The sequence below is a fragment of the Orcinus orca genome, chromosome 7 (assembly GCF_937001465.1).
Source record: "Orcinus orca chromosome 7, mOrcOrc1.1, whole genome shotgun sequence".
NCBI classification, from domain to species: Eukaryota; Metazoa; Chordata; class Mammalia; order Artiodactyla; family Delphinidae; genus Orcinus; species Orcinus orca.
The window spans coordinates 50439551-50583729 of NC_064565.1; the positions used below are offsets into that span (position 1 = coordinate 50439551).

General features: G+C 37.0%; 3 protein-coding genes across 4 annotated transcripts; 2 read left to right on the forward strand and 1 right to left on the reverse strand.

Moving 5' to 3' along the window:
* The first annotated feature begins 13166 nt into the window (after positions 1–13166).
* Positions 13167–108128, forward strand: PSMD14 (proteasome 26S subunit, non-ATPase 14). 2 transcript variants are annotated; one of them, XM_049712778.1, is made up of 13 exons: positions 13169–13464; positions 19787–19915; positions 22185–22236; positions 34730–34817; positions 67317–67388; positions 67604–67723; positions 70275–70345; positions 71339–71489; positions 85290–85397; positions 92045–92119; positions 95301–95426; positions 105197–105259; positions 107715–108128. In XM_049712778.1, exons 6-13 carry the CDS (start codon positions 67604–67606, stop codon positions 107811–107813), a joined length of 813 nt encoding a protein of 270 aa, XP_049568735.1. In that variant the 5' UTR covers positions 13169–13464; positions 19787–19915; positions 22185–22236; positions 34730–34817; positions 67317–67388; the 3' UTR covers positions 107814–108128. The 2 variants fall into 2 exon arrangements, with proteins under 2 accessions (XP_004266317.1, XP_049568735.1); XM_004266269.4 differs by lacking the exon at positions 34730–34817 and having other exon boundaries at positions 13167–13464.
* On the reverse strand, positions 23740–24916 carry LOC101275320 (AP-3 complex subunit sigma-1). The gene has a single exon (XM_033421767.2). The coding sequence runs from the start codon at positions 24813–24815 to the stop codon at positions 24234–24236; it is 582 nt and encodes a 193-aa protein (XP_033277658.1). The 5' UTR covers positions 24816–24916; the 3' UTR covers positions 23740–24233.
* Positions 108129–112239: 4111 nt separating the features above from the next.
* TBR1 (T-box brain transcription factor 1) lies at positions 112240–122291 on the forward strand. Its single transcript, XM_004266268.3, has 6 exons — positions 112240–113679; positions 114241–114395; positions 114750–114871; positions 115510–115668; positions 116627–116688; positions 119749–122291. Exons 1-6 carry the CDS (start codon positions 112988–112990, stop codon positions 120602–120604), a joined length of 2046 nt encoding a protein of 681 aa, XP_004266316.1. The 5' UTR covers positions 112240–112987; the 3' UTR covers positions 120605–122291.
* The last annotated feature ends 21888 nt before the right edge of the window (positions 122292–144179 follow it).

A 144179-nucleotide genomic window follows, 5' to 3' on the forward strand; every position in this document is an offset into this window, starting at 1 on the left:
GCCTTTTAAATTAAATGACAAATTGGAAGTGTTTAACAACATATGGTCCCTTTTTCTTGACATATATGATTAAGAATATATCTTTTTATCAAAATGTAAAATACCATCTGGCAGAAGCAACGATTATCCTATTGGCTTTATACATTAAATTAAATCACTGTACTTTAAAAAGTAAATATTTTCCTATTTTTCTTTTTTCTTGTACTAGATCTATATTTATAATATTCAAAAACTGCATAATTCAAAAACTATAAGTAGGTATAACAATTAAAACTGATTTTGAACAGAAAACAATGTGTTTCTTAAATTTTTTCCAAACATTTCTTTAAAATTCAAATGGCAATAGCTGTTTTCTAATATTCATAATTATAAAGTTAGGCTATCTGAAAACCTACTGTTATAATTTCTTGTTAGACACATAGTTAGACATTGTATGAAAGGAGTTATATGTATATGCATGGGTTGCTCTTTACAAAAAGGAAGGGATTTTTATAATAAGGTGGATGCATTTTGAACAGGTATGTATTCATGCTAATTGCCAGAGTTATTCATTCATTTGATGAACCTGTCAGGTTCAGAAGATACCAAATGAGCAGGAAAGTTTCTCTCTGACACATGTATATTATGTATTTAATAAGGTGAACTTTTTGGCGACTTATGATTTTAGGAAACATATCAAACAATTCACAATTCTGTGCATATAGTGTTCTCCAAAGCCACATTGGGACTAACCCAAACAATGAATGTTTTAGATATTAGATGTAATATTCGTATCAGATATGTGGACTGAATTCTATAAATTTTGTTGTTTGTTTAACTTTAAAGAAGTGATTATTTCAAGAGGGACTGTATCTGCATTTTAAATGTTTCTGATCCTTTCGAGTATTCTTAGTAAGCAAAGTACTTGAACAAATATTACTCCAATATTCAACAACAATTTTTAGTACCTACTATGGCTAGGCCGTATCCACTGCTCTCAAGAAGCTTAACATTTAGATGCAAAGGCAGACAAGTAAAACAGGGATGATAGAGTAGGATTGTAGGGTAAGCAACATGACTAGTATTAACACTCCAAAACACTGGGGTACGGTGTGTGGATGGGAGACGGAAGGAAGTACATTTCAGACAGGAGTCATACTTTGATATGACTAAGGAAAGTAATAAACTAACAAATGTGAGGATTTTTTTCTTCTTTTAAATCAACTACATGGTAGTATAAATTATATACAATAAAATGTACCTGTTTTAAGTGTACAGTTTGATGAATTTTGATAAATCACAATAAAGAAATAGAACATTTCTGACAATCCAAAAAGTTCTTTCCCACCCCATGCAGTCAATCCTCCCACATAACTCCACTTTGAACCCCCAAGATAATCACTGACCTGCTTTCCATAACTATTATATATATTTGATTTCATTTGTTTAGAGTTTCATTAAAATGGTATTATACAGTATGTACTCTTTTGTATCTCACTTCTTTTCATCAGCATGATGTTTTTGCCATTGTTTTTGTTTTTGTTTTTGTTTTGCGGTACGCGGGCCTCTTACTGCCGTAGTGTCTCCCGTTGCGGAGCACAGGCTCCGGACGCGCAGGCTCAGCGGCCATGGCCCACGGGCCCAGCCACTCCGCGGCACGTGGGATCCTCCCGGACCGGGGCACGAACCCACGTCCCCTGCATCGGCAGGCGGACCCTCAACCACCGTGCCACCAGGGAAGCCCCAGCATGATGTTTTTGAAAGTCATCCATGTTGTTGCATATATAAGTAGTTTCCTATTTATTGCTGAGCGTTATTTCATTGTAAGGACATACCACACTTTACCCATTTATCAGTTGGGAAACATTTGGATTAATTCCACTTTGGGGCTATTGTTAATAAAGCTACTATGAGCTATCATGTTTAAGTCTTGGTGTGGACATATGTTGTTGCTTATTTTTTTTGCTGTACGCGGGCCTCTCACTGTTGTGGCCTCTCCCGTTGCGGAGCACAGGCTCCGGAAGCACAGGCTCAGCAGCCATGGCTCACAGGCCCAGCCGCTCCGCGGCATGAGGGATCTTCCCAGACCGGGGCACGAACCTGTGTCCCCTGCATCGGCAGATGGACTCTCAACCACTGCGCCACCAGGGAAGCCCATGGACATATGTTTTATTTACTTTTGGTAAATATATAAAGTGGAATTGCTGGGTCAAAAGGCAATTTTATTATTATTATTACTATTATTATTATTATTTTGGCCGTGACGTGTGGCTTATGGGATCTTAGTTCCCTGATCAAGGATTGAACCTGAGCCATGACAGTGAAATTGCCGAATCCTAACCACTGGACCACCAGGTAATACCCTGGTAACTGTATTTTCTTTTTTGAATTTTATTTTATTTATTTTTCATACACCAGGTTCTTATTAGATATCTATTTATGTATATTAGTGTATATATGTCAATACCAATCTCCCAATTCATCCCATCACCACCACCCCCTGCCACTTTCCCCCCTTGGTGTCCATATGTTTGTTTTCTACACTGTGTCTCTATTTCTGCCCTGCAAACCGGTTCATCTGTACCATTTTTCTAGGTTCCACATATATATGTTAATATACAATATTTGTTTTTCTCTTTCTGACTTACTTCACTCTGTGTGACAGACTCTAGATCCATCCACACCTCTACAAATGACCCAATTTTGTTCCTTTTTATGGCTGAGTAATATTCCATCGTATGTATGTACAACATCTTCTTTATCCATTCGTCTGTTGATGGACATTTAGGTTGCTTCCATGACCTAGATATTGTAAATAGTGATGCAATGAACATTGCGGTGCATGTGTCTTTTTGAATTATGGTTTTCTCTGGGTATATGCCCAGTAGTGGGATTGCTGGGTCATATGGTAATTCTATTTTTAGTTTTTTAAGGAACCTCCATACTGTTCTCCATAGTGGTTGTATCAATTTACATTCCCAACAGTGCAAGAAGGTTCCCTTTTCTCCACACCTTCTCCAGCATTTGTTGTTTGTAGATTTTCTGATGATGCCTATTCTAACTGGTGTGAGGTGATACCTCATTGTAGTTTTGATTTGCATTTCTCTAATAACTAGTGATGTTGAGCAGCTTTTCATGTGCTTCTTGGCCATCTGTATGTCTTCTTTGGAGAAAAGTCTGTTTAGGTCTTCTGCCCCTTTTTTGATTGGGTTGTTTGTTTTTTTTAATATTGAGCTGCATGAGCTGTTTATATATTTTGGATATTAATCCTTTGTCCATTGATTTGTTTGCAAATATTTTCTCCCATTCTGAGGGTTGTCTTTTCATCTTGTTTGTAGTTTCCTTTGCTTTGCCAAAGATTTTAAGTTTCATTAGGTCCCATTTGTTTATTTTTGGTTTTATTTCCATTAATCTAAGAGGTGGATCAAAAAAGATCTTGCTGTGATTTATGTCAGAGTGTTCTTCCTATGTTTTCCTCTAAGAGTTTTATAGTGAGTGGTTTTACATTTAGGTCTCTAATCCATTTTGAATTTCTTTTTGTATATGGTGTTAGGGAGTGTTCTAATTTCATTCTTTTACATGTAGCTGTCCAGTTTTCCCAGCACCACTTATTGAAGAGACTGTCTTTTCTCCATTGTATATCCTTGCCTCATTTTTTAGATTAGTTGACCATAGGTGCGTGGGTTTATCTCTGGCTTTTCTACCCTGTTCCAGTGATCTGTATTTCTGTTTTTGTGCCAGTACCATATTGTCTTGATTACTGTAGCTTTATAGTACAGTCTGCAGTCAGGGAGTCTGATTCCTCCAGCTCCGTTTTTTTCACTCAAGACTGCTTTGGCTATCCAGGGTCTTTTGTGTCTCCATACAAATTTTAAGATATTTTTTTTGTTCTAGTTCTGTTAAAAATGCACTGGTAATTTGATAGGGATTGAATTGAATCTGTAGATTGCTTTGGGTAGTATAGACATTTTCACAATATTGATTCTTCCAATCCAAGGACATGGTATATATCTCCATCTGTTTGTGTCATCTTTGATTTCTTTCATCAGTGTCTCATAGTTTTCTGAGTACAGGTCTTTTACTTCCTTAGGTAGGTTTATTCCTAGGTATTGTATTCTTTTTGTTGCAGTGGTGAATGGGATTGTTTCCTTAATTTCTCTTTCTGATCTTTTGTTGTAATTGTATAGGAATGCAAGATATTTCTGTGCATTAATTTTGTATCCTGCAACTTTACCAAATTCATTGATTAGGTCTAGTAGTTTTCTGGTGGCATCTTTAGGATTCTCTATGTATAGCATCGTGTCATCTGCAAACAGTGACAGTTTTACTTCTTATTTTCCACTTTGTATTCCTTTTATTTCTTTTTCTTCTCAGATTGCCGTGGCTAGGACTTCTAAAACTATGTTGAAACATGGTGGCGAGAGTGGACATCCTTGTCTTGTTCCTGATCTTAGAGGAAATGCTTTCAGTGTTTCACCATTGAGAATGATGTTTGATATGAGTTTGTCATATATGGCCTTTATTATGTTCAGGTAGGTTCCCTCTATACCCACTTTCTGGAGAGTTTTTATCATAAATGATGTTGAATTTTTTCAAAAGCTTTTTCTGCATCTATTGAGATGATCATATGGTTTTTATTCTTTCATTTGTTAATATGGTGTATCACATTGATTGATTTGCTTATATTGAAGAATCCTTGCATCCCTGGGATAAATCCCACTTGATCATGGTGTATGATCCTTTTAATGTGTTGTTGGATTCTGTTTGCTAGTATTTTGTTGAGGATTTTTGCATCTATGTTCATCAGTGATATTGGCCTGTAATTTTCTTTTTTTGTAGTATCTTTGTCTGGTTCTGGTATCAGGGTGGTGGTGCCCTCATAGAATGAGTTTGGGAGTGTTCCTTCCCCTGCAATTTTTTGGAAGAGTTTGAAAAGGATGGGTGTTAGCTCTTCTCTAAATATTTGATAGAATTCACCTGTGAAGCCATCTGGTCCTGGTCTTTTGTTTGTTGGAAGATTTTAATCACAAGTTTCAGTTTCATTACTTGTTATTGGTCTGATCATATTTTCTATTTCTTCCTGGTTCAGTCTTGGAAGGTTATATCTTTCTAAGAATTTGTCCATTTCTTCCAGGTTGTCCATTTTATTGGCACAGCGTTGCTTGTAGTAGTCTCTTATGATGCTTTGTATTTCTGTGGTGTCCATTGTAACTTCTCGTTTTTCATTTCTAATTTTATTGATTTGAGTCCTCTCCCTCTTTTTCTTGATGAGTTTGGCTAAAGGTTTATCAATTTTGTTTATTTTCTCAAAGAACCAGCTTTTAGTTTTAGTGATCTTTGCTATTGTTTTCTTTGTTTCTATTTCATTTATTTCTGCTCTAATCTTAATGATTTCTTTCCTTCTACTAACTTTGGGTTTTGTTTGTTTTTCTTTCTCTAGTTCCTTTCGGTGTAAGGTTAGATTGTTTATTTGAGATTTTTCTTGTTTCTTGAGGTAGCATTGTATTGCTGTAAACTTCCTTCTTAGAACTGCTTTTGCTGCATCCCATAGGTTTTGGATCATCGTGTTTTCGTTGTGATTTGTCTCTAGGTATTTTTTGATTTCCTCTTTTATTTCTTCAGTGATCTCTTGGTTATTTAGTAACGTGTTGTTTAGTCTCCATATTTTTGTGCTTTTACGTTTTTTTCCCCTGTAATTGATTTCTAATCTTGTAGCATTGTGGTCGGAAAAGTTGGTTGATATGTTTTCAATATGTTTCAAATTTACCGAGGCTTGATTTGTGACCCAAGATGTGATCTATCCTGGAGGATGTTCTGTGTGCATTTGGGAAGAAAGTGTAATCTGCTGTTTTTGGATGGAATGTCCTGTAAATATCAATCAAATCTATCTGGTCTATTGTGTCATTTAAAGCTTGTGTTTCCTTATTAATTTTCTGTCTGGATGATCTGTCCATTGGTTGAGTGAGGTGTTAAAGTCCCCCACTATTATTGTGTTACTGCCGATTCCCTCTTTTATAGCTGTTAGCTGTTTCCTTATGTATTGAGGTGCTCCTATGTTGGGTGCATATTATTTATAATTGTTATATCTTCTTCTTGGATTGATCCCTTGATCATTATGTAGTGTCCTTCTATGTCTCTTGTTACATTCTCTATTTTAAAGTCTATTTTATCTGATATGAGTATTGCTACTCCAGCTTTCTTTTGGTTTCCATTTGTATGGAGTATATTTTTCCATCCCCTCACTTTCAGTTTGTATGTGTCCCTAGGTCTGAAGTGGGTCACTTGTAGACAGCATATATATTGGTCTTATTTTTGTATCCATTCATCGAGCCTGTGTCTTTTCATTGGAGCATTTAATCCATTCATGTTTAAGATAATTATCGAAATGTATGTTCCTATTACCATTTTCTTAATTGTTATGGGTTTGTTTTTGTAGGTCGTTTTCTTCTCTTGTGTTTCCCACATAGAGAAGTTCCTTTAGCATTTGTTGTAGAGCTGGTTTGGTGGTGCTGAATTCTCTTAGCTTTTGCTTGTCTGTAAAGCTTTCGATTTCTCCATCGAATCTGAATGAGATCCTTGCCGGGTACTGTAATCTTGGTGTGGGTTCTTCCCTTTCATCATTTAAAATATATTGTGCCACTCCTTTCTGGCTTGTAGATTTTCTGCTGAGAATTCAGCTGTTAACCTCATGGGAGTTCCCTTGTATATTATTTGTTGTTTTTCCCTTGTTGCTTTCAATAATTTTTCTTTGTCTTTTTTTTTTTTTTTTTTTTTGCGGTACGCGGGCCTCTCACTGTTGTGGCCTCTCCCGTTGCGGAGCACAGGCTCCAGACGTGCAGGCTCAGCAGCCATGGCTCACGGGCCTAGCCGCTCCATAGCACATGGGATCTTCCTGGACTGGGGCACGAACCCGTGTCCCCGGCATCGGCAGGCGGACTCTCAACCACTGCGCCACCAGGGAAGCCCCTTTGTCTTTAATTTTTGTCAGTTTAATTACTATGTGTCTTGGGGTGTTTCTCCTTGGGCTTATGCTGCCTGGGACTCTCTGTGCTTCCTGGACTTGGGTGGCTATTTCCTTTCCCATGTTAGGGAAGTTTTCGACTATAATCTCTTCAAATATTTTCTCGGGTCCTTTCTCTCTCTCTTCTCCTTCTGGGACCCCTATAATGCTAATGTTGTTGCATTTAATGTTTTCCCAGAGGTCTCTTAGGCTGTCTTCATTTCTTTTTATTCTTTTTTCTTAATTTTGTTCAGCAGCAGTGAATTCCACCATTCTGTCTTCCAGGTCACTTATCCATTCTTCTGCCTCAGTTTTTCTGCTATTGATTCCTTCTAGTGTATTTTTTATTTCAGTTTTTGTATTGTTAATCTCTGTTTGTTTGTTTTTTAATTCTTCTAGGTGTTTGTTCTTTAATTCTTCTAGGTCTTTGTTAAACACTTCTTGCATCTTCTCAATCTTTGCCTCCATTCTTTTTCCAAGGTCCTAGATCATCTTCACTATCATTATTCTGAATTCTTTTTCTGGAAGGTTGTCTATGTCCACTTCATTTAGTTTTTTTTCTGGGGTTTTATCATGTTCCTTCCTCTGGTACATAGTCCTCTGCCTGTTCATTTTGTCTGTCTTTCGGTGAATGTGGTTTCCCTACACATCCTGCAGGATTGTAGTTCTTCTTGCTTCTGCTGTCTGCCTTCTGGTGGATGAGGCTATCTAAGAGGCTTGTGCAAGCTTCCTGATGGGAGAGAGTGGTGGTGGGTAGAGTTGGGTGTTGCTCTGGTGAACGGAGCTCACTAATACTTTAATCCGCTTGTCTGCTGATTGGTGGGGCTGGATTCCCTCCCTGTTGATTGTTTGGCCTGAGGTGGCCCAGCACTGGAGCCTGTCTGGCTGCCTGGTGGGGCGAATAGCAGACTCCGGGAGGGCTCACACCAAGGAGTACTTCCCAGAACTTCTGCTGCGAGTGTCCTTGTCCCCACGGTGGGCCCCAGCCACCCCCCGCCTCTGCAGGAGACCCTCCAACACCAGCAGGTAGGTTTGGTTCAGTCTCTTATGGGGTCACTGCTCCTTTCCCTCGGTGCTGATGCAGACAGTACTTTGTGTGTGCTCTCCAAGAGTGGAGTGTCTGTTTCCCCCAGTCCTATTGAAGTCCTGCAATCAAATCCTGCTAGCCTTCAAAGTCTGATTCTCTAGGAATTTCTCCTCCCGTTGCCAGACCTCCAGGTTGGGAAGCCTGATGTGGGGCTCAGAACCTTCATTCCAGTGGGTGGATTTCTGTGGTACAAGTGTTCTCCCGTTTGTGAGTCACCCACCCAGCAGTCATGGGATTTGATTTTATTGTGATTGTGCCCCTCCTACTGTCTCATTGCAGCTTCTCCTTTGTCTTTGGATGTGGGGTATCTTTTTGGTGAGTTCCAGTGTCTTCCTGTCAATGACTGTTCAGCAGTTAGTTGTGATTCTGGTGGTCTTGCAAGAGGGAGTGAGCGCATGTCCTTCTACTCCACCATCTTGAACCAATGTCCCTGGTAATTGTATTTTTAACTTTATTATTTAAAAATGCCAGAACAATTTTCAAAGTGGTCATACCATTTTAGTTACTGTTTGCATGGTATATATATTTTTCATCCTTATAGTTTCAAAATATTTGTGTCTTTAAATCTAAAATGTGTCTCTTGTAGATTGCATATAGTTGGGTTTTTTTTTAACCCATTCTGTGAATCTCTGGCTTTTTTTTTTTTTTTTTTTTTTTTGCGGTACGCGGGCCTCTCACTGCTGTGGCCTCTCCCGTTGCGGAGCACAGGCTCCAGACGCACGGGCTCAGCGGCCATGGCTCACGGGCCCAGCCGCTCCGTGGCATGTGGGATCTTCCCAGACCAGGGCACGAACCCATGTCCCCTGCATCGTCAGGCAGACTCTCAACCACTGCGCCACCAGGGAAGCCCAATCTCTGCCTTTTAATTGGAATATTTAATTCATTTACATTTATTTATTTATTTATTTATTTCCCACACTGCTTGACTTGTGTAATTTTAGTTTCCCTACCAGGGATTGAAACTGGGCCCTTGGCAGTGATGGCACACGGGGTCCTAACCACTGGACTGCCAGGGAATTCCCTAATCCATTTACCTTTAATGTAATTACTGATAAGGTAGTATTTAAACCTGCCATTTTGCTATTTGCTTTCTAAATGTTGTATGTTTTTCTGTTCTTCTATTTCTCTATTACTGCTGCCTTTTGTGTTAAATATCTATTATATTTTCTAGTGTACCATTTTAATTACCTTGTTATTTCTTTTATTATATATATTTTGATTATTTTCTTAGTGGTTGCTCTGGGGATTACAATTACCAATGTAGAACAACATAGCTTGGATTAATACTAATTTGATTTCAATAGTATACAAAACTTTGCTACTATATAGCTTTATTCCCTCCCCCACCTTTATGCTACAGTAGTGATACAAATTAGATCTGTATACATAATATGTCTATCAACACAGACTTATAATTATTGCTTTATGCAGCTGTATTTTAAGTCAAATAGGAGAAAGAAGGATTATGAACAAAAAATATATTTATACTGTCTTTTATAATTACTTATATAGTTACCTTTACAAGTTTCCTTTATTCCTTCATGTGGATTTGAGTTATTTTCTAGTTTCTTTTCATTTCAGCCTGAAGGACTCCCTTTAGAATTTCTTGTATGGCAAGTTTCCCAGTGACAAATTCTCTTTATTTTTCTTTATGCATATATTTTGGAATGTACTAATTTCTCCTTCATTTTTGAAGGACAGCTTTCCTAGGTATAGAATTCTTGGTTGACAGTGTTTTTCTTTCAGCATTTTGAATATGTCATCTTACTGTTTTCTGCTTCCATAGCTTTGGTTGTGAATCTTATTTAGGATTATGTGATGAGTAGCTTCTCTCTTGACACTTTTTTTTTTTTTTTTTTGGGCGGTATGTGAGCCTCTCACTGTTGTGGCCTCTCCTGTTGCGGAGCACAGGCTCCGGATGCGCAGGCTCAACGGCCATGGCTCACAGGCCCAGCCGCTCCGCAGCATGTGGGATTTTCCCGGACCGGGGCACGAACCCATGTCCCCTGCATCGGCAGGCGGACTCTCAACCACTGCGGCACCAGGGAAGCCCTCTTGACACTTTTAAGATTCTCTTCTTGACTTTGGCTTTCAACAGGTTAATTATAATGTGTCCAGGTGTGTATTTCTTTGAGTTTATACCACTTGGAATTTATTAAGCTTCTTAGATGTGTGGATTAATGTTTTTCATCAAATTTGGGAAGTTTTTGACCATTATTCCTTCAAATATTATTCCTTTCCTTTTATATTTCTCCTCTCTAGAACTCCAATTATACATGGTATGCTTGATTGTGTGTGACAGCCCTCTGGGGCTCTGTTCATGCATATTTATTCTTTTTCTTTTTTTCTGGTACCCAGACTGGATAATCTCAAGTGACATATATTCAAATTTGCTGGTTCTTTCTTCTGTTAGCTCAAGTCTGCTGTTGAGCCCTTTTTTTTTTTTTTTTTGAGAGTTATGTTTTATTTGGCAGGAATTTTTAAGGCTTCCAGCCCAGGAGGTAGCATCTCAAGTACGCCTGAGAGAACTGCTCTGAGGAGGCGAGGAGGGAGCTAGGATATATAGGAGTTTTGGAACAAAGGGCAGGTAGTTGGAACATCAAAAGATTACTGTTAATTAAATAAACCCAGTTATCCCAAGTTAAGGAATTTAGCACTTTTCTATGTATGGGAAGATGCAGGAGTCTAGGTTCACTGAAATCATTCCTTTGATATGTACCTCAGTTATCTGGGGTCAGTATCCTGTGTTTTCATATCCTCAGTTTCCTCAAGGTGTTGAGCCCTTCTTATTTTTCACTTCAGTTATTATACTTTTCAACTCCAGAATTTTTGTTTCTTTTTTTTTCAAAACAATTTCTTTATTAATGTTACTTATTTGGTGAAACATTCTCATCATACTTTCCTTTAGTTCTTTAGACATGGTTTCCTTTAGCTTTGTGAACATATTTAAAATATCTTAAAGTCTTTATGTAATATGTGCTTCCTCAGAAATATTTTCTATTGATTGCTTTTTCTCCTGTGTACAGGCCATACATACATTCTTATTTCTTTGCATGTATCATCCTTTTAAACTTTTGTATTTTGAAAACTGGACATTTTGAATAATACAGTGTGGCCACTCTGGAAATCATATTCTACCCTCTCCCCAGGGTTTTTGCTGTTTTTCTTTGTTGTAGTTATTGTTGATTTAGTGAATTTTCTGAATTCATTCCTTAAAGTCTGTGTTCTTTGTTGTGCATAACCACTGATGTCTTTGCTCAGTTAGCTTAGTGGTCATCTGATGACTGGACAGGGATTTCCTTAAATGTCTTCAACCAATACGTTTCCTAGTCTTTGTGGAGGGGCTTAGTATGTGTGTTGGGGTGTGACTTCAACAATCAGCCAGGGAGTATACAACTCTATTTTTGTATTCATTTCTTGCTTGTGTAGAGCCTCAAGGTTAGCCAGAGGGGAGAGCTTAGAGCCTTCTCAGGTCTTTCCTGAGCATTCACACAGCCCTAGCCATTCACACAATCCTAAGCATGCATATTATTTGGATTCCCTGAAATATGTCAGAGTTTTTCAAAGTCCCTATGGACATCACATTCCCCAGCTAAATAGTATGGCTGGAGCAACGGTGCTTCAAACAAAGATGAAAGGTTTTTTTTTTTTTGGTACGCGAGCCTCTCACTGTTGTGGTCTCTCCCGTTGCGGAGCACAGGCTCCGGACGCGCAGGTTCAGCGGCCATGGCTCACGGGCCCAGCCGCTCCGCGGCATGTGGGATCTTCCCGGACCGGGGCACGAACCCGTGTCCCCTGCATCGGCAGGCGGACTCTCAACCATTGCACCACCAGGGAAGCTCAAAGATGAGAAATTTTTGACCTCTGTATTGGATGAGGAGCCACTGGTGAAATTTTAAGCAAAGAAGGAGCACAACTGTATTTGTATAGCAGAAAGAACCTTTGCCAATGAAGCGGAGAATGAATTATGGGCAGACAGACTGGAGGCAGAGAGATCAAGGAGATTAATGCAGTATTTTAGGAAAAGAGTAATGAAGGCTTGAGTTAAGGTTGGAATACAGAGAAAGGAGAAAGAGGAGTGGTGGATTGGAAAATCTATTTACAGATTAGACCCTTCGTGATTTCCAGGGTGTTTCATTGGGAGGCCAGTGCGAACAGGTAAATCAGAGGTAAGGTCTGTCTATTCTCAGATCTGATGAGGGAAATTAAATGGAGGATGGGGTCATCTACCAAAAAAAAAAAAAAAAAAAAGGGGAGGAGGCACAGGTTTGAGAGAAAACATCAAGACAGGGATCCAAATATAATTAACATTACCTGTGATTGAAATAATTTATGTATTTTTTAGATAAAGATCTTTGAGTGGGAAATTCTGTGTAATTGTGCCACTCAAACAGTTTTGGATTCAGATGCCACAATCCTTCCTTTCCCTCCATCCAGTAGATTCATCACCATTCTTGATTTAGGAATGCTTTAAAGATGCTAGTCATTTGGAACGTATCTGACAAAGTGAGAGGGACTTGGTAAACGTGCTGCCCTAAACAGAAATGTGATATAAACTTGTCAATAGTTATTTCTTGGGCGGTTTTGCTCTCTGAAAACCTAGCAGATAATGGGTGAAACGTTATTGGTGATGATAATTACCTGGAGAAACGTGAGTATATGATTTCTTAAACCTTGTAAATTAAATTGGGCTTAAAATAGATGGTTTTACCACTAGGGAAATGGTTGTTTTCCTTGAAATTCAACCTTTGCAAATTGGTAAAGACAAGAAGGTGGGTAGACTGCACTATGGAAAAGAACATCCGACCGATTTCCACTCTTTTCACACCTCTCCCTTTTTTTCTTTTGCTTCTCAGATGACCAAGTTAATCTTAGTCCAAGTGAACCTTTTAGTTTTGACGTAGGGCCGCGGTGAACACTAAAACGAAGAAAGGGGTTCCGGTCTTCGCGTTCCTGCAGTTTCATCTCGGCGCCAGCCGGGCGCACAGAACTGGGGAGGGAGAGGTGCGGGCAGAGAAGGGAGGATGTCGGAGAGGCGGGAGCGGCCCTAGCGCTAACTTCCGCCCCACCCTCCAAGCCGGGACGCCTGAAGCAGGCGGCCCGCGTTGTCTGTCCCGGGCGCTCCTCCTGGGACGCCCGCTCGACTCCCGAGTCGTCTTCAATTGGCCGTCGGGGAAACGGAAGCCGAAGCGGCGCAGTGAACCCGGAAGTGCTTCGCGGCGGATGCCTGGGCGACTCTTTTGAATGGAATCGGGCTGATTCATCGCAGGTTCGCGGAGCCAGAGCTCGGCCGAGTCGGAGCTTGCTGGTGTTGCTGTCGCTCTCGCCGCCGCCGCTGCGTCACCGCTGCTGGAAGACAAGGGTCCAGACCGCGGCCTCCTGCTCCGCCCGCCTTCAGGTAAGACGGGGAACGCAGGCCCCAGAGGTCCGCGGAGGCAGCCGCGCTAGGCCGCTGCCAGCGCCTTGCTTTCCTGAGTCACGTTGCTCAGCCTAGTTTCCACTGGGGTCCCGGGCGGTGAGGGTGGAGTCCAGCTCCCTTCGTCCTACACGCTGTCTCCCTGGGTCTCTGACTAAGTTAGGTCTGGATGTGGTCTCCTTCCTCCAAGCGTTTCTGCTCCGCTGAATTCACCACATCTTGGGAGCCTCTCCTCTCTATTCAGAGAGGACCCTTAGTTTTGGCTTCTGTTTGTCTGTGTTCTGTTGAAACTTACCCCTGTGTTGAAAAACTTCCCGCCAGACAGGAAACAAGGGCGAGAGAATAAAATTAACTTTCCCGTTGAATGTATGTTTGCTTTATCACTTGTGTTAACCTTAGGCCTTGACCCCTTTTCTCATAGTGTTAGGTTTTCAACTGCCTTCAAAACCAAACAAAACCCCAGAGGTGCATTGTTTTTTAACCTTGAAACTCTTTAAAACAAAGTATGGTTATTCCTGCTCTGCCTTTTAACTTAACTTTCAGTTTGTCCCACTTGAGTAGTTGTTGATGAATTGATTACATTTCCTGTTTTCAGTAAAGTAGAAATCTGCTACTGTGTGTTACATCTTGGAACTTAATTTTCCTGGGGGCACTACTTTGTGTCAGGCAAAGAAGAAAAATGTAAATTTCTCGAAAGAGTTTGAATATAAACCTAGTGACCTAAGGAAAAATTCTTGAAATTAAAATGGTATCCAAAAGTTGGGAAAGGCAAGGAAGAGGCTTTAAAAATTAGCAAGAAATGTACTTCTAGAGTGAAAATCATTTTTTTCATTGCTCACAAAAGTATTTAGTGCTGCAGACTTAATGTTTGTGAGTAAGCAAGACGATAGCCACTGATAATGTTGAAATAAAAAAGAACTGAATACAGTTATAGTGGAGATGATTAATATAATGGTGGCCTTCTAGTCTTGTCCTATAAAGCTAGCAACTGGCTCATTTGAAGTTTAAATTATGTTTCTTTTAAACATATAAATTTAAATGGGTTATTGTGCATTTGAAGAGATTAAGATACATGGTGGCTCAGAATTAACTACAAGATGTGTTTAGTGAAGTGGTATTTAGTGAGAAGCCTGAATATTGTCTTGAATTCGTCCCAGGACAGAATTGCATCTGGCCAACAGAAGAAAGTTTTGAAGTCATGATCTTTCAATGAAGCCTCACCTGTTGAGTTTGGGAGATTTTTTTTTTTTCCCCCCAAGGGTCTTGATAAATATTATATTGCTGTTTTAATTGAAAAGCTGGATTTTTAACCTGTTTGACATGGGTTTATTCTATTTTTATACTTGTCTGTAACCCTTGTGTTTAATATCTAATTTCAGAACCCATGTTTGAAAATCAATAACAAGGAGCAATTGTGCTTCTATTTAATTGTTTTAAATTTTATAGCAATGTTTGTTTCATAAGTCATTGTCTACCTGTGAAAGCCTTACCTGAATACTTGTGATTTAGTACTCATGAACTTGTCATATACCCGGTTTGTTGCACTCATTTGACACTCATTCTGTTTTATGGTATTTTGGTGTCCCCATCTGTAAAGTGAGAATTGGATTAAATAATCTTTCCTGGCTCTAAGATAAATAACAATAACAACAGTTACTGAGTACCTATGAATGTTTCAGGCACTATATTAGGTGCTTTGCATTTTTTTCTTACAACAGACTTGCAAGGAAGATATTATTCTCATTTTATAGATGAAGTCTAGAGGCTAAGAGAAGGTAACTTGTTCACATCATATAGAGGGTAGGTGATGAAGCCAGGATTCAAATCTAGGTCTGATTGCCTCCAGAGCCTTTCTGGCTCAATACTACTATTCTTTCACTTTATGTTTTTTCTATGGGATTATATCATGCCTCCCCAGGTAGATTGTAAATTCTTTCAGTGAAAGTCACTAAATTCCTTAGTGGCTCTGTTTCCGTATCACCTTATAAACAAGATAGTATTTAATAAATATTTTGCTTCAGTGCTGTAATTAAGAGCTAGCACAAGAAGATATTCATGATAATTCCATCCTCACTGTTCTAAACAGGGGGAATCTTACTTTCAAAACCTTATTTGTATAATTAAGTTTAACGTTGACTCTTTCCATTTTTTCCACTGAAGAAAGCCCTTAAGAAAGTGAGAGAAAGAAGTTCCTAATTACTTTCCACAAATCAGACAGTAGAGGAATTAGAAATACAGTGAGATCACAAATATGGAGTAGTTAAAGGATTTAGCGTCAATCTGAGAAGTAATAGTATATAACTGCAGCATGGGTTGAGGAGTAAAAAATGAAAAATGAGCTAGGAAACAGTAGAAAAACCTGAACAGATAAGGGCTTCATGATTTTGTTAGCTCAGTTGTGAGATGAAGAAGTGGAAAATCATCAGCCCTTTTTTTTTTTACCAATTAGGATTCTAAACATTATGTATGACATATTAGGCATAAACACTTTATTCATATTATCTCATAATGTTTTAGTTAATCATATCATGAATAAGCTGTTGAGTCCTCTGCTTTTTGATAGGTGTAAAAACTTGGTTTAGATCCATAGACCTTTTACATTGCTTTTATTTCTAAGCACTGGAAGTATTCTTTTATGTTCTAGTGTAACACTTTTAATTTTTATGAACCCCTTTGCGAAGTTCTGCAAAATGCAAGTCCCTCTTCTCCAGTGTGATTCATTTAGTACTGTGAAATATGCCATGTTTTGAAATTCACTAAATGGCAAACTCTATGGGAAGAAGAACCCATGCTGGATGAACTGTAGCTATGCTCAGGATGGTGGTGCTGATGACAGCAGCTAGCATTCATTGTTTACTTGCTATGTGCCATCATTGTTTACTTGCTATGTGCCAAGCCTTGTGTTAAATGTTGTTTATGTTCATTATCTTATTTAATTATCTAAACACCTCTATGAGGTGGATACGATCATTATCCCTATTTTGCAGATGAGGAAACTGAGCCTGAGAGAGGAAACTGACCCAAGGATACAGAGCTAAAACGTGTTAGAGCCAGTATTTGAATCCTGGCACTTAGATTGCAGACTCATAGCTCTTAACCTCATATAGCAAGAAAAACAGTCATCACCATTTACCATCTGGGCCAGTAGACCTTTTAAAATTTCTTACACCTTTAAGTCATTTGAAGGTGTATGTACCTGAAATGGACAACATTGTTGGAATGTAATTAACTGCTCGTCATCCATCATGCATGAACCTGGAACATACCCATCTTATAAAGATCAGTTCCACATTTTAAATATGTCTCTAATAGGCCCCAGCTTATCTTTTCTTTTGGTTCTACTTGCACTCGCAATACTTTGTGTGTTAAAATATGCCTATCATAAAATTTACCATTTTAACCATTTTTAGACATACAGTTCAGTGGCATTAAGTTCATTCACATTGTTGTGCAATCATCACTACCATCCATCTCCAGACCTTTTCATCTTTCCTGATGCAGTACTTTTTAAAACAAGCTTATAATTTTGTTGAAGTGGAGATGTCCACCATCTTTGCTTATAAAACATTTTTATTTTTAGATTTATAAACACCAATTAGAGTTAATCCAATGATTTTTTAAAATTTCTACATTCTTCTACTCACCTTTGTGTACACTTCAGCATTTGTCCACTTATCAACTGTATCAACATCATAAAAGATAACAGAATATGTCATCTCTTTATCAAAACAGGTTCTTGTTGTAAAATAGTGTATAATGAAGTCCTTGTTGAATACTAACTGGATGAGAATGTCATATTTCCTTTCTGGTCTTAGAAATATATTGTTCAACTCATTGATCCTTTAAAAAGTAATTTTTCGAGGTAAAATTCACATAACACAAAATTAACCATTTTAAAGTGAACAGTTCAGTACCATTTAGTACATTCATAATGTTGTGCAACTACCCCCTCTATGTAGTTCCAAAACATTTTCCATTCTTCTAAAGTAAAATCCCTTACCCATTAAGCAGTTTCTCCATTTTATTCCCTCCCTCAGCCCCTGGCAATCACCAACCTGCATTTTGTCTTTGTGGATTTATATATTTTGGATATTTCATGTAAATGGAATCATACACTATGTGACTTTGTGTGCATGGCTTCTTTCACATAGCATAATGTTTTGACGTTCATCCATGTTGTAACAGTTATCAGTATTTCATTCCTTTTTATAGTTGAATAATATTCCATATGTTCCATTGTATGTATATATAGAATTTGTTTATCCTTACCCCCTTTGATGGACATTTGGGCTGTTTCCACCTTTTGGCTGTTGTGAATAGTTATGCTATAAATATGCATGTACATGTTCTTGTTTTGAATACCTGTTTCAGTTCTTTTGGCTATATACCTAGGAGGAGAATTTCTGGGTCATGTGGTAATTCTGTGTTGAGCTTTGTGAAGAGCTCTCAAACTGTTTCCAACAGTCATTAATTTTTAAGTTTGAGAAAATTGATACAGGATATTGTCAGTGGTCTGAGATTTTGTTTATATTAGTGGTTCTGAACTGGGATGATTTTGCCCTTCTAGGGGACATTTGGCAATGTCTGGAGACATTTTTTTAAAATTGAAGTATAGTTGATTTACAATATTGTGTTAGTTTCAGGTGTAGAGCAAAGTGATTCAGTTATATAAGTATATTTTTTCAGATTATTTTCCATTATAGGTTATTACAAGGTATTGACTATTGTTCTCTGTGTTATACAGCAAATCCTTATTGCTTATCTATTTTATGTATAGTAGTTTATACTGTTAATCCCATACTCCTAATTTATCCCTCCCCCACAGCCTTTCCCTTTTGGTAACCGTGTTCATTTTCTATGGGAGTCTGTTTCTGTTTTGTACATAGATTTATTTGTATTATTTTTTAGATTCCACATATAAGTGGTATTATATAATTTTTATCTTTCTCTGTCTGACTTCATTTAGTATGATAATCTCTGGGTCCATCTATGTTGCTGCAAATGGCAATGTTTCATTCTTTTTTATAGCTGAGTAATATTCCATTGTGTATATGTACCACATGTTCTTGAACCAGTCATCTGTTGATGGATACTTGGGTTGCTTCCATGTCTTGGCTATTGTAAATAGTGCTGCTGTGAACATTGTGGTACATGTACCTTTTCTAATTAAGCGTTTTCATCTTTTCCGGATATATGCCCAGGAGTGGGATTGCTGGATCATATGGTAGTTTTATTTTTAGTTTTTTAAGAAACCTCCATATCGTTTTCCATAACAGCTGTACCAGTTTACATTCCCACCAACAGGGTAGGAGGGTTCCCTCTTCGGAGACAGTTTTGATTATCACAGCTGGTGGCATCCAGTGCGTAGAGGCCAGGGATGCTGCTAAACATCCTATAATGCCCAAGACAACCCCCTACAATAAGAAATTATTTGGTTCTGAATGTCAGTAGTGCCAAAGAAACCTTGGCTTATGTCAATTTTGTTATCATTAGAGTGCTGTTACTTGTTTCTTTACATTCACCTTGTGATTCTCTAATAATTGTGAAACTTTTTTTCTCTGTCAGTTTTCTCTTTGCCATTATGGGAGGAAAATGAAGAATTCTGAATTCTCAACTGTGTTCAATGAAAGCTAAAAAAAAGACTACAAAGATGATGTCTCCAGTCTTTTATATCTTTTTGAAAGATGAAGCAGTGCTTTGGGCAGCACAATAAAAACTGAAGGATGATGCAATGGCTGTAATGTATTTCACTATTGCATCATTTGGGATGATTGTTACCATTCTTCCATTTTCTTATTATTTTAGTCTTTTTTGGCATAGTTGGGAATAACTGATTAAGACATGACAGAGTAATTCCTAGGATAATGAAATAACAAACCTTAAAGATATAGGAAAATTAACCACTTAGATTCCATAATATGTTATAGATTTCTAACAATGTACAATGAACCTATATGGTAATTACTCAATAGAATGAATTTTGTTCTATTTAAAAAATGAATAAATCTTCTTTGTTCTTTAAAACACCTCTAGAAAGACTGAAAGTCATGAAATGTCAGTCTACATATAATTAGAACAGCTCAAAAAAGAAACTTTAGAAACAAAATTTGGATACAGGGGCAATCACTATGCTCTGTAGCTCCCTTGGATGGTATTTCATTCTGTACTCTCAGGAAATGGTAATTAAAAATCAATTTTGATTTCTATTTTGTTTTTAGGAATTTTGCTTCTTTTAAAGCTCTTGGTATATTTCCCTCCTTAGTTCTCAAAATAATTACATCTTATTTTATTTACTTTTTTTTAGGAGAGAAAAAAAATAAAAACTTGGGAAAAACTGTACCTGCCAGCATTAGCAAGAGCTTGAGTTAAGAAGAAATTTGTCAAACTCAACAAACTGAAGCTTAACATCACAAGAGTTGTAGTTACTGACCAGGTGAGCATTAAGAATATATTTTACTTTTATCTATCCTTACAGGATATGTCATAAAGATGTTATGAAAATGTAACAGTTTTAGCACACATGAAAAACCCAGATTGAGGGGCTCATGAAAGTCATTTAGATAACTAGCAGTTTTGTCCTTGTCTGCTTTCTAGAAACTTTTTTTAAAGTAGTATGACTTAGAACATTTATCGATGTATTTCATTCCAAATGTTAGTATTTTTATTAAACCTTATTATCTTAAAATATTTAGTTTGTTAAATTTTTTCCTGTTTGCTGAGACATCTAATTTTGTTAAAAACACAAATTTGACCTGCCAGATTTTCTTTCCCTCTGCTCCTCACATTGCTCATGTATATTCACAGCATCTGGAGTCTGTGTAAAGTCATCAGAAACAACACAGGGGGAATAGATAAACTGAACACAGCTGGGAATTGACTTTGGCCTGGAATATATAGAATGTCTAAAGTTTTTTTTTCCCATTTGTTCTTTATGTTTGTAAGCTTGAACTAGGCCAAAAGAATTTTTTTGAAGGGGGTAATATATTGTAGAGGAATAAACGTATTTTATATTTTAAAATACACAGGGTTTTGTTTTGTTTTCAGTCTACAGCCTTTAAAAAGTGATATGTATCAATGCCATATTTGAGTTGAGGAATTTTAATGAGAATTTGATGGAGATTTTATTTGTAAATATTGCTATTAGGAAGGTGAGTTAAGGTTATAAAGTGGAAATTTTGTTTAGACTATCCAGTTTTCTTATATGCCTTTTCATTTTTTAAAATGAGTTTATCTGTTGTCAGTCTCACAAACTTGTGGAGTGAAACAAGCCAGACAACATATATTATTTTGTTTACATAAAATTCAAAAGCAACAGAAGTGATCTGTGCTGTTGGAAGTTGGAATTCTACCTTTGCAGGGTGGTAGAGACTAGGAAGGGGATACGAGAGGTTCTTAGGTGCTGACAGGGTTCTCTTTCTTCATCTTGGTGGTGGTTATGGTGGTGTGTTCACTTTGTACAGGTTCCATGGCTGTATCATTTGTGCACTTTTCTAAATATGGACTTGAATGAAGTTTGCTGTACCAACAGTGTTAAATATTCACAGGATTAAATTGTTTGCAGGATTCAACAAATATAATTAGGCAGTAATGATCATAAGTACATTATTGAAAAGTTTGTATATCTGTTCTAACTAGTAAAACAAGATGGACAAATGACTAAAGTAATGTTAGCATTTAATTTAGAATATAATTTGTGGTAATACCATTTTCTAAAGCATACACATAGGAAGAAGAGGAATTTTAAGGCATAGTAGCAATTTTTAAGTAGAAAAAAATGCTTCATTGTTTAGAGTATTTAGTTATACTAATATTAATTTTTATAATTTGATTACTCCTTTTTGTGTATTTGTGGCCATACTAGTACCCTTGTTGTTTTTTCCTTTGATTTCTTCTGTGAATTTTTCAAGCTTATAAGAATATCTTCTGTAGTTATTCCAGACATAAAAAACAAATCAGATTGATATTTCAAAGTTAATTCTCTTGGTACTGATTAACTCTAAAATTGTAATTGAGAACAGCAGCCAAATTTCCTTAGTGAAAAAGGTGTATATCTTTACAGTATCTGAAATAAGGCAAACTATCTGTGTGGATTCTAGAACACTATCTTAATGCATTTAATGCAATATTACTTTATATTTCTTTTAGTATAATGAGTTCGTTTTTAAAAAGCCTTTGATGCTAATTCAGAGATCCATAATCTGCTCACAATGTCTTTCACATGTAGTTTTGATGATAACTGACAAGCTGTAAGTTAATTAGCACAGAACTTACTAATGAGGATGTTAAAATTTAATTTAAAAGTGAGGACTTTTATTTGTACACTCTGGACAAATTGAAGGAAATTCAATCATACATATGATAAGCATTGCAGGCACTTTTTCCTCATTCAGGTACTTTATTAGGTAACAATAAGAAAATATAATTAACTTAATGATAGCAAAGTTTTGAAAGTATGCTAAGATTGCTTGTCTTTAAAACTGGGGATAACCCAAAACCAAAGCAGTAAAATAAGGTCTGTTAATTAGCATGGAAGACAGCTTCTTGAATTAATATGTGGTGTTAATTAACAGGAAGTCTGATGTTGTGTTGTAATTACCACCAATATTTTTGACATACTGAGTGACTGAAGGTGAATTATGTAGATAGTAATTGAGTAAACACTTTTGTGCTTAGGAACGTTTTTCTTTGTTTCTGTTTTCTAGAAATATGGACAGACTGCTTAGACTTGGAGGAGGTATGCCTGGACTGGGCCAGGTTAGTATATAGACTCTACGTGTTTCTTTGTGTGTAAACCATAAGCCTTTCACTAGTTATCCAAAGAGAAAAAAGTCAGTCCCAAGAAAATCGCCTCACAGATAACCTTATGGTAAGAAGCTTCCCTTACTGCTGGTTACTGTATTCCAACACTAAATAACTTGTGGAGAAAATGTTCTATTTTCTTAATTTAATTTTCTCCCAGGAATAAGAATTTTCTCTATTTGCTTTGATTTAAAGTTTTGGGATATGCGAGATTATCAAACTTGCCTATTGGTTAAAAAAAAAGACTCAAAGTATCTTATTTCTGGGTTTACAATGTAGAATTTAAAAGTAACACATGAAAAAGTAAACATGGCATACTCTTGGCAAGATCCAGAAAACCCATAGAATGTTTGTATGTACAGTCTTAACACTGATAAATTCCTTCTAGTAATTATGATACATGGATGAATTAATAAGTAATACTTCTCTTTTCTTTAAATTTGGCATATATGGTTCCTTTTTACATTCTTATTAAAATTAAGTGAATTTTCAGTTGTTTTAATATTATCATCTGTCTTGTTCCATACTGTTGGGGCAAATGGCCTCCAGATAGATTTCTATCTCAGGATATTCTATCTGCTTTCAGCTAAAGAAGAAATTTCTGCCTCTTTTGAATTCTACACTGATTATCTTTCCAGTCCAACATTTACAAAAGAGATGACTATGTTAGACTTGAATGTATTTTATGTCCAAATTTTGGGACTATTTTTATAACCCTCCTTAAGAACCCTTTTAGTTGTCAGCTGTTTCCTATTTCCATATCACTGTCAATGACTTTGTCTTCCTTTATTCAAAGTAGTCTAATATTTTGACTATTAAGAAATAGTTTTGTTTGAGATTTCATGAAATTTTCAATGTTTTGTAGGTTCTTTTACAAGGGTCTATCATGGTTTATGACTAATAAACTTTTCCTTTTAGAAAGTTGAAATCATGTGATCCTATATTGCATCATTGCACAGACTTCAGTTATTTTTCGTTTGCTTTTGTTAGTTTTTTTTTAAAACAGTGAGGTTCATTTATTTATTTATTTATTGGCTGCGTTGGGTCTTCGTTGCTGCACGTGGGCTTTCCCTAGTTATGGTGAGCGAGGGCTAGTCTTCATTGCGACACGTGGGCTTCTCATTGCGGTGGCTTCTCTTGTTGCAGAGCATGGGTTCTAGGTGTGCGGGCTTCAGTAGTTGTGCCGTGTGGGCCCAGTAGTTGCGGCGCGCGGGCTCAGTAGTTTGGCTCGCAGGCTCGAGAGCGCAGGCTCAGTAGTTGTGGCACACAGGCTTAGTTGCTCCGTGGCATGTGGGATCTTCCCTGACCAGGGATTGAACCCATGTCCCCTGCATTGGCAGGCAGATTCTTTTTTTTTTTTTTTTTTTAACAGTGATAAAATATATTTTTATTTACTTCGTTGAGTCAGAGGGTCATAAAAAAATTATTGCTAAAGTAGATACCAGGCAAACAGAATGGTGCTTTAGAAGTCCATTTACCTTGGAGTTTATTTAAACTAAGAGAAAAAGGTCATAATGTTTTCATGCAATACATACTTCGTTCTTTAAATAACAATTCTGACAAATAACAGAAAGAATTAAGGAATGCTGTATTTGTGATCCATACAAAACACCAACATTTTGGGTTATACATAATTTAAAGAAATGTCCCAAACGCTTTTCAAAATACTGTAGTAGCCAATACATAGAGGCATGCCTTAGGTGGCCATAGGAATGCAGTTTAGAAAACAAAGAAAAAAATCACACTGTAACTACTCAATTCTTCAAAATCACTGAACAAGAAAAGCAACAATGAACTTCCATACTGATTTTACATAACTTCTATACAGTACCTTGACTTAAATCCAAGAGCAAAAGTTAAGCCTCTCCTCCTCTATTTTTGGTAAACAACTGCATGGTAAACTTAGATGACATTTCCCCCGGATTTTACCTGAGAGTGGCCTTTTAAATTTTTTATTTAAAAGAGGGCAGGTTTGGCACTTTTATACTGATGTCACCAATGTTAATATTTCTTGGGATCTCAGGAAGATTCATATTCTTTACAGCTGATACAGCACGGGCTGGAGCTCCCGCTAAGCCAGCCTCAGATTTCTCCAGTTTATTTTGTGCATCAATTTGTGTAACAATCTCATTCATGTTGGTCTCCAATACCATTCCCCCCATCACCATTCCTGCAAGAATATTGTGAACCTTGTCTACACGGAAAATTAAATCCAGTTCACAGACGTTTTCAAAACACTTGTCTAATGTTTCCACAAATACTTGAATTAGATCTAAAATGCCAAGTTCACTTTCTGAAGAATCCACACAGAAGACAAAATATAATGTTGCATAATGTCTATAAATCAGTTTGTTGTCAGATCCTCCAATTAATAATCCTCCTTCTAGGAAATTACAAACATTTTCATCTCTCTTAGATACCAAATGGAATGTCTCCCTGATGATTTGCTGTTGTGTATCTTCACTGTAGGGCTGGTAGAACTTGGAGAGCCGTGGCTTCCCGTGGTTGTTAAAGATGAGGATCGCCTTGATCATGGCTGAGCCGGGCCGACCGGGTGGGAGCTGGGGGCCAGGGCGGGGGCGGGCGCGCGAGACTCGCCTCGGGATCTCGCTGGTGATCCTTCCCCACCCGCCCCCTCGGCAGGCAGATTCTTAACCACTGTGCCACCAGGGAAGCCCCTACTTTTGTTAGTTTTGAATATTTCTCATGTTCCTTTACTGTAAGCGTGTTTCTTCATGATTCTTCATTTTTGTAAGATCTGTGTAATACATTCTCTTAAGAGGCCTAAGCCTCTCTGAACTTGACCCTTCTAAAGCTGCTTCCATACATTTACAAACATTCTAGGTAGCGTCTACAATTTCCCTAATTCATTCTGAAATTAGTAATAACAATGTGTAGGCATATAAAAGTGTCAGAAGTGAACTGAGGTGGTATGTAGATACTGCACATTTACCTGCAAATTACAGGTAAAGATGTTGCCTTAGTAGAATTCTTAAGGGGAGTTGCATCACATTTAAATACCAAAATAACTTTTTCCTTAAGTAGTAGATGCAATAAATTATATATCCATGCCAGAAATCCATGCTGGGAAATTGTTGGACATGAAATAATGGGTTGACTGACCACCAATTGAGTTACATCATATCTCAATGACCGCTGCAAACCTTTGCATTGAGTGGAAAACTAAGTGTTGGTTCAATAACCTGTCCTTGGTTTTGGATAATTTAATCAACACGTATCCCCCCTCAGTTTGTATTCTATTTGAACTTAAAAATGTGGTGCCTGAGAATCTGATATTTCATGTGTTTCATCTTCCTGATTAGATGACAGACTCTCAAGAGAATGATTTATGGGGTTCTTATTTCTGTGTTACCTCCTTTATCAAATACTAGGTGTTCAATGATTACATTTTTTCTTAAAAGTTAATTTACTCTTGTTCTAGACTAATATGACAAACGGATATGATGTTACTTCTAAAACATGAAATATTAAGTGTATTATTTTTTAATAAACAGGAAAAAAGTTAAGTGTATTGTTTATTTTTTAATTTTTTTTGGCTGCGTCGCACGGCATGCGGGATCTTAGTTCCCCAACCAGGGATCGAACCTGCACCCCTGTGGTGGAAGTGGGGAGTCTTAACCACTGGACCACCAGGGAAGTCCCGAGTGTATTTATTTTTAATAAAAAGTCAAAGACCTTTGGATTGATAATAGCTACTCTTTCCATTAGATAATGCGTAGCAGCCAATAAAAGTAGAAAGGATGGGCTTCCCTGGTGGCGCAGTGGTTGAGAGTCCGCCTGCCGATGCAGGGGACGCAGGTTCGTGCCCCGGTCCGGGAGGATCCCACATGCCGCGGAGCGGCTGGACCTGTGAACCATGGCCGCTGAGCCTGTGCGTCCGGAGCCTGTGCTCCGCAGTGGGAGAGGCCACAACAGTGAGAGGCCCGCGTACCGCAAAAAAAAAAAAAAGTAGAAAGGAGATAGAAGTTGTTTTACCCCTCCAAAAATCAATGGGAAATGTTACTATCTTACCATATAATATAAAAGTCAGAATTTCCTCATAAATAGGGGCAGGTTACTTGCTGTTAACTTTGCAGATGTCTCTTTTAAAACATGGGAATAGTAGCAGAACAGGGTTTTCCATCCATTCTACTGACTCAACTTTCTTTGACTAGAAATGACCTTTCTCTTTTCCATGGCTAATGCTTTGACTTATTCTCTGATCCCATCCTCTCTTGAAACCTTGCTCATCTCCACTGACCCCTTCCTCTGCCTACAAAGATGTTTAAGTGTCCTGTATCCCCAAAACAACAAAACTTCACTGCATTCTGCCATTAAACGTTTTCTTCCATTTATTTCAAGAATTCCTGAAATAATAGCTTATACTCACATATTCTACCTCCTTACCTCCATTGACTCTCATGAGATTATATTCTGGCCTCCTTCTTCATTACTGTACTGGAATTGTTCAAATTGCCAAGTCTATTGGCTTACTTTTAGTTCTTTTTTCACGAGACTTTAATATATCACACTGTTCACAATGTCTTTTTTAAGAATTTTTCTTCCTTTAGCTTTATCATGGTACTTTTTCCTAGTTCTTCATTATGGTATGCATACCTATAAAACAACTTAAAGTTTTTCTTAAATATTACATTTTTAAATGTTAATACGTGAACAGTAGCAGGCTAAAATCATTAAATCTGTCTACAATCCCCTACTTCAATATAACTTATCAGTAGTGAAGCAGAAACAGATGTTTTATTAGAACTATTAAAATTTGTAAACAAATAGCTTTTATTTCAAATGTGTGTTTTTATTTACTTTGCTAAAGTGCTTATGAACTTGAAATTACTGAAAGATGTGAGATGATTGTATTAAAAGTATTTACTGCTGTAATTTGACTGCTCAGTTGTCTTCATAACTATCCCAACTTAGGTCTTGGCAACTAAACTATTTCCAAAAGTAGTCAAGACTAAGCCCAACAGATGGGCCTAACCAAAGCATAGTCTGTAGCATCTAAAAGTGTTTTTTTAAATAGTTTAATGATAGTTATTTTATTTATTTATATTTTGGTCATGCCACATGACTTGGGGGATCTTAGTTCCCCAACCAGGATTCCAACCCGTGTTCCCTGAAGTGGAAGCTTGGAGTCCTGACCAATGGACCGCTAGGGAATTCCATCTAAAAGTTTTTGTTTAAGTCTCTTGGTCCATTTTAGCTTTAGAAAGAGTCAAGATAAGCTTAAAAGTAAATGAGGGCTTCCCTGGTGGCGCAGTGGTTGAGAGTCTGCCTGCCGATGCAGGGGACACGGGTTTGTGCCCCAGTCCGGGAAGATCCCACATGCTGCAGAGCGGCTGGGCACATGAGCCATGGCCACTGGGCCTGCGCGTCCGGAGCCTGTGCTCCGCAATGGGAGAGGCCACAACAGTGAGAGGCCCACGTACTGCAAAAAAAAAAAAAAAAAAAAAGTAAATGAAACTTAAGTAAAATGTCAATGACATTTATTATCTCATCTTGTATTTACATTCTTTAGGCCAGTATTTTGAGTTTTCATGTGTTGGGTGTTATGCTATAGGGAATACCAAGGTAAACAAGAACATTGTTACTTAATCTAGGGACCTAACATTCTAGTAGACATACAGCAGTTATGTTTCAAGTGCCTGGCACATATTAACTCTTCGAATTAGCGAATACCAGTGCTTATTGTAAATAATGTGATTTGTAGAGGATGTGGTACTTAATTTTTTTTCCCAAAAAAGGAAAGTGAGACTGAGTTGAGGAAATGATGCTTGAGCTAAATTTTGGAATGTAGCCAACATATATTGAGAAAGGCCTGGAGAACAGGTGATGTGAGGGGAAAAATGGGAAAAGAATCTGGTAAGGGAGTTTGGAGTAGATTATAAAAGGTACTGAATGCCATTTTTAGTGATTTTTACTTTTTCCCTAGTAGATGTACTTTAATGAAGACTTTTTAAGCAAAGCTGTGGGATAACTGAATCTGTGTTTTTGAAAAGTAATTCTAGTGGTAGTTTGAAGAATAGGTAGGAGGAAAGAGTTTGAAGGTAAAGTCATCAGTTATATGAATATTTTTGTCTTTTAATCTTCTAGGTACATAGTAGGGTTACACTTTTCCATCTTTTTTTGTGGGTGTGTATGGTACGCGGGCCTCTCACTGCTGTGGCCTCTCCTGTTGCGGAGAACAGGCTCCGGACGCGCAGGCTCAGCGGCCATGGCCCACAGGCCCAGCCGCTCTGCGGCATGTGGGATCCTCCCAGACCGGGGCATGAACCCGTGTCCCCTGCATCGGCAGGCAGACTCTCAACCACTGCGCCACCAGGGAAGCCCTTTTCCATCATTTTTGAACTTAGCCTGCTCATGATTTTGCTTTGGCCAATGGAGTGTGAGTTGGAAATTAACAGGTCACTTTTAGGTGGAAGCTTTAAGAATCAGTGTGTGATTTGCCTGCCCTGGTAATCAAGGAAGCATGGAAATGGAATCTCTCTTAACTGAGAGAGAGTGACATACAACCTGCAAGTCAGAAATCCTATGATTTTTGTGTGAAATTCCCTAATTTTTTTAGTCTCTAGTTTTTAAGAAACATGATATAGGCCAAACTAAGCACAAACCAAAAACATATTTGTTGCCTATAAGTTATCAGATTGTACCTTTCTAACGCAGACCTCAGTAAATTTCAGATGCAAAAATAAGGGAAAATACTGTAGGTGAGTGGTCAGAGAAGGCTTTCTGAAAGTGGTGAGATGTAAGCTACATTTTGAAGGATTATTTCAGGTCACTAGACTTAAAAAAAATAACTTCATGAATTGGATATGATCTATTTTATTTGTTATAACTCCCAAATTCACACAGTATACAGATTTTATATTTATAACCAATAACTGTTTTTTTGGTTTTTCTTATGTGTCTTGGAATAGAAATGTTCTTTCAGTTATCTGTCTTTCAGATTTTGGTCTAATATTTTATAGAAAGAATTAATTTAACATAGTAATGGGGGGAAATGCCTGGAATAAATGAAGAAATAATAAACTTTCATGAATGATGAGTCTCAATATCACATGCCAGTTATCTTCAGTTAATCATAAATTCAATACAGTTCCAATAAAAATATCAACCAGAATTTTCATGGAATTAGAAAACTGATTCTAAAATTCATATAGGAGAAAAAAAATCCAAGAATAGCAAATAAATTCTTAGAAAGGAAAAAGAAACTGCTCTACCAAATATCAAAATATATTTTAATGCTGTGTGACTCAAATAGTGTTATATTGGTATAGAAATAGGTAGATCAGCATAATCAGATACAAAGTCCAGAAACAGACTCATGCATATATGGGAGCTTGATTTATAATAGAGATGGTATTAAAAATTAGTGGGGAAGGAGAGGCCTGTTCATTAAATGATGCTGAAGCAAGTGGCTTTCTATATGGGGGGAAAAATAATATTAGATTCTTACATTATTCTGTATACAAAAGTGTATATCAGATGTATTGAAGACCTACCTGTGAAGATTAAACTTTATCATTTTGGAAGACACACCTATTAGGATGCCTATTATCCAAAAATATGTAGCAAATAAACAACTGTTGGTGAGCGTGTAGAGAAATCCTTGTGCATTGCTAGTAGGAATGTAAAATTGTGTGATCTCTGTGGAAAATGGTATGGCGGTTCCTCAAAAAGTTAAACAATTGCCATATGATCCAGCGATTCCATGTCTAGGTATATACCCCAAAGAACTGAAATTAGGGAGTCAGGTATTTGTACAGACATTTCATAGCAGCATTATTTGCAATAGCCAAAAAGTGGAAGCAACTTGTATTTATTGATGGTTGAGTGGATAAACAAAATGTGGTGTATTAATACTGTGGAATATTATTTAGCCTTAAAAAGGAAGTTCTGACACATGCTATGACATTGATGAACCTTGAAGACATTATACTGAATGAAATTAGCCAGTCAGAAAAGGACAAATATTTTATGATTCCACTTAAATGAGTTACTAGAGTAGTCTGATTCATAGAGACAAAAAGTAGAATGGTGGTTGCCAGGAGTTGGGGGTTGTAGTGGAATGGGGAGTTGGTGTTTAATGGTACAGAGTTTCACTTCGGGAAGATGAAAGTTCTGTAGATAGTTAGTGCTGATGATTGCACAACAATGTGAATGTACTTAATGCCACAGAATTGTACACTTAAATATGGTTAAAATGGTAAATTTTATGTTATGTATATTTTACCACATTAAGAAATTCAATGACCATATCTTTGTAATGAGAGTAACAATATCTACTTCAGATAGTTCTTATAAGGATTAAATAAACTAACCCGTGACCATGTCAGACATACAGTACATAGCCCCAAAAAATGTTTTTTGGAAGAAAATTTCGTCCTTTATGACCTCAAAATAGGAAAGCAGAACTCAAAAGAGAAGATTAGTAATTTGACTGCCTCAATACATTACTAACTCTTGTCCTAACAAAGACAATATAAACAAACTTAAAAGACAAGTAGTAGAGCAAGAGGAGATATTTGTGACACGTCCATCCACAACACATTTAGTGGAACCATAAATCAGTAATACAAAAAAGACCCATGGGAAAAAAGATCATGAAATTATAATCTGTAGAACAAGATTTGCCAATGAACATGAAAAGATGGTCAACCTCACCGTATATCAGGGAAATGAAAAGTAAAACAAGTATTAGATTGTTTTTTTAAACAAAAGTATGTTGTTTTAAGTGTTAATGAAGACTTGGGGAAGCAAGAATTCTCATGGAAGCCTTTTTCCTTAGGGTTGGTGTGGGTGTGGCAGTTTGGATTATTGAAAAATTGCAAAGTACTTAAGTGTCTATCTGTGCCAAAATGCATTATGATGGAATATTATGCAGCAGTTAAAATGAACTAGATTCTATATCTCAATATGCGTAATAGACCTTACAAACATATTAAGAGAAAATTTCAGGTTGTAGATATATACATACAATATGAAAGCATTAATGCTAATTTTAAAAACATAGAATAACTTTTTTTTAAGGGCATGTAACTTTAGTAAAAGTATTACAAGTTCTATAGCAGCACTGTCCAATAGAACTTTATGCTGTGAAGGAAATGTTCTATATCTCTGCTAATACAATAGCTATTAGCCACATGTGGCTATTAAGCCTTTGAAATGTGACTAGAACAAGTGAAAAACTGAATTTTAAATTTTATTTAATTTTAATTAACTTAAATTTTATAGCCACATGTAGCTGTTGAGTCCATGATAATGTGCCTAGTGTGACTGAAGAACTGAATTTTTAATTTTACTTAAACTTAAATAGTCACATGTAGATAGTGACTACCATATTGTATAACACATGCCCAGATAACTCATACCAAATGCATGAGAAGGGAGGGAGACAAAAGGAATTTCCACTTCATAAATAATGTTCTCTCTTTTTAATAAACAAACACAAAAATTAAAGCAAAAGAACAAGTCAGTGAATAGCATTAAATAACATTTTCCTTTGGTAAAAACTTTTTTTAAAAAGCTGCCAAGTAAAACATAATCAGAAATTCATTTTATTTTTCAGTACTTTTTTTCATGCCTTACTTAGACATTCCATATTCTCCTTGGAGTTGAAGAGGGTAACACTATAGCAGTTGCCAGAGACTAGATCATAGAGGGCCTTGTAGAAAATTCTCTTCCAAGTGAGTTGGGAGGTTGTTAGAGATTTTTGAGGAAAGGAGTTATGCTCATCATACTTCCATTTTTAAAGAACCTGGATACTCTGGAGATGAGACTTAGGAATGGAAGCGGAGACATGAAGCTACTACGGTACTGTTTTAAAATAAATTACAGATTATGACTTATTTTTATTGTGTATTTATCTACTGGAGAGATTCTGGTGTGGCTTCAGCCACATTTGAAATAAAACCTTTATTTACTGCTGGTGCAGTAGCATGAAAATGAGCAGGTGTTTACAAAAGGCTTTTTACGAGTTCTCTTTATGTTCCTGAGCTCTTTAACCTGTCTGTATTGACAGTTTTTATATACTGATGGGTGCTTCTGGTTACCTTTTTCCCCCCTTTGATTCTTTGAGTATCCTGATGTGATCCTCTGAACATTTACAAAGAGCCTTTCTAAACACTGTTAGATTAATTTGGCCATTTTTGTTCCTATTGAGAAATAGGGAAGGGTCAAGAAATTTTAATTCTTTTATTTCTTTGCTTAACTACAAGTAAATAGTGATTTTGCTTTAGAAACAAAGGAAAAATACGAAATGCTTTTAATTTTTTTTCATTTGCTGCTCTTGTCATGTAATAATTTTATTATTTAAAAAAGTATAGTTCCTAATTATTCTATTCATATACTTGAGCTGATGTTTCTACTGTAGAAAATCAGAAAGAGGTCAGGTCAAAAACATGCTAATTAGAGCATATTCTTTCTAGGTGTCATTGTAGTATAATTCTTCTGAATAGTTATTAAACCCCATGAAAAATGTGCTCCTGAGGAGTCTCAAATCTGTTCTTGAGAGTTCTCAAGTAAAAGGGAAACAAAACAGATATCTGGTGGGTGCACTATAGTTAATCTGTGTTCTTTTGTTTGAACATTCTAGTTGTGACTGGGCTTTCAAGGGAAAAGGTGTTTGACACTTGTGAATGTTAAATTCTGTCTTGATATGAAATTACTGTAAATGACTTTGCTTGAATTCTTTAGAACATAAGGGGAGCAGTGACGTGTTTTCAATCATAGTGAAATTGTCTTCCAGAATTAATCACATTCTGATGAAATAGAAAATCAAAATCATGAGGAAAAATGAAATGTTAAGATTTTAAAATTAAAGTCAAGGATATGATGGATCCATGACAACTGATACTGCTTTTGGTAGAAAGGGTATATGGGGTGAGAAACAAGAAAAGATACCTCTGTCTAATATAGGAAACTGAGATGTTACAGCATAATCTTAATAGTCCAAATGTATGGGATGTTATGGTCATAAAAATCGAATTTATGTCTTTTCCTTCCCTACCGTCAACATTGTTTTACTTGTTTGATTTACTGGTAACCATTCTCATTTGGTACACTGATCTTTGGGTTTCCTAATCTTAAACTTGTGTTACATAGTTTCTAATTTTTCAGTTCATATGATCATTTGGACAGTTCTTTAGGTTATCGTACTCACTTGAAATGTGGACAGACATGGCCAGTGTTCTCTCCCACAACATACATTCAAGGTGGTTCTTTGTGGAATATTTTCTGGGTTGAGCATCCTGGAAGCATGCCACGAGAGCAGGGCAATGGTCTCTAGTGGGCAGCCTCCCAGTGCTGCTTTTCAAACTGTTGCCAGTGATTTCACAGGCTCTTCCTTCCAGGAGACTGAATGAATGCCTGTGTTGGGCACAATGGGAAGGCTTAGGGACAATAAAGAGTTAAGTAATGACTATGATAGTTATACTTTTCTCCCATTCATTGTATATTCATTTCCTCTGTTTTTACTTGATTACATATTCTTACCTGCCTGTGGTATCTCTCTGTTAACTATTAGTTCTTTGTTACCTAGTGTTGTAAACACAAGAGCCTGAGTAATTAGAAGCAAAATGCTTATCAAAAGTAATAGTAGAATGACAAAACCTAGTTTTGGAAAAGCACCCCTTTCTGTTATATAGAAAAGGTATTCTTTTACATCATGGGAAACTACTTATTTTATTACCTAGTAAAATACATTTTTGTTACCATTATATTGCTGTATCACTATAGGGAGTTAATTTTGATTTTACTTTAGCTTATAACTAGTTCCACAGTTTCTGGCTACTGTTTCCTTCCCACTTGCAGGTTCTGGTTACTATATGCATTTCCTAGTTTCTATTTTATAGGCTAACTGAGGTCTTCAAATATTTTATAGCTCAGTCTTTCTACAAGGATCTTCCTGGGGATTTCCTTGGCATCTATGAAAATTGTAGCAATATAGGGAGATAGCCAGATACTCTAAATAGGGAATGTAAGTTTCAGTGGGATCTGGAGCAAATGTATGGATCTGTAAAGAGAACTCACTTTTTTTTTTCTGCGGTACGCGGGCCTCTCACTGCCGTGGCCTTTCCCGTTGTGGAGCACAGGCTCCGGACGCGCAGGCTCAGCGGCCATGGCTCACGGGCCCAGCCGCTCCGCAGCATGTGGGATCTTCCCGGACCGGGGCACGAACCCGTGTCCCCTGCATCGGCAGGCGGACTCTCAACCACTGCGCCACCAGGGAAGCCCAGAACTCACATATTTTGACAGTTGTATCAGGATTCCCCTCTAGAATTTATAGCAGTGGTGTGGAGAAAGGGATGAGAGCCAAATGGACGAATGCTGAGGGCTCCCATGTTTTAATGTGAGATGTTCTATGTATATAATCTCCTCGTTTAATCCTCACAACAATCCTATATGGGTAGGGATAATTATTTCCATATTATAGGGTCAAGTCACGGAACTAACAAGAAGTGGAGCTAGAGTTGGAACACAAGTCCTGATGCCAAAGCCTATCTACATCAACATGTCCTCAGGTAGATAATATCTATAATAATGTTGTCACTGGCTACTTGCTTCATAAATTAAAAAACCTTAAACAGTCTGGAATTTTTACTGCAAAATGTAGGTGAAGAGAAGATTCTTGCTTTACAATTCTTTAGGAAACCTAAAATATTTGAGAGGATTTTTCTTCATTATGACGTGTAATACTTGGCCAATGTTTTTAAAATATTTAAGGAATGAGTAAATATTTCATTCATTTTATTCCCTGTGACAATGTATATCTTGACATATTGATGAAGACAGAGGAAACAAATAGTACAACTTTTTAAAGAAGGTTTATATTTCTTACTCCTTTTAGTTTATAAAGCATTTTCATTACTGTTCATAAACTGATTAGTGCTCTAAACTAATTGTCAAAATGTGTGGTTTCATTAAAAAAATTATTTCTGGAAAGAGGCTTCTATTATTAAGCTAATTTGAATGACCAATCTTGTTGTACCTTGACTTGTAATAATGAAAGAAGAGGTACAGAGAGCTGTTTTATTTGAATAATAGACTTGCCAATTAGCCATCAAGTGCTTCCATCTGTGAAATTGTTGATCAGATGGGTTAGCTGGGATGTTTCCAGACTAGGGCATCATAAATGGCACTTGAAAACTGTCACTTTGATGATGAGGTTTCAACTATTACACTGCTTGATGCTGTGGAACCTTTTTTTCCTTTTGCAGTACCATGTTTTTTTAGAACATACTGATCCCACTTATGAATTCTGTGGCATCAAGAGAACTTGGGAGACCTGCCACTGATGTAAAGTTCTGCCTAATCTGCTGCTCTGGTCTGTGCTGAGATTAAACCAGAGTATTAACAGCTTCTTTCATGGCCTTCACAGTAATGTTGGTTGATGATCTGACTGGCACAGGCAGGCAATGCTCATTACCTGTGGGCCATGGAACTGGCACATGTTGGCAAGTTTCTTTGCACTTTCCCATTAATATAAACTCAGTTTCAAGTGTCTTACTCCCTTAAGTAAATGGATAATAGTCTAAGCTATGTAAGTGTTGAGGTTTCTATGTAGCAATTGTATAAAGTGAATTTAACATCTGCACTATACATTTTTAAGGATTTAAGTTACATATTGGTAATTATTACATTAAAAAATTTAATAACAACTTGGAAATATAAATTTCTGGAAATAATTGTCATATGTCCTTCTTCACAATACTATATCTTTCTTGCTTGGTCTTATATTTTATAGGATGATTTCTTTAGTAAGTTGCCTTCCTTGAATGCTTGTGGATATGATTAGCTATTGGAGTCCCTGAATGACATTCCTGTCTGTTAGGCCTGTATCATGCTTTTCTTTTCCCATAAACCCAGATTCCTGAAATTTGGGCAGGCTTCCTGGTCACCAGTCTGTGTGGGGACAAATTCACGTCCTTGTCACTTTGTGGACACCAGCTTGCCCTTCTGTCTGCCCTGGCACAGATCTCTGACCTGCCTAAACTCATTGTGAAAGGCAGTATGTTTTGGGCAATGCTGAAAGAAAGGCACGCTCTGGAGCTAGACCAGATGTAAACGGTGGCTGAGCTCCATGGAAGAGGAAGAGAATGAGAATGCTGTGTCAGCATGAAGGAAAGTGAGTGGTTTGTGATCTTGTTCCTATTCATTTTTCTTCCAGGGTAGATTTTCATAAATTTGAACCATCCTCAGGTCCTTCAGCCTCCCGGAGTGGACCATCTATCCCCCAATGAGAGAAAAGTATCAATTCAAATGTTTTGTTGTTTGTTATTTGGGAGTATCTGACCACTGTGCCTTTTTTGTTCTCAAAGGTTTGGCTGTTCCCTCTCCTAGGCAAAAATGTCCGGTAGTTAGTGAATAACATTGATTAGGCAACAGGTTTCTGTTTTACAGGTGAGGAAATTGAGGCATATAGCAATTCACTTGTTCAGTGTACTATATCGTTTGAAGAAATATGACATTTGGCAAAAAAAAGTGACTTCAAAGCAGAACTGAAAGGCTGTTGCTTTTAAGTGCTCCTCTGTAGAGCAGTAAATGGAAGTATAAGAAGAGAGATGTGACAGTGTGACCTGTGCCTTTCTTCCCAAAAGAATAGAACTTTCCCCTGTGCCTTTTGACCACAGTTACTCTTTCATACCTTGTAAGCATTTTTTTCCTGATGTTTTTTCTGTCCCTGTTCCATAATTCCTCAGAAATAGCAACTTGGTAATCTTTTGCATGGTATCCCAAATAATATTGTGAATAGATAAATGCTTAATGAAGTTAGGGTAGTGGGCAAGAGTATTTCTAAGAAGTCTTGGAGAGGTGATTTCTGTCCCTTACCCTCTAGCTGTTATGCTTTAGAACTTCTGAGCCTTTTATGCTTCTAAGAGCATAAATCAAGGAGTTTTTCTGAGAACCAAACAAGACAGTTTTTAAAAAAGGTAAATAGTTGTTTTAAAATAGGTGGTATATGACATGTTACAGAGTTAAGAAATTAACTGTGCGTATGTTGAATGTGTCCTTGCTGTTTCTGTCCCCTTCCCTAGAAACACCTGTTATCAGTTTCTTTCTGTTCTTCCAAAGATATTCTATATCAATGCTGTCTGATAGAACATTCCGTGAGGGTAGAAATGTATTATAGCTAGGTGCCTAATATGGTAGCCACTAGCCATGTAGCTATCAAGCCCTTAAAGTGTGGGTGGTATGACTGAAGAACTAAATGTTTAAATTTAATTTTAAATAGTTTAAGTAGCTGCATGTGGCCAATGCTACTATATTAGACAGTGCAGTATACATACTTAATAGTATATTCTGGAGATTGTCCTATTGCATACTTATACATATAAAGCTGCCTCATTTTCTTTAAATGATTGTTTGCTATTCCTTTTTATGGGTGAACCATGATTTATTTAACCAGTCCTCTGTCAGTAATGCTTAGGTTGTTTTCTATCTTAATGTTTTCACAAGGATATTTACTGCAACATTGGCAGCTTTGAATTTAGGCTTCACCACTTACCTTGATCACCTTGGACACATTAGTTGATTTTGAGCCTCAGCTTGCTCATTTATACAGTAGGCGCAGTAGTATCCACTTCATGGGATTATGTGATTATTAGAAGTAATTTATGTAAAAGACTCAAGAATGGTCTAGGAGCTCAAATTAGGTGTAGTAGATAATAGCTTTACTGTTACTTATTATTTTAATAATGAGACCATAACAACCCCATTGGCTGATGTTTAGTGTTGAATTGTGGCAGAAAATTGAGAAAGCTTTGCTTAGCCCATTTTAGGTTTGTAAGTATAGACAGTCTCTACCTTTTATTCACTTGACTTCTCTGAATTGTACATAGCCATCTGTAGATTACTCTTCATATGCTAATTTAGAACTTTTGTATATCAACTGGCAAAATTGTACATTTAAAGCTCTTACATGGTGCCTTGCCTGTCAGCCAATGGTTAAATTTAAGCAAGATCACTGTCTTAATACAACATTGCTTGTGTTTGGATATTTTATGGTATATTTGAATATTGATGGAAAACAGGAAATTAAAGATGCTTATACTATTTAGAAGCAGCCATAAAATTATATGGATTATGGAAGTATATTATGAGTTTAGATATCAGTTTTTTCTTTAGTATTTTCAGTGATGTTGCTTATAAATAAAACCCTTAGAATTTTATTGAAAAAGGAAACTTTTTGCATTGTGATTCCTTGACCACAGGTGATTTTTTCATTCTTAATACTCTGGCAACTATTAATAAACTTGTTTTAAGTTTTCCTTGACTTCACTCTTCATAAACATTAAGATCTGTTAACAACACCTTTGCACTTCATGTGAATGGTTTTCTTATTCAAAGTTATTTAAAGAAAAGTTAGATTAATTTTTTAAAGGCAGTAATCAAAATTTTCACAAGTATACAGATTAAGAACCAATTTCAAGCATGTTCTGTGTCTGTGTATACTGCGAAGGAAATGTGCTGGCGGGTTTTTGTTGTTTTTAATCTGAGTACCTAAATGGCATGTTTGTGAGTGAAACTCAGTTAAAGGAAAAACAAAGTATTAGCCTTTTTCTATCTAAATTTAGTATTTATTTCTAAAACATATATATATTATATTGAAATTAGAATGGCTAGTTTGTTTGTTTTTTTGCGGTACGCGGGCCTCTCACTGTTTTGGCCTCTCCTGTTGCGGAGCACAGGCTCCAGACGCGCAGGCTCAGCGGCCATGGCTCACGGGCCCAGCCGCTCCGCGGCATGTGGGATCTTCCCAGACCAGGGCACGAACCTGTGTCCCCTGCATTGGCAGGCGGACTCTCAACCACTGTGCCACCAGGGAAGCCCAGAATTGCTAGTTTTTGATAGACATCAGTAATTTAAGTATTAAAAGTTTATCGTTAAAAGTAGTAGGTGGAGTGATAGCAGCTGTGTGCCAGGCACTGTATTATTTGCAGTACATATGTTGATACCACTTAATCCTCATAGTAACCAGTACTGTGGGTATGATTAGCCCCATTTCACAACGGAAAGTGAGCCTTAGCTTTAAGCTGTGTAGTGAGGATTCAGCCTCACGTTTAATTTTTCTGATTCTGAAATATCTATGCTGTTTACAATATTTTAGTTTGGGAGGGAGTTTTATCAAATTGTTGATAAGCATCATCATCTTCCTTATATACTGACTTTATAGGAATTGCCCAGTTCAAATGGTTATTCTTTGTTCATGGTGATGGTCTCAGGGCTGCCTGTGCAGATGATTTTGAGCAGTAAGTAATAATATTTTTCAGTGTGTAAACAGTAAGGTACATTTGTGTTAATTGAAATGATGCACTGAATCAAAGGGATTAGACTGTGGGTCAGGAGATTTGGTTCTGACGTGTAGATTGCACAGTTGTTTAAATTATCTGTATTTATTTTCCTGTCTGTTCCTATCTGTATGTTCAATAAAAGTGTGATTATACTTCTTTGACCACTTCGTTGTTTTATGGATCAATAAAAAAACGATGAGAGGATTTAAAAATGTTTTGCAAAGTCATACAGCACTCAACGAATACTTTAAAATATTGGCTGTCTCCAAGCACATAACGTTGTGGTGAGTTGTCAAGCCTTGATGAAGCATCCCTAAACTGGATTGTCTCCTAAGACCATAATTTCTCTTAACTTTTGGAGCTGTCTTTGGAACTACAAATTATGAGATAGGAGGTTTGGAAACTGCAGAGAGAAAGGGGAGTCAGAGAGGGAGAGAGAGGGGGAGTGTGTGTGTGTGTGTGTGTGTGTGTGTGTGTGTGTGTGTAAGTAAACACAGGTGCTGTAAACCAATTACATTGTAGATGGAATCAGGAGTTGATTTTTTTTTTTGAAAGATAGGAAAACTGCTCTTAAAAAGTTTTAATTGGGCATCTTTGATTGAATGCTATTTTTGCCATGATGCCGGAATTTGCTGAATTGCTATGACAGATCGTATTATCTACCCTATTTGTAGGCCTTTTTTCAATTTTATGCTTACAAAAGAGATTTATTTTGTAGTCACTATTTTTGAGAAAGATCACAAGAGGAGGTACTTGGGCATTAAATAACTTTACAATATTCTTGAGTTATAAGAAGTTAGGATAGAAATATTTATAAGCCTTTTATTTTTGTTTTATTTTTAATAGCTTTATTGAGATATAATTGGCAGCCACTAAACTATACATACTTAAAGTACATAATTTGATAAGTTTTGACATGTATACATGTATACATACACCTATGAAACTGTCACTACAATCATCATGGTGAACATCCATCTCCCCCTCTCCCCCAGATTTATTTATGCCATTTCGTAGGCCCTCTCCTTTCACTCTTCCTCATTCCTCAGGCAACACCTCATCTGCCTTTATACATTAGTTTTCATTTTCTAGACTGTTAAACAAATGGAATTTACAGTAGATTTTCTTTTTCGTCTGGCTTTCATTACTATATTTCAAGATTCTTCTCTGAGGGTTTATCAGTAGCTCGTTCCCTTTTATTACTAAGTAGTATTTCATTGGCTGGATATACCACACTTAGTTTATCCATTCACCTATTCATAAATATTTTAGTGTTTTCTGGTTTGGGGCTATTACAAATAAAGCTGCTGTGAACACTCTGTACGTGTTTTATTTCTCTTGGGTAAATACCTAGAAGTGGAATGGCTGGATTATATGGTAGGTGTGTGTTTAACTTACTAAAATAAAAAACTGCCAAACTTCTCAAACAGTAAGTTCTACATTCCCACTAGCAGTGTGAGAGTTCCAGTTCCTGCACATCCTGGCTAACACTTGGTGCATGGTATGGTTAATTTTTAAAATTTTAGCCATTCTAAAAGGTAGTGGTATCTGATTATACTTTTAGTTTGCATTTTCTTAATGACTTATGATGCTGAACATTTTTTCATGTGGTAATTTGACATTTATATATCTTTTTTAGTGAGGTCTTTATTAAAGTCTGCTGCCCAGTTTTTACTGGGCTGTTTTATTAATGAGTTTTGTGAGTTCTTTATCTATTCTAGATATAAGTCGTTTATCGAATACGTGATTGCAGATATCTTCTCCCAGTCTATGGCTTATTTTTTTATACTGTTATTGTTTTTCAAAGAGTGGTGTTCTGGGCTTCCCTGGTGGCGCAGTGGTTGAGCGTCCGCCTGCCGATGCAGGGGACACGAGTTCGTGCCCTGGTCCGGGAGGATCGCACATGCCGCAGAGCAGCTGGGCCCATGAGCCATGGCCGCTGAGCCTGCGCGTGCAGAGCCTGTGCTCCGCAACGGGAGAGGCCACAACAGTGAGAGGCCTGCGTACTGCAAAAAAAAAAAAAAAGAAGAGTGGTGTTCTTAATTTTGGAGTCTAGTTTATAAGATTTTTCTGTTATAAATTATACTTTGGTGTTATATCAAAGAGATTTATGCCAACCCAAGGTCACAAAGATATTCACTTATGTTTTCTTCTAGAAGTTTTATAGTTTAACATTTTATATTTAGTTCTGTGATCCATTTTGGATTAATTTTTATATATGATGCAAGATATGGATCATGTTCAGTTTTTAAAAGTTTTTGCATGTGAATATCAAATTGTTACAGCATCAGTTGTTGATTATTTTTTTCTCTACCTTTGCATTTGTACCTTTGTTGGAAATCAGTTGTCCCTAAATGTATGGCTTTATTTCTGGAGTCTCTATTCTGTCCCATTATCTATTTATTTATCTTTTTAAGCCAGTACTGCACTGTCTTGAATACTGCAGCTCTATAACACGTGTTGAAATCAGGTTGTGTTAGTCCTCCAGTTGTTGTTTAACAGCATTGTTTTGGCCATTCTAGGTCCTTTGCATCTTCATATATGGTTAAAAATTAGGTATGTCAATTTCAGTAAATAAAAATCTGCTGGGGTTTTGGCTGTTGGTATATCAGACCTACACATCAATTTGAAGAGTATTGACATCTTAACTATATTGTGTCTTCCAACCCATGAACATAGTATATCTCTCTATTTATTTAGATTTTCTTTAATTTTTCTAAGTAATTTTTTGTAGTTTTCAGTGTACAGAATTTTTATATCCTGTCATGTTTATGTCTAAGTATTTCATATTTTTGATGCTATTATAAGCAGTATTTTTATTTCATTGATTATCTTGTCTGTGAAAAAGACAGTTTTAGGGGACTTCTCTGGTGGCACAGTGGTTAAGAATCCGTCTGCCAGTGCAGGGGACACGGGTTCGAGCTCTGGTCCAGGAAGATCCCACGTGCTGTGGAGCAACTAAGCCCATGCACCACAACTACTGAGCCTGCGCTCTAGAGCCTGCGAGCCACAACTACTGAAGCCCATGAGCCTAGAGCCCGTGCTCTGCAACTAGAGAAGCCACCGCAAGGAGAAGCTCACACACTGCAACGAAGAGTAGCCCCCGCTGTCTGCAGCTAGAGAAAGCCCACGCTCAGCAACAAAGACCCAATGCAGCCAAAAATTATTTTTTTTATTGAAATTTAGACTCAATGTGAGTGAATTAGTATATATAAAAAAAGGACAGTTATACTTTTTCCTTTCTAATCTGGATGCCTTTTATCTCTTGCTTTATTAAATTGACTGTAAATGTCAGTAAAATGTTGAATAGAAGTGGTAAAAGTCATTCCTATCCTGTTCCTGATCTTAGGGGGAAAGCATTTATTTCACTATCAAATATGACATTAGCTGTATGTTTTTTAATAGATGTTCTTTATCAGGTTACAGAAGTTCTCTACTATTTTTACTTTGTCAGAGTTTTCATCAGGAATGGATGTTGGATTTTGTCAAGTCTCTTTTCTGCATCTTTTGAGATGATCGTGTTTTGACCCTTTATCATTATATAGTGACCTTCTTTAGCCCTTGTAATGTTTTTTGCTATGAAATTGATAGCATCCTAGCTTTCTTTTGATTACTATTAATGTGGTGTATCTTTTCCTATCTTTTTCATGTTAATATATTTGGGTCTTTATTACTTCCTATTTGAAGTAACTTTCTTGTAGGCACTATATAGTTAGGTCTTGTTTGTTTTTAATCCACTCTGATAATCTTGGCTTTTTAATTGAAATTTTAAGATTATTTACATTTAATGCAATTATTAATATGATTAAGTTTCAATCTATTATATTGCTGTTTACTTAGTATTTTTCTCATTTGTTCTTTTGTTGCTTTTTCCTTTTCTACCTCTTTCATGTAATATTATATTACTTCACATGTAATATTACTTCACTTGAATGTTAAAATAGTATATTTTGTATCTCCTCTGGTATGGTAGTGTTGCTATAATTTTTAGTCTCACCTGTTACAAAATTTGTAGTATGTTTTTATTATTTTTGTCTGAGTGGTCTTTTTTTTTTGGTGGTGGTGGTAAAATATACATAACAAAATTGCCAGTTTAACCATTCTTAAGTGTACAGTTCAGTGGCTTTAGGTACATTCACATTGTTGTGCACTTAAGACCACCATTCATCTCCAAAAGTTTTTCATCTTCCCTGTACCTATTATTAAACAATAATTCCTCATTCCCCTCTCCTCCAGCCCCTGGCAACCACCATTATACTTTCTGTTTCTATGAATCTAACTACTCTAGGTACCTCATATAAGTGGAATTATACAATATTTGCTGATTTGTGACTGTCTTATTTTACTTAGCATAATGTCTTCAGGGTTCATCCATGTTGTATCATGTGTCAAAATTTCCTTCCTTCTTCCCTCTCTCCCTCCCACCCTCCCTCTCTCCCTTCCACCCTCCCTCCCTCCCTCCCTCCCACCCTCCCTCACTCCCTCCCTCCCTCCCTTCCTTCCTTCCTTCCTTCCTTCATTTATGGTTGTGTTGGGTCTTTGTTGTTGCCAGGCTTTCTCTAGTTGTGGCGAGCAGGGGTTACTCTTCATTGCGGTGGGTGGGCTTCTCATTGTGGTGGCTTCTCTTGTTGCGGAGCATGGGCTCTAGGGCATGCGGGCTCAGTAGTTCTGGCTCGCGGGCTCTAGAGCTCAGGCTCAGTAGTTGCGGCGCACGGGCTTAGTTGCTCCGTGGCATGTGGGATCTTCCCAGACCAGGGCTTGAACCCGTGTCCCCTGCATTGGCAGGCGGATTCTTAACCACTGCACCACCAGGGAAGTCCCTCCTTTCTTTTTAAGGCTGAATAATACTCCATGTACGATATACCACGTTTTGTTTATTCATCTGATGATGGACATTTGGGTTGTTTCAACCTTTTGGCTATTGTGAATAATGCTTCTGTGAACATTGGTATACAAATATCTGTTCTAATCACTGTGTTAAATTCTTTTGGGTATATACCCAGAAGTGGATTTGCTGGATCATATGTTAACTCTATTTTTAAGTTTTTAAGGAACTGCCATACTGTTTTTCATAGCAGTGCATTATCTTTTAGAGATTTAAATAATAAGAAAAAATCATATATTTACCTATGTAGTTATCATTTCCTGTGTTCTTTCTTTTGTGTGGATCTATATTTTTATCTCGTATTATTTTCCCTTTGCCTGAAGGACATAACATTTTTTGTAATGCAGGTCTGCTGCCCATTAAAAAAATTGGACTATTTTTCTTTTAATATTGAGCTGTAGAAGTTCTTTATATACTGTGGACTCAAGCCTCCTTATATGATTTGCAAATATTTTCTTCCAGTCTGTGGGCTCTCTTTTCACTTTCTTGATGGTGATCAGCCTTCTCTTTTATGATGTGTGTTTGTTTTTTTTCCCTTTGGCCGCACAGTGCGGCATGCGGGATCTTAGTTCCCTGACCAGGGATCGAACCTGCATCCTCTGCAGTGGAAGCACAGCGTTTTAACCACTGGACCTCCAGAGAAGTCCTATAACTTGTGCTTTTGATGTTGTACTAAGAAATCATTGTTTAGCCAGAGTTCATGAAGATTTACTCCTTTGTTTTCTTTCAGGAGTTTTATGATTTTAACTCTTGCATTTAGTTCTGTGATCCACTTTGTGCTTGATGTGAGGTCATGCTTTTGCATGTAGATATCTAGTTGTCTCAGCACTATCTGTTGAAAAGACTCTTCTTTCCCCATTGAATTGTCTTGGCTCCTTTATCAAAGATTTATTGACCATAAGTGTTGGGATTTATTTCTGAACTTTCAAATCTGTTTCATTGATCTCAGTATCTCTCCTTATTGTTCTGTAATACTTTAAAAATTTTTCTCTTTATTACTGGTTTTTAGTTATGCTATGCAGTGACATAGTTTTCTTCGTATTTCTTGTGCTTGTGGTTTGTTGACCTTCCCATATCTGTAGATTTATTATTTTCATCAAGTTTCAACAGATTTAGAAATTATTTTTTAAAATATTTTTTCTGTCCTCCTACCACCTTTCCCACCCTTTCAAGGATCCCAATGACATGTATATTTTTCTTACAGTAGTTGTCCCTGCTGATGGCTCTGTTAATTTTTTTCCAGTGTCTTTGGTCTCTGTGTTTCATTTCCTTTTGCTGTGTCTTCAAGTTCACTCAGTTTTTTCTTGTGCAGTGTTTGATCTTTCATTAAACCTATCCAATATATTTTTCATCTTACAGCATTTTTTTCTATCTTTTGGCCACCCGTGGACACCCTAGAGATAGAGCTCCCCCAAGCCCCTCTAAATTCACTGCATATTTTATCCTGTTGCCACTGATGTATTGTGACATTCATCATAAGAAGTTTCATTTGGGTCATTTTTATGTGTTTCATGTCTTAACTTTTTGACAGTTATAATAAGATTTTAATGTCCTTGTCTGTTAATTTTAACATCTATGTTGGTTCCAGATTGGTTTCAATTAATTGATTTATCTCCTCATTGTGGGTCATATTTTCTTACTCTTTTGCATGCCTGGTAATTTTTTTTACTAGTGGCTGACATTGTGAGTTTTACTTTGTATGTTGGCTGTTTTTTATTTTTATAGAATATTCTTGATACTTGTTATGGGGTGCAGTTAAATTACTTGGAACCTGTTTGAATCTTTCTATTTTGCTTTTAAAATTTGTTAGGTGAGACTGGAACAGTGCTTAGTCTTGGGCTTATTATTTTACACTACTGAGGCAAGACCTTTCTGTCTAATCAACGCCTTGTGCATTTTAAAGTTTGGCTGATGGGAAAAGCATTATTACCAGTGCTATGTGAGAGGTAGGTACTCCTCCCTCTAATCTTTTTGGGTGTTCTTAACACGGCCTTAAGTAGTTTCCTCATATACCTGCACTGATTAGTACTCAGTTGAATATTCAAGGAGGACCCTCAGAAGATCCCAAGGTTTTTCTCCCTTTGCAGCTATTTTCTCTCTGGTAGTCTGTCCTGATAACTGAAGCTGCTTTGGTCTCCCAGTAATCTCAGCTCTTAACATCTCAATTTAGAGAGTCCAGTAGTCTTTGCCTGGTTTCCTTCCCCCTGCACTGCAGCCTGGAAACTGTCTCAAGGCAATAAGCCAAGTAGTAGCAGGGTTCACCTCCTTTGTTTCCAGGTTCTCAGAGATCACTGTCTTTTGTTGCCTGATCAGTGTCTTGCAAGCTATTGTTTTATATAGTTTTATCTTTTTTATTTTCTGGTGAGAACGTAAACTTAGTCCCTGTTGCTCTATCTTGGACATAAGCAGATGTCTTTTTTACTTACTTTTTAATAAGAAAAATTTGTGTGGGACCAGATATTCTAGATGGATTCTCTTTTCTAGTGGAACTTTAGAGAGATCAGTATTAAAATTGTACTTAGATTTTTTTTTTTTTTTTGCAGTATGCGGGCCTCTCACTGTTGTGGCCTCTCCCGTTGCGAAGCACAGGCTCCGGACGCGCAGGCCCAGCGGCCATGGCTCACGGGCCCAGCCGCTCCGCGGCATGTGGGATCTTCCCGGACCGGGGCATGAACCCGCGTCCCTTGCATTAGCAGGCAGATTCTTAACCACTGCGCCACCAGGGAAGCCCCTGTACTTAGATTTTAAGAAAATATGCTGACATTGAACAGTTAATTGAAACCAAATTAACAGAAAGTGCTGTTGTTTCTTAGCATTCAGAGGTAGTAAATAAACAAGATAGGTTATTGCTTTATGGACACATAAAATTTAATGTGTAAGGCAGGATTTCTTAAACAGGATAGATAGCACAAATACTAACGGGATAGATTGATAAATTTACATTGAAATTTAAAATTCGTTTTCCTTTATAAACGTGATTATAAAATAAATAGTTAATATTTGTGGAACACTTAGATGTGCCAGGCACTGTTCTAAGTACTTTAAATATATTAACTCATGCAGTCTTTGAACAACTATATGAAGTTGTGTTATTGCTAAGAGTCCTCATTTTTTCACATAAAACTGAGGCATGAAGAAATGTAAAAAGCAAAGCGGGGAGCCGCAGATTGGGAAAGATATATCTAACATGTAATGGACAAAGCACTAGTCATCAGTATATGTATTTTGCTTCTACAAATCAATAAGAAAAAGGCATACATTTTTAAATGGGCAAAAGATAGGAACATTAGAAGAAGAAACACAAATGGTTTATAAACATGTATAAGCTAGTGGTAGTGTACAGCCACCTTGTACATTTTGGTAAAATCTAGTAACGATGAAGATTTGCTTATCCTGGGCTTCCCTGATGGCACAGTGTTGAGAGTCCGCCTGCCGATGCAGGGGACACGGGTTCGTGCCCCGGTCCGGGAAGATCCCACATGCCATGGAGTGGCTGGACCCGTGAGCCATGGCTGCTGAGCCTGCGCGTCCGGAGCCTGTGCTCCGCAACGGGAGAGGCCACAACAGTGAGAGGCCCGCGTATCGCAAAAAAAAAAAAAAAAAAAAAAAAAAAAAAAATTTGCTTATCCTACACCCTAGGAGATCTTTTCCTAATTATATTCCCTAGGGAAAGTCTCCCACGTGGATGCAAGAACATTCACAACAGCATTGTTTATAACCCTTCAGTACTCCTTTCTTAAAGGGCTGGATAGTAAATATTTTAGACTTGTGGACCAAATGGTTTCTGTTGCAACCACTCAATTTCACTCTGCCATTGCAGTGTTAAAGCAGCCATACATACATAATACAAAATGAATGTGCCTGGCTGTGTTCCAATAAAACTTCATTTTTCAAAAACAGTCAGCTGGTTCTCCCACAGGCCCTAGTTTGCTGATCTCTAGTTTATAATATCAAAAAATTGAAAACAACCTAATTGTCCATCAGTAGGAGAATGTGTACATAACTTTGCTTAACAGTGGACTTTTGTAAAGTAGGTGATCTACACATATCAGCGTGATTAATCCGTACTAACATACTGGAGGAAAAAAGTGGAGGAATAATACATTCTAAGTTTTAATATACAATTTAAAAACATACAAATACTATAAAATATATTACCTGCATGTACTTACATAGTGAAAGTATGAGGAAATGCATGATATCACCAAAAATTAGAATAGTGGGTACAACAGGGGGTATGGAGAAGATGCAGTCAATCAAGGAGGATGACACAGGAGCTTCAGCCTAACTTTTGGTGATGTTTTATTTCATAAGCTGTTTAGTGAGAGTATTATTTATTAGGTCTTTTGTGTCTCTTAAATATTTTATAATGAAGTTTAAAAGAAACAAAGTTTAAAAGAAATTAACAGTGGTTAGTTTGAAAAAAACATTTGTTGTTTGCTCTGTGGATAGTTGTCACTTGGCTCTCTTTTTCTCCCAACTGCTCACATACCTGCCTCATTGGCCTCTCTGACACCCAGGAAGGCAACTTTCTACTCTTAGGCCTAAAACAGATTAGTTCCCTAAACAATAACCCTTGTGTCCATGCTGCCTAGTTGGTTTACTATCTCAGTCTCTTGTTCTCTAAGTATACTTCAGGCATATTAGTTTCCTTTTCTCTAGCCTCTCATTTATTCAGCCTTTTGGATATACTTATCCTCCTGGAGAAGGGATCTAAAGTTCTTAACGGAGACCACATAAGCATAGGATTGCCTTTGGCATTTTCATGTGTGCTTGGCTCAGAGAGGCATCAGAATGCCTTGCTTGGCATGTTAGTGGGTGAGATAGTGATCAAAAAATAAAAGCCAAAACTGCATTTATTTATGAAGAAATTGAAGAGTTATTTATTGAGCATCTTTTTGTAATTCCTCAAGTGTCCCATGTCATTCTTCTCATTCATTCATGACTTTGTATAAGGAATTCTCTCTAAATGAATGTCCTTTGCCTCCATTGTTTGTCTGATGAATTACTACTTACTAATTACTAATTACTATGTCAGTGAGGAAGGCTGGGGTATGCTTTAGCAACAACCCTTAAACTTCAACCGCTTAAAACTACAAAGTTTTCTTTTTTGTTCACACTGTGTCAGCTGGGTACTATTCTGTGGTGTCATCCTTACTCTGGGACTCAAGCTGATAGAACATCATCACTGAGCACTGGCTCTTAAAAAGCTTTGACCGGGAATGACAGGTCACCTCTGCTTACATCTCATGGGCTAAAGTAAGTCACATGTTCACATCTAACTTCAGTCAAGGAGATGCAGTTCTATTATGTTCCGGAGAGAAGGGCTATAGCAGTAATCGTCACCCATGATGTCTCCAAACCTGATTAATCTCTCCTTATTCCATATTTCTGTGACACTGTAAAACCTCTGTATTTCACTGAGTTGAAATGATAATAAAACCCTATAGTAATATTGAATGTGATATGTTTGGCAGTTGGCTGTAGACCTCTGAAATTCCTAGCCAGGTAGCTGGGCAGACTTACCTCAGTCATTTCATTAACCTTGCAATAAGGAAATCTTTGCTTTATAAGTTTACAACAGTGGTTCTCAACCTTGGCTGTACTTTAGAATCACTCACCCCAGAGCAGTTTAAATCAGAGTCTCGGATGGTGGGTCCAGGCATCAGAATTTTTTAAGCTCGCCAGGTGATTCTGAGGAATACACAGGGTTTAAGAACCACTGGCTTCCATGTTCATTGCTTGTTTGCTTTTGGGGGAGGCTCTTTGAAAATAAGGCTTTATTTTTATTATATCCCCAAGGCTTATTCTCTTTCCTATTTTTTTGGTACCAAACCCCTATTACAATTATATATATATATTTTTTATATTTACTTGTATAATCATCTGTCTCCTATATACATTTTAAGGACTAGCACCACGTGTAATTGGTTCATCATATACCTAGTTCATGTCGCAGTATGTAGCACATACAGTTTCCCCAAGTCCTTTTCCTTTTTCTCTCCTAGCCATGCCCACAATTTTTGGATTCCCTCTACTCTATGTGGTACTTTTTCTTATATAATACATGGTTCCTTGGTCTTCCTCTTCTTTCATTAGATGAGATAAATATCATATTTGAAAAAATATAAAGCAAGATGCACCCAAACAGGCAAGGTTATTAGTGTTCTGTGTTAATACCTCTAGGGCCTGGCTTTTATGGCTGCTTAGTGGCTCTAATAAGCTGGTCACAGTAGCATCCACTTAACCCTAAGCTCCTCTGATCAGTGATCCAACTAGTCTTGAACTCTGTCTTCTCTTCCAGGGATACCCATTGCTTGGATGTCAGGTAATCAGCTTTTTACAAATATTTGTTGAAAAAATATTTTATTTTGAGAACTATATGTTAAAGAGAAATAGCCCTTGGCCTCAAGACTATAAGTCAGATATAATATTTGTAGAACTTCTATAAACCAAAAATATACTACATATTACTATAAGCATTTTGTATGGAAAACACACCATCTTCTCTCTTGTCTTATAACTGTGTATTTCTTTTAAGCATGTCAGAGAACTCCAAACTGTTTGATTTATATTCTGAAGTGCTGGATATTTTTCATAAAAGGCAAAGTGTGGATAAGAAAAAAAATGACCTTTAAAAAAAGTCACATCCTCAGTAAAACACCCATTGAAATGGAAGCAGTATTGACTCATGTTTGGCTTCTTAAGAATCCATGCTTCAGTCAGCCCATTTTATTTTTTAAAAAGCTTTGAATGGTAATGTACAGGATGATTGCTGTTTCATGTCTTTGTGCCTTTAAATGTCAGTTTCTTTCCTTGCCACTCTCCTCTCTTTTTTTTTTTTTTTTGCTTGGAAAAGTTATACATATTTTTCAATTCTTAGTATAAGGGATAATTGTATCAAATACATAGCTCTGACTTCTTTGCCCCCTATACATGCTTTTGTGGTGCTTTTATAGTTTTTCTTGCCTGCCTTCTGGTTTGTAAACATTTTGAGGACAGGGGCCTGTTTACCTTTGTATAACCAGTACATGGCAGTGGGCTTTCAGGTCTGTGGTTGTTGAGTGAATAAATAAAAGCATGCATTCTTTGTATATGTGTGTGTACATGACTTTGCATACTATACTTTAAAAGATGAGCTACTTAGTGAATTATGAATGCTTCCCAAAATAACCAGTTTATTTGTGGCTGACTATATTTTACATGTTTTATAATTTAAATACATAAATAGTTGAACAGTATAAAAGGAGAAAGGGCCACCGGTGACTGTAAGAACTTTAAAGTCAAAGCCAACTGTAGGGTCTGTTGTGGAACAGTTCTGATGCCTTAATGTTCTGTTGTAGGACTTTAGAGGTTCTGCTTGATTCCGGGACCCTATTTCCAGTATAAAAGATAGCATGTTTTAGCCACTCCTAAATGTTTGTAGTTACAGCTTCTGAAGTTTGACTAATCGAACCTCTGTGGATGATGCTTCTTTATAACAGAGGTAGTTAAACACTGCTTATTCCTCTCTCATTGCTGTGGGGCAGAGTGAAAGTCACCCAGAGTGGGAGACAGTAGGTCCTTCTTCTGGTAAGACAGATTTCACAAAAATGTCTGAAGTGGTTGGTGCTTATGGCATTTTTTACACACACACACATACACACGCATTTTCAAGTAGGTGAAAATGTTTCAAAGTGAATATCAAGGGTGGTCTTAAAGAGAAAGAAATAGCACAGCTGGGCATTGTTCACTAGGCCGCCAGCCCCTATGTTATTTTGATCAGGTGTCTTTTTAACCAAGTAATGGTGTCATCTCCCCTTCTCCCCGACTGTTACCTTGCCTTACCCCACTGCCTGTTCCCCACTGAAATTTTTATATTCTCAAAATATTGGCTCCAGGGTGGCCACTTAGGTTTGCTGTATTGGAGGAGCTGAGTAAGCCTAGGGAAAAAAGTCAGTTTTCAGAGAGGAGGAACTGAGTTTGTCATAATTGGAATGCTTGAAAGAAGGAGACGAATGAAAAGAAGGAGGAAAAGAATAAAGAATAGGATGTAGGAATATAGCATGTATGATTTCCATTTTTTGACATCCTCAACCATTAAATTTCCCATTATTATCTAAGCCCTTGCTGATCAAGTTTTTAATAAGCGTATTGTTGGTTATAGTTACTTGAGAGCTCAGCTATGTTACAACAGTGGATGAAATTATGTCTCTGTTGTCATGCTGGTAATTTTTTTTATTGATTTATCACAAGGCATAATTTTAAGCATTATAGATTTTCTAATGTTTAGTTCTTACTCTGATTTTTTTTTTTTGACTGCATTGGGTCTTCGTTGCTGTGCGTGGGCTTTCTCTAGTTGTGGCAAGAGGGGGCTGCTCTTCGTTGCGATGTGCGGGCTTCTTATTGCAGTGGCTTCTCGTATTGCGGAGCACGGGCTCTAGGCGCGCAGGCTTCAGAAGTTGTGGCTCGTGGCTCTAGAGCGCAGACTCAGTAGTTGTGGCGCACAGGCTTAGTTGCTCCGTGACATGTGGGATCTTCCTGGACCAGGGCTCGAACCCGTGTCCCCTGCATTAGCAGGCGGATTCTTAACCACTGCGCCACCAGGGAAGTCCTCTGATAATATTTTTATTAAAGGAAATACTTCCAAGATTACTTAGTGATGAAAGATGTAGCATATCTATGTTAATTTTTTAAATTGTAATATTTAGAATGTTATTTATATAGTTGAGTTTTAAATATCTATAATGCTTATTATATGAGAATATTAGTATTTATAAATAAGGTATTTCAAAAGTAATGCATCATTATTTTAACATTTCTATTCTTATTCTTCTTTCCTTCTTTTTGTCTCTTTTTTTTTTTTTTAAAGAATTAATGTGCCATCTGGAAACCTCTGAAATCATGCTATAAAAGGAATTTTGGCTTTTTGGCAACCAGTCATCAGGATATGCTGTGACTGTGCACCTTATCAGAATAATGAAACTTAATTAGAAAGGTGTTTATCTCATATATGTTCCAAAACATTTTCATAATGGGGATTCTTGTATGGACATTGTGGAAATAAAAAAATTATTACTACTCTATCCCAAGGTTAAGGTGGTTAAGTTATCATCATGAGATAGTCCTTGGATCTTAAACAGAAATGTAAATCAAAACCTATGTGGCTAAATGATTCTGAGCTATTTTTAAACACTATATCCTATTTCTTTTTTCAGTGTTAAAATAAGAATACATTTAGTTTATATGTTTTTCAGAGGGGAGAGTTGCAGTATTACCATGCAATTAACTTGCTCTGTTCTTCTCTTCTGGAATAATGTAGTCATTGGAACTGTCAGCCAAAGGACCTTTTTTTGGAACTTTTTTTTTTAACTCTAAAAAGTAACAAGTTTTTAAAATTAACTGAGAGAAAACAGCTGAAAGCATGCATTGAAAGGGTTAAGTCGACATGAAAGAATTCATTTCCACTTTAATGACCTAGCCTTGCTGGGTTAGGACTATGGGGAACATGCTTCTGACTTGTACTCCTATTGCCAATTAACACCTCCTATAACAGGTTGCCTCAGCTAGTCATTGAAGCTCAGACAGTAGAAATAGTTTACATGCAGCTTGTTTTTCACACTAGTTGTTTAATACTCACAAAATTAAAGTATTAAAAGGTTGTTTCTTACCTTGCTGGGTTAGAGATAAACAATACAGTGATAGTTATTTGTGAATGTTTGAATTTGCTTATTTTCTGTTCAGGTTTTTTTTCCTCTTCAGGGGTTATTAACTGAGGAAACTGAAGGTGGTGGTTTCATCAGATTTTAAATTTTTTGACAGAATTTGTCGAGGGTTATGTTGCATACCATAAATTAAGAATTATTTTCTGTCAGCCTTCCAATATATGTTTAGGTTTTATTTTGTTTTTAAAAACATAGTCACCTTCATTTGTTGATAAAACTTGCTTTCTCTTTGTTGAAAAATATTTTAACAGACCTCTAAAAATAATTCTATAATGCAGGACCAAATACCTTAAAACAGCCATTATAAAAATAAATAAGTCCAGGTAATATTTTAATCCTAGAACAACTTTTTAATAAATTTTGAAATGCTTTATGTCATTTCCTAAGGTAACTTTATATTTTTGGGTTTTTTTGGAGTGTTGCAGTTCAGTGATACTACTTATTTTACGTTTCTTTTTAAGTGACACTTTGGTTCATGTTTAATCAGCAGGTACTTTAATAACATTATAAAATTGGCTAAATAATTGATACCAGTTCACACTAAGAGAAAGGTGGAGTAATATAACTAATAGTGTTAACATATTTGTTAAAAGGCCTGAGTAGGTAACACTTTGAGGCATTAGTTTTTATCCTGTTATAATGGCAAATGCCTTTTTTTTTTTAACACTTAGTCAACAAGGGCTGCCCAAGTAAAAGTCACAGCCTTTTATGCTGGATCAGATTTTAACCTTCTAAATGGGGGGGAAAAACCCACAAAAACACAAAAAAACAACTCATGTCTCATTTAATTTTACCACATTTAAAATTTGTGGACCTGGATGATAATTTCTGTTTTACTAAATGTGACAGATAAAACTCATTGTACAGAGGTAAGTTTGATGGCCTTGTGGGGTCCCTAATAGGTATTATATCACTGGTTAGGTAGATTTTCATGTATGTATAAAGGTCAGTCACACTGCTTGTGCCTATGGCTCACCTATTTTACCCTGCAGTTCTGTTAGATAGCTAACTTATACTCTTAGTCAGTTTAAAGGTATGGATTCCCTCCTACCTCATTTTAAACAAACTTATTTTAAAGAGTTAGGCACTTACTTAAGTGATTTCAAAGTTGTGCCTGTAGGATTTGAGCATTGTGGATTTATATAGCAAAAGTAATTATTTCAGTTTCTTATTTGTATGAGGGGTATGTGCATTTTAGTTCCATGTTTTTTTACAGAAATATATAACTAAATCATATTCTAATTTTCAAATTGTTACATTCATTTAAGTTTTAACAGTAGACTATAAAGTTGTAGAACATTCATATATTTCTTATTTTACTTATTTGTTGTCAGTGATGTGTGTGTGTGCTTTTTGTGAAATACAGACCAGTTTTCTTTAGTTTTTTATTTTATTTTTTCTTTTGCGTAATACCACTTTAGTTATAAAAGTACCTTCAGTTATTCTCATAGTTGTTTTTAAAGAACCTTGGAGTTTAAGTTACATCATGTTCAATCTTTAAAAAAAAATGACTTTCTGTACTTGTTTATTATGGTGGTTAGATAGTTGTTATAAGGTCAATAGAGTTAACTTGAATAGTTCAAACACCATGTAAGTTGGTAATTTTAGAGTTATGCTGTTGATTAAACATCAGAAACATTTTCTTTATTGTTTATTTTTTAGAATAATAACAGCCTAAGCCAATTTTTGAAATTCAAAAAATATTTGGGCCCAGGTTTTCATTTGATTTATATCACTGTATAGTTTTTTACTTTAGTTTACCCAGCATTTAGCTTAGTTTCTTTTTTCTTTAGTTTCTTAAACATAATAAATTCTCAATAAATGAAAGGTATTTGAAAGTAATTCAAATTCTGTACATTTATTCAAATTTTTTTCATCCTGTGAATGGAACACATGTAATTTGTCATTGTATGTGATCACAATATGCCCATTTTAGTTGAATGTAAACATAGACTAACAGTAGTTGATTTAAATCTAACATTAAAGTTTGTATCACTTTCTACTTGTGAAATCTTTTGTTTCTCATTAAAGTCATAGGATTATAAATATGAGACATGAGGGCAGGGGTAAAGGGACGTGGAAACTTTCTGTGGGTGAGGAATAAAAACCATCCTATATCTCTTTTCCTGGGTGGCACCTCCCAATCCTGGAAGTCCCTTTCTGTGCCCATTACCACTTCATTACCCTGACTGCTCCTACTCTGTACATTTCTCCTCCTTGAATCCCTGACTCAACACGTGTTTTTTCTTAAGTTATTTAACATTTGATATAGAGCTATACCTCGACATCTTTATTTGCCTAGGGTATAGCCATCTTGCACCTCAAGTATCTTGAAAATTCTTACTTGATATCTCTGCTTCTGTAATGAACTAGTGTCCTACTTTTGTTGTTGTGCATATTTACTCAGTTCTTTAAAATACATTAAAGTGATACTCAAATAATTTGGTGTGCTGACATATGTACAACCATGGTTTAATTGTTTGAATAAGGTGATATGTTTGTGAACTGTGCTTGCCTTATTATTTTTCTATCATTTGTATGCTGTGATTAAAAAAAAAAGCCCCAAATGTTGTGTAACTTGTTTCCTACAGTATATTTTAATAAAAAGGCATATTTTTGTTTTCACAGTAGTGTACATACTATGTTATAAGTAAATTCAGTAGTGCCTTTTGGTCAGCCAAGCCCCCTGTGCCCATCTAGACTTCAGAAAATAAAGGGAGGCCCAGAAGTGTTCCCCGTTCTTAGTGGGCATACTAACTGCTTTTAGGTAGGAAGAGCATCCCAAGACTTATTTCCATTTTCTTTAGTAGGAAATGGCTCCAGGTGGAAGAGGATTCTAAAATTGTAAACAGTGGAAAGGAACTAAGCTTCCAGAATAAAAGTATATTTGGGCATATGAAAAAGGGATGGTATGCTGTAGTGGAAAGGCCACATGGCTAGAAGTCAGAGACTGCATTTCAGTCCTGATGATCTGTGCCAATGTGTGTTTTGTCTGCCTTTCCATTTACATTATAAGCTTCTTGAAGCCTTCATTTAACCATACAGCTGTAGTACTAGGCACATGGTAAATACTTAAATATTATTTGGAGCCTGGGCTTGATCTCTGCCTCACATTTGAAAAATGATAAATTTTTTCAGAGCCTGAAAAAGAAAGTCCAGATTTTCTCTGAGAAGACCATGTGGACCATGGAATGAATCGGAAAACTTCAGGTTAAACAAAGACAAACAGATTTTTTCCACTCCAGGATTTTTCTTAGAGCCTCTAATATTCTAACATACAACATAAATTTGGGGGGTAGGTTAGATATTCATTATATCCCAAACTTACTTAACTAGGAGTGAACTCTATGGATGGTATTTTCTTGAAACTCTTTCCCCAAAAATGAGTATTTTAAAAATCTCTGTCACACTGCAGAATAACAAAGAATTGATAAAACTTGGTGATATATTGACTATAAGGACTGAAGGAGAGTAAATGAAAATTTTGCCTAGGTTTCTAGTTTGAGACTCAAGATAATTATAAGTTGGGAAGGTTAGTTTGTAGAGAAACATGGTGAGTTTGATTTTTGAAGATGTTTAATTTGAGTTGTCTCCCTTAGGAAATAATATGATGATTTGTAGTATTACTAAGTGAGGAGGGAACCCTTAAAAAAATATCATCTGATTTAATTAGTCATCAAATATTTGAACCCCTCTGTAACATTTTCCCCAATATGAACCACTTATGTTTGCATAACTCCAGTTACAGGGGACTCGTTAACTGGAGCTCTTCTTTAGATAGCTTGGACCAATACAAGATTTTTCTTATATTGAAGTCAAATTCAATCTCCCCATAGCTTCATTCCATTAGTCCATAGTTCTACAAATTATATAGTCTAAATCAGTGGTTCTCAAATTTTAGCAAGCATCAGAATCACCTGGAGGGCTTTCTAAAAACCAAGATTTCTGGGCTCTGCCCCCAGAATTTCTGATTCAGTAGGAATGTGTGTTTATAACAAATTCCCAGGTGGTGCTGGTGCATCTGGTTTAGGGACTGCACTTTGAGAGCTATTAGTCTGAACTTTGTCTGACAGCTTTTCATATATTTGAAGACAGTTGTTTTGTGTCTTGTCTTTTCCAAGCTTTATTAAGTTCTTTGGAATATTTCCTATATATCATGACTTTAAGTCACTTTTCCATACTTGGTAGCTCAGATTCTGAGAGTGAAGAACTCTGGAGTAGAATCCTTTACATACAGTCAGGAGCCAACCATAAAAAGACCTCATGGTTCAGTGCTCTAAAATACTTTGCACTGGTAAATGTTGAAACTTGTGTGGTGTCTTATAGGTTAGTTCCTAATTTACCTCTGTTTGTTATCATGGCCTTCAGGATGGGAGAGGAATCTGCCTCCATGTGAATGTACTTCACAGCCATACTCCTTTTTATTAGCTTTCTTTTTAAATTAAGCGAAGTTTCCTTCAATATTGTAAGTTAAAAAATATTCAATATAGCAGCAGGCTAGGGTACTTTTTTTTTTTTTTTTTTTTTTGCGGTACGCGGGCCTCTCACTGTTGTGGCCTCTCCCATTGCGGAGCACAGGCTCCGGACACACAGGCTCAGTGGCCATGGCTCACGGGCCCAGCCGCTCTGCGGCATGTGGGATTCTCATGGACCAGGGCACGAACCCGTGTCGCCTGCATCGGCAGGCGGACTCTCAACCACTGCGCCACTAGGGAAGCCCAAGCTAGGGTACTTTTAACTTAAGGTAATATTGCTGATTAAGATGGCTAGAGTCATCTGAGATCTCAGAGAAAGGAGCTTTCAACAATATTTTTAAATTATTGGTTGTTATTTGTTCTTAGGTTTATCTGCATTATTAAAAGAAGTATCATGAATATTCTGGTTCAAGCAAACATCACTGTTTATTTACTTAAATAATTTCTAGGAGTGCAAAAGCGGGTTAAAAAGTTTGTACAGTTGTAATGCTCTTGATATACATTGCTCAGTTGCTTTTCTGATAGTTTGTACTAATTCACGTTTCCACCAGTAGTGCTGAGAGTGTCTCTTTTATCACACCCGCTCCAAAATTGGGCATTGTAAAGCTTGTTTGATAGGAAAACAACAGCAACAACAATGTCTTAATGTGTTAATTGGCATTTCTTAATTAAAGGAGGTCAACTAGTGAGGTTGAATATTTTTCATATTTATTTCATTATTTCTTATGTAATTAGTTGCTTTATATTCTTTGCCCATGTTTCCATTAAGATTTTAGTATTTTGTTAACTTGGGTATTGACTTTTTGTCATAAATGGGGCAACTATTTTTTCAGGGTTTTTTTTTTTTCCTTTTAACTTTTTTAGTACAGGTATACCTCATTTTATTGAGCTTCACTTTATTGTGCTTTGCAGATAATTGTGTTTTACAAATTGAAGGTTTGTGGCAACCCTGCATCCAGCAAATCTGTTGGTGCCATTTTTCTAACAGCATTTGCTCACTTCGTGTCTCTGTCATGTTTTGGTAATTCTCAATATTTCAAACCCTCCACCAGCAAAAAGATTATGACCCACTGAAGGCTCAGATGATGGTTAGCATTTTTTTTAGCACTAAAGTATTTTTAAATTAAGGTATGTACATTGTTTTTTTAAACATAATGCTATTGCACAGTTAGTAGACAACAGTATAGTGTAAACATAACTTTTATATGCACTGAGAAACCAAAAAAATTCATGTGACTTTCATTATTGTAATATTCACTATATTGGAGTGGTCTGGAATTGAACTCATAGTATCTCCAAGGTATGCCTGTATTCAGAAATTTTAGATTATATTGTCAGTTTTATATATTTTTTTTGTTCAATTGGGTTTGTAACTAGAATGTATTTCCTCGCCCAGGTCAAATTTATTTAGTTAGTTAATTAGTTATACTGAAATATTATCCATTAGTAAACAGTAACTTTCCATACTCCCCTCCATGCAGCCCCTAGCAGCCATCATTATATTTTTCTGTCTTTATGATTTTTGTTTGTTTTGTTTTGTTTTGTTTTGTTTTGTGGTACACGGGCCTCTCACTGCTGTAGCCTCTCCCGCCGCGGAGCACAGGCTCCGGATGTGCAGGCCCAGTGGCCACGGCCCATGGGCCCAGCCGCTCCATGGCATGCGGGATCCTCCTGGACCGGGGCATGAACCCGCGTCCCCTGCATCGGCAGGCGGATTCTCAACCACTGCGCCACCAGGGAAGCCCAGTATTGTCTTTTTTGATTGGCTATTTGACTTAGTATAGTGTCCTTAAGGTTCATCCATGTTGTAGCATATTGCAGAATTTCCTTCCTTTTTAAGACTGAATAATATTCCATTGTGTATGTGTATACCACATTTTGCTTATCCATTCATCCATTGGTGGACACTTGGGTTGCTTCTACTTTTTAGCTCTTGTGAGTAACGTTGCTGTGAACATTGGTGTACAGACATCTCTTTGAGAACCTGCTTTCATTTCGGGGGGTTATATACCCAGAAGTTGAATTGCCAGATCTTACAGTATTCAATTTTTAACTTTTTGAGAAACCACCATACTGTTTTTCACAGTGGCTGTACCATTTTATATTCCCACCAGCAGTGCATGAGGTTTTCCATTTCTTCACATCCTTGCCAATACTTGTTTTCTGTTTTGTTTTGTTTTTTATTAGTAGCCATACTAATAGGTGTAAGGTGGTATCTCCTTGTAGTTTTGATTTGCATATCTCTAATGATTAGTGATGTTGAGCATCTTTTCATGTGCTTACTGCCCATTTATATATCTTCTTTGGAGAAATGTCTATTCAAATCCTTTGCCCATTTTAAAATCAGGTTTTTGGTTGTTTTAGGAGTTCGCTATGTATTTTGGATATATAATTTGCAGATATTGTCTTGGCACCCTTGACACTCTTATTAAAAAATAATTTGACCCATATATGCAAGGGTTTATTTCTGAGCTCTCTGTTCAGTTCCATTGGTCTATGTGTCTGTTTTTATGCCAATACCACATTGTTTTGATTACTGTAGCTTTGTAGTAATTTTGAAATCAGGAAGTCTGAGTCCTCCAGTTTTGTTCTTTTTCAAGATTGTTTGGCTGTTCAGGGTCCCTTGAGATTCCATATGAATTTTAGGATGAGTTTTCTATTTTTGCAAAAGTTGTCATTGAAATTTTGACAGAGATTGCTTTGAATCTGTAGATCACTTGGAGTAGTTTTGACATTTGAACAATATTAAGTCTTCCAGTCCATGAACATGAGATGTGTTTCCATTTATTTATGTCTTCTTTAATTTCTTGCAGCATTATTTTGTGGTTTTCATTGTATAAGACTTTCATCTTCTTGGTTAATTCCAAGTATTTTATTCTTTTTGATGCTATTGTAAATGAAATTATTTTTGTAATATCTTTTTCAGATTGTTCATTATTTGTATGTAGAATTGCATGGTTTTTTGAATGTTGTCTTTGTATCCTGCTACTTCACTGAATTCACTTATTAGATCTAATGTCCTTTTTGTGGATTCTTTAGGCTTTTCTTTTTTTTTTTTTTTTTTTTGCGGTACGCAGGCCTCTCACTGTTGTGGCCTCTCCTGTTGCGGAGCACAGACTCCAGACACGCAGGCTCAGTGGCCATGGCTCACGGGCCCAGCCGCTCCGCAGCATGTGGGATCTTCCCGGACTGGGGCACGAACCTGTGTCCCCTGCATCGGCAGGCGGACTCTCAACCACTGCGCCACCAGGGAAGCCCTAGGCTTTTCTTTGTATAAGATCATATCATCTGCAAACAGAGAAATTTTCCTTTCTAACTTGAGTGCCTTTTATTTCTCTTTCTTGCCTAATTGCTCTGGCTAGAACTTCCGGTACTATGTTGGATAGATGTGGTGAAAGCAGGCATCCTTGCCTTGTTCCCCATCTTAGAGGAAATGCTTTCAGTCTTTCACCAACATGGGACATTATGTTCACTGTGGATGTTTCATCTATGGCTTTTATTATGTTGAGGTAGTTTTCTTCTATACCTAGTTTGTTGAGTGTTTTTTTCATGAAAGAGTTGAATTTTGTCAAATGCTTCTTCTGCATCAATTGAGATGATCATGTGGGTTTTTTTTCCCCCTTCATTCTGTTGATGTGGTGTATTACATTGGCCAGTTTTTGTTTGTTGAACCATCCTTGCATTGCAAGTTTTAATCCCACTCAGTCATGTGTATAGATAGTCCTTTGAATATGCTGCTGAGTTCTGTTTGTTAGTATTTTGTAAGGATTTTTGCATCGATGTTCATAAGAGATACTGGTCTGTCTGTAGTTTTCTTTTCTTGTAGTGTCTTTGGTTTTGGTATCAGGGTAATGCTGGCTGGCCTCATAGAATGAATTAGGAGGTGTTCCCTTCACCAATATTTTTATCATGGTTTTGGTTATGATTTGATTTTTTTTTAATGTAAATCATTGATCTATCTGGGTAGTGATAATGTGACATGGAGAAACAAATTTAGTTTTAAATGTTTTCCATACTGAACAGTTAAAAAAGAAAAGATAAAGTAGAATATGTTCGATTCTATGGTAATAACTTTGAATCTAAATGAAACGAAACTTTCTGGAACAATATAATATTCCATCTAGTTTCAAGACAGGTAACCTGAATTTATTAATACCACTGCAGATGTTATAAAAATTAGCTCCAAAATCAGCGTCAGAGCCAAATGTTTCATTAGTGAACTTGTCCAAATTTAAATCTGAAGGCATAGATAATTTAGTATATATACATTGTATTACAACATAGAAAATGGGAAGTTGTAAAACTTTCCAATTCATTTTATACATCTAGCATAATGATATCAAAACCTGACAAATTTAACAGAAAAAAAGAAAATGTCAGGTCAGTCTCACTCATAATAATATATATAGTAATATAAATAAAAATTAAATATAAATATATTTTAAATTTTAGTATAAAATTAGTAAATTAAACTTGAACAATTTATCCTGGAAAGGTGGTTTAATACTAGGAAATCTATTAATGTAACACATCACTGAAGAAAGGCAAGGTAAGTAAAATATAGTGGCCATTGTGGCTTCTTTTGCAAAAAGAAATAGCTGTGTCACTGACAAATCTCACCAATCCTTTTGTTTTGTTTTAATTCTTATTTGTAAGCAGCATATACATGAATTTCCATTTTAAACCCATTATAGAAGGCCTTTAACAGGGGACCTTACCTCATTTATACCTCATTTATATTTTTTCATTTCATTTTCATTTCATATTTTTTATTGTCAGTGTTGTGTTAGCTTTTTCTTCTTCAGAGATTTGGTAAGGTGTATATTCAGTTTTAATGTTTATTGTGGTTACTTTAAATTTGTTCAAAAGACTCTCAAATCCATATTTCTGTAATAGTCTAAGTCAACACTTAAACAGATCTCTTTTTCCCCCTCCTATATGTCAAACAGAGAGTTTTGTATACTTCATTTCTCTCCATTGCCCTATATAGTTATTGGGTGAGATCTGTGGTTTTGAACCCTGGTTATTTATGTTATTTAGCTCTCTCTGTTTTTAACTGCTTTCAGTGGTCTTAACAAATTGTTTTGTATAATGGCTTTTCCATTTTTAATTTTCTATTTTTGATTTGTGGAGTCTCAACTGGATCATTTATTCAAAAAGTTCTTTGAAGGAAGATACATGGAATCATATTTTCTGAGCCCTTGTGTATATAGTAATATATTTGTGGGCCTTCAGACGTTTTTTTTTCATAGAGTGTAATGTTTTTGACTCCACAGGGTATCTCTCTTAAAAGTCTGAAACTTTGTTTCATTGTTTTCTGCCATTTAATGTTGCAAAGAAATTCAAAGTCAACTGAGGTGCATTTTTTTCTTCAGGTTATGTAGTTTTTCTATTTGTATGGTTTTAGAAATTTTGCTTTATTCATGTAGTTAAGATTTACCTAAGACTTTACAATGTATATAACACTTTTCTTCATTGATTATTGCCTGACATTTAGTGATGCAAAAGTTGAATTGTTTTTCATTCAAGAAAGTTTTCTTCAGCTTTGTCTTATTGATGCTTTCCATTTCTTATTTTATTTTATTCTTAGGATCAACTGTATTTCTTAGCTTACATCTCCTTCCTTTCTCCTCTAGTATTATATTTTTAATAGTTTTCATCTGTAACTTTTTTACTCTACATTCTAAGACATCTTCAAAAGTTTATGTTCTGTATCACTGAATTAAACTTGTCATAGTGTTATTTTTACCCTTGTTTACTCCAGTGTAACTTTAATTCTTAACTGTTTTTCATCTTTTCATCTATTTCAAAGATAAGAAATCGTCTTGTATTCTGCTGGTGCCAAATAGTTTTCCAGAATTTTGTATATGATTCCTATTTTTAAATGACTTTCCTCTCTTTGAATTATCTGAATGCTATTCCTCAGGAGTGTTTGCTGAAAGGCAATGTATGTAAATTGTACATTGCTCCACAGTTTTCTCAACTCAGGTCATCTTTGATCTACAGCTGTACTGGCTCTTACATAACTGTTTTAGCTCAGTTTCCAGGATATTTAATGGGGTTTTCTTCATTGCCTGGTTGTGTGCTATTCTGAACAGGTGAGCATGATGATAGAAAAATGATAGCATCTGCTCCAGAGATCCTTAACACATGTTCCATAGACAGTGTTTTACATGGGTTACTCTTTTTTTTTTTTTCTTTAGGTTGCAGTTCACTGCTACAAACCCTTCTCTACTTCTTGTCAAGTTGTTTTCTGGGAAATTTATTCTAACTAGATCAAGAAACAGTAGTAATAGAGTGAGAAGGGTAACAGGAAATATCACTGGCTGCTGTCTCAAAAAACAACAATAGAGAGGCCAGCTACATGGTTTTCTGTTAGTATGTTTCTGAACCAGAAGAACATAGTGAGAGAGGAGCTAGCGATCTTTGTACTTGCTTGCATATGGCTTGTTCTCTCTCCCAGGGTAACTGGTGGGTATTTTCCCTTCCTGTTCCATTGGCTTGCACTACCTTAACTTGTTCATTCTTTTTTTCCAACCAATACTTAGTGAGTTCTGTGTGCCAGGCACTTTGCTAGGTACTGGATATATATAATGCTGAACAAAACAGTGTTTCTTCTTTCATTGATGGCAGAAATAGTTTTTGAACTCTATCAGTAATGCATTTTGGCAGAAATAGTTTTTGAACTTTGTCAGTAATGCATTTTGGTGATGATGTGATGTTTTATTTCCCTATTCTTATTTTTTCTTAAGTATTTCCTGGCACATTGAGAAAGGCTGTATTAATAACTCTAGCCTAGATATCAGTTTTAACTTTTGTCATGGGCATTTTTTAAGTTGTTCTGAATTAGGAAATAACTTTTATGAATACAGTGTTCATTATCCTGACCTTAGGGTATTATTTCCCCAAAAACATCTTGTGACAACTAATTTACTATTTCTTCTCTTTTTTCTTAAACTTTTTTAACTTTCTTAATTAGATGAATAAAATTGTCATATCAACAAAATTATCTTGTTTTATGTGGTGACCTCAACAAATGTTTTGGCATGATAGCACTTTAGCTTACCTTAGAATTTTCATATCTATTTGAAAGGCAAGCAGCAAAGCTGCATTAGGTGATAACAATGAAGAATTCGTTCCTTTTTAAAATATGTTATCTGCCATGTATTTTTAAACATAAAATTTGAAGGATTGAAGGATTTTATTTTTCTCACCACTTTGTATATAAGGAAATAGAGGTAGTTTTTGTATGTGATGCTTATATTTAGAGAAAACTTATTCTAGAACTTTTCATACTCAGTGCTTCCAGTAAGTATTATGAGCTTTTAAACAAAACAAAACATCACAGAATTTGGCATATAAATAGACAAGAAGCACAAAGTACACACAGACCTATAAGTGTGAAATGTAATGAGTAAAGCAATTTTTTAATTTTAGTAATAAGCAAATCCATGAAAGCAAGATAGAATATTGACTTACAATTTAGATAGCTAACGTGTTCATTATGTAATTGTAATAGAGTTATTGTTGAGGAAAGGGAACTTTAAGCAAAACAGAACCTGGCAAGTAAAAGTCACATCTCTCAGGCTTCCCTGGTGGCGCAGTGGCTGAGAGTCCGCCTGCAGATGCAGCGGACGCGGATTTGTCCCCCGGTCCGGGAGGATCCCACATGCCGCGGAGCTGCTGGGCCCGTGAGCCATGGCCGCTGAGCCTGCAGCGTCCGGAGCCTGTGCTCTGCAACGGGAGAGGCCACAGCAGTGAGAGGCCTGCGTACCGGGAAAAAAAAAAAAAAAAGTCACATCTCATTTTAGTTTCCCAGGACTGCTCAGTATTAAAAAAACAAGAAGCTTTCCATGTGCACTGATTGGGGCAGAATTAAATTTATAAGACTGTAGTCATCTTGAGGGTAAGGACTATATCTAAATTACTTTGTGTGGCAGAATGTTACACTAAATAGTGGTTTGGTGATTTTGATGAAGAAGATAGAATCCTTAGGGGGAAACATAGTATCTTCTTAGGCTGTAATAAGATTAATAGTAATATTTGTTTTAAAGGTAGTTGTCAGGATTTGGAAGTATTTTCATGTTAGCTATACCAGTCTCAACCAGTTTGTTCACATCTGGGGCAGTTGTGTTAAATTTGATGTTGTATAGGGGAGGGGAACAACTTCATCAGGTGAAGTGAAGAGCATGTTGTTCACAGCTCTTTCACCTAGGGATTAGAAGTCTTCTCCGCCCCTCACCGCCCCCCCCCCCCATACCTAAGTTTCTGCAGAGATCCCATAGCCCTAATCTACATGCTGTCTTTAGCTGAAAATTAGGCTCAGAGAATTTACTGTTCGTGTTGGTCCTTCAGTTAATCAGTTTACATTCACGTTGGGGTAAGAAACATAGCTAATTGGTGCATTATAGTTATTTTGTAGTGGAGGTAAATTAGCATCGCTGAAAGATTCAAGCATTCTGTCCATTGGACACTTACCTGAGTACTAAGTTTGATGTTTTCTACAGGTTTGATATTTACAAGCTTGTTTTGATTGTGTTGTAGCTGAATACTTACCATGTTTCCCCTAAACTCTTTTAAAACAATCATGTTTAAATAACTTGTAACTTTAATTTTAAACTCATAAGTTCTTTGTATTTATAATGATTTGTATGCTTGTTTCTAGGGCCCACCTACAGATGCTCCTGCAGTGGACACAGCAGAACAAGTCTATATCTCTTCCCTGGCACTGTTAAAAGTAAGTGTTGAATGGAGTTACTTGCTTCAGAGAGTTCAGCTGCTTTCTCTCTTTTACTTCGGAATATTTTTCACGTTAACCCTCTCACACATAAGCTGTTGTTTTAGGTGCATGTGTTTTATTTCCACTGAAACACAATTAAGTTATTAATTTTAAAAAAGGGGGTGGGTCCAAAGATCTCAAAGCTTTGTGTCTATATATCTTCCTCTTTACAGATGTTAAAACATGGTCGTGCTGGGGTTCCAATGGAAGTTATGGGTCTGATGCTTGGAGAATTTGTTGATGATTACACCGTCAGAGTGATTGACGTGTTTGCTATGCCACAGTCAGGAACAGTGAGTACTTTTTTGGTTGCCTGATGCAAGTAAACGTGTTTCTTTTTTCTTTTCCTGTGTAAATTAACTCTCATCATATTGTAATTTTCTCTTTCTGATAGAAAAATTCATTATAAGATTAATGATAGAAATTTTTAGACTGTATTGAATCAAATCATTGATCTTTTAAATGCATTATGAATTCCCTGTAGATCCACAAATTGAGTGATGCTAACATTTAATCCCTTTACTTGTTCTTTCAGCTTTAACTAGCATAGTGTACCGGATTTATAAGTTAGTTACCTTAAAATAGTAGGTTACTAGTTTGATTAGTTTGAACACTTGGTTCAAAAGATTTCAGAGACACTCTTTTTTTACGCGGGCCTCCCACTGTTGTGGCCTCTCCCGTTGCGGAGCACAGGCTCCGGACGCGCAGGCTCAGCGGCCATGGCTCACGGGCCCAGCCGCTCTGTGGCATGTGGGATCTTCCCGGACCAGGGCATGAACCGGCGTCCCCTGCGTCGGCAGGCGGACTCTCAACGACTGCGCCACCAGGGAAGCCCCCAGAGACACTCTTAATTAGAGTTTCAACTCACCTACATTATCTAGTCCTCATGTTTTGTTTTTATTGTTTTGAAATATCACCCTTTTTAAAATGTTCTGTGTATGGTGATAAATGACTCTTAAGCTTTTCCTATTCAAAATGTTAAGTTTAAAAAAAAAAAACAAAAAACCATGACAAACTTTAGTTCTTTTTGCCTTTTTCGCATGGTAATTTGTTAATAGACGAAACATACTGCATACACATTTTGAAAGTCCTCTACTTTAATGCATTTAAAATGCATTGTTCTTTGTGGGAGTTTGTTGTTTTGTTTTGTTTTGTTTAATGTATTGAACTTGTAGATAGGTGTGTATTTAGATTTTTTTTTAATAGCCAAAAAACAATAACCATTTACTTACCTTCCGAAAAATAACACATATATCCTTCTCATCTACTTGCCTAAGAAAATATAATATGTATATTCGTCTGATGAATGTCCTTATGTGGATATCCATTGTAGTAAAGGGTTCTTAAGTTTTAATATCGTTTATTTCCTTGTACTACAAGTGCTTGTTTGACAATATAAAATAGAATATTTGATCCCCATGTTCATTCTCTGTAGTAGAGTGGGAAAGTTTTTCTTCTAGCCCAAGAGTTAGCAGACTTTTTCTGTAAAGACATATATCTCTGTCTCATATTCTTGTTTTGTTTTTTTTTTAAACCACCCTTTAAAAATGTTAAAAAACATTCTTAGGCTGTAGGCAGTAGATTGCATACCCCTGTTCTTGAGGATGCTCTCTCAATTAGAATTCAAAATACTGTTTATTTTGGTGGGAAGAAGTGCTTATGTTAACTGGTTTGTTTAGGTAGATTAGACTTAAATTCCTGATGTTAGAGGAAAACCTTGAGGGAGCTATAATGGCAGTGATCTATCACTGGAGAGATAATATGAATGCCTTTAATTCTTCCATGTCCTAAAATTTTCTTTTGGTTGAACTAGCAAAATAATGCAGCATTTAAAAGACTTGGTTGCAGATTGCCTCTTGTGAGGAATATTTTGAGAATGCTGTTATATTTGAGGTAATATTCAAATGTATATATTTCCCTCCAATTGCCTAATCTACCAAGTAGTCCTAACTAAAGCACTGAACATCCTCCCCTCCCAACTCAGCCAACCAAAAAACAAATAAAAACAACTCTGGGAAACTATTAAATTATTTTCCTTCCTCAAGGTGTTTATATTACTGAAGAAAAAAAAAACAACCTGAACTGTTGATTATTATAATAGCACAATATTTGTAGAACTTCAGATGAGATGGAAGAGGCCTAGTGCTTATCAGTTATCAGAGGATGACGTTAGGAAGTATGCTTGCCTAGACTGATCTAACCAAAAAATAGTTGGTTCACTTATTTGGTATTTCTGGTGTGTGTATATATATACACACACATTAGTCATGGCCATAAACTCTTTTTTTTGTTTGTTTGTTTTGTTTTTTTTTTTTTGGTACGTGGGCCTCTCACTGTTGTGGCCTCTCCCGTTGCGGAGCACAGGCTCCGGACGTGCGGGCTCAGCGGCCATGGTTCACGGGCCCCGCCGCTCCACGGCATATGGGATCTTCCCGGGCCGGGGCACGAACCCGTGTCCCCTGCATTGGCAGGCGGACCCTCAACCACTGCGCCACCAGGGAAGCCCCCATAAACTCTTTTAAAGGAGCCTAAAAACTATCTATCTTAACTCAAAAAAAAAAAAAAAAAAAAACTAAACTCATTAGCTAACAGCAGTATGGTACTTGGCAATTTTTTGGTTTTCTTGGTACTTGGCAATTTAAAAAGTTTTATTGATGTATGGTTTATAATTGAATGACATGAGTGGGTATCAAATATGGATATCAAAACCTATAAACTTATTTTGGTATCCCAAAATAATATACACAGGTTTTTAGGCAGTAGCTTTTTGTTCATTTATCTTATAATATAATTTTTTTTCTCATTGTTATAGAAGCTAATCGTTTTGCTTTCTTTCTAAATCAGGGTGTCAGTGTGGAGGCAGTCGATCCAGTGTTCCAAGCCAAGATGTTGGATATGTTGAAGCAGACAGGAAGGTAAGTATTTCAAATGATCATATAATGGAATTATGGGAAATATTTTCAGAAATGTATCTCAGAATTTTACATGTTCGTGAATATCATTCTTAGGGGAAAAAAGCCACGTAATTAATGTAAAAGTATCACTGTCAGTGCTCTGCACCACCTATCTAGTATCTCTTTCCTCTAGAATCATAGAAATTTGCCAGTTAGGAAACTGCCTCATGTTAAAATTCTCAACTGTTACATAGTAAATTTGGACTGTAGCTTCCCACCGTTTAGCATATGGAGTTACTCTCTAGTCACTTATAATTGAAAGAGCTTGTATGTTCCAAAATTTGAGAGTTGCAGCTAAATAAAATTCTGAATATTTAATTATATTTGTAGTCATATTGAGTTTTAAAGACAGGGAAAGTACAATCCAAATATTGTTCAAGTTTTTTACCCCAGATTAAATCTCTCAATAGTTGTCATTCTCTTGCTCAAATTCTTCTACTGTGGAAAAAACTTCAAAATTAATGTTAGCAAAAGGCTCAGCAGCTGAGCAGAACAGTGCAAATTGGTTTTTGACTGAGTTCCTAGTTCTACTGCTGGTTTAATTGATATTTAATCCTTTCACAACAGTGGATCCTGGTGTCCATTGTTAAAAATGTACTCTGCCTGGAAAATCCAACTCCCAGAGCTAAGGAGTTAAAGAGTAGATATTTACTTGAATGCTGAAAGGGTAAAAACTGGCTCTGAGAAAGTGTGGTAACAAGGTGAAAAACTGAAAGCCTTATCTACCACTGCTAATGTGCGTCTCTTAATGATAGCACTCCTTTGTCACACTTTTTCATTTCCATGTTTTCTGGATAATATGGTGTATGATTTCAGTGTTTCTAATGGTGCTTTTTCACACCTGTGTGTTTTTCATGTCTTCTTAATTTATACCCTGTTAGTGTGTTGTTTCTTTTCTATCATAAATGTATTACTTATTCTGTTCTGAACGGCTGAATGCCCTCTTTGTTTCAGGCCTGAGATGGTTGTTGGTTGGTATCACAGTCACCCTGGCTTTGGTTGTTGGCTTTCTGGTGTGGATATCAACACTCAGCAGAGCTTTGAAGCCTTGTCGGAAAGAGCTGTGGCAGTGGTTGTGGATCCCATTCAGAGTGTAAAAGGAAAGGTAGAGTGGATTCTATCTTTATTAGCATCTCCTGCCACATTCTATTTACAGATACATCACATAAAAATCTATTTTGTTTAAAGCATGATTCTTAATTACACAAAAATACCAACCAAACAAAAAACTGTACCAGTTAATAAATGTGTCTTGGTATTATCATTAGCAATTTACCTATTTAGAGATTTGTTTCTACTTTAATTAGTCTAATTATAAATGTTTATCTTTAATTTTTATTTCATAGATTTAGGAATGTTAATCATACTGAAAGCCTTCTATACACATTTTATAAATATTTTAATAAACATTGCTGTACCTTCTTTTATTTTAAAATGGTGAATTTGGGATTGGCACATTTAAAAAATCTAAAGAGCTCTGTTTGCAGACATTGTGCAGGACATATTCTGCAGTTGTAGGTTCCAAATATTTTAGACAGTGAAAACTTGACCCAAACATTTGGTATCAACCGTTTGCATTTTTGGAGTGAGGACACAGATGAATGATTAGATATGCTAAATGATTCTGAAAAGAGATTAACTTGCAAAGCATATTGGGTTATAGTTGTTCTTTGTTGAAATCTTTTGTTCATGTTTAGTTCTTTTTTCCTTCTTTTTTTTCTTTTTTTCTTTCTTTTTTTTTTTTTTCTTTCTTTCTTTCTAGCCCCATATGCCATTTTCCTATTTCCTGCCTCATGACAGCAGGGAGCAGCTCTATTATCACCTTCACAGAGCTGTCTGCAAATGTGAGAGGCAATTCGATTTTGCTCAACCACAGGGAGAGTGGATTAGAAAAACTACAGAACATACAGAAATTGGCTAGGTGGTTACTGCTTTAAAATACTGCTGAGGTGTCTTGTTTGAGCATGTACGTCCATTGTAGTGTAGAATAATTGCTAAAATACAATCACAATACATTTATGGAATCCTTTTTATGGAGCTTTTACAAATAATTTTTGGAGCACTTAAAAATAAATATTAGCTTATCAGACCTGGAGTTTGATAGTATTGCAGATTACATTTACATCTGCTCACCAGCTCAGACAAACTAAATATGGCTGTTTAAACATGGAGTTTTTATCTGTCATGAATTTGAACACTTTCTGACATTATATTATTGTGATGAATAAAAATTGAGGTCTTTTCTAAATCATGATCCTATTAGATGTGATTTAGCTTTTTAGAGGTAGAAACTAGCCACAAAAACAATAATAATAGAAACTGATAATACTAGGCAGTTCTGAATGGATAACTTCTGAGGCTTGCTATATAACTATATTTCAATTTATTCACTTTCTTTTTTACTAAGTGTATTGTTATTTAACTGATATAGATAAAAGGAGTTGAAAATCTTTGACATTTGTTAGTTTTATGAATTAAAGTACAGTATAATATTTAAGTTTAATTCTCTGATAATTAAGATACCTTATAAAAAAGTAACCCATAAGTAACTCATTTAAGTAATAATTATTATTTTAGAAATATAATAGAATTATCTGATTAAATTCCCATGCCACAATATATGCTACTAATAATTGAAGCTTAGTTTTAAACATAATTAGAATTCTGTTTTGTAGTTTTAGTGTGATTTTTTAGGATACTTAACTCATGTGATGGTGGCTGCTTTGAAAAGGAAAATATAAACTTAAATACAATGAAAGAAAGCATTTTCAAAATAGAATGTAAATAAATGAATATGTGTTTTGGTTATCTTGTTTATAGTATTTTAAATGGCAGTTTTAGTTTCCAAACCTGGTTTAGGTATTATATAACTGTGGAGTTTGCATTGTTTGTTTCTAATTAACCATGATTCAAAGAATGCATTTCATTAAAAAATATACTTGCATCACATGACTCTGTTGTCATGTGGTAAAGTGTAGTATTTAAAAATATATATCAAAAATTACTTTAGGAAATTACATGTATCGCTGTCTAGTTTTATATGTCATGAAAAAAATTATTTGGAAAAAATTTAGTATAAGCATCTATCACTGATGATTCGCATCACTTGTTGTACCTAACGAGATTCATACAATTATATCACCTCAAATAAGGATCCATTTTTTTGTCAATAATGTAACTTCATTTATAAGGTGTCTGAGTTTGGTTATAATTTATAGTTCTCTCAGTGTCTCAAAACTGAATTAAATTAGATGTTAGTAAGTCCATGGCCAGAGTGTTCTAGTTAAATCATTATACTTAAGAATATAAACTTACAAGAAAATGAAGAATAACATAGGACTCTCCCTTCCCCTTCCCTGCACATGATTTATCAAAGCTGTCAAAATATTTAGCAAGGCAATGATTAGATCAAGAGTTAAATGACAATCTATATATAAAGGATTTAAGTGGGTGTCTGTTCTTTTAATACCTCTTTCCTGTATATTTTTGTATTTTCATTTTTGTAAGTCCCAGTATTATCTCTGTTTTTTTGAGTGATTAGGTAAAAATGGATTCTTTCTTTGTAATCTCAATTGATTCAAACTGGTTGATTTCCTTTTATAGTGACTTGACTTTATCTTTATGGAATTATTGCTATGTGCCAGGTATTACGGCAATAATCATTTGAACTTGTCTCATTTATTCTTTTTGATAATTCTGGAAATAGGTTCTATTATTCCATTTGTCAATGAAAGGGTATAAAAATTTAGGGTCAAAAAGATTACTTTGCCCCAAATCATACTATTGTGTATTAAGCAGCAGAACAAGGATACAAATCTAGGTCTATAAAATTTCAGAACTCAAGCTGTTTACTGGCTCTTTAATATTAGACAGTTATGAACAATGTAATTAGAATAACTCAGGAATGGAAAATGAGTACCATAGTCATTGCAGGGCCTTCTCTTAATTTACGTGTTTAGATATCATTCCCTTCAACATAAGTCAAGAGGAAGGAGCTGCAGTTTCTCAGAGTTCTCGAGAGTTCTGTGTACTATTTTTAGTAGGTATTATATATTAATTGATTTTCTCATATAGTATTTTTCTATTAATTAAAAACAGTTTAGACAGACTCATGTCTGTCAGCTTTTGTGACATCCCTAGGACCAAACATTGAGACCAACATAAAAAATAAAATGTACTATATGATAAAGAATCCATATCACTCTGTATATCACATAATCTTGGAAATGTTTAAAAATGATACAGGCGAAAAATCAATGATAATAACATTTGTAATTTAAATGGAGTGTAAGCTTATAGAAATTACCAGCGAGCTCCACTCAAAACTTACCAGTGAAATAGTTTTTAACATTCTGTTTTAGTTTACTTGTAAAGAAAACACGTATTAAAATATTTTAAACTTCAGTTCTCAAGTGGTATGGTGGCAACCTCTTGCTTAATGTTTTGTTATCTTGTATATTCAGCCTACAGCTGGACTTAATCCAGCAACAAATTTAGAAGTAAATTCAACTTGTAATATGACTATACTTCTTCATTAAGGCAAAAAGAACAGTCACTTTGTGCAAAGTCATAAAACTAGCCTACAACCATGACTACTTTTGATAACTAATTTTCTTGTCAGGATTCCTGTCAGTAAAATGTTCACATGTTACCTGCTAACTCCAAACAATCTTTGTGTCTGTTCTCTATTTTGAAAATACAATCACTAAAACCCCTTTATCTCAAATAAATCTTCACACTGGCTGGACTTTCTTGAAGATTTTTTATTTACTTTGATTGGAAATACTCAATGGGCTTCTGAAAATGTGGTGTTTAGTTTCAGATCAACTCATCATCAGGTATTTCTTAAGTACAGCTGATATGCCTGTATGCTAATGGGGATACAAATTAAATAAAAAATGGTCTTAGTCTTTTTGAGAAGATAAGTCATATACATTTAGTGTCACTAGTGAGCCAGATAACATTCTGCTAGTTATGTGCTGGTAATCCTACACTGCATACTGATATAATACAAATTATACTGGTACTGCTTTGTTTCTGTAACTAAGTATTAAATTGGTTGCTAGTGACAAATGATTCAACAAATACTTATTTAGAACCTTTTATGTGTCAATATGCAATAAAATAGTACTTGTATAGCAAACATAGTAAATGCAGATTAAAAGTAGGCAGAAATCAGTGTAGACTGCATAAAGTAAATGAAGTTTGGACTGAATTTTAAGGACATCACTCTGTTATTGTTGTCTTTTAATCAGCGTTTTACAGAAAAGGTAGGGCTCTGAAGAGTAACTACAAAATATAGGAGGAAGGAATTAGGGAATGTATGTTATAGGAGCTTACCTTTTATTTTCAGATATCTAGAAGGTCATGTGTTTTTCAAGGTAAGGGGGAAAATATTTTACTTATCCAAGAAATTTTGTATTCGAAAGTTTTAAGATGGTGACAATTTTAAACTATTCCACTAATAGTTTTGTTTTAGCATTTTCTTATTGCTATTAAAAATTATATACCATAAAGGCTGGGCATAAAGTAAAGAGCACAGGCTTTGGGATCAGGCCTGTATTAGAATCCAATTTTTATCTCTTCTTTATAGCATGACCTTGAGCAACTTACCTAATCTTGAGCTTTCTCATCTATTAAACAGGGATTTTAGTAACTATCTCATAGTATTATATTATGAATATTATAAAGTGATATATGTAATCATTACAGTGCACATGCATATAGAAGGTGTGCAATAAATATCACTTTATTATTCTGAAGATTAAAATAATTGATACTTAACAGGAAAAACAACTAGCATATTTAAAAAAATAGAACGTGAGCATTTCTGAAAATGTTGTTAAGAACAAGTCTATAAATTAATTACTAACTTGCTCACTTTAGGAAGATGAAGGTAATAATTACAAAAGAAATGAAAACTTTCCCGTTTATATTTTGTATGTTCAGACTAATTTAGGAACACTCTTCTGATTCAGCTGATTTTTTTATTGAGCACTTACTGTTTTTCCAACATATTTCTCTGGGGCATGCTGATGAAAAAGAAAATGAATATATTACTTTAAAATTCTGGCCTTTGAAATGATTGATGTGATTAAAACCATTTTGTGTTTCATTCACCTGTCTGTATGTTGTCTCTCTCACAAGATTGGAGCTTCTTTTAAGGGAGAAATGTTTCCATATCTTGGAATTGATGCAGTGTCTGCAAAAAGTAGTTTTTTTAAAATAAATGTATATAAGGTAAAATCAGGAATGAATGTTTCAGTGGTCAGCTAGCTGTTACCAATTCAGACTTTTAGCATATAAGAAAACTGCAACTAATTTTGTGAGGTTAAGTAATTTGTATACATTAGCGGTGATCACTTATTAAATGAGTGAAACATGAGATTGACAAGGTCAGTGAGCCAGTTTGTTCATAGACATTAACCTTGATGAATCCGAGCCTTGTGTAATCAGAGTTAGAGTTCAAGTTTATCATGTCATTTGTCTTCCAAAGGTAGTGAAAGATATTTAGAATAGCTGTCATTCATAAGATTTTCTGTTGATCAGTATCCCATAAAGGTTAATTAGGGCTGAATAATTCTTATCTCAAATTGTATATATACACATACCTTTCCTTTGCCTAGTTTTTCAGACTGAAAGAGAAAAATAGAAAATAGGACACATAAAAATTCTATTTCCATTCCTAATATAGCTCTGTGAGCATACTCATCCAACTCTTGGAACAAGGTTAGTTACTATATTATCTTTTGTTTGTGTCCTGTTTTTTACTCCTAGTATCAATTTGAAGTTTTATAACACTCTTAGACAATCTGTGAGGATGTCTAAGAAAATATTTTAGGTGCTAATGTGCATGTACTATTCCTGATAGACTTAATAGTCTTAAATTATAACATTAATTTAGCTGATAAATCAGAAATTGTCAGCTAAGAATTTTAAAGCAATTTTATGTTTAAAATTCTAAGAAGCATAAATCTGATATAGAACTAACAGTTCTTAGTTTTGTTCTTTTAATTTAGAGCTTCTGTATTAGTAATATAATTTCTGAGCTAATTTATTATTGTTTAGTAATTGCTATGCATTTGAGTGATAGACATCTGCTTCAAATTAGTTTGAATTCAGCTGTTTCTGTAAAGATATAGGAAAACCTTTAAAACAATGTCCCATTATCTATAAGAATATTATTTATTGACTCTTTTGCCTCTTGAATGCTTTTCTTTCCCCAATCTAACGATCCCTGGTCATTCATTCAACAGACATTTATTGATCATTACTGTGTGCCAGGCATACAGTGGACACACAGGAGAGTAAGATCTACTCCCTGTCCTTAATGCCAGTGTTGTACCGGAAAATGGAAACTATGACTTTGTATAAAAGGCCTTTGCGTAGCCCATGTATATTAATTGTTTAAGATCATATTCAAATGATTTGACATTAACCCTTGTTAATTGTGAGGATGTTTCTGGGCCTGGGACTTAGTTTTGGCGGATTTAGTCTGTTGTTATCACTAATTTCCTGAAGAGGGTAGAATTGATTATGGTGGTGAATTTTCTTCTAAGTCATAGTTGATTATTATTCTAATAATCAGTAATATTCTTAGACTAGTAGTAAGCTTTTCAGTAGATGCCCACTGCCACTTTTTACATGCCAAATAGCTTTTCTGTATACAGTTTTTATTCCTAATTAAACACAAGTCAGTGCTTTGTGATGTTTGAGTGTTTCATGAATTCAAAACTGAGCGGTGGTAAGGAAATGGGAAGTATATATTTTGTAAAGCTAGTGATTAGATTTTTATAGATAATGAATTTGTGGGGGCATTCAGTGGTAAAACTTTATATAAAACGGTAACCAAAGGGACTTCACTGGCTGCCTAGAGGTTAAGACTCCGTGCTTCCACTGCAGGAGGTGTGGGTTAGATCCCTGGTCAGGGAACTAAGATCCCATATGCAGCGCAGTGTGGCCCAGAAAACCCCCCAAAAAACGTAACCAAAAATGCTTTCTTGGAGCTTTTCACTTTAATAGATATTTATTCTGCACCATATTAGGTGCCCCAGGTACTCTGCTGGGGAATGTATATTCAGTGGTGAATAAGACACAAACCTTGCTGTGAAGTAACTGAATCTAAGAGTGATCTTTTCTTGCATTTGTGTTAGGATAACTGTTACATCAAATAGCTTGGTGATGAAGAGTACTGGCTTTGGCATGCTGTGTATGTACAAATGATAGTGGTATCACTTACCTGGTTGTCATCTCATTTAATGTATTCAAGTCCTCGGAACCTCAGTTTCCTTATCCATAAATTGAGAATATTAATACCTACCTCTTGATTGTTGAGTATTAGACAATATAATTTCTATATGATATTTTAACAAGCCCAATAAAAATATGTAAAAGTGATAACATAGCAAAGTAATTGACCTTTGCATATTTTTCCTACAAAAAGGACTATATTTTTTGAGAGATGGCAGTCTGAAGGATATATTTGTATTTTTCTTTGAAGGTGATGTTAAAGCACAAGAAATGTATGTTAAGTCTTTTATTTCCCTTATCCCCTCCTTACTGCCTTTCTAACATGGGTGAGCCCTAGCCCTTAATCTCTAGAGCCTTTTATTCCTTTACTTTATGTGGGACTGTCAATAAGCATACCAATTGTGTTGATTTCATTTGTCTACTAGAGGGGAATCTGAAGTCACTTGCTCATTTTATGTTGGCTGACACAGTAGCCACCAGATAGCATTGGTACTCTGAGTTGGTTATCTGACCAGTGACCCAGAGATGCTAGTATCTTGTAGCTCATTAATAGTCCCTGAAGAGTTCAGTTTTTAAGTTCACTGTTTATTCATCACCTATAATTCTAGAAATACCTATCATAGAGGAGTATCAAAATTCTAGGCATATTGTCATTTTTTTAAAGAGATAATATTCAGTATAGCTGTTACATTTTTTCTTTATTTTATTTAGGAATTTTCCTAGGGAAATATGTCTTTAAACGTCTCTCCCTAATTTCCTGTTGGTATTTTCATATGCCAAATGTCTGTGGATACCAAATTTATAATTCTGATTTGATTTTGAGGGTGGCTTTTTTCTAACTTTAACATTGTATTGCAGTAGCAGTATTCTGCTTAGTTTACTGGTCAGGTTGAGTGCTACAAGAAGCAAACGCCAAAATGGGATTCAATCTGTCTGACCGTGTGGAAGGAGAAAGAGAAAGTAGGATTGGGTAGGAAGAGCGTCAGACTGCAGCATGTTCCTAAGAAAGTTTCAGCCAGGCTGTTGGGGAGTCCTTGAGACAGTTGTCCTTTAGAAGAAGCCCTTATTTGGCAGGAATGGCTAGGTTTGTAGTACCCCTGCTGTGCTCAGACATTGGCTGGGAGTAGCCCAAGGGAGGTTTGACCTGGGGTGAACCCCCAGAGGATCCAAAAGTGTAGCATCTGGAGTTTGTGAGTCAGCTATGCTCTCTACAGTAGGTTCTATTGAAAGGAGATCTGAGCTAGGCAAGTCCATGAGCACCATAGTTAAAAACACTGAGAACTATAGTGGTAGGTACACACATATTATTTCATTTAATCTTATCATTAAATGGTGTCATTCATGAGCAAATGGAGACATTGAGAAGTTAAATAACAGTTATCTTAGCTCAATAACTAGCAAGTGTTAGAACCAGAATTCTAACTTAGGCAGGCTTCTGACTGCAGAGTGTCTTAAGCATTTAAATACCTATACCATACTGAGTACATGCATACACTGTAAAAATTTTGCTAAATTTATTTTATGACATAACTATATTCTTTTTAGAAAGTTTCATGAATCTAAAAATGTTTAATTACCTTTCACCATACTAGTTTTTAGAGATCGATTTGTTTTTATTAAAGTATACATATCCAAAACGGTGGCTTTACTGTTTGCATTTTGATGCATGTCTTCACTTGTCAAAAAAAGTACGTTATGCTAGTTATACTCCATCCCCTTTTCTCCCAATATATTGAAGTTGTACTACAGATCTCTAGCTACAATAAGCAATTCTCCAAGGATGAAGAAAGAAAATGTACATACACATAGGAATTTCTTTTCCAGAGCTAAAATTGACATTTTATAAATAATTTCCATGTTGCAAAGTTGAGACTAAGAAATCACAGCAATTCAGTGATATGCATTTGGCATGAGTCAGTTTTAGTTCTTAGTGCTTTTCATTGGAAATGGCATAAAAAGTAAGATTTCTTTGAATTTTTTATGCCGTGGGCTTACAAGAGACATAAGATGTTTTTCTCTTATAGATGCCTGGCAGTGCACGGCAGCAGAAGTAACGAACTGGTCACAAACCCCAGCAGTACTTCCCAGGTCACATGCACCCTTAATTTTTAAAGAATCTAGAAACAACCTAAGCAGTTGATAACAGGTCATTTCTGGGTGATAAAGGGTATTTGATTTCCACACCTAGCATTTTTATAGTCATTTAGAGACTTATTTATGGTGGTGGGTTTATATGTGTTTAAATATGTAACCTAACTGGTCACTGAATTGTAACTCTTTTCTTTTCTTGATGTTTGACATTGATTTTGAGGTCTGAATTTTTTTTTCAAGCTTTTTTTCTTCCAGCTCATTTTATATATAAACACTTCCCATAGTCATTGACTTCAATATAAGGGCAGCTGGGAATGCCAAAGGCAGCTACTGTTAAACAAAAAAGGAGAGGGGGGTGGGGAGGGAGATAAATTGTGAAGTACAGTATCTACTGCCAGAAGTGCTTGTGCATTTTTCTTTCAAACAGCTTTGAATTAAATTAATTTTACAAGCTTTACTTAAAAATTAGTCTCCTTTGAATGTAAAAATTGGGAACCATACATTGGTGCTTTAGAAATTTAGTCTAGTCTTTCAGTGACCTAGCAGTTGATATGAAAACATGAGTTTAAAAATAAATAGCATATTGGATAAACTGTACCATACTCATGAAAGAAGCCAAAAAATTATGGATTAAACTGAATTTGAAAATAATTACAGTTTTGTGTCCTAAACCAGATTCGTTGTTAAAATGAAATGATAGGTCTTTGACCCTTGGGTGTGCTTGGAATAAATGTGGAACACAGTATTGTTTTTAAAACTATTTTGCTTTTATAAGCTAAGACAGATGTACAAAAAAGATGCAGTTTTTATTTTGTATTGGCAGCTTCCAAATATTTAGTATCTATTTCCAAGAATTGCAATTAGTAAAGCAACCATGGTACTGAAATCTGCACATCCCACAAGCTAATTATATTTGCAAGGTCAGAGTGAATACATATTTTCAGAAAAATAAAGGGTTATATAAATATGTGTCTTCTACTTGGCTGTTATATCACAGTTTGTTGATCTGGGGTATAATGTGTACAATTCACAAATTTGTCTGATAACAGAAAGTGGTGTGTGATTGTGTTTATTTTACTAACCAGTATATTCACAGCAATCACTTCCAAATATCTCTCCAGTAAAGATGTGTTAATTACAAAACAGACAAGGTCTTCTATTATATTAAAGCTACTAACAAGAAGACAGCAGGAATCACACATGTAAATAGCATCATCAACCCCTATTTTAGTCCTCTGTTTTGATCTGTGAGTTGCGCATAGACCAAAGGTGCTATTAAAGACTGAGTGTATGAAATAGGCAGCATTATATGAACAAAATTTATTCAACAAGAAAACAGACCTTTAACATGAATTTAACAAGCCTGAGAAATTATAAACTATCATATGCTGCAGATTCATGCAGTGATAATAAACAAAAAAGGAAAGTAAGAGGTTTCCCTAAGCTAGCCAAACTGCTAATGGTTTTGTTATAAGCTGTCTACTGTTGCAGTGACCTCTGAAAAGTCTCAAGGCACTTGTACCAGAAAAAATTAAATGGTCAGGCCAGTGAATGGAGATTCAATGTGGTGCGTAGGACTGCAGCATGGAAAGGAATTATAAAAGTCTAGCTTCATATTCCTGAAAATATTTGTCATACTTTAGCTTGGAAGTTTTTGTTAGTACATATGAAGGGGTAGGTTTTGTGCAAAGTTTTTTGGCTAAATTACTTTTTGGATTTATAACCTTACAAGACATAAGCTGAACTGGTTTAATGTATATATACTTTAAAACAAACCATTTAGAAAATTCATATAGCCCCCAAAAATGAATTTTTCCCCTGCCCCCCTCCCATAACTTAATTAATCCTTGGGGGTTCTTTGTTCAGTCTGTTGTATCTAAGATTTCTGTTCTCATCCATGGAGTGACCACTTTGCTGTCATTCTGTTGCATCATGCTGTAAATACATAAACATGGAGAAACGCCTTCAGCCTATACACACCTCCAAGTGCTCACCAAGGCTTTTTCTTGAATCTTACTATGGCATAATTAACACCTTCTTCACCCATTGCTCATTAGTGCACTGGACATTAAAGAGTCTATTTTGATAGATTGCTCTAAAGGAGAAACCCACTTATTCTCACAGCACAAAAAGCAATTATAAAATTGTACAGAAATTAAAATGTAGACTATATTGCCATATTTATATTTTTATTGTGTACTAAATCTAATTTTGGTCTGCAGGTTGTTGAACATGTTAGTTTCCTTAAGACAGTTGCTATAGTGATGGCAGCAAATTCCTTTAATCTTGGTGTAAAGTGTTCATTTTCTATTGGCTTTCATATTGCTACTCAGAAATCGTCATTCTAAACATTCCATTTCATTTAGGCCATCATTTACTAGTTGAACAGTATATTAAATTCTTGAATTTTTCTCTTAATTTTAAATAGAATTAAAATTTCTAAATTTCAGACTGTTTTTAATTGATCATGATATCTCTTTAGCTGGTATTTTTATTTCCCTTTTATGAAGTTTCACACCTGTTTATAATATTCCAGAGAAATATTACAGAGATTTTTTTTGTGTGTAAAATAGCTGGTCTCCTGTTCTAGTTTGGAAGCATTCAGTATAAAAAAGATATTTTGTGATATATTGTGGAATTTTCATAGTTTTGTAGAAGTGTTCTTTTTCTACAAATGATACAGAAATCTTTAAATGGAATCCAAGTATTCTAAAAACAACTGGACCAAAAGGATGCTTTGCTCTTAAATATTTACTGCTATTGGTTAGGGAAGCAATTCTTAATTTTGTATTTATTTAAGTTGTACATCTGTCTATCAAAATGGTCTCTTTTCTTTAGCCTACATTTTATCTTATTTTTATGTGCTTTTTAGTAGAAAATTTTACTTCTATATGTTTTTAAACAGTTGTTTGAAATTATTTATGATAATATCTGATTAAAGCATGTTTGATAGTAGTACTTATTACTTTATGAAAATGATTAGAAAAAAGTTTAAGTATAAGCAAGAGGTATAAACCTAGGCCATATTTATTTATACATAATTGTGAAAGTTAAGTCTGGATTACAGTTACTGTATAAAAAGAAAAAAGTTTTCACAAACTATTAAATCATGCATGTTCTGGGGATACTTGGTTTTATTTTAAGGCAAGAGGAATCTTTGGGGAAATTCAAACTGTTAGAAATAAAAGCAAAATTCAAAGTTTTGGGGCGGCGGGGGGGGAATTGCCGGAGTAGATGGAGGCCTTAGATTGAGTCACTTGTCATAGTGCTTTGGTGTAAGTTTGTATTCATTAGTACCGTTGACCCTTCATGGCAGCTTTTTAGAAAGGGTGATTTTTCCTTTCTTTCTTTCTTTAAATCTTATTCTTTAGCATATAGCATTTAGTAATACTTACTACAGATTTTTCAGACTTGATTAGATTCCAGTTGGTTTATTTTGGAAATAAATTTTTTTTAATCCCTTAGTATCCTCAAACTATAATTATACAAATGAGAAAGTCTAGTAGACAATAGATTTTAAAACATTGATAAATCTCAGTTGTTTAGCACTTTTAAAGGCAAATCTAGAAATAACTGTATTACCCTGCTTTAAGATATTTTTATGTGAAGAATGTATTGAGTTTATTCTCTAGGTAATTGATTTACATTCCCTGGAAGAGGCATCTGTCTTAAGATCCCCAGTTCTTTACATAAAACTTAACAACATTTAAAAGCTTTAACAAGTTCTTTCAAATCCATGATAATGAACAGAGAAAAGTATTCGGATAGTATGTGATTCTTGTTCAATCTCTTAATATATGAGCTAAAAGATGATTTGTATCATGTAAGAATTTGAAGTGTTTCTCTACAGAAATATTGAGTACACCTAGGAAAAAGAGGATACCTATTGTTATTTCTTTACTATGAACTTAGGGCTGTATCATTCTATACCATGTTCCTGGCTTAAAGCACGGATGACCTTGGTTTTCTTGTATTGTGCCTCGTATTCTTGACAGTGGCTTGGACATTTAAGGCCATCAGACAAGGTACAAAGTCTTTTATAGTCACAAGAAGTAAAAGGTATCTGACTAGAAGAGAATACGTGGAGCAAGTGCCTTGCTGGTTGTAATTTTGTTGTCATTTCAAGTACTGTGGTAGTATAATTGATGTGACAGGGCTGGGCTTTAGATGTGGTCCCTTAGCTTGTGCTCACTTTCAGTTTTAGTTTCTCTTTGTCATTCATTTTGATTAGGTAAAATTTAGGTGACAGACATATGCGCACCAATGAAGGCTGTTTGGTGTAAGTTTAGTAATGACGTATTTCAATAATAAAGATGCAAAGTTAATATTTTCCTTTACTGCTTCATGAAAATTGCAATAATTGGTGTCACCTTACATTACAAGATAGAGGGTGGTGTGCTGACGGTGCAGTCAGCAGGAGGTTCTTTTTTATTAATATTATAATTAAATGATTTTCTGGAAATAGGCCAGAAACAGATGCAAGTTGATCATGCCTTGTCCAGTGTTGTTTGGCACCATCACTTGCTTTTTAAAAAAGAGATGACCTGACACCTTGTTTTTACAGGTTGTTATTGATGCCTTCAGATTGATCAATGCTAATATGATGGTCTTAGGACATGAACCAAGACAAACAACCTCAAATCTGGGTCACCTAAACAAGCCATCTATCCAGGTAATACCTGTATTTGATAATGTGTTAAAACTGTTTTACATTTTAAAAGCCTGTTATAAATGACCATTTTAAGATCCAGTACTTAGTATTTTAATTTGTTTTACAATTAATTTTTCTTGCGCTTTAAAAGGAGATTATGGAAATAGTGTTGCAAAAGTTAGATTTTCTCACATATGAGTTTGCTTTCAGTGAAGTCTTTAAACTTTCCTAACATAGTTTGAGGACACCCTTTTGGGGGGCATAGTAGAGCCTTAATCTTGAGAGTACCTTACAGCTTTGCACGGTTAACACTGTAGTAAAGGACTGATAGGGGTTTTAGGTGGAGTGCGTTAGGTATCATGGTATCATTATTGGTTTGGTTAGTAGACATTTCTTATAGTAGTAAATAATGGTAAATTATTGTATACTTTAAGAGGTCCTCAGAAGCAGTTCCTAAATAGTACTTAAATATTTTTACCTTTTTCTTTTTTCTTTTTTTGCCTTAATCCCTACTTTTAAAACAAATCATATAAAACACAACTACATATTTCTTTTGATTAGAGTTTATATCTTGTTCTTTCTAGTGATGTCAACCACCATTATTACAGTTATTCGGACACTTAATATCCTCCTGAGTGATTAATGTTTTCTTTGTATCATCCACATGCTTCATTGTTTTTACACAGATCTTTATTGTCTGCAAAAATTATTTTAAATGTGTTTTTAAATGCACCACAACCTGTGTCTATATAGTTAATTGCTTCTCTGAAGATTAATTAAAAGGACAGAAATACCGTGTTTGGTTAAATAGAACACATAGGACAGAGACATTATAGTAGCTATTGCTGCTCCCCTTCTGAAACCTTGCTCTGTCATATGATTGTCTCTGGGGAGTTGTGGCTTTGACAGTTAAACTAAGCTTGGTTATACTTTGATAACTTTATACTTTTAGATGCTTACTTTTTCAGCAGTCACTCATCTGAAATCTTCATCAAAGTGAAAAAGTTCTTTCAAAGGATTGAGGTGTGTTCCTTTTGAAAAAATTACTTAGAAGCCAGGGAAAACTGCAAAGTATAGTGAGTATGATGAAATAAGCTACTAGTGTTTTTGATTGGGTACAGACAAGCCCATGCTTGCATGTTCCAAGGGAATATATTATTGGACCTGTTTAGCCTGTGATAATGACCTTTCTTATAACCCCCATAGCATCATACTGCTTCATTATTTTTTTGCAAATATTATTTTTTTTGTTAAGTAGCATCTCACAGTCTAAGATCATTGTGATTACTGCATGGTGTGTTTCTGCCAGAAGTTTTTACTAATTGCAAGTCAACAGCCACCTGTTGCAGATTTCATCTTTTAAATTTAAACACTGGTTTTTAACCTTAAAATTTGAGTTAATTAAATAATTAAAATCTGTTTCTTTCTACATCAGTCCAGTTTGTATTTTTGCCTTATAGTCTGTAATTTAAGGTGAACCTTATGAAGCAGGTTCCAAACCAAAGTTAAAAGGACCTGTGTATATAACAGCTACAGCGTCATTGTTTTCCATTTCATTTTAGTTTGTTTTGGCTTCCAATTAAAATGTATATATATTTATTTCACAGTTTTTATAGCGTCCATCAGGAAAACATCTATCTGGGTGCTTTACAGTTTTGAGACAATTCCAATACTGAAACACTCAAATGGGATCAAGCCAAAAAGTGACGGAACAAAGGCACACCTTAAAACAATTTCTTAGTTTTCTAAGACAAGCTAGAAAGAAAGCATCCCAGAAGAACTTGAAGTGAATGGTGATATTCATAATAGAGTTTTAAGATGTGTTAGCAGAATCTTTACCTCAGGGATCAGAAGCCTTTCAGAAAGGCCGTGCCTTTTATTTTGAAGGAAAGTTAGTTTGTATTTAGAGGGATCTTATTCCTAAACCAGCTTATTACTGGTAGGAATAGGAACCTAACAGGTACCATCAGCACTCATGTGGGTGGTTACTAATGCTTTTCTAACACTGATTTTTTTTTACTATCATACTTAAAGTAGGAGGGGAAATATTAGGGTTATACTGTCGACTACTATTTAATATATTGAGGAAAGTTCAAAATATGTTAAGAAAAAGATTATAAAATCACATATGCAAGTTCTCCTTTTTGAAAATATATATTTTATAAACTGTGCCTATATATTTACAATATGATATTAGTATTGATTACCTTTAGGTTGTAGGGTTATTGAATTTTTTTTCTTGTTTTTCCTTCTCTATATTTCTTAAACTTTCTACAATGAAACATACATTGCTTTTAGAAAATGTTATTTTTAAAGCACTAATAGCAATGTTGAAGTATCTGCCACAAGACAAAGCTAATAGACAAAGTTTATGTGAACTTTCATGTTTTAAATGAGAGGTCATTAATAATCCTGATAGAGAGGGAAGAGTATAATGCCTGTACTGTAGACTTTTCTATTAATATATGTGACTTTGTATTATTTTGTTCTTGGAACATTTGACCATTATTGTCAAATGTATAGAATTGAGAGTTAGCAAGCATTTATTTTAGTAACTAAAAATGTAAAACTATTCCACTAAAAATTGTTCAACAACATTTCAGATGCTTAAGGGCCACAGTGTATATGAAGACAGGTTGTCAACTGAATGGAAATTTAGTAGTTGTTGATGCATAGATGCATTATACTAGGGTTATGAACCTCTTAAGTGTAGCCCTGAGTACAACTGCATTGTCTAACACAGTTAAACTATTTGAAAAACATTGTTTTCGGTAGTTGTTAAACAGTTATAAAATAGTTGTACTAGAAGGAACCATTGTGATGATTTTGTAGGTGAGGAAACTGAGGCCCAGCAAGTTTGTGATTTGCCTAGCTTATCCACTGAGTTACTGTAGGAACTAGTACATAACCAGAGCTCCTCATTCTTTTATACTATATTTGGAAGTTTCATTAATTCATTAATTTTGGCATAGATAATGTATATATACAGCTCAAAATTCAAAAGGTATGAAAAGGTATTTAGCAAAAATTCTTGTCTTCTTTTGCCATTTGTGACCCAGTTCTCCACCCTAAAGGGAACAAAGCACATGTTTTGTTTCTTTCCAGAGCTATTATATTTATATAAAGAAAGATTCATTTTAAAGTATGATTTACTGGATTATATTTAGTACCACATTTTCAGTTTATCAATGTAAAATAATTTAAGGCAAACATATATCTTTAGATCTAAGTAAATATGCCTTTTTTAAGAGCATGAAACTTTTTTAACCTATCAAGAACCTATAAATAGGTTACTACATAGTTCATAAGCTGTGTATTTTATAATATGCCTGCTTTTCCACAGCAGTGAGCAAATGGAGTTATAACTTCTAACCTCTTCTCAGTAGTCTGGACAATGCCAGTGAAGTATTATTTCACCGTAATGATTATTTGTATGCTTTTCTTTGAATTTGTCATACCAACAAAATTATAAAGCTCTACTCTAAAGATTAGCTTAAAGAAACATAGAAATAACCTGGAAGTTAATCAGTGGGATCTCAAAACTCTGCTTTGTCTAGTTCCTCCTCCAAGCCACTCTTTGTCTAGAATAAATAGCATCTTAGACTGATAGTACCAACCTAGGAAGAACTTCCTACTTTGAAAGGTTGGCAGCCTTTGAGCAAAGAAAACAAGGGTCAGGATATCCAAGAAGCAAATAAGCTAAGTCCTGTTAGTAATTCCAAAAAGTATTGTCCCAGAAACAGTGCTCTAAAAGGTCGCTAGCTTCCCAGGTCAGTCACTGAAATATTATTTAGCCCACAATATAAACACTATAGAATAGAACCATGCTTTTTAACAGTGCTTCTATGAGAAACTGTTGCAGATTTCAAATAATTAATGAATGAGCTTCAGGACAATATCCTGTTTTAATGAAGAATTGCCTAAATTTTCCTAAATTCATCATATGTTTGTTAGGTGTAAATTTAAAAGTTAAGTATTGATGTTTTGAGAAATTTCCTAATTATGTAACTTCTTTGTCTGCCTGACATACTATGGCATTTGCTAGTATGTTATGTTTAATTTGCAATTTGACCCTGTCAAAAGGCTAGTCTCCCCCTTGGTAAAGCTAATCTTATATTTGGTGTATGCTGTCACAACTTGTAATTCAATGTCAACTAGAATGGGGAATTTGAGAGAATTTGTTTTTCACTGAGCTAAATAAAAGAGCCTGTGCCTTTGGGTTTATATGGAAGGAGGACTGTACATGGCTAGTTTACCTGTGATTTGGGATGAATGTACTTGGGGGCACACAGCAAGTAAGTGAAATTGGGAAATGGCTTGAGGATATCATTTGATTTAAATTTATATTTGTTTTATTATTGTCCCTGCTAATCTTTCATGCTGCCTGTTAGTTGTACTACTTTCATCTAAATAATGTAATTGAAAATCAAGTAGGTAGTGCCTTCAAGTTCCAAACTGTATATTTCAGCAGTACAGTTAATCTCCAAAATGTGGACCTATCTGTGTGCCCATTTGTCTGACTTCTGTATCTCTTGGCCATACCTGTTATTAGCTTTATGGCCACTATATAGAATTATATAGTTGAAGCACTGCATAAAGGTGATTGGATGAGAGGGCAGTTGGCACCTGAAATCTAGCCTAAACTTTGCTCTCCAGCCAGGCTGAGTTTGCTTGGAGCACTGGGCACCTTTTTCTAATTCTTCCACCCAGAGGATGCACTTCCTAATTTGCATAAAGGTGAGTACAGATTAAGGGAGGCACTGATTAGCTCCACTTTTTGATTCACACAGTACAGCATATCTAGGCACTGAAATTGAATTCACTATTCCTGATTATTATTGAAATGAATAAGGATTTAATAGATACTCCTAGTACTTTAATTTCATATAGCAACCATTTTATTATAGCAGATGTTAGGAATATAAGAATGGATTGTTGGGCTTCCCTGGTGGCGCAGTGGTTGAGAGTCCGCCTGCCGATGCAGGGGACACGGGTTCGTTCCCCAATCCGGGAAGATCCCACATGCCGCGGAGCAGCTAGGCCTGTGAGCCATGGCCGTGGGGCCTGTGCTCCGCAACAGGAGAGGCAACAGCAGTGAGAGGCCCGTGTACCACACACACACAAAAAAACAAAAACAAAACTAAACTAAAAAGAATGGATTGTTATAGTACATACCTAAAACGGGTTAGTATTTGGTAGGGCGATTTTTGCTAGCAAAGTTTAAAAATAAGACTATGCTTTGTTTTCATTCTGATCCCTGAAGTACAAAGACTTAATTTAAGAATTTCCTAAGATACATTGTAGCATAGTATGATAGAAAAAAACATGGGCTTTGGAGTCAGAAAAACTTGGGTTCAAATCCCAGCTTTGCATTTTATTAGGTATAAACTAGGACAAATTGAGATTTGTGTCTTATTTCCTCATCTGTCAAAATACAAATGGAACCAGCCTACCTTACTGGGTTGTTGTGAAGATTAGAAGACTTATTGTGTAAAGCAGGTGCAGGTGCTCATCAAATGTTTCCTTTCCACCCCTTCTTCTACCTCAACACCTTAAGACTACATTGTAAAAATCCAGTTATTAGTGTGGTGGTTGTTTTAGTTAGCTTTATCTTTAGATTCCTGAGAGTTAACCCCAAAGCCCTTTTTGTTTTTGTACTTGAAGATATGTCCAGGGTGTATTTCTGTACTTTAATGTCTTAGAAGGCTGACAGAGGGGTCCACAGAAACTGTTTTGGACCTCATTTGAACCTATGTAGCTAGAGTTAGACATTTGTGCAGCTGTGAATGGATTACAGCACATGCAGGATTATTGTTTCTTAATAAAGCCATGCCATTAGCTTCAGTTTTTATGATGATTTGAGTGTTTGTCTTGGTGATCAAGTACAGTGGAAAAATTTCTGCTTAGTGAGGTTGCCTGAGACTGGACCCACTAAAAAACAAACTCCATTTCGTTAATTTGGAGACATATGCAGACACAGTTATTTTTTTATTTTATTTTTTTTTTGCGGTATGCAGACCTCTCACTGTTGTGGCCTCTCCCGTTGCGGAGCACAGGCTCCGGATGCGCAGGCTCAGCGGCCATGGCCCACGGGCCCAGCCGCTCTGCGGCATGTGGGATCCTCCCAGACCAGGGCACAAACCCGTGTCCCCTGCATCGGCAGGCGGACCCTCAACCACTGCGCCACTGGGGAAGCCCAGACACAGTTATTTTTAATATGTTAGAACTGAATTAAGAAAAATGGAAACTCCAGATTAATGTTGTGGGTGAAGGAATAATTATATTATTATGTCTTTTTAGGCTTTTCTTTTGAAATAAGAAAGATCCCCCTATGTAGATAATCATAAAATCAGACTTAATAAATTATGTATTATTTATAAATTATGAATGAGGTCAAATCATATCTCTGACTCTGAGCAAGGCTACTAAAACTGTTGAATTTGTGCGGCTCTATGTCATGTTTTAAAGAATGTGTGCCCTGTACCTCTAAACCTCACTTCTAAACTCGTAGCTGAGAGAAAAAGTTTAATATTTACTTAGGATAAAAAGCTATTTTTAGAAGATGGTAAAGGTATTGTCTACAGGATATGTCAACAGTTTCAAACAGTTGTATTTATTTTATTAGATGAAAAATACTAATTTGTCCTTCTAATCATTTATCTATATAGGCGTTAATTCATGGACTAAACAGACATTATTACTCCATTACTATTAACTATCGGAAAAATGAACTGGAACAGAAGGTAAGCTTAAATTTTTATCTTAGAGGCGGAAAAAAATCTATTTCAAACAATTTAAACTATTACCTGGTATATTTGAATTTAAATTGTTGACCTCTTTCATTGATGCGTTCAAATATTTTTTCATTCCTGATGAACTGTAGCATAAAATAAAGGAATATTTTATTGGACAAATTGAGAGACATTTTACCTTATTGGTAGGCGCTAAAACAGGAGAGGAAGTAGGAAACAAACATTCCAGTTTGGTTTTATGATGAATTATAAAAATCTTTCTTCTAGTTCTGCGATTTTTCTGATTAATTTATCTTCTCCAATAAAATGGCCTTTTGTTACTAAATTGCTAAATAAATAGCTTTCCAGATTTGAAAGGAATAAATTAGATTGTAATTGTGTAGTGCTTTTTAAAAAAGTACCATGGTTACTTAGGATAAACTAAAGGTGAGTCAAAAGGGAAATGCATTTTAAGGGTTTTCAGATATTTAGATCTAAATTTTTATACCTTTTTATAGTAATCAAATTTGATGACTTTAAAAATTACCTAGCGTCTTGGTAGATTAGCATTCTTTAGTTTCTACTGTTTTAGGATTACCTCAAGAACAGTTTTTCTCTCAACTAATTGGAAATATTTAAGTCTGCCTACTGCTTTTTGAAATTACAATCTGAACTGCTTTTTTTCTTTATTATTACAATTAGTCATCCTCCAAATAAGCTTCTTGTATTTCTCTCTGAGAAAGACTTAAAAAATTTGAAAGAACATGAGTACTGTTGACAGCCCCTAAGTTTTGATTTCTACATGCACGCTGAAGTCCAAACATAAGTAATCAGTAGTAAACAAGACCTTTCTTACTAGTTGAAAGTGTTCCCCACAAAGTCACCCTAGAAGGGATTCTAGTGATGGTGTATGGGAGTGGAGTTAGAGGGCTCTCCATACTACTCCCTCTTTCAACCAGATCATCTCCATTTTCAGTCTTATTTATATATTGTGGGCAGAATGTGCTGTATAAGATTTTCTGAAGTTTGATAAACAATTGTTTTAAAAGTTCAAAGCCACCAGTAAACTCACTCAAAGGTCCTAGGTGCTTGAGCATGACTTTGAGTGAGGGGCTGCAGGGGACCAGTTCTTCCTTGACCTGAGGGGAGACACAGAGCCATAGTTCTTCCTTCTGCTTGCTTTTGTCCCAAAGTTCATATCACCTGTGGTAGATTTAGTTGATAGCTTGAAGTACATTTTCAACACTTATTTTAATTTTATGTAGAATAGGTACAGGCTGTGGGATAAAAGGGTACCACTCAGACATAAACTGAAAAATTCATTCAGATATATAAATATTTTATCAGTCTGACACCCAGCTATTTGGAAATATCCATCTAATTACATCAAATTTTCTTTTTCTTTTTTTCCTTTATGGTACCCCATAAACTTAGCCACCATCCTTGGTATAAAAAACACACATATAAATACTTACATAAATTAATTAATATTTTGTTTATGTTCCTAGTATAGCTCAGTTCAGGTGCTTTCTTGATACTCAAAGCCCTGCCTTTACTCTTATCTCACCAACCTGTATACTTAACTCCAAGTGTTACCTGAGGGGCCCAATCCAATCTTTGTCCAGGCATGGTAGAATTATTCTCCTGCTCTTTGGGAACTTTCTTTGTTTGCTTCTGAAGTGTAGAAAAATCCAATTCTCAACACTTAATTATAGGTAGTTTTATAGCATAGGTAGTTGCAGCTGCACCAAAATTTCTTGAGGATGTATTTTCTAAAACACTGTCACTGGCGAAGATGGGAAGCAATCCAAGAAATTCGGGTTACATGTGCAGGAATTTTCCAGTTTTTTTCCAAACTACTCTTGCTTCCATGGGCCCTAGGAGGGGCATGGAGGAATACGGATCTTTTGTGTCTTGAAAATTCTCATAGGTGATTTTGACATGCAGCTTATTCTCCAGCATAAGGAAAACTTTGTACCACTTTTAGCTGCAAACCTCTAAACAGATAATTGTTCTAAACTAAACTCATACACTTCCGACTATGTCTTTAGATCCTCATAGCTTGTGGATCTTACTTAAAGTATACTGGTTCTCATAGCAAAAGAACAATAGTCATTCTGTAGGTACCGTTTTTTTTTTCACATTGCATAATTTTATCAATCGTTTAGAAAACTCTTCTTATTCAATGATTATCCTCAACTGAAGGACATTATAGAGTAGGACTTTTAAGAAAAACTGTCTTAAGACTCTGAACTTGAAAACTTACGAACTTCGAAGAATACGTATTCAGAATTAGGAGTCCAGTTTGAGAAATAATGAACTAAAGTGTTTAGTTCCATGATCACTACTAATAGGGTCTGATCCCAGTTTGCTGATGTGATTGCAAAGTGGATGGATATGTGATTTCCTTCCCAGTTTTACGACTTTTCATTCTGGTATAAAGAAGTTCAAAAATTTTAAATTATAGATGGAATATTAGAATTTGAAGAAAATTTAAAGATTATCTAATACAAGCCTTCAGTTCATAGATATGTAAACAGGGACTCAGAAAGATTGACACAGTCATTCAGTAAATGGAGGCATTTACCTCCTTATCTCGGCATTTGAGAGCAGGGCTATATGAACTATTAGAAATCCTGTGTGTAACATAGTAGTTACATTCATTCAACATATGCTTATTTAGTATTTGCTATGATTAGATTATGATCTAGATTCTAGAATCTAGACCTTGGTAATCTTGAAATAAACAGAGCAGAGTCCTTGCCTTGATTTCTCTTTAATGGGAGAGAAATGCACTAAACAAGAAAACAAAAATTTCAGCTGTTTATAGTGTTATAAAAATAATAAAGCAAGTTAAGGAAAGAAAGATGTTTAGATAGTATGGGGTGGCTTTATTATATAGTGGTGAGGAATGGCAGCTATATCTAAGGAAGTGAGAAGTGTAAGCCATAGAAAGATAAGAAAAATAGCCTTTGAGGCAAAGGGACAGCAAATGCAAAGGCCATGAGTTGGAGTATTCCTTAGATTTTATTAATATAAATTTAGAAGGATACTTATTAGAGTTTATTTAAATTAATAAAATTAAACTTAAATTCACTAATTCCAAAAGTTGTTTGTAAAGTTGTTTCTCAAGACAAATAAAGGAAATTTTCTCAATACAGGAAAATAATTAATTTTTCTTTATATTTTTTAGATGTTGTTAAATTTGCATAAGAAGAGTTGGATGGAAGGTTTGACACTTCAGGACTACAGTGAACACTGTAAACACAATGAATCAGTGGTAAAAGAGATGTTGGAATTAGCCAAAAATTACAATAAGGTAAAAACTTACTTTCAACATTTATTTCTTATAATCTTTAGAATATATATGATTAGATATCAGGCATTGTATAAATATAAATAGTTAAGAGTAGAATGGCCTATTTTGTAGACCAGATAGTAAATATTTTAGGCTTTATAAGCCATCCAATCTGTTGCAACTACTCAACCCTGCTGTTATAGTGTAAAAGTAGCCACAGACACTACGTAAAGGGATGAGTGAGGCTATGTCCTAGTAAAACATTATTTACTAAAACAGGCAGTTGGCTAGATTTGACCCGTGGCTTATAGTTTGCCAACCCCTGTTGTAAATAGCTTTACAATTGAAATCTCTTCATTATTCAGAGGACTTTTTCTTGGAAGGGAAGGAGGAACAAGGAGATGTGAACAACAACAGCATTTAATACTTGATAACATATAACTTATTTTATGAACTTCTCTGTTTTTCATTTAATACGTATTTATTGAAAACCTGCTATGTGCCAGGTGCTGGGGATATGGTAAAAAAATAAGACCTATCCTCATGGAATTTATTTTCTGGTAGGGGAAACAGAAAGTAAACAAATAAACACAACATAATACATTGTAATTAGTGCTGTGAAGACAATAAACAGGATGATGTAAAGAGTAGCAAAGGGAGACCACTTCATATGAGGATGTAAAAAAGTTACATTTTTCACAATCTCCTGAAAATATTTATTGTATGCTAAAGTATATGTGGCCATGATAACATTTTGTTTATAGATTTATGTTCTTTTACAATTCTGAAATTAAGAGAATACTTGACCAAGACTAAAATGTATCTTCTGTATTGTATCAGTTTCCTAGCATTGCAATCACAAACTACCATATAATGGGTGACTTAAAACAACAAATTTATTCCCTCACAATTCTGAAGCTAGAAGTCCAAAATCAAGGTACTGATAGGGCCATGCCCCCTGTGAAGCTTCTAGTGGGGAGCATCCTTCTTTTTTTTTCTAGCTTCTCTTGGTCCCCAGGCATTCCTTGGCTTGTGGCAGCATAACTCTAATCTCTAACCAGGGTTATGACTTCAATGTATCCTTTTAGGGGGGACATGATTCAACTCATAACATGTATTTTTCAACTTTTTTGACCAAAACCCATATAAAGAATAGATTTTACATTTGACCCAGTACCTGCAAATGTATATGTATGTGTGTATATATATTGCAACAAAAGTTTTATGAAGCAATATTTACCCTTATTACAAGTGGTTATATTCTATTTTCTTTCTCATTTGACTCAATTTCATACTGTTTCAGTTATATACATACATATTATATACATCGACATATAGTTTGCAACCTATTAATGGGTTGAAAACCTGCAATTTGTAAAACATATACATACTATACAGTGTTATGCTTACAGATACTTATCAAATATCTTCTGTACAATTTGCAGTGGAAAACAGGGATCCTTCCTTCATTTTTAGGAAAACAGGGGCATTAAGAAAATTTCATAACCAGAGTACTTGACCAAAATTCGTGTGTTTGATAACACCTTAGTATTCAGATTGTCCACAGACCAGCTGCATCAGTATCACTTGGGATCTTGTTAGAAATGCAGGTGTTTGACCTGCTAAATCAGAATCAACATTTTAACAAGATTTCCAAGAGATTTGTATACTCATTCAAGTTAGAAGTTAGAGAACACTGCCATAGAGAAGTCCATGTGAAGTCCTGTAGAAGTTCAAAGGCTTTTGCTTTCAGCTGGTACAGACCCAGGATGATGTCTTTAGAGAATAACATTTGAACTGGACCTTAAAGCATGAATAAGATTTGGACGTACAAAGGAATGTTACCCTAGGCCAACTGAACATCATGAGCAAGACTAGGAGACAGAAAAGCAAGGGCATCTTTAGGAAACTGTGTTTGGCTAGAGTACATGAGAAGGGTGTACATAAAGGGTGAATAGTGGGGAATAAAGATTTTTAAAGTTACTGAAGTCAAGTAACAGAGTTTGGAGAATCATGATAGAGTTATTTTTGATCAGGGGCATGGTATACCCAGAACCTGACTTTAGAAACATAATTTGACAAGGCTATAGAAGAAAGAGTGTTGTAAGAGGAGATTTGAAATGGAGATTCTATATTTAGGAGGAGCTTGCTATTACCCAAACAAAAGGTACTAAGTGTGTGAATTACTGTAGTGGCAGTGGGAAGGGAGGTATCAATAGACTAATAAAATAAAACATGGTGCCAGTTGGATAGATAAAGTAAAAGAAGAAGGAATCAAAGATGAGTTAAATGTCTCCTGCCTAGGTGACCAGAAGTATGTTGGTACCATTAACATTTCCAATTTAAGTAGAAGTAGAAAGATTGAGAAAGAAGATAAAGAGATTAAACAAGCAGGGAATTCCCTGGCGGTCCAGTGGTTAGGACTCTGCACTTGCACTGCCGAGGGTGCAGGTTCAACCCCTGGTCAGGGTACTAAGATCCCACAAATCATGGCTCGGCCAAAAAAACAAAAAAAAAGTTTAAACAAGCAGTTTACTATGTGGGACTAAAAATTAATGGTGGGGGCTAGAGCTTTTGGAGACAGTTAAAGTTGATATTGGTTGGCACACACCAAAAAAGTAATATTTTACTTTTTAAATTAAACACATCTTACAAAATAAATATTAACCAAGGGACGGTGTATAAGATTTGCCAAGTGTTAACAACAAGCCTTTTGAGAGAATTGAGCTTTGAAAAAATGTTGATGGGCCCATACAAGCTAAATTCCAGCAGAATTAGGTTTGGCTTTGAAGAGCATGCCCTGATTTATATGTAGTGTTCCAGCTGGAAATTCCCATTGCTTCTAGATTGTAGGGAAAATATATATATATATTTAATCTTTCTAGTGTATGTTTTCATGCTGTGGAGATTAAAGAGAAAACAATAGTTCATCCTATTTAAAACAGTTAACCTTTTATAAATTAACCTTTAAAGAAATTTAAGTTATTATTCAGTGGACTGTAGGAATGGTTTTCATTTCTCTGTAACATTACAAGTTTAAGTAAATTCTTATTGGTACTACTGCCAGGAAATAACCTATTTATGGTTACTGCTGCCCATCCACAGAAGTTTTTGCTATTTTACAGTTTTAAAAAATCTCTGAAGTACTCAAAAATTTGTAAGGTTTGGTTATAAAGTGAAAACAATGTATAAGCTGTGATATGAAGGAGTCCAAATTTGGGGCTGTAATTCCCTCTGTGATTGAAAGAGAATGTGGTGGAGTTTTTAGTAACACTTAAAATATAAAAAGAAAGGCCCATACAACCAGTTCTTCATAGTATTCTTTTTAATTGGTTGGTGTTTTAAACTAAGGTAATTACTGTTACGTGCCAGTTAGCTCCTAAAGTGAAAGAAGGTTAGAAAATAATTAAATTCCTTTGTACCAACTTTTTGATTTCAAGTCTGAAGTCCACGCAGACGTTCTGCTTGATTATTAGTCATTGATTTCTCTAGTTACTGAACTTTAGCACCCACAACTCTTTTATTCCAAATCTCCTAGTTTATTCGTGCCAAGATGTATCAGTATTTTAATATTGATAACATTTGATTGGATATTTGTAAATGAATCTGCCAGTGAAAAAATGAATTGTAAAAGACTTTTTTAAGAATAGCATAGACACATAAAAGTTTGCTTTGTTTTCAAGCATGTAGCCCTATAAATTCAGAGATCTGACAGTTTACTTTTCAGGTAGAAAAACTGCCTACTTAGGAACCTGAAAGAAGGTTTGGATGCAACTTTTATGTAATTACATACAAAATATGTAATTATATGATTACATTTGGTTTATCAAAGTAGCTGTATTAAATAAGAAGGTCTTGTTTTGTGCTAGTGCAATAAGATAAGAAAAACAAAATAAGATATAAATATTGGGAAACCAGGCCAGATTATCATTATTTAAGTATGATAGGATATGTTTGCAATCAAGCATAGAAATACATGAAACTAAACTAGAATACTATTAGAACTATTATGATTGAGAATTATGTAGCCATGCAGTTACATAGGCTGAAACCAGTTGAAAAATATAAAAGGCAGGGCTTCCCTGGTGGCACAGTGGTTGAGAGTCCACCTGCCGATGCAGGGGACGCGGGTTCATGCCCCAGTCCGGGAAGATCCCACATGCCGTGGAGCGGCTGGGCCCACGAGCCATGGCCGCTGAGCCTGCGCGTCCGGAGCCTGTGCTCCACAACAGGAGAGGCCACAACAGTGAGAGGCCCGCGTACCACACACACACACAAAAAATGTATATATATATATATATATATATATATATATATATATATATATATATATATAAAAGGCAAATCAGTTTACAGAAGCATCCAAAATTACAAAGTATTTAGGAATAACTACCATAAAAAATGTAAATGCATAAATATGTATATATGACTTCTTTGAAAAATGCTAAAAACATTGTGAATAAATTCCCATTTCCAAAAGTAAGACTTAGTATTTGTAAAGCTGTGGTCAAGCTTCCCAAAGGTTACTTTAGTGCTAGTAAGAATATCAGTGAGCTTTTAAATTTTGATAACTTGACAGTAAAGTTTACCTGCAATAAAAATAACATTTATTAAATGCTTATTAGGAGTCAGACTGGCAGAAAATATTTGTACCTATAACACAGAAAAGGCTAGTATCCAAAAAGTACATAACAGACAAAGAATTCCTATAAAATATAAAGAAAGGATAATAAATTGGACAACAGAGCTGGAAAATTCACTGAAGATGAATGGCATATAAACATGAAAAAGAATTCAATCTTATTAAGTATTCAAAGAAAAAAGTTAAAAGTATAAGATTTTTTTTTCTTTTCAAATTAAAAAAAATGGTTTGGGAGAATGCGCCACTAGTAGGAAAATAAAAAAGTGATATATGACATTTTTGAAGGCCATCTCCCATTTTATCTTTAAATTTTAAGTGCATATAACTCTTTAAGCCAACGTGTTCTCTTTTAAGGATTTATTATGAAGAATGAAATTCTACAAGTACCAACTTAGAGAAATATTTAAAACTTGATGTTATGTGTATAAAATGAAATTGTGTAACAATATGAAAAGTCCCTACTATGTTACCTTCCCTCCATTTTTCAATGATACCTGTCTCACATATATCTCAACGTATTATGCTGTTAACAGTGTCACCTCTCAGGTGGAAGGTAGGGGAATTTTATACTTTATGTAAATCCTGGATTCTTTTTAGTTTTTGCACTAAGCAGGTGTTATTTATACCTATTGTGTTAGCTTGAGGTAGCAATGGCTTAAAGAGGATAGGAATGTACATCTCTTGCAGTTCAAGTCCATGTGAAACTTTGAAGTTATTACTTTTACATACCCAGATATCTCCATCTTTTGCTCCACTTTCCTTGTATTGGCTTCCATCGTTTAGATCTCCTCATGATTCATGGTGATTGCTAAAGCTTTAGCCATCCCATCTGAGTTCCAAGCAACAGGAAGAAATGCAAGGGCAAAAGAGAGAGACCTCTCAACTAAATCAATTCCTGTTCAGGATCCTTCCTATAAGTCCCACCCAGCACTTCTGATTATATCTCATTGGCAGAACTTAATCATGTGGACATACTTTGCTTTGAGAAAGGCTATATAGTCTTTTACCTGGGAGCATTACTGCCTTTAATAAAATTAGAGCTATATTATAAAAGAAGATGTGTATTAGGTAGGCAACTAGCAGTAGACTCTGCCATAGAAAGTTTTTTCAACAGTCTAAACTGCAGTTTCTATTATACATACACACACTTGTATGGGCACACACATGATGTTTATTTTATATCTCTATTTTATATAATTATATTTTAAAATTGGATTCCTTATAATATTTTTAGAAGGAATTTACGTATTCTGGGTCACTTAATAAATCATGGGTTTGGCTTTATTCAGGATGTGTCATTAAAAAGTAATGATTTCCCGAATTGCCATGAATGTTGCTTTGAGGTCTTTGGAGATAGATAAGACTGTATTTAAGTCACAGTTTCATTGCTTATTGGCTGTGTGGCTATATTGTCCCCATCAGTTGGGCACACTCCTTTTTTGTATATTTCATATTGCATTATAATTTGAGATTTACAGGCAGGTAAAGTAAAACCCAAATGCAAGCTTCTTGAAGAGCAAGAACTGTCTTACTCATAGTGAGTACTTAATAGTTATTTACTGAATGTATAAAATGAGGAAAATTCTACTGTTGAGGACATACATAGAATGTACTAGAGCGTTATAAGCACTTTCAAAAGGAGAGTTAGAAAAAAAATTTATAGTAGAAGTATTGCTGGAATTAACATATAGGAGATAGTGCCTAATTTCTTTATGTAAAATGTAGATTACTTCACTGGGATGTTTTAAGGATTCAGTAAATTAATATGTACATGTTAATGTTTAATTACTAATGGTTGTAGGGAACCCACTTTTTTGTTCTCCATATTCACACCTGTAATACTTTCTCATATAGTTTTCTAATTGTTTCATGTTCGTTAATTTTGCTTTCCCAAGTATGTTTTATAAAAGCCATTTCTTTAAACTTATTCTCTATCCCCATAACCCATAATGTGATTTTCAGTTATATAGTCAATGCATTGACTTTTTATGAAAATCAAGAAAGAACTAAAATGCCTATATTACGTTCACTAGCAGTTTATGCAGAGATTGTTTAATGGTGAAAAAATATACCATATAGGTGATTTTACAAAGCATGTGCTTAAATGGAAGCATGGCATGTTGAGAGTGAACACTGCAAACATATCAAAGGGAAAAAAAGAAGCCCAAGGAATGGAATAGATATGACATATAAAGTGAAATAAGAGACATGGTGTCATGAAAGCAGAGGTTAAAGGATTAGAAGAGAAAAGGGGTATTGGAAAAGGTGTTCAGAAAGTTCAAGTAAACTGAGTCCATTGGAATTTGCCAGGTGGAGATCCTTAAAAGAGTACTCATGAAGTGCTAAGGGTCCAATCCATGTTTGTTAGAAGGTAAATAAAATGGTAGAATTTGAAACACAGATTTTCCATTTGAGAAATTTGACTATTACCAGGAAAAAGATAATGAGGTTAATGGCTTTAGTAAAAGCCTCTTTAAGATGGGGGGTACATCCGAGGGGATTATGATAACACAACAGACCAAATTCCAGGAATTTCTTAGAACTGTGCAGACCGTGCATGATGGGATAGCCATCTGGGGGTCTTTGTTGATAAACTGTTAAAAACGTTTCTAGTGTGAATAGCCACAAACATTTTCAGTGCTTTTTTGTTGGTTGAGTAAACCGAAGAGCACGAATGCAAAAGCAAAATTTGATGCCAAATCACAGAAGTTGCCATAAACACAGAAGTTCCCCTAGTAAGGACACTGCCTGTGCCTGAATTTCATTTGTTTCTGCTGCTACCATTTCTTAATTTTTCCTGGTGACTAGCCAGATTAGAGCTATGAATGAAGGCAAACTGGTCTTGCTCAGATGATAGATGAGATAAAGGTAACTTAGGTAGCTGGAGAAAATATTTAGGGGTTTAATGTGATGATCTGGTCTATCTCAGAATGTAAGAGATGTGCTTACTCTTTTGTCATGGGGGTTTGCAACCTTAGTATATGCCTAAATCTACAGCTGCTCCTCATTTTCCAGATGGCATCTATGGCTGGGAGTACTTTTTACCATCTGCACTTCTCAAAGAGTTTGTGAACTCTCTCTTTTAATTATAGGAAATGGAAAAACTAATTGGTAAAGTGGTTAAATGATATAAAAGATTTTTTAAATTGAGTTAGAGCTTTTTATATTCTGTTTAACCTTTCAAATAAGATCAATGCTTTAAGTGCTTTTTTACTTTCATCTTTGCATGTCTGCCATCTTTGATATTTGCAACACTCCAAAATACTCCATAATAACTATTTTGTACATGGATTGGTATTTTGAGCCAAATCCCAAAACCCTTACCTCCTTCCAGTACCGTAAAGTACTATTGTTGGCGTGTGCATAGAACTAACACTGAATGGATATAGAGTACAGACTTAACGTGAATTGTTCCATTTATCTAATATGTTTTCAGGTTGGTAAGGTATAGTGTCATGATTTGTAAAAGTAATTTAGAAAGACAAACTTTTTATGCGTTGCCAGTGTTTCTGTATATGTAAAACACTGAGATAGTAGGAGAAGCAATTTTCCAGTTAGAAGATACTTTTTTTAACTAGCTGCGAATAATAGGAGTGACATCTGACTCTGAAAATGAATATATTCTCTGTCTAGGGAATTCTAGATTTGGAGTGTTATTAACTTATTTTCCCCTTTTTAGTTTTATGAGTCATAAATGTATTTCCTAATGATGTGTTGTAAATAAGTATCCTGTAATAATCAGTAGATACAATACTTATTCACTGTCTTTTCTCTTTAGGCAGATTCTACTGTGGAAAATTCTCCAGATAGTTTGTCCGTTTATAAAATTAGATACTTGCCATCTTTGCTCATTTTCAAGTTCTCTGTTTACAAAACTATTAAGAAGGTGTGAAATGCAGCCAAACTTCCCAGTTTATGGGAAATGTCTGATGATTGCATTTCCTACGTGTTCATTGTTCACACATGAAGAAATTTGGCAGCTGCGAGATGATTAAGTTTAGAGTATCCAAATCTAACCCTCACTGGGATTTTGGTTTCCTGCTTTCTGCCCCTGTTTTCTCACCCCCTTTGTAACCATATTAAGTGCTATGGTATTACTTCTTAAGATTGGTGATACTTAAATTTTCTTCATTTTCCATTTATCAAATGCTGTGAATAAATCATAGACCAGGAGTTCACCTGATGCAGAGTCCTAGCTTCAGGCAGTACCATACCCAAAACTGTTACGAAGGAGGTTGCTTAAACTTAGAATTCTTAATAAAGAGGTTACACAGTGGTGCATTATTAGGGTAGAGGGCAATATTGGTAGCTAATCTAAATGTTGTAATTACTTCAAAATTATTCTGCTAGAAAATTTATGGTCATACACATAAAAGTTTGTAGCTGGCTTTGAAAATAGTAGAAAGTGGTTTGTATATATGGTTTGGTTGAATTAATTTTTATTTGATTTGGCATTTATTTCAAGTAATTTTTTGATGTTGAAAACTTCAGATTACTCTATTTCTTCATGATTATTAAAGATCATTCATGTGGAGAACTGAAAATTTTTTCTGAGTACATCTATTACTTTTACAGATTTAAATATGTGAAGGTATTAAGGGATTACACTATATGATTTGTTAACTGTGGATCAAAAGTCAGTAGCAGGTCCTTTGATCCTAAGTGTTACTGATAGTTAGATACTGGGTATGCACAGTTTGGTTGACAAGAAAAAGGTGACAAAGATAATAGGAAGTTGGGGGAGAGCCATAGTGAAAGTAGGAAAAGAAAAAGGAGACAGAATGGGAGTAGTTAGTACCCCAGTGCCACAAGCAGCTCCCTTAGGGTCTTCCATCCTCCAGTTTGGCCATCCCTCAGATAATTCCGTAACAGTTTTCAAATGGTTACCACTTCCATTTGGTGGTCCAATTGGATATTTTCAATGTCTTTTACAAATTTCTTAAGTCTGTTTGCAAAATGATGGTGGTTATAGTTTTTATTACCCTGAAGGCTGTTCTGAAGATTAGCAGAATTGCTTTTTTGTGCAATAAATTACTTGAATAAAAGGTTCTGTGAATGAAAATTATGATCATCATTATCTGATGATTATTCAGCAGTGGGAAAAGTACATTTAGAATTTGAAACTCTGTCCTTTGTGTTTCATTCACAGGCTGTAGAAGAAGAAGATAAGATGACACCTGAACAGCTGGCAATAAAGAATGTTGGCAAGCAGGTGAGGTGTACTGTAATAGGTTATGCATTCACATAATGACATGCTCTTGTAGAGTTAAAAGTATTTTTTTTTCCCTGTCTGTTCACTGTGATTTTTTTTTTCCCTGTCTGTTCACTGTACATTTTTCTTCTGTCATGTAAATGTGATGCTAATTTTAAAGGTCCCTGAATTATTTGATGTCAGATTCTTTTTGCCATCTATAGAGAAGTAAATCACAAATATACCTGTGAGATACTATCTTTAGTGAAAACAATTTTGTAGAAATAAAGTAGGAAACTTGTGTCCTGAGTTGATTTTCCAAGCACTATTTTTACTTGAAATAATATTGTCCATGAAGATAATAGAATGATAGGTTTATTTTATATGTAACAGTTTTAAAAATGATATAGTTTATCAATATGTAGGCTTCAATATATAGGTAATATTCCTGAGAAAGCTTAGAGCCCTGTTGGATTCTACTGAGTGAAGGGAAAGGGTTTTAAGTATTTGCTCTTTCACTTTTCCCAAGATGAAATATATATTTTAGTTCCTATTTTTCTGAAGGTTGGGGGGAACACAGCAACCAATTAAAAGAATCTACAGATTAATTAGACTGTTTTTTAAAGAATGTTGATTACATTTTTTCATTTCATGGAACATGGTTATCATATTGCTGATGTTGGCAGAATCTTGATATTTCAGATGCAAGACACTAAGCTGTCTTTGCTTTCAGCCATCCTACCATATGCTCTGATCCCATCACATCTCACAAGCTATGTAGGTTTGGGCCAGGACCATTCTTGGATGGGAAATCTCTAAGAATCACCCAGCTGCCACAAGAAGTAATGTAGATAACTGAGGGAAGTGTGTTACCAATTCACCGCAAAACCAGTTATTCCAATAGAGCAGTAGGGGCAAAGGTCTGACTTAAGTATCATAATTGGTGAAGTCAAATCTCACTGCATTCTGAATATTACAGTTTCATTAACAAGAAGAACCCTCCAAAACCGAAAATGAGGTATAATTCATCTTATTCTCTCATCCTGTGTGATACAGTCACCCTTGTTGTCTTTTCCCACTACTTATTTTAGTCTAATATGTAATATTAGATCACCAACTTGGAGCCTAGCATTCAGTAACTATTTTTTGAATAAATGACTCTGATGCTATAGTTTCTTGATGTAGATTCTATTTAACAGTTAGCAGCAAAGAAATTAAAAGTGAAACTGAAAATATATATAATTGGCAAAGTTTAATAATCATCAGAATCATTTTTTAAAAATATAGTACTTCACTAGTTTGGCCTCCTTTGTGGCAAAAGCAAAACTGCCTATGATGGAATCAGACCAATATCTTTTTCTCCTGCCAGTCTTTCTTAGTCTCTGTCACCTAAAATGTCCTAAGGCTTATTTCTGAAATAAAGAAAATTTAGTGTTGTGGTCTAGTTATTTGAAATTATTTGTAGCGTGTTGTATCTCTGGGTATTTTAAAGAAATCAAGCGTATTGAAATTGTAGTTTAGAAAAGAACAGCCAAGAAGTAATTTCAGTGGTGAACATTTGTTTAAAATTAGGAGTCTTGGTATTTTAGCAAAATACATATAAGAAAATAATGGTTTAGTTGAAAGTTTTTTATTGTGTGCAGTATCTATCCTTTATTTCAAAGCTTTCAAATTTAGCTGAAATATTTCAATCAGCTCAGCCTTAAACATAAATGTATATTAAGCATTTAAACTTAACCTCCTTTATTACAATGCAATTTTAAGTCTTGTTTTTAACTCAGATGTTTCAAATACAGATTTGATCAGGTTTAAATTAATGGATTGTACCTGTATTCTTTTCTGTGATACATTTTTTCAAAATAGCTACACGAAATATCCTTAACGTTTTAGAATTGATCCAAATTGTATTTAAATTTTTAAATTACTAACAGTGACTTTTGATCCAAGAATATTTCCTGAATCATTTAAAGCACTATTCCTGAAATATTAAAATTACATAGGAATTAAATTAAAATTACAGAGGAAGTGATGAGAATTCACATTGAACTCTTTCCTTTTGGTATGTCTGCTTTGAGTAAAGTACCCCCTCAGACATTCAGTATATATGAATGGCAGAAAGTATACACACATAATCAGGCTTATACACACAGATAAAATGCTTATGCTTTTTTAAAAAAATCAGATGATTTCGGATTTGTATAGAATTCCTTGTGACTCTTTATCATTTCTGCTGCAGAGTCATAACATCGATTGTGTAAATCGGTCTTTATTTTATCAGCTCCTTAACATTTTAACAGATTTAGAAATCCTGAAAATGTAACAATATATAGGGAAAGTTAAATTGTAAAATATATATAAATTTAGTTTTGGCTTTCTTTACCAATTTCATCAGCTACTGAAAAAAAATCTAAATAATTCATCTACCAGTAATATGGTTCTTTTTTCTTTTTCTTTCCTTATTCCTTTTTTCTTTTAGGACCCCAAACGTCATTTGGAGGAACATGTGGATGTACTTATGACTTCAAATATTGTCCAGTGTTTAGCAGCTATGTTGGATACTGTTGTATTTAAATAAAGCAATGCAAAAAGCTCTTAGTGATACTTTCAGTGTATAGTCCTCTTGTTCCTAATGCTCAAAATCAAGGGACCTCTGAAGGTGTATTTGGTTAAATGTAAGACATCTGGCATCATTTGCAGCACTGTAACACCTTCAGTCTCCGTTGTGCAATTACTTCTGTTTCTTTAGTCAGGGTCTTTGCAGATTCCAAAGTTGTATAAGAATACATCAAAGTGGACAAATTTTGTTAAGATCCCATTTAATATTTGAAGAAATCAGTAACACAAATATATTTTGATTGTTGCTTACAAAATAAAATACATTTACAGTCTATGTCTCCTGAGGTCTTTTTGGCACTGGGTGGAATTGACAGAATAACATTTGACAGTGCACTGGAAATCTCACACAAAGATATGTTTTACTTTGTAATTTAAGATAACACATAAAACATCAGTGTGATAACAAAACTTCACAAATGTAAAATGACTGCCATTAAAGAGTGGCTACCTCATTAGTGAGTAACCCAGAAAAATGTTGACATATTTTATTAAAAATATTTGTCACAAGTTAATATTGAATACTCAATATCTTGTTAACAGATTATACTTTCAGTATTTCAGAGGGGTACATATAAGGAGAAAAGGGAGGCAGTTTAAATTTAGACTTTGATGATTTTTTTTTTTTTTAAAGAGTACATTCCACCAACAGTGTTGCGATTGTCTGGGAATTGCCTGCTGCAAAACTTCACTAGACTTCCAGCTGAAACAGCCGTAGAAGGTGTGCAGTGTCCTCAAAGCAAAACGAGAAATGTAGCCATAATGTGAATTGAATATCATGAGCACATAAGCAGTAATTTTGTTACTGTTTTCTCTCATCTTTCTTAAATTAACTTAGAAGTACCCAGTTTTCTGATAAAGACAAAAATTTGACTAATGGCAGTTTTCATAGATGACCTCGTCCCTCAACCTGTTTCTAACCTGATGTACATAAGTACTCACACATGGTACAGCACCATACTGGGTACACCAAAGAATGTGCAAAACGCATGGAGACAAAGATTCAATTGTCTCTCTCTTTGTGAAAAATGGTAAGAATGTTTCTAAGGCTTCATTAAAGAGGGAATTTACTTGGGGATTTAGAATTGAGCTTCAGCCTCTGATAGAGTAGTATGAATAATGTGGTGAACCAAATTACTCTCCTATTTGAATAATTCTAGGCTGTTCTTGGTTGCCTAATGAAAAGTTACCAGAAACTAAAAGTGGAAGTGGCTTAAATTCCCACTATGTTTCACAGTCTCTGTTTTTGGTGGAATAAGGTATTCTGAGCATTTCTTGATTGTCCTGTGGTTTCTTCTTTTAAATATAGTGATGGTATATTTTATATAGGACTTGTAATATGTATTAATTGTTGGGATTATAACAGCTAACCATTTACAATTAAAATATGAGTTGAAGTTTGTAGAAATTTTCCTTTTGCCTGATTTAAACTTGTGTGCAAGTGTTTCGGGTTTTTTTAATACATGATTTTCCCCTTTACATAAATCAGGTTCTGTGACTTCTTTCACAGATAGTGTGAAAAGCTAGTCAAGATTATTTTTGTACAATATGTCCAAAGAAGAAGGCCTCAGTAATACAAGGGTTATTCTCAACATTGCATTGGAAACTACTTTTTTTTTTTTTCTTTCTTTCACTTTAGTCCCCTGAAAAATAGCTCCTGAGTGAGTAAAGTGACTGAGAAGGCTTACACAAGGCCTGCCTTTTGCTCTTCTTGTTTGATCACCTCATCTTCCGGGACTTCCCACAGTCACATACCATGTTCTCCCACTTGGTTCATGTTGGAGACGTTCCCAATTTCAAAACCTTACCAGAATCCCTCCTAGCAAAAACCTACAGTTTTGTGGAATTGGAGTCAATCAGAATGAGGATGTCTTAAGAAGGCTCAGTGAACACCTTTCTCTTGGAATGCACAGCTATTTTAGCAGCAGCCTGATAACCCAGGCCGAGGCAGGCACTGAAACAACTTATTTAATCACAAGCTCAATAAGCCACTTCAGGGTGTGTGTGTGTGTGTGTGTGTGTGTGTGTGTGTGTTTATGTGAGCATCTTTACCGGTCTCTGCAGCACTAAAGCAACACTAGAACCAAAACTCTTGCCTCTAATACAGAGATGTTCCCGCTTTCCACTTAGCCTAGTATGGGGGCATCAAAAGCTCCAGCCTCACTATTCAGTGCCATCTGCCTGTACCAGGAGCACCTGAGTCTTCCGGGAGCTCATTAGAAATACAGGCCTGCTGAATCCGAATCAAGAATCCTGGTGTGGTGCATAAGCACTTCTAAAGTTTGAGAAGACCAGCTCTATGGAAGTATGATTCAAGAGCTGATGTGCTGATTCTGAGAAAAGCCTGTTTTCCTTCTTGAGCATATATGTTAAAGACGTAGCCTGTATGTGAGGAATCACTGAATTCAGTACTGGTAATCTAAGTGAGAATGCACATTTATCTCCTAATCCAATTCCTTAGAAACTCTGAGGAGGAGGCACTCTCCCTTTCCTCTACTTTAACAGTCATTTTTAGCATTCTTCATTTTTTAAAAAGCCAGTTCAGGGTACCGGGAATAACAAAACCCGAAAAAGAGTCCAGGTAGAGTCTCTCCTTTCTGCGACACACTGAAGGCTCTGTCCCACCGAGGAGGGGGTGGAGAGGCATTCGGGGACAAAGAAGTGAATGATCGAAAAAGGGGAAAGCAAGAGTAGCCAAAACCAGGCCAAAGGCTCTCGGGAGAAATGGTGGTGAAAGGTAAAAGGCAAAGAAAACCAAGCGTCCAATAATGTCATAGCTGCTGTCCCCTCCCCCCCCACCCCAACGCCTCAACAGTTAAGGCCCTGCTTGTTAGTGAAGCTTCCTGGCCACGAGCTGAGATTTGCTTTCGAAAGGAAAATGGGGTCTGGCTGTATTTTTTTTTTCCCAGTCCGGGACATCTGGGCACCAACCCTTCCGGCCCTGGGCCGCGCTCGCCGGGCCTTGCCACGCCTGGTGCCCTCTGCGGCCAAGGCGCCCGCCCGCCTCGGGAGCGCAGTCCGGGCTCAGCGCTGGCCGCTCAGCCCCCAGAGGCGGCGCTCTCAAAATGCGCCCGCCTAGTCGCAGGTCGAGTCGGGTTAGACCCTCTCTGCAAAGCGCCAGACCCACCCAATGTCCCCGGCGCCGCTCTCCCTCAGGGAGCGGCCGGGCCCGAGGAAGGCAGATGCACTCTCTCGGAGGAAGGTACGAGCTCCACCGGGCGGAGGCGCCCAGGCCGAGCCTCCGGCAGGGAAAGAGTGTGTGCCCCCGGGGTCCGCGCCAGCGGCCGCTCGCCCCGCGCTCCCCGGGTCTGTGGGCGGCTCCCTCTCGGGACCGCCAGGGTGCTGGGGAGCCTACGGGGACCTTAGACAATGGAGCCAGAGCGGGGCGGCTGGCCTGGGGCCGAGCGCCGGCCGCGGGGGTGGCTTCTCTCGCCGCCTGCCCCCGCAGTGCCCCGCGTGGAGCCGGCCCGCCAGTCAGCCAGCTCGCGGGGCCGAGCTGAGCTCCGGCGCTGCGCTCCTCCTCCTAGTTCCCGCGCGGCTCGGCGTCCCGGGAAAGCCACAGGAGGGCAGGTTGGCGGGTGCTGGCCACGGGAAGCAGCGTAGAGCGGCGAAGCCTCTTGGCCCTCTGGTTCGGGCGGAGGGCTGGGCTCCTCTGTAGACCCAGTACTGGGAGATTTCTTCCTACACCTCGGTGCTGCTTTGGGCCTCGTGCTATTGATTTGTGCCAACATCCTTTTAAACTGGTTCTTTTCTCTATTCCTCTTTAGATTCTTTCTCATTTTAAAATTACTGGCATGGATTCTTTTTCTCCCCTCCAGATTATATAAACATTAAACACACACACACACACACACACACACACACACACACACACACACACACAGAGTCTTCCGTAACGATCACTGCGTTGACACCACTTCCACTCTGTCTCCCCAGATCAACGCTTCTAGGGAACCCATTTGCGCGAGGACCCGGCCCTCTCTTTTCCTGGCGAGGCTTTTGAACCTGTCGCCAAGGCCGTACCTCAGAGAGAAGGAAGTGCAGTGGCATGCGAGGCATGCATGGCGCCTGCCCCCAGTTAGATGCTCTTCAGATAATCTGCAACCAAGCTCGCTGATAAAATATTTAGGGAAGACCTCGTAAACATCACAGCAACTACATTAAGGCACTTCAGCCCGACAGCTTATGATTATTTCAAAACTTAAAAAGGAGATCATTGATTGTCACTGTTTCTGTGCTCAACCAAGAAACCGAACCTTCCCGAGGTGGGTGGATGGGGGGGCTGAGTTGCTTGCCTTTCTCCCCCACTACTCCCCCTTCCCGCTCTCTCTCATGGAGGTGGCTCTCAGCAGCAGTGATTTATTTATGTATGTATGTAGTTTAAAAGGTGTGCGTTGGTGGGGGTGTTCGTGGAGGACACACAGGACCTGCTCACAAAGGACTGGGTCAGGTGTCTTGTGCTTCTGTATTAACTGGAAAAGACAGACTCTGGAACTTTTACAGGGCGAGAAGAGGCCACCGGCTCGCGCTTTGTATACTTTGCACTTGAAATCGTTACATTCAACTGAATATTTGGCTCATTCAGATCCGAAAAATCTCCTAGCATCGTTGAATTCCCTCCTCCGCCCCTCAGCTCCAAAGGAGGGAGGTGGGGGGAGAAGGTAGGAAAATGTTTAGTAAATTGCACATCTTTGAATCTTCCTAAAGCAGTGGTCACAAAGCTTAAAGGTGACACAACAGTGCTCATGTAAAACTAACACACGTTCCCCATCCCACCCCCAAGCCAACAATAAAATCATCCCCTTCAGTTTGCCATGATCGCAGCGACCAGGAGCCAGGTGATTATCCTAATTAATGTCTATCTAATTAAATTACTGTCAGCAGTTAACCAATGGCAGGAGCCGTTTCATCGGCTGCACAAGCAGCAAGATCAAAAGTGAGCCTTTTCTGATTGCTGCATAGTGTCAATTGGCCAATCTCTTCTCCCAGGGAAAAAAAAAGTAAATCAAACCTTTGAGAAGCATTTGCTGGTTGAAGTGCTTTCTGTCTAGTGAGGGGGTCTGTGGATTTCTAGTTTATGATAAATAGGACTTTAAAAACCAGGGACAGGAGGGTGAGTGTTCAGGTTCCAGAGCTATGCAGCTGGAGCACTGCCTTTCTCCTTCTATCATGCTCTCCAAGAAATTTCTCAATGTGAGCAGCAGCTACCCACATTCAGGCGGATCTGAGCTCGTCTTGCACGATCATCCCATTATCTCGACCACTGACAACCTGGAGAGAAGTTCACCTCTGAAAAAAATTACCAGGGGGATGACGAATCAGTCAGATACAGACAATTTTCCTGACTCCAAGGACTCACCAGGGGACGTCCAGAGAAGTAAACTCTCTCCTGTCTTGGACGGGGTCTCTGAGCTTCGTCACAGTTTCGATGGCTCTGCTGCAGATCGCTACCTCCTCTCTCAGTCCAGCCAGCCACAGTCCGCGGCCACTGCTCCCAGTGCCATGTTCCCGTACGCCGGGCAGCACGGACCTGCGCACCCCGCCTTCTCCATCGGCAGCCCAAGCCGCTACATGGCCCACCACCCGGTCATCACCAACGGAGCCTACAACAGCCTCCTGTCCAACTCCTCACCGCAGGGCTACCCCACCGCCGGCTACCCCTACCCACAGCAGTACGGCCACTCCTACCAAGGAGCCCCGTTCTACCAGTTCTCCTCCACGCAGCCCGGGCTGGTGCCCGGCAAAGCGCAGGTGTACCTGTGCAACAGGCCCCTTTGGCTGAAATTTCACCGGCACCAAACGGAGATGATCATCACCAAACAGGGCAGGTAATGCTACGTTCTTGGCTGCCGCTGCTCCAGGCGCGGTCCGGGGGCAAGTGCACCCGGCTTGTGACCGCCGCGGCAGCGAAGATTCGGGGTCGGGAGCAGAGTGGAAGGCGCTCTGGCGCGTCCTAGAGTTGGCTGGTGTTGGAAAAACGGAAAGTGGAAGGTCTAGCCACCGCGGTGATGTCGGGGAGGGGGGTCCCGCTCTAGAAAGGTGGTCGGAGAGCCAGTCAGTGGCCGGAGAAAGGAGAGCGAGAGAGAGGGGGAGAGCCCTGGCCGGTGGCCGGGAGATGGGAGGGACGCATCAACGCCCGATGCACCGACAGGTGGAGATTCGGGTCGCCAATCTCGCTTTTCAGCTGGGCAGTGCTACCTGCCGACTCCCCGACTTCAGCCCCACTTCTTTTCCTCCGCCACCACCCCTTTTCCAACCCAGCAAACATTCGCTCATTGACGCTGAGAGAACAAGTTTTGCTTTGCTATCTGGCGCCTCGCTTCTTGCATTTAATCTTTAACATTTATGTTTTTCCCCCTTGTTTTCTCCCCCCTTCCTAATTTAAATAGGCGCATGTTTCCTTTTTTAAGTTTTAACATTTCTGGTCTCGATCCCACGGCTCATTACAATATTTTTGTGGATGTGATTTTGGCGGATCCCAATCACTGGAGGTTTCAAGGAGGCAAATGGGTTCCTTGCGGCAAAGCGGACACCAATGTGCAAGGCAAGTCCTTCCAATTAACACGTTTTCCTGACACTTATTTAGGTGAGAATGATTAATTAAAGCCTTTGTGGACTGGCTCGAGCGACTTTTAAAACGATCGGCCAATGACTTCTAAAAGCAAACGAGGGGGATAGGGGGACAGACTGAGCCGCGAGAAGGGGGAGGATTATGCAAAAGCAATTTTAATCATCCCAGTTAATAGGAAGAAAGCACGGCCTAAAAAGCCCCAGCTAATGGGCCTCACAGTGGAATAAGGGGTGTGCGTATGTGTATATGTGTGTGTGTCCTACGTGGTGAGGAGTTAAGACTGGGCAGTGCCCGGGGCACATGTAAACAACTTGTTTCTTTCTCTAGGAAATCGGGTCTATATGCATCCGGATTCCCCCAACACGGGGGCTCACTGGATGCGTCAAGAAATCTCTTTTGGAAAATTAAAACTTACAAACAACAAAGGAGCTTCAAACAACAATGGGCAGGTCAGTGGCTCAAGCGCTCATTTCTCTCTCTCCCTCTCTTTCTCTCTCTCTCTCTCTCTCTCTCTCTCTCTCTCTCTCTCTCACACACACACACACACACACACACACACTCACTTATACATACTCGTCCCTCCCTAAGATCCAGTTCATCACTTTAAACCAACATGAGAAACTGGGCACGTTTCTTTGCTTCATTAAAAAGACTTCTAAAAAATTCTATTTCCATCCTCCGAAATTATATTAAACAATCTACAAAGTTGTTCTTCTCCCCCCCTCTCGCCCAATTCCCGAGTTCCCAACCTTCCCAAGTACAAATACTTGGTTGATTTTGAGAAGGAAACGCGCAGGATCTGCAGGTTGTGAAAATCTTTGTTTCTCCTTAAAGGAGGACAGGGAGAAGGGCCCTGAGGATCGGGCGGTCGGGTTTGGTTTTCCTCCCGTGCTCGGGCGATCCGTGCTCCCGGGCAGCGAGGGCTGGTCTGCCCCCGCCAGCCAGTCACCAGCCGGGCGAGGCCCGCTATCAGTTACTAGGGGCGGCGGGCTCCTTGCAGCCTCCGCGCGGCGGGCGGCGCAGAGCCCCGCGCACGCCGGCTGCGTTAACGCGCCGCCCGGCGCTCCCCTTTCTCTCCGCCGGACAGATGGTGGTTTTGCAGTCCTTGCACAAGTACCAGCCCCGCCTGCATGTGGTGGAAGTGAACGAGGACGGCACGGAGGACACCAGCCAGCCCGGCCGCGTGCAGACATTCACTTTTCCCGAGACTCAGTTCATCGCCGTCACCGCCTACCAGAACACCGATGTAAGGAGGCCTGGGGGCTGGGCGCGCGGCGGTCGGCACCGGCTTCTCCAGGCCCGCGCCGCTACCCCCGGCCATCCCCCGCTCTGGCACTAACGTCAGCCGCAGCTGGCTCTGCTGCGCCTTTTAGGCGTAGGTCTAGGGGCCTGCTGGGCACCTTCCCTGAACACCTAGCCGGTGGGAAAACGCTTCCTATTCGTCTCCGTCGCGGGTCACCCGGGCCACCTTTAAGGTGACCAGAATTTCTCGGGCCTCTTGGGAATTTTTATTTAGTTTTCAAGTATCACTTTCTGGGTGATCAAAAGAAACCCACATTCATATATTTAAAACCTACAATAAATTACTGGGGGCTACGAAGTGAGTTTTCTAGCAGTTTGAACTTAAGCATTTGCAAGTTTGCAGAAACTTATTTTACTACTGTTGATTTGACTACTAGAATTGATGGTGTTTTTTAAAAACTTAAATGAAAATATTAGAAGTTAAAAATATGCGTTTATTTTAAATCAAAACTGATTTTAAGATGCAGCTTGTGGGTTTTTCAAGTTGTGTATCAAAAGCGACCAATTTTAAAAAATATGATGAAACATTTAAGATACGCAACATTTTTTAGTGATGAATTCAAGTGCCCCTTAAAGATTTTTGCCTGAGTAAGGGCATTATGTAACAAGCATTTTAAAAAAATGAGCATTTGAACCAATTTAGAACACATGGGAGAGCTAATTGAAAGCAATTCTTTAGTTTTAGTCACCATTAATTTAAACATGTTCCTCATAACTTTCATCATACTTTCTTTTTTTTCCTTTCCACCCATTCCCTCAAATTTTTCAATTAGGGAAACTTTGCTATTTAATGAAATTGTGGGCCGTAAGCCCCTGTAAAAAGCGGCAGATGACATATCCTTAAACACCCAATCCTCTGTATAGAATGTAAAATCGTATTAATCTTTTTTTCTCTTTTCCAGATTACACAACTGAAAATAGATCACAACCCCTTTGCAAAAGGATTTCGGGATAATTATGACACGTAAGTAGTTTTGCACTTTCTCAAATTTGTGGAATTGGGCTTTAGGTCAAAGGTGCATTGCTTTGTACAAGGCTTTTGGAAGCTAGAAAGTGTGAAGACAGGGTTGTTTTCGAGGTTTTCCTTTCCTTTTTGTCGGCTCCCCTTCTCTCTGGTGACCTGGCTTAGTACTTCTGTGGTTTTGGTGAAAGGTTTCCTCTGCCTATTTTTAGCTTTTGCGTGAATTACAAAGTTGTTGGCGGGGCTCGGGGACTGGCTGGCTGGGGAAGCCGCCCTGGTTCCCGGGTGCGCGAGTTGTATGTGGCACTGCAGATGCTCAGCTCAGATTGTCTGTGTCTGAAACCACCCGAGTCTGCCTGAAAGTGCATGTGGCTCTGGCAGTTGTTACAGTCTCCTTGGCATATGTGACTTTTATTTACCCATTTCCAAGTTTTGTGTAATAGCTTTTTCTGTGCAAGTTTACTATGGACTGAATAAAAATGTGCACCCACTACAGGCAAGTTCACGAGCACAGCCGATATTGCAGTCACTTCAGGCTTTGGGAAGGACCCAGGTTCTGTTGCTGTGTATTATTTATGCTTCGAAAGAAAAATATTTCCTCTTATTGTTTTTATCTAGGTGCGTTTTAATTAAATGTGTTGGTTCCCTTTTCTCCAGGCATCACTTACCTACTCCATGTCTTTTCTATCAAAATGCTGTCCTCTGGGGGCAACAGTAGGTGTAAACTGAATACTTCCTGGGCTTGTTCTAGCGTTCTTCCTCAGAGCCCAGGTATAGTGCCTAGGAGTTCAGATAGAGTTATATAGCAAAATCTAAATCTGGATTATGGTGATCCCTTCACTTTTTTCTGACCATAGAAGGGAAGAATATATACATTTTAATTTCATGGCTTGCATTAAGTGCTTGGGATAGAACTACAAAGTTGAATCTGTCTTTGACTAGGAATAGATTAAATTTGTGGAGGAGACAAGTGGCTATCTCCAGGTAGATACCGAACTTCCCTCCTGATATTTTTATAACAAATTGAAAAGACAGTCATGGATGGTACTGCCTGTAACTGCCATGTGCATCCCTCAAAAGTGGTCCAAAGGAAGCAAGCCTCATCAGTATGATTCCCCAGGAAAAAAAAACTTGGCTACTCTAGTCCTTCCTCACAATCTAAAAAAAGTGGGCTCAGCACAGTGGAAAGTGTGTGGCCCATGAGACCAGAGATATTGGTCTCTGTACTAGGGGGTCTTGTAGATTTTGAGCTTTTAATTCTGCTGTGAACATCTGTTCCAAAGCATTTATTTTGCACAAATCAATTCAGTAATCCCAAGTGGGTTGGGACCTGGATGGGCATATAAACTGTATCTTTTGCAGATTGTTGTTTTTTTTTTTCTTTTTAAAATATTGTGGTGGTAAACAGAGAAGGTATTTGCACCTTGCTGGTTATGTTCCCTTCCTGCCTCCCTCTACTTGTTCTTATTTGAGGCTGGACTTAAATTTCAGGAGGGAAATTTTGTGCAGTAAGCAAACTGCACCTGAGCAGCCACAGCATAACACTCACTTGCCCCTCTTCTGGCTGACTTCTGTTGGAAAAAACCACTTCCATTTGGTTCTTAAATCACTACATATTTCTCATAAAAAGCTTCTTTAACTGTACAAGTGGTTATCTTAGACATTTATGGGTTAGAGAAGAGTAGAATGGTTTATGACACTCCCTTTCCACTGTTCATGCGGTTATTTGGGCCTGGCTCACTTTTGGAGAAACAGGGAGAGCAATGAAGAGTTCAGGGGGGCCAGGGGGTTTGCTTGGCCACTCACCAGGGAATCTCCTCCCCAAAGGATTGAGGTCTGACAAGACTGAGGCTCTCTTTCAAAACAGTCTGTTGATTAAAGATTAAAACATTTATGTGTGAGCTAAATAAAAAGGGAGGCATGTGTGTATGTGTATGAGAAAATACTTCGACCAATCTTGATCCAATCTCTGGTTCCTTCTCAATTCGAATGGGATTTTCTAGGCCCAGGGCCTAGAGCTAATCTTTGACTATTTTCTATAAGGTAATTCTTAGTAACACAATTACTGTATGGGGTTGGGCAAGTTATTTAACTTCCCTTTGCCTCAGTTTCTTCACCTGTAAAGTGGGATAATAATGGTACCTAACTTGGAAAATTGTTGTGATGGTTAAATAAATTACTGTCTGTACAGTCCTACACAAGGGTGCCTGGTACACATAATCAAGTTGTATAAGGATGAGCTATTATTAGTGGGAGACTGCTTGGCGGAGGTTGATAACTGTACTTCAAGAGTTTGCCCCCCAAGTTGTTGTTGCTGTTGTTTTTAACCAGTAACAGATCAAAAGCTGGGGAAAGAAGGTCAGAGTAAAGAATGCTTTTTCTCTGCAAAAGAATTTTACTGATTGATGACTTTGTTTCCAAGTAGTAATTCTTGTTTGTATTAGTGGTCGGGAGCTGGGGGTTGAAAGATCACACGGGGAAAACAAGACAGTAAGTCCTGCGGAGGCTTGCAGCAGTAACCCTCCCGGGTCTCAGCAGACTGGCGAAAACCAGTCCGATGCTTGTCAGTACCTGGGGGGCCCGCGCGTGTGTCAAATGGAGGAAAGCGGTCTTAAAAGGGTGGAAGTGGGTGACTTGTTTAGAAATTTCGCTCAGAAACTCTCACCGAAGAAGAAAGGCCCACTGGGCAAATAACACCTTAGTTCCTGGGTAAATCTGCCATAATGTGTACACATACAGTGGAGAAGTGGGATGAGAATCCCTTGCTGTGCTCCTCTCTCGGGCCCCCTGTGCACCTGGCGAGAGAACGCAAGAGAGGAGGGAAGCCTTCCTCTTCACCTGTATCATTTTTAGGTCCCTGAATAGACAGATTGATTCCTTTATAATTTCACGATTTATTTTGGAGAGGATGCAGGTCTGTGACCTTTTGTCTGTCTCCATCCTGGACGGCGGCAGGTTACACGTGGAGATGGTGTGGGTGGGCAACCAGGGGTGGCCTTCCCTTTTGCCCCCCGAAGGGACCTGGCGCCACCCTTCGGTTCTCTCTCTCTCCCTCCCTCGCAGGATCTACACTGGCTGCGACATGGACCGCCTGACCCCCTCGCCCAACGACTCCCCGCGCTCGCAGATCGTGCCCGGGGCCCGCTACGCCATGGCCGGCTCTTTCCTGCAGGACCAGTTCGTGAGCAACTACGCCAAGGCCCGCTTCCACCCGGGCGCGGGCGCGGGCCCCGGGCCGGGCACGGACCGCAGCGTGCCGCACACCAACGGGCTGCTGTCGCCGCAGCAGGCCGAGGACCCGGGCGCGCCGTCGCCGCAGCGCTGGTTTGTGACGCCGGCCAACAACCGGCTGGACTTCGCCGCCTCGGCCTACGACACGGCCACGGACTTCGCGGGCAACGCGGCCACGCTGCTCTCGTACGCGGCGGCCGGCGTGAAGGCGCTGCCGCTGCAGGCGGCCGGCTGCACGGGCCGCCCGCTCGGCTACTACGCCGACCCGTCGGGCTGGGGCGCGCGCAGCCCCCCGCAGTACTGCGGCGCCAAGTCGGGCTCGGTGCTGCCCTGCTGGCCCAACAGCGCCGCGGCCGCCGCGCGTATGGCCGGCGCCAACCCCTACCTGGGCGAGGAGGCCGAGGGCTTGGCCGCCGAGCGCTCGCCGCTGCCGCCCGGCGCCGAGGACGCCAAGCCCAAGGACCTGTCCGACTCCAGCTGGATCGAGACGCCCTCCTCCATCAAGTCCATCGACTCGAGCGACTCGGGGATTTACGAGCAGGCCAAACGGAGGCGGATCTCGCCCGCTGACACTCCCGTGTCCGAGAGCTCGTCCCCGCTCAAGAGCGAGGTGCTGGCCCAGCGGGACTGCGAGAAGAACTGCGCCAAGGACATAGGCGGCTACTACGGCTTCTACTCGCACAGCTAGGCCGCCCCTGCCCGCCTCGGCCCCGCGCCCCGCCGCGGCCGGGCCCCCGCCAGCCCCTCGCGCCTCTCCCCCTGCGCCTCCTGCCCACGCCCCACTCGCGCGCCCCCTCAGTTTGTTTGACCCTCGAACACCGTCTGCAGCGGATTAGTACAGGTCTCCGAGTGTAATTTTAACCTTTTCTTTCTTTCTTTTTTTTTTTTTGCACAGCAGTTTCCGCAATTAGCGCACCGACCTTCAACTTGGCTGTAAACCTTTTGGTTTTCCTACTTCCGAACCTTCTGTGAAGTTATCCTCCCAACAATTCCCCTTCCCCTCGTCTTTTTCTCACCCTCTCCTTCCCTTTCTGGTAATGAAACTCTTCACCTTTAGGAGACCTGGGCAGTCCTGTCAGGCAGCAGCTATTCCGACCCGCCAAATCTCGGCCTCCCCATTAACCGTAGGATATTGACTCTAGAACCTGGACCCCCCAGCGCGTCCTTTCTTATCCCCGAGTGGATGGATGGATGGATGGTAGGGATGTTAATAATTTTAGTGGAACAAAGCCTGTGAAATGACTGTATATAGTGTTAATTTACTGTAACGAATGGCTAGTTTTTATTCTCATCGTCAAGGCACAAAACCAGTTCATGCTTAACCTTCTCGTTCATTTCTTTTCCTTTCTTTGCCTTTTTCTCCACCCCCCTCCCCTTTAACATTTTTTCTGGTGGGATAATTAACAATATTCTAAGAGGCTCTGAAAACTTGAAACTTGAAAAACTAGATAATGATGGGTTTCTCACTTCTCCTCAATCCGTTGCATGAAATAATTACTCTGCCCTACTGCACACAAATAGCTAAGGAGAATCTGACCAAACACCTGTAAAGGATAGGTGTCTTTTCATAGGCAAGTCGATTAAGTGGCATGATGCCTGCAAAGCAAAGCTAACTGGAATTATATGTTTTTTACCCCTTACTTCTAAATAGAATAGCTCGACATCAGCAATATTATTTTGCCTTATTTGTTTTTCCCCAAGTGCCAAATCCATTACTGGTCTGTGCAGGTGCCACATATGCTGACAAACTGTTTCTGAGTATCTTTTCAGTTCCCCCCTCCACCTTTATATGCTGTAAATCTTTGTAATGAATATTCTACTAATGATATAGATGACTGAATTGTTGGTAACTATAGTGTAGTCTAGTGAAGATGAATTGTGTGAGTTGTATATTTTACTGCATTTTAGTTTTGAAAATGATTTCCCCGACACCTAGAAACAGCTGCAATTTGACTTCCTTGGGAAAACACTAGCATTAATGCAAGTAAGACTGTTTTTCCCCCTCCCACTAAGTCTTGTTATATTTGATAAGGAGCACTAATCCCCCTGAAAATAGATTAGTAGGATTTCTAATGTTGTGTAGCAAACCTATACTTTTTTTTGTATTTTAAAATTAATGTGAAATATGCATCATACACAATATTCAATCTAGATTCAGTCCATTGGGGGGATTTTTTTTCCTGATAGGAATTCAGGGTCTAAACGTGTGTATATTTTGGCTCTTCTGTAAATCTAATGTTGTGATTTTTATATTTGTTTCGTTTTGTCTGTGAACTGAATAATTTATACAAGTACACACTCCATTGAGAAACGTTTTGTTTTTTGCTCGTTTGTATCGTCTGTGTATAACAAGTAAAATAAATCTGGTAAAATGCTATGGTGTTTGAAAGCAGTTTACAGTTTGAAAATAATTTAATTGTAGATGATTATTTTTAAGGGTTAAGGAAGAATAGCCTGTCCCTACTCCAATATGGGGCAGTCTGTTTAGTGGAAACTGCCTCCCGTTTTCTTCTTAAATTTGTTTTATAGCACTACCAGTAATTACTTTTTTTCCTCTTATTTACAACTACTTAGTTCCCTGTGAGTCGTTTTACTTTGTTGCACTTTTTCTTTTTTTCAGGAAAATGTAGACACTTCCTTATATCTTTAAGTAGGAAATAACGTGAGCAGGAAAAGGAGGGTCTTTAATACGAAATTTAGAATTTCTTTAAATTTCACAAAGTCAGGAGGGAGGCTTTGGGCAAGAAAAGGGTGTGATTTAAATGCTTGTCAAAATAGGCTGTTGACCGCAGCTCTAGGCAGATGTCGAAAATTCCGGTCCTTAAATACGAGGCCTTGGAGTTGAGTGGTGAATCCGTAAATGAATACACAGGATGGCCTACATTTCTTGAGTGGATTGTTTTGGGGGGATTTGGGAGGGGTTGGAGGGGGGGAAGGACTCATAGAGCAAACTCGTGAAAGGTCGGTATTTAACCACTGAGCTTAAAACTTGCTTTAGGAGGTATCTGGGGGGCACCACTCCCGTCTTTTCTACAACGGAACTCCTGTGCCAGTCCTGCCCAAGCCAGATCCCCATCCCTTGAGAAAAAAAATACAGAAATGTGGATATTCCAGCTGGGGGGTCGCTGCGTCTTAGTCAAGGTGTCCGCAGAGCTCTGCCTTTACCTCCTGGAGAAGCGATTTTTGTACTTTTGTGTCCAGAGAAACGAGATCCAAGAAAGAGGTGGAGAATGGTTCAACTTTCTTGCTTAGTCTGGGCCAGTCTCAGGTTATGGGACGAAATTTACCACCACCCAGAGACGGTCGTGTATCCCCTTTGCAATTTGACAGATGCAAAGAGGCTTCAAAGTTCCAATTAAAGTGAAAATTGGTGGGGGGAACAAGACCGATTTGCCTTCCCTGGGCGATTTCGCCACTAGACGGCGTTCCGCGGAGTTTTGTCTGCCACATAGAACAGTGAAGACTGATTTTCCTTTGTGTTTCTCCGTTCCCACACCTAAGAACTAAACAAGAGGACAAAAAGCACAAAACAGGGGGCCTGCGTGGCGAGTGAAGTGGAGCAGTGTGTTCCTGCAATCACCCACTGGCCCTGCGCTCTTGCGACCTCGCTGCCGCCGAGCAGGAGGCGCACGTGCAGCCGGGAGGCCCGGGGACGCCCAGGCCGAGGGCGAGGGGTAGCGGGGGCCGCGCTGGGCTTCCGGGAGTGAGCCTGGCGGTCGGAGCGCGGCGCCCGGCCAGACCTGCCGCCCTCGGGTCAGAGTCACCGCGAACAAAGGAGTCGGTGTCATGTGCGGAAACGAAGCTCTTAGAAGCCGAGGATAGATTTCACAGGAACGTAGTGCCCGGTACTGAAAGACGCACTTAGCTGCTATTAGGAAGTACTTAAAAAAATTGGGGAGGTCGTTTCCCTTGCAGCTTTGCACCATCTGCTGTGTGGACTGAGTCACCGTGAGGTAAATTTGCAGCTCCGCGCTCCTCTCGGAGGCAGTGTGCTTTCCTGTCCTTTGCAAGCATGATCATTTCTCCTGGCTTCCAAGGAGTCTTGGGTGTCTAGTGAAGTGACACTGTCAATGTGTCGGAGAAGCTGCTGCTATTCCAAGGAAATCAGAGTTCGTTTTGGGAGGGCCTGCGGGAACCAGAGTTCGCGTCCCGGGTTAGATTTCGAGTTGCCTTTTTACCTCCGTGAGGGTAGGAGTCAGGGGAGGGACGGAGAAGGATGACGAATCCTCCCCGTAAACTGCAGATTTCCCCAGTTTTCCAAAGTGTCTTTTCAAAAAGAGAAAGAAAGAAAAAAAAGGCGAGCGTGCGGCTAGCATTCTATTCTGGCTCCAGCCTTCCCGCCACTCGCATCCCTCGCCATCTTAGCTCCTTGCCCACCAGCCGCTTGGGGCCGAGCGCGGCGGGCAGGCGCCGCTCGAGCCCAGAGACGCTGCGCCCTGCGTTCTTCACCTTCGAGCTGGTGCCGCGGGTCAGGGTGGCCGACGGGCGGGCACAGAGCGCGCTGCGGTCGAGGGCGTCCGGGAGCCCAGGCCGGCGGGGACGGACATCCGCACGAGTTCGGCCGGCAGTGGGGCGGCTCCGAAGGCCTGGTCTGTGCCGCTGAGCCTGGGCCCAGGCTCTCTGGCTTCGCCGTTGGGTGGCGGTGGGGGGCGGCTGCGCCCTGGCTGTCCCCGCCGTGGATCCAGGCCGGGAGTCCAGGCGAGGAACGCAGGCAGGGATTCAGGCCGCGCGTCTAGACAGGGGGCCCAGCGTAGGTCCAGACCTGGAGTCCAGGCGGTTCTCCTGTCCCTTCAAGAGTCCGGTCCAGCGTGGCTCGCGGCCTTGACTCTGGCCTTGGGTGCGGCCCTCCCAAGCCGGGCAACCCACTAGGATTTAGGGCGTGAAAGCCTTTGTAGGCCTAGCAGAAACTTACTGGGTTTGCTCCAAAAATCAGGTCGTTTCTGTCTCTTTAGGACTGACTTAACATCCCCCGAGCTCTTAAAATGTTGTAATTTAGGGTCTATGGAGAACTTTATGAACCATCTTACCTCCTGCAGTTACATTTTCTTATAAATCCTGTTGCTAAAACTCACTGTGACCCACCTTTTTTTTGTGATGCTAAGTATTTATCTTTTTAGGAGTGAGCTTTCAAGGATGTTGTACTTGCTGTTTAGGGTGCAGGCTAGGAACAAAAGCCTTGTTGAGCAGAGGCTATTTACATTCTCGGGGAATTTAAAATGCACTGTAGCAGTATTTGGGCAACGTATTTGTGTACATAAGTGATTTTTATAAAATGTTCTGCCTGTCCTCTGGTGCAGCACCTTTTCTATGCGTATATGAGTTATTTTATCATGTATGCGTTTTAGCCATGGAGATAGGAAAAATCGCAGAGCTTATGATCCTGTGTGAAAACAAACCAATCTAGATTCCTCCATAGGAAACAGTAACAATTATTCTCATTTTTAGGCAAACTTACTTTGAAGAAGTCAGCAACTTTAAAGACCAGTGATAAGCATTCAGTTTTTTAAATATTTAATTTACGCTGGTATGTGGGCAATTGCTTGGTTAATTTTAATATTTTAAAGAGTAAATGTTCATCCTAATATCAGTAGAATCAGTCTTTGAAAAGGTAGCTGAGAATTTTTAAGCAAGTTGAATCTCTTTGATTTATTGAATTTACAATTTTAGTGCAAGATTTACTTTTGGATAGTGAGTTTTTCTTTTGCCAGAACAAGATGAGTCAAGGAAGACAGAGACAAAGTAGGCAGTAGGAAGACAGAGACAAAAATCCTACAAAGTAGGATTTTAGGCATTGCATTATATTTGATTTAATTCAGTTGCTTTGAGATTTGTATTGTCTTCCTGGTTCTGGTCTTCAGCTTGTAAGTTAGGTTGCAACGTATTTAAAAATATATTCACTTGAAAGAAAACCCCACTGCTTTCACAATAAAGTAAACTTGATGGTGTACAAGTCACTGGTCACATCTGAGCTGATTATATCCGCCTTGCATGTATTTTACACTCACAGTATGGTTTGCAGTGGTGTTCAAGGCATAGTGTGAAAAATTTGATTTGAATAGTTCCATTAAAGCAATGGAAAAAAAGAACATGGCTTAATAGACCTTCTAGTGATAGATCCCCATCTTCCTGTGCTAACTCTGAAATAAATATGTGGTCTAGTATTAGGAACGTGGCATTTAGAAGACCCTTGCTGGTAATACTTAATTTAATAAACACACTAACTGTGACATTATTAATGCAATGAAACTTGTACCACAAGCTGATTCTTTCAGGTTGTTTGACCTATTACTTATCACTAGGTTCCTTATGAACATATCCTGTGATTTATAACTTGAATTTTATATTAAAATTATTTTGGATTTCAACTCTAAAAATATCTGCATGACAAGGCACTCATTTTATATACAAAGCATGTATACTTATGTATCTTGGCCAACCTTTCATGAGGAGAAGATGGAATTTATGAAGGGAGAGCATCTCTAGGGATATGCCTCTGGTTATTTTGGCTAACATTTTGGCTAATATATATTTTGTTTCAATACTAGTAGAAAAAAAAGAATATAAGGTTAACTTTAAGTTTGGGGACAAAAGTTATACTTACTTAGTATATATATGTCATATACATGCATTACATATGTATATACATATACACTAAGTTTCAAGAAATGGCAAGTTAATTGAACTTTCTGGTTGAAAGGATATTCCTAGCTCAATTTTCAACTTTTAAGGTGTATTTCTCTTTTATTTTGTCATTCCTAGTATGAAGGGGAAGGCATTTTTCAATCTTAGGATAATTCAGAGGCAATTTTTTGGTTCTCAGTTAATTCAGTCTCATCTTAAAAGTTCAAATTTAGCAAAGCACATGTTCCCTTGTTCATGCCAAGTGTGATAAAAACTAGTCGAAAAATAAAACTATTGCAAACAAGTAGAGCACTGCACTTCACTGCATACTATACAGGCCACATCATTTCTAGGTCTGATGTCACTGCCTACTGGGCTGCCATTTGTGGGCACAAGTAAGGCCTCCTTTGAAAGTGGATAGAAGGCACTACCGTTTCAGATATGTGTGTTTGAATTGTGTGTGTGTGTGTTTTAAATATCCTTTTTGAATAGTGATAAGCATACTTGTGAGCATTCAAAGATTTGCCGTCTTCTATCAACAAAAGGTTATTCTTTTTAGGCTCTGGGATGTGTTTTTCTCACTCTGCATTGGAAGCTCTTTTCTTTGTATCTAAAACATGAATTAGCAAAATCATCTCTCCCCCTTTGTAATATAGTCAAATTATAGGCTATTCTGTGTAATTATAACTTCTCAATAGTTTAATCTTTCTATTTACGGATGAAACTCACATATATATTTAAGTTTAACATCCTTGAACTTCAGTGAATGAAATACACATACATGTTATATAGATTCAGTTTAGGCCATCCGCAATCAACAATGATATTTTATGAGACCGTCTCAGTTATCATATAGATTCGTTATTTTGAATGGCTCCCTCAGTTGGAAATTTACAAAAGGCCAAACCATTATTTCTAATAAAAAATGTTTCAAAGGTGGTTAGTACTTTTATAACTGATTTGTTTTTTAGTTTGAATTGTATAATTTTGGATATAATTTTACCAAATAATAACAATGTTTACTACTCAGCACCTTCCTAAAAAAACAGAAGCTGTAATGAGGACTTATCCTTTCACAGTTTACCTACCACTGAATGCTGTGTATTATGTTCAAATGAAATCTTTTTTTTCCTACCTCTGTCTTAATTTGCTACACACCCAGCCACCCACACGCGCACACACACACACACACACACACACACACGTGCGCACGCGCGCTTTTTTTTTAATGACTGTGTTCTAAATAATCCTTAGAGCTCACTCACCTTTGGGATTCACTCTCTTAATTTATGCTCACATTCTGCTTTGTTCTGTGAAGAAAGTCAAAGAGACATACTGATTCCTCCTCAACAAATTTGTTCTTTCCTTCCCCCAGCTCTGCTGTCTCTCTGACACTCATTTTGCCCTTGTCAACTCTCTTGCCAACAACTTTTTTTTTAAACCTACTCTTCCTTCTCATGCTACCACCCTGAACCTGAGTCTTTATAAAATCTATGCCTGATTCATCAGTTTCTTTCAGATCAGAATTTTTATGCTTTCCTCAAAAGCAGTTGTAAAGTTTTCAGGACAAATATCAGATACAATATGTCTTTTTATTTAACTTCTCCCACATTGGTTTTTTATTTTGTGCTTTTTTCCCCTATATATTTCTAATCACTTCTCTCAATATTCACTTTATTCTCTTATCTTGGATTTTTTTTGTGTGAAAGGACAGTATTTTTCTTTTATTGGTATTTCTGTTCTCTTTTTTACCCCTAACATTCTTAGCCATGTGAGGCACTCCATTTATTCCCTGCCATCTTTTGTACTTAGGACCCATCTTTCAATGCTTTCTTTGATCCTTTTCAATTCAGCTTCCTCATTTGCACAGACATTAAAATCTTTTTTACCTTTACCAGTGTGCCCTTAACCAAATGCAATGGCCTTGTTATAGACTAATCTTTATTCTCTTAGCTATTTAAACATCATAATTAGCCCTTTGGCTAATTCTGCAATTAGCCCTTTGGCTAATTCTGCAGATTCTGCAACTCCTTCACTTTCCCTTCCTTCCTCCGGCTTTTCTTTCATGGGGCTCTCTGCTTGCTTATTTGTTTATGCAGTTTCTACGTTTCTATAGGGTTGCTTTTCACAGGGTATGCCCTCATATACCTCTTCCAAGAAAACTTGCTTGACATCTGTTATGGAAGAATGGGGTGGGAAAAAGAAGATCTAGTACTAGTTTTCCTAATACATACCTTCCACCCATTGTCTAACAACCTTCACCTGCTTAATGGTTTCTTATTTTTTGTAGCCTGTAACATTTTTTTTTAAAACATCTTTATTGGGGTATAATTGCTTTACAATGGTGTGTTAGTTTCTGCTTTATAACAAAGTGAATCAGTTATACATATACATATGTTTCCATATCTCTTCCCTCTTGCGTCTTCCTCCCTCCCACCCTCCCTATCCCACCCCTCCAGGCGGTCACAAAGCTAGCCTGTTACATTTTAATTGACATTCTGAATTTTTCTATCTGTCCTTCCTTGAACCATGTGATACAGACTCATGTTCTTCTTGCCTTTAAGTTTAACATGATGAGAATTGAAATGAATTTTAAAAATTTAATTTCTCTTAGTTAATATTAATGTAACCCCTTAAGGAGATTGGAATGTCAAGTATATGTGGCAGCACCACTAAGGAGGAAGGTTTTTTTTTTTAAAATGGCTATACAATTGTATGTACTATATCTTATTTTTTTTAACATCTTTATTGGAGTATAATTGCTTTACAATGGTGTGTTAGTTTCTGCTTTATAACAAAGCGAATCAGCTATACATACATATATATCCCCATATCTTGTCCCTCTTGCGTCTCCCTCCCACCTTCCCTATCCCACCCCTCTAGGTGGTCACAAAGCACCGAGCTGATCTCCCTGTGCTATGCGGCTGCTTCCCACTAGCTATCTTATTTTACTTTTGATAGTGTATATATGTTAAGTGACATCACTATCGGCCCTTTCTCTACATAGTTACAAAAAATAAAGTACCAAACCTAAGAGATTCAGACTTTATAGATTATGAGAAACAGTTCTACCTGCGTCACCACTTTTTAGGAAACTCTTTGCTCTGGAGTTTAAAGTTACACAGATTTTTAAATTCATTTTCAATTCTTTTTACAGATTCTCTACAGTAATCTTTCAAAATATAAATGTGTGTGTGTGTTTGTGTATAACACCATAATGAAACGAGAGAACGAGAACGTAAAATCAAGACTAATGAGTGGGGAATTTCTGACGCGCCTTGTATCCTGCATCTTAGGCACTGTCATAATCGTGTGCTTTATGACGATCTCTTACTGGAGCCTGAATACGTACCCGTTTAATAATCTCCTATCTATGAAAAGAATTCTATACTTCTGAGCGCTAGAATCAAGAGACTTTATTATTTAATTTGCACACAGTATACTTTCCATTTGAATAATAAGTTGGTGAAAATGCCACCGTGTCAAAGGAGTGTTCACATGATATGACTGAAAATCTGTAGTTGGTGTCAAAGCCAATGTAGTATGCATGATACTGCCTTAAATTTGTTTTGTAAGTATAGGTCTCAAAGGAACCTGACTCCTAAGGTATAGTAGAAAAAAATGGGACACAGAACATTTTATGTCTGTGATTTTCAATATCCTCATTCGTAAAATGAAATGATAAGCAAATCTTTCAAGTATCTTCCAGCTTTAAAGAACTTTGTTTTTTTTGGACCTCTGATTTTCTCTGCAGTTTGAGTTCAGATGTTCTGAGCTGCAGTAGAACGACCTCTAGGGCAGTGTCTTTTAAAATTTTTAAATTGAGACTCGCAGTAATAAATAAATACACATAGACACATACAAGTGTCCCAAAACATTTAACTTTACCACATTCGATACACTCTAATATTTTTTCTTTTATGGTCAACTTTATTGAAAAGAAAATTTTGGTTATGACCTAGTAAATTTGACAGTGACTTGAAGTTTGAGAAGCATTGCCACAGTAATAGTGTTAACTTGACTAGCCTGTAACATCCTCAGTTTCCTCTTATATCTCTGCATTTAAATATTTCTTTTCTAGAATCGCAGAATATACGGATTAGTGAAATAGAGTGAATCACTTCTTGTTTAATAACCTACTTGAATGTATGGTATAAAGCATGTTTTGATATAAAAATCGAGACACTGTCATTTACAGTATTCTTTCCATTATGATCTGCAATTTAAAAATCTTTTGAAGTTCTTTCTCTTTGAGACTGCTAGATTTTATTTAAGACTATTTTTTTTGGCATTTAACATTTCTCTCTCTAACACGCAAACATACTTACTCTAAGCATATTGATTTATTGAAATCGAGGTCTCTTCTAGTCTTTGAGATAAGCAGGCCCATACTTGCTGGTGTGGTTCTTTGTATGAACTGCCTCTTGCCCTTTCTTGACACTAACACAGCTGGATGCAGGAAGAGGCTATCAGCATCTCAGGTCCTTTAGGTCAGTGGCTTCGCAGTAGAATCCCCAAGGGAGCTTTTAGAAATTCTGTTGTCTGGATTTGCACCCCATTCCAAATAAATCAGAATATGAATGTTTGGTGGTGAGAGCTAGGCATCAGTGTTTTTAAAAGATTGCTTGGTGATTCCAGTGTGTAGCAAAATCTGGGAACCACTCCTCTAGGTTTTTTGTTTATTTGTTTGTTTTTGTAATGAAAGAGAAGGTAAAGTGTTTTTTGGTTTTTTTTTTTAAGCTTAGCAGCTATTAACCATGGTGGCAAACTATCTGTCCATTATAATTTCATGCCTAGGGACTCTGATAATGGTAACTTTCTTAAAAATAGAAATAAGTTCACAGATTTAAAAATAACTATTTTCAAATACCTTTCTATTTTTTAAAACATTGTGACAGTATGGTCATGTTTTAGAGTTTATCACCTTGACTCTAAGAGAAGAGCAACCTGAAGAACACTGTCTTCTCACTTTCTGTACAGAAGAAGCATTTGTACTCAAGCTTATCATGATTAGAATGTGGTGATTAGTGCTGTCTCTGGAAACTACAGACATCCATAAGGTAGCCCTTATCTACATACACGGAAGTTGGACGGTTGTCTGGAAGTATTGCATGTTTGACATCTATCTGATGTCATTCTCAAAAGAATAAATGCCAGAGTATCTAGAATAGTTCTAATCCATGGAACAAATACAGAATTCTAGGGTAGGAAGTCAGTATAGCCATGCCAGCCATATATCATATTTCTATTCGGTTATAGAGGGATTACCTCCAAAATGTGTTAGATGGAAAAATTTCTTACCCTTAATATAGGCTAGATACAAGCAGCTTACTCAGATAGCTTCATAGTCCATGGCAACCTCCCAATTCATTCATTTTTAAGTGGTTGCATCCATTTGAGTCATGATGTGAACATCACCCAGCAAACTGAGTCACAGGTTAATTTACATATTTGAGAAGTTGTTGTATTCAGTATATCGCAATAGAAATATCATAGAAATTTTGCTTTTTTCATTCAAATTTGGAATCCACTAAATTATGTTAAGGTTATTATTTTCTATTATCTCTAGGAATAATAAGTTAGTTTGAATTGAGTTGTTTGTGTTTTACATAATATTTATATAGTGAAGCATTATATCATAACTAAAGGATAGGATGAAATGAAATCTGTTCATTTGCTGAGAAATATAATTTAGGATATGCAAATTCATCAGCTCTAGGACTCAAAATGGTTAAAACTCAAAAGGTTAAAAGGAAAAAACTTGGTTGAATATATTTTGGGATTTCCTAAGCTTAAAGTATTAGAAGAGTTATAAAGTTTTTGTCATATACAAACAATTCAGTTTGTTCAATCTTTAGAACTCTGCAGGCTCTGGGATTTAAAAATAAAAGAGAACCACAGCAATGAGAAAAGTTAAAGTTATTGATTCTACTTATTTTTCACTGCGTACTACCCACCTCTCCAAATACAATATTTAATCTGTGCTGGAATTAAGTATTTATTAATGTTCAAGAAACTAGGCAGTCATCTGACCATGGCTTATTATAGCTCATTCCTAAATTTAAAAGTGTTTCCAGATTGAAAAATGGTGAAGGGAATAGAGAACAAATGCACAGCTTTTAGTTTACTCCTTGTTTTGGATTTTATATATTTTTTGAAACTAGATTTTTTATCCTAATCATACTGTATTGAGCCTTTTAAGAGAGTGAAGTAAGATTGTGTTAGAATTTTTTGAGATCTGCAGATTTTATTTGTATAAATTATATTTCTTTTGTTTGTCCAATTAGCATACTTTCTAGAAATGATATACAGTCAATTTTAAAAAATTCAGACAATTTCCTATTTCTGAATTATCTGTGTACATTGCTTTTCACTTGCTTCCATCTGCCAATCTTTTGATTACTTTTACTCCTTATTTTTCCTAGATAACAAAAAAGGGAAATTTATGGTAAAAATGAAATCTGTTTATCAGTGAATGCAATTTGGCAAGAAGGAGGATAAAATATTTCTAAAATGAAATCTTTAGACCAATGGATTTTATTTATCCTTGTCCTTTTGCAGTCTTAAACTACAATTAAATGAAAGATTTTAGTTTATTTTTATTGCAAACTGAAAGCAACATTGTCATAGTTCATTTCCTAGAAATTCTAGTGAATATGTACTTCCAAGGTGAACTCTCTAATACTTGAACCAGAGCTCAGGATTTCTCTGCCATAATTTCGAAAGCCTCCCTGGTAGATCTGCAAACTGGCTGTCTGACTAGTCCTCATTTTTCCTGCGGATTGCCAGTTGAAAGAAGAGTTATAATGGACAGTGGTGCCACCCCCCCACTCATGTCTCTGTTTAGGGTTACAGTAGTTTAGATAAATTTCCTTTCTCTTCTGCCACTCTTTTGTGTTCACAACTTTGAGAAAAGTATGAGCTCCTATTAAGCTCCTCTTCACAGAAAGATTGGGGATTCTTTGTCTAAGATAAAACTGATAACAATAAGAACTTTCTATGTTTGTCTGATTATTTTAATATTATTTATTTATTTATTTGGTTGTGCCAGGTCTTAGTTGTGGTGTGCTCCTTAGTTGTGGTAGCTGGGCTCCTTAGTTGCGGCATGCATGTGGGATTTAGTTTCCTGACCAGGGATTAAACCTGGGTCTCCTGCATTGGGAGCACGGGGTCTTAACCACTGCGCCACCGGGGAAGTCCCAATCTGATTATTTTAATATAGCAAGCCCTTGTTGATTGCTGACTATGATAGAGGCTTAGATAAGGCACCATGGAAACTGTAGGATGAATTAAATATGGATTCTCTGTGACTTGTGAAAGACTATATTGCATGATAAAAAGTGGTGAGTGATGAATTCTAGAAGAGAAGCACAGGTAAAAATCCTTTGGGACCACAGGAGAAGGTGTGATTACACCTAGCTGAGGGAATCTTGGAAGGCTTTATGGATGTGTTACTTGTTGAGCCTGGATTTTCAGAAGTCAGAGGTTGGAAAGGCATTTTGGATAGGAAGAAAAAAAGTCTTAAGCCAAGTGTAGGAGGTAGAGAAGCAGAGGCCTATTGGAGAAATAGGTAATAGATTTGATGCTTAGGAAATAGCATGTGTAGAGGAGGTAATAGAATGGTGAGTTTGGAGAGGCTGGTTGCCATAAAATGGAACACCTTGAATGTTAGGTTAAGACAAACTGGGCTTCTGATTAAATGAAAATAACTCGATCTGATTAAATTTAACTGACTTTTACTATGAATTCCACTAGAAGAAACCATGTGTACTGTTGTGCAACTTATATTTTTCATTTAATAATATATTAAGGCTGTATTTCTAAATCAGTACCTATTGATTGCATTCTTTTTAACATCTTTACTATTAATATTACATGGGTAAATTATACCTAACTTAACTAGTCCTTACTGATATACATGTAGTTGTTACTAGGTTTTTCTATTGTAAAAATGCTACATTATACATTTATCTCTGTGTTCCTGTGTTAGATAACTATTGGGTAAGTTTCTAAAAGTGGAATTTCTGGGCTAAAGGCTGTTGTCAATTTACAGTTACTCCATAGGTATATGAGAATTTGTTTCCTCACCCACTTACCAGTTACAACTGTGTCAGTCTTGACATAACTAAAAATTTGATTGTATTGATGAAATTAGAAATTGACATCTAAAATAGGAAGGTATCCACTAGCTAGAGAACATATATCAATAATTTTGGAGGATGTGTAGTCCTGGGGTAGGGGATGGTGTGACAGTAGAAGAGAAGACTTACAGGAATTATCTTACGTGCCTTTCTAGGTTGTTAGTTTTACTTAAAGATTTGGGAGGAAAACATGTTATTTTCATTTTAAAACAAGCTGAAAAATTTAAAGGTAGAATTTGGTGTTTATATGATTTTTTACTAACAAAAATGAATATTTATAATGTTTCATTATTAAATAATGTTTATGATAGCACTTTGCATATTGGAGCGCTATACAAATTTTATTACTGTGTTAGTCAACAACCTATTACAGGACATAAAATCTCTTTTCATTGCTCTACCAAGCCATCAGTATACAAGAAAAAGGGATGGCAAATTGTTTATTTCTTCAAATGTTCTGATAGAATAGTTGCATACACAAATCAAAAAGTGTCATAGAGTAGAATTTAGTTATAAACACCTGCTTCTCTCTCTCTTTCCCTTTCAGTTTGTAAGCAAACTATTACATTGCCTTAACTAATTTTACTTATTTCTTATTTATTTTGCTTTTACTAAAAAAGTAACTTTTTAAACTTGCAGATATCAAATAATTTTTTATAGTCACCACATAATGTACACAACTCTCTTGACTGGTAGATGAACTGAAGGGCACAGAGGCTAATTCATATTTAAGGTAACACATTTAATAGAAAGAAGTACTAAGAAAAGATACTGACTTTTCGGTGTCTCTGAGGTTCTCAAGGAGGACGGTTGTCTTCATACTTAAAAATTCTTTAGCAACACAACTCTTTTTCAAAGTGCAGAATATAGATGTAAAAGTGGAGGTGTTCTGTTGAAGCAGGGTGAGGTCCCAGGATTTCTGGTGACCAGGCCTCTCTCCCTCAGTTCCTCCAGTGACTCCTGAGGGTAGCTCCAACCTATCTAGGTTGTTGGGAACACAGTGCAGGAGCAATACCCTCCTAGGCGATTTTGGTGCCCTTGCTTTTTAGGAGCCACTAGGTGAAAGCCCCCAGATTACTCAATGGATTATTCTCTACTCTATTTTTGGAAGATAATAGGTCCTGAATATGCTGTATGAAACTCTAAAGGTCCAGGTTTCTTGGCTGAAGCAAACAGGTCTTTGAATTTCATTTTATCATATTGTTTATTTGCATGAACCAGGTAACGATGGTAATAAATTAAGCTACCTCTGTGACCCTCAGAGAGCTTTCTTATTGTGATTCATTGATCCTTTCTCTATGGATTTCTTTTTTTTTTTTTTCGGTACGCGGGCCTCTCACTGTTGTGGCCTCTCCCGTTGCGGAGCACAGGCTCCGGACGCGCAGGCTCAGCGGCCATGGCTCACAGGCCCAGCCGCTCTGCGGCATGTGGGGGTCTTCCCGGACCAGGGCACGAACCCGTGTCCTCTGCATCGGCAGGCAGACTCTCAACCACTGCGCCACCAGGGAAGCCTTCTATGGATTTCTTTTAAAACATAAATCTTCAGGGAAATTTTATACTTGGGCTGGATGCTTTGGGCTCTGCTCCTGACTTCTAGGCTCTCCTAAACCAAAATATTTTGGTGGAAAAGTTAAAAAAAGGACTCTTTAAATTTTATGAAAACAGTCTCCTTTAAATAATCATATATTTCTGAGGTATGTTAAGTGAGCTTTGATGATTGGCTCATTGATTCATTCTAAAGGTAGATTTACTCCACAAATTCTGCCTTAAATATTGTATTATAATAATACCACTTCTTTCTTTTTATTAATTAATTAATTTTTGGCTGCATTGCGTCTTTGTTGCTGTGCACAGGCTTTCTCTAGTTGTGGCGAGCAGGGGCTACTCTTCATTGCGGTGCACGGGCTTCTCATCGCGATGGCCTCTCTTGTTGCAGAGCACAGGCTCTAGGCGTGCAGGCTTCAGCAGTTGGTGGCACATGGGCTCAGTAGTTGTGGCTCGTGGGCTCTAGAGCACAGGCTCTGTAGTTGTGGCACATGGGCTTAGTTGGTCCGTGGCATGTGGGATCTTCCCAGACCAGGGCTCGAAGCTGTGTCCTCTGCATTGGCAGGTGGATTCTTAACCACTGCGCCACCAGGGAAGTCCGTAATACCACTTCTTTATCAACATGCTGCACGTAGCAGGAGATCTGTGACGTGTGGCAGATAACTAAAGGCACTAATGCCAGCACTGTACATTAAAACTTGTGATTAAACCCAAGAGGAGATTGGAGGTGTCATAAAATGCTCCTGTTGACATTCAAAAACTTTGTCTATGAAGTATGACCACAGATTGAACTGAAAAGATAGAAACTTTACAGAGATTTAATTTTCTTTTTCTTTTTTGTCAACATTCTTTGATAAATACTTTAAATTATTATGGTAGTTAACGACAATGAGCAGAGGACTCTATGTAATCTGGAATATTCTAGATGACCCTCAGTATAATAGTGTACTGTACATGGCCATCAAACCAGTTTTCTTAGTTAATGCCATAGCTTGCAAAGGTATTAACTGTATTAACTTATGGATTTAGTTGAAATTTTAAAAAATGTTCTTTTTACCTTTGACTAATGAATGAATAAGAGAAAATTGATTGTTCTGCATTCTCTAATGGGGTTCATAGCTTTTTCAGTTCTGATCAGAATCATCTATTTAAACACTTTTCTTAAAGAAAATATTTATGAAACGCTAATCAACTATTAAGTGAACAGGTAATACAATATGTGATAATTGTTACACCCTTCCTACAGTGCATAAAATTTTAATACAAACTTAGTGTATACTTGATAACAATTTACATGTTTATTTTACCATCTGGTAAATGTGTAAACTATATTTTGAGAAGCACATTTCATATTCACTTTAACAACTTATTCTTGACAATATGTGCCCTATCTTATGTATTGACTGGAAGGATCTTGAAAATTTTCGAAAAAGATGAATCCAGGAAAAAGAATTCATGTCCTAGTTTGCTTGTTTTAAAAATATTATGGAGATTCAAGACTTAGTTTGTAGTACCAAAGTGAGGGATTGTGTTGTTTGCTGACTTTTACCAGACATCCTGCTAATTAGGGTAGAATAAGCAGAGCAGCTTCCAAACATAATATCATGTACATCAAATCAGTTTTCCTGCTAACACTATAGGCCACATAGGTAGCAATAATAAAGTAAATACGGTTCTGTGTGTTGTTGTATAACAGTATCACATCTTTTTCAGAGTGTTTGGCTTGCTATCGCTTGTGTCTAAATATGAGAAGATCATTTTTTCCAATGTGTTGCAGTGAACCTCAAGTGGATAGCTTTTATCGAATACTTGAACAGCATTTATGACACTTTGGCCTTCCGCCTTTTTTATTTCATTCTCTCTGTTTATTGGTCTCACTGGAATAAATCTCAGGGATTTAACACAAAACAAGCAAGTAGATAATTCCCTATTTAGTTTTGTTTTAATGCACTCTTTCTTAGCTGGTAATAATTTAAAAACCTTGGTAAAATTTCATGGACTACCTCTACGTACTAATTACCATCTGCCCACCTATAATGAAGAGGTTTGATAAGCAAATTGCAGATTTTGGCTTTAACAGATAGATTCCTCATCACAAAATCTTTAATTTGAAATAAAAATAAAACTCAAAACCACATTTTTATCTACTAGACTTAGAAATCAATGTACAGGTGTATCTTGAACCAGTTACTTTTTTTTGTTTTTTGGCTGCGTTGGGTCTTTGTTGCTGCACGCGGGCTTTCTCTAGTTGCGGTGAGCGTGGGCAACTCTTCATTGCTGTGCTCAGGCTTCTCATTGCAGTGACTTCTCTTATTGTGGAGCAGGGGCTCTAGGCGCACTGGCTTCAGTAGTTGCAGCACGTGGGCTTAGTAGTTGTGGCACACAGGCCCTAGAGCGCCCAGGTTTCAGTAGTTGCAGCGTGTGGGCTCAGTAGTTGCGGTGCACGGGCTCTAGAGCACAGGCTCAGTAGTTGTGGCGCATGGGTTTAGTTGCTCTGTGGCATGTGGGATCTTCCTGGACCAGGGATCAAACCCGTGTCCCCTGCATTGGCAGGCAGATTCGTAACCACTGCGTCACCAAGGAAGTCCCACCAATTATTTTTTAATTTATTCTAAATTTATTGCATTTTAAACTCCTCAGATTATTGGTAGTTGCCTTTATTATGTTTCCTCATAGAATGCATATTTCACTTTTATGATTATATAACATAATTCTGAGAAATATTGTTATCTGTGTTCATCTTTATTTACAGCTATGATGTTAAACTACATTATTCCTAAGACTTTATAAAGCTTGTAAACGACTCTCTGCAACAACCCCGCAAGATGGGCATTGGCTTCATTTTACAGATAGATTGAGGACAAAAAGTTTAAGTTATCTTTCCCACGGGTATACAACAAGTAAATGTTAGAGCAAGAATTTAACCCCAGATTTGCCTTGCCTGAAGCCATGTTCTCTTCAATACATTATTGCCTCAAATTTTTAATCAGGAAGACATAGAATCTACTTTTATTGAAGTATCTAAAGGTCCAACATAGAGTCATTTGGTCTTGGAAGGATAAAGCTACCTGATATCAGCGTAAGATGGTAGGGATGGAGGTTGGGAAGAGAAGGGAAGAAATGCAGATGACCTTCTAGAATCCTTTCAGCACTTTGGTTTTATACTTCTAAAATCTGCCTCTGTTCAAATTATTATTATCATGCCTCCAACCCTTATGTCAAATCAATGCACTTGGATTCAGTTTGTTATAAGATGGATTAGAAATTCAAATCAAGTGTTTAAGAATCAACTAATATTCAGATTTTTTTAAAAACAAGCAAAAATAGTATTTCAGACACCATGGCAACTCTGGAAGAAAAATGATTTTTAAAAATACTAAAAATATTATAGTGATAATAATAACAATAAGTACTTACTGAATGCTTACTTTATGACATTTGTTTTAAGGTATACTAACTAATGTATAATGTATATTCACTAATTCAATTCTCATAACAATCCAGTGAGATAGATACTTATTCCCATTTTTCAGATGAAGAATAGAGTCATTTGCCTAAAGACATAGTAAACAGTAGTTGAATCAGGATTTGAACTCAGGCAATTTGGTTTCAGAATAATGACTAGTATTAGCAGTGTTATTAAAATAAATGAGATGGTAACTGATCTCTCTTTCAGGACTACTACTGCAAAAGCAGTATGAAGAAAAAAAATTGGATCAAATAGGAGTTAAGAACTCAAGAAAGAAAGTAAATCTGCATTGGGTCCTTTAGAACTTTAGTTTATTTAAGGATGTAAATATGAGCAAAACAAACAATTTTCCTTTTTCAGAAAATAATATTTTATTTAAGGAGTACAGTATTCATTATTTATTCCAAATGGAATAATAGCATAGTATGTTATTTGTGAATCGCCAAAACTTTCCTCTTTATTGGTCTCTCATGATTCTTTATAGTTTCTAATAAGTAGAATGATTTCTAATAAGTAAAATTAAAGACAGTTTAAGCTATGTAAGCTTGTTCTATACATCATGAACTGAAAGGGTTTCAGCTTTTGTTCAAAATTATCAGTGTCTCAGTGATATTTTTGTTATATGGCTTCCTTTGTACAACAGAAATAAAATATATCTGGTAAAATAAAGTCATTATTTTGAATTAAAAAACATTTTCACCAATAAAATGCACATTTAAAAAGAAAAGAGAGTATTTGTAGAATTATTAGAAGCTTGTTAAATTTATGCAGAATCATCTAGTCCCTCAAAGGTCAGAACCTTTGAATGAGATTGAAAAGTTTTAATTGTTTTTTTGATGTTTTTTGAAACACAAGATTTACTAAAATCCTTACATAGAGCACATGGTAGGCCTAATCACAGGGTATTTACACTTAGAGATCAAGTTTTTTTTTTTTCTGTAACAGTTTTTGTTCTAATGTTGGACATCCTCTATTTTATAAGCTTTATATTACTAATTTCACAATGTAAATCTTTTTGTCTTTTTCTTAAAAAAGGAGCAATTTATACAAAAAAGGAAAGAGGACATGTAAAAGAGAAAAATAGTAATGGTAGTATTTCTTTTTTACCTATGTGGCTTATGTTGAGTTTCAGTTAAACATATCTATGTGCAAATTGAGAAGTGTTTTTTCCCTTATACTTTAAAAATGTTTACTTGTGTGTTTTTTTGAATGGACTTTTATTTTATGGTCTAAACTTTCAAATCAGAAGGCTATAAAAGTGAGTGAATACTTCTGAATTAGAAATTATTTTTAATAATTTAATCCATACCTTATTATGGAAAAACTCATTGAGCCTGTTTGTGAAGACAAACTCTACAAAACTCATTTCTATGTCTGTGGTGGTAAAATGATCTGCAACTAGATCTTTATACACTTTTGCCTCCAGAAGAACCCTTGTTTTTGTGTCTCTGTAACTGTGTCTCTGTTTTATACATTGCTTTTCTCCTTCCTCCGTTACCTCATATCCTCTTGCTTTCTCCTGTATCTATTCAAATTTGCTCAAATACTCTACCAGTGGTGGTTCTCAATCATGGCTACTCATTAGAATCACCTATCATTCTCCACTACTTCCTCCACACCCTACCCTTCCCCCCAAAAACCAAATGCCCAGGCTAAAATAAGAATCTCTGGGGGACTTCCCTAGCCATCCAATGGTTGGGACTTCGCCTTACAATGCAGGGGTTGCGGGTTCGGTCCCTGGTCGGGGAGCTAAGATCTCACATGCCTCATGGCCAAGAAACCAAAACATAAAACAGAAGTGATATTGTAACAAATTCAATAAAAGACTTAAAAAAAAAAAAAGAATCTCTGTCATGCTTACAAACAAACACAAAAACAGTTGCCCAGGGCATTGATGTTTTTAAGAAGTGTCCCTGATAATTCTAATGATTAGCCAGGCAGATTCATGAAGAATATACTCTCCTATTATTCCATTTGGAATAAATAATATTATATACCTGAAATAAAATCTTAATTCTCGTTTGAAAAATGAAAATTATTTGTTTTGCTCAGGGATTAACCGTTACATTAAATGATGAAATATTTGTTTCAGGAATCAGCAGACAGGATGGAAAGAAGACATTTTGGGCCTGAGTGCCTTTCCTGTATGCTTAAACTCACATTACATAGAGAGTGCCTCATTGGCTTATTCATAAGGCTAACCATGGTATAGCTGGTATCCCAGTGAGAATAGGCTGAGTAGAAGTGTGTATCTGTAGAATTTGCTTCATTTGTGTTTATCATCCCCAAGTAGCTGGTGTTAAGAAAACAAGAAGTAAAATTTATCTATACCTTCTCCTAAGAGCCTGCATTGCTAATTATCTTAATTTGACATTTTGAATAACAAATTATTCTGACTTAGTCTGTTCCTACCTAGTGTTCACAAAAAATTCAATACATTATGTCATGGGAATTGATGCTAGATTTGATAGCTTATCCATTACTCAAGTACCTTTGTAGAAGAAAATTTTTTAAAAAACACCTTTTTTGGATAGGTCAATAAATGACATCCAGAGCTTGATTAAATCTGGTCTCAAGCTCTAGCATTTAGACTAGGTGTTGTCTGAAACTTGCACAGATTAATCGATTTTTGTCTTTTTAAGATCTTACACTGAGATGCACCATAGTGGATCAAATACTTTTAATTAACTGAAATGAAAGCAGTATCCAGCACCTACCTATGGTTTTGGAAATTGTTTTGCTGTTTGGTTGAACTAAGATTGTTCAGACTATTTGATGGAACCTTTTCAGACTGGTTCTTGAGGAACTAAACTCATTTGAGGTGTCTTTAAAGTCTATATTACTTTGGATTAAGTAAGATTTTTGTAGAAAAATTAATTTTATATTGGGGAAGTAGGGTGTGGTATTGGGAGTTACTTCTGTGTTCTGTAAGTCATTTAATTTTGTTGAGCCACTATTTCTCCACCAGCAATTCAGCTATAATAATGATTGCTCTGTACATACTTTAGAGGGATTTGGAGGCGGAAAATTTTGCTATAAATATATTAAAATTCAGTAAAGCTTTATTGAATTCTGTTAATAAAATGTGTTGTGAAGATAGTGAATTAGAGCAATAAAAATCAACAGTCACAAATGGTGTATTTTGCCCCCAACAGGGCTTTGTATTACCTTTTCTGTATAATGAGTTGCTTATATCTATTTCTCCTATTACGCTTAACTGATCTTGAGGGCAGGCGCTGTATTTGTCTTTGTACTGAGTCTAATATAGACCTTGGCACATAATAGTTTCAACAAATGTTTCCTCAAGAAGTATTTTTCTTATATATCTAGGATAAAAGTGTTAATTAAATTAAAATCATTATCTCACTTTTTTATTTTTTGGGAGGATACTATTAGAAAACATAATTTTACTATCTCTGAGAATATGCACATACACATGTAAGAGGAGATTCAGTGCTTTTGAAAATTCACATTGGACTGGGAAGTGAATTATGTTAAGTTGGAGTGACCTAGTAGAGCACTAGTTACTGTGTATAGTAGGTGGGCTGTGAGGTGTCAAGGAAAGATCATGAGCTTTGAAGCTAGACAGACCTGGATTTGAATCTGCCACTTTCAAGATAGGTGATTCTGGGGAAATTTCTTAATGTCTCAGCTTCAATTTCCTTATCTGTGAAAAAGGGTAATACTATTTACTTCATGGACTATTTGTTATAAGTAAGTAGAATCCTTAGTAAAGCATCTGATATAATGTCTGGACATAGTAGGGGCTATGATAGCTGTTATTATTAGATAAGCTAGCAAAAGGATTCTTTTCAGGTAGAAAATGATTTAAAGATGGGTTTTTCTTTTCCAAAGACAGACTTCAATTGAATAGGAATTTCTGCCTTTTTACTTTTTCTTTTACTTTAATTTGCTAGAAGTTAATTTCCAAATGTTTTAAAATTGAACACTGTGAAAGATTGCATAGAATATATTTTACTCCTTGCTCTTAAGGGATCTTGTACTATCAAGAGGATTACAAGGTGAGGCTAAGCTGGTGGTTTTCATTCTAGCCTCTGTTAGTCCCTGTCACCAAACTACCACATAATTTGGAGCATTTGCCAGTGTTGGCTCAAGAGAGGCCAGTCGAGACACTAATAGATGCATTTTCTCCATGAGTACACCCTTGGATCACACATAGAATTCCTATTAATAGCAATGAGAGTTAAACTTGTAAATCCCTTATGCACTGATGGGAGAATAGACCTTTTAGTTTACTTAGCCATCTTCCAGTTATTTGGCACTTTCCCCATCCCTTGTGAGTTCTCCAACATTTTCATTAAAGGCTTTTCTATTTTCTATTCTGCTTCATTCAGTTTGGGTTGTAATTCACGTTGGCCTGATGCCTTGGCAGCAATGAATAATTCTAATTGCCTCACTATCTATCTAGTCTGGCCTAATCATAAAGCCTTTCAACTTTTCATTCAAACTTCCAGCAGTATCAACTT

Bases quoted from the DNA above. Each gene is read 5' to 3' on its own strand.
- LOC101275320 (XM_033421767.2), bottom strand. From the start codon at position 24,815: ATGATCAAGGCGATCCTCATCTTTAACAACCACGGGAAGCCACGGCTC.
- PSMD14 (XM_004266269.4), top strand. From the start codon at position 22,189: ATGGACAGACTGCTTAGACTTGGAGGAGGTATGCCTGGACTGGGCCAG. The intron at 70,346-71,338 runs GTAAGTATTTCA...TCTTTGTTTCAG, and splicing joins ATGTTGAAGCAGACAGGAAG to GCCTGAGATGGTTGTTGGTT. The intron at 105,260-107,714 runs GTGAGGTGTACT...TTTTTCTTTTAG, and splicing joins TAAAGAATGTTGGCAAGCAG to GACCCCAAACGTCATTTGGA.
- TBR1 (XM_004266268.3), top strand. From the start codon at position 112,988: ATGCAGCTGGAGCACTGCCTTTCTCCTTCTATCATGCTCTCCAAGAAA. The intron at 114,396-114,749 runs GCAAGTCCTTCC...TTCTTTCTCTAG, and splicing joins AGCGGACACCAATGTGCAAG to GAAATCGGGTCTATATGCAT. The intron at 115,669-116,626 runs GTAAGGAGGCCT...TCTCTTTTCCAG, and splicing joins CCGCCTACCAGAACACCGAT to ATTACACAACTGAAAATAGA.